Below are 144,179 nucleotides of genomic sequence, written 5' to 3'. Positions count from 1 at the left end.
AATAATGGCGTGCAAAGGAGCAAAATAAATAAATATCGTAGGGGGAGAGGTAGTTGTTTCGGCTAAATTATAGATGGGCTATGTACAGGTGCACTAATATGTGAGCTGCTCTGACAGCTGGTGCTTAAAGCTAGTGAGGGAGATAAGTGTTTCCAGTTTCAGAGATTTTTGTAGTTCGTTCCAGTCATTGGCAGCACAGAACTGGGATTCAGAACTGGGATTCAGCCAGGACTCGTTGTGCCAACTCTGCTCTCCAGACCTCCAGTGCGCCTCCACGGCCCAGCATATCCTGCGCCAGCTCTACGTACTATGCCTCCAGTGCGCCGTCATAGCCTAGTGTGTCCCGTGCTAGCTCTCCACACTCACCGAGCTAAAGTGAGTATCCGGCCAGGATGTGTTGTGGCAGCTCCACTCACAAGGCTGCCAGTACGTCTCCTCAGTCCGGTGAGACCTGTTCCGGCTCTATGTACGAAGCCTCCTGCAATGGTCCCCAGTCCGGAGCCCCCGGCGACGATCCGCAGTCCGGAGCCCCCGGCGACGATCCGCAGTCCGGAGCCCCCGGCGACGGTCCCCAGTCCGGAGCCTCCGGCGACGGTCCGCAGTCCGGAGCCTCTGGCGACGGTCCGCAGTCCGGAGCCCCCGGCGACGGTCCCCAGTCCGGAGCCTCCGGCCCGGGTCCCCAGGAACTAACGGGGATCCGTAATAAGCCCCAGGAAGACTAGCTGCTGCTTTGGCAGGAACTAACGGGGATCCATAATAAACCCCAGGAAGACTAGCTGCTGCCTTGGCAGGAACTAACGGGGATCCATAATAAACCCCAGGAAAAGTAGCTGCTGCCTTGGCAGGAACTAACGGGGATCCATTATAAACCCCAGGAAGACTAGCTGCTGCCTTGGCAGGAACTAACGGGGATCCATAATAAACCCCAGGAAAAGTAGCTGCTGCCTTGGCAGGAACTAACAGGGATCCATAATAAACCTCCAGGAAGAGTAGCTGCTGCCTTGGCAGGAACTAACGGGGATCCATAATAAACCCCATGAAGAGTAGCTGCTGCCTTGGCAGGGACTAACAGGGATCCATAATAAACCTCCAGGAAGAGTAGCTGCTGCCTTGGCAGGAACTAACAGGGATCCATAATAAACCCCAGGAAGAGTAGCTGCTGCCTTGGCAGGAACTAACGGGGATCCATAATAAACCTCCAGGAAGAGTAGCTGCTGCCTTGGCAGGAACTAACAGGGATCCATAATAAACCCCAGGAAGAATAGCTGCTGCCTTGGCAGGAACTAACGGGGATCCATAATAAACCTCCAGGAAGACTAGCTGCTGCCTTGGCAGGAACTAAAGGGGATCCATAATAAACCCCAGGAAGAGTAGCTGCTGCCTTGGCAGGAACTAACAGGGATCCATAATAAACCCCAGGAAGAGTAGCTGCTGCTTTGACAGGATCTAATGGGGGAACTAATGGCTGCTGCCTTGGCAGGAACTAACAGGGAATCCATAATAAACCCCAGAAAGAGTAGCTGCTGCCTTGGCAGGAACTAATGGGGGAACTAATGGCTGCTGCCTTGGCAGGAACTAACAGGGAATCCATAATAAACCCCAGAAAGAGTAGCTGCTGCCTTGGCAGGAACTAACAGGGATCCATAATAAACCCCAGGAAGAATAGCTGCTGCCTTGGCAGGAACTAACGGGGATCCATAATAAACCTCCAGGAAGACTAGCTGCTGCCTTGGCAGGAACTAACAGGGATCCATAATAAACCCCAGGAAGAGTAGCTGCTGCCTTGGCAGGAACTAACGGGGATCCATAATAAACCTCCAGGAAGAGTAGCTGCTGCCTTGGCAGGAACTAACAGGGATCCATAATAAACCCCAGGAAGAATAGCTGCTGCCTTGGCAGGAACCAACGGGGATCCATAATAAACCTCCAGGAAGACTAGCTGCTGCCTTGGCAGGAACTAAAGGGGATCCATAATAAACCCCAGGAAGAGTAGCTGCTGCCTTGGCAGGAACTAACAGGGATCCATAATAAACCCCAGGAAGAGTAGCTGCTGCTTTGGCAGGATCTAATGGGGAACTAATGGCTGCTGCCTTGGCAGGAACTAACAGGGAATCCATAATAAACCCCAGAAAGAGTAGCTGCTGCCTTGGCAGGAACTAATGGGGGAACTAATGGCTGCTGCCTTGGCAGGAACTAACAGGGAATCCATAATAAACCCCAGAAAGAGTAGCTGCTGCCTTGGCAGGAACTAATGGGGGAACTAATGGCTGCTGCCTTGGCAGGAACTAACAGGGAATCCATAATAAACCCCAGAAAGAGTAGCTGCTGCTTTGGCAGGAACTAATTGGGGAACGAATGGCTGCTGCCTTGGCAGGAACTAATGGGGATCCATAATAAATACAAATAGTGGGCCTTTTACACTACGAAGGACATAGGGGGACACGTTAAATCTCCAGAATGATCAAGCATTTTGTCCACATTATCCTGAGGTGTTAACAGCTGATACAGTGAGCTTAGTCTGAACATTATCCTGAGGTGTTAACAGCTGATACAGTGAGCCTAGTCTGAACATTATCCTGAGGTGTTAACAGCTGATACAGTGAGCCCAGTCTGAACATTATCCTGAGGTGTTAACAGCTGATACAGTGAGCTTAGTCTGAACATTATCCTGAGGTGTTAACAGCTGATACAGTGAGCCCAGTCTGAACATTATCCTGAGGTGTTAACAGCTGATACAGTGAGCCTAGTCTGAACATTATCCTGAGGTGTTAACAGATGATACAGTGAGCCCAGTCTGAACATTATCCTGAGGTGTTAACAGCTGATACAGTGAGCCCAGTCTGAACATTATCCTGAGGTGTTAACAGCTGATACAGTGAGCCTAGTCTGAACATTATCCTGAGGTGTTAACAGCTGATACAGTGAGCCCAGTCTGAACATTATCCTGAGGTGTTAACAGCTGATACAGTGAGCCCAGTCTGAACATTATCCTGAGGTGTTAACAGCTGATACAGTGAGCCCAGTCTGAACATTATCCTGAGGTGTTAACAGCTGATACAGTGAGCCCAGTCTGAACATTATCCTGAGGTGTTAACAGCTGATACAGTGAGCCCAGTCTGAACATTATCCTGAGGTGTTAACAGCTGATACAGTGAGCCCAGTCTGAACATTATCCTGAGGTGTTAACAGCTGATACAGTGAGCGTAGTCTGAACATTATCCTGAGGTGTTAACAGCTGATACAGTGAGCTTAGTCTGAACATTATCCTGAGGTGTTAACAGCTGATACAGTGAGCCCAGTCTGAACATTATCCTGAGGTGTTAACAGCTGATACAGTGAGCCCAGTCTGAACATTATCCTGAGGTGTTAACAGCTGATACAGTGAGCTTAGTCTGAACATTATCCTGCTTTAAATAAAATTTAAATAAACATTATTGAGGACAAACCTAACTGGACTGTTTGTCCCTCACAGTTTTACTCATTTTGTATGGAGCTAGGTGTTGGTGTTTTCACATCAAACTTGGACAGGGTCATACTATTTGTTTATTCATTGTCTTATGTAGAGTAGAACCACAGCGCTAACCGTAACTGTGGTATGGAAATTTCCTGAAACCACTGCATGTCGTATTATCCCAATCCCTACTGTGGAAAGTCTCCAATTAGCAATGTGTAGTCTCTATTTACCATGTTACAGCAACCTCTCACACAACGTGACTAAGTAAATCTGCCCTCATGCAGGTTTCTTTTCATGGCAACTCAATTTCAGGATGGAGAATCTTTTTTTTCTTCTTTTTTTTTTACATCAAGACACTCAGGGGCTGTTGAGTCCCACTGCATTCACTGCTCACTGTAGTAAATGATTGAAAACAGCAGGCTCCCACCAGCCTCATGAGATGGGGGGAACAAGCAGTACCTGAAACTCACAACCAAAAGGGTCACTAAGGAGCATCCTGGTGTCTTTAGACTGGTCACTAAGGAGCATCCTGGTGTCTTTAGACTGGTCACTAAGGAGCATCCTGGTGTCTTTAGACTGGTCACTAAGGAGCATCCTGGTGTATTTAGACTGGTCACTAAGGAGCATCCTGGTATCTTTAGACTGGTCACTAAGGAGCATCCTGGTGTCTTTAGACTGGTCACTAAAGAGCATCCTGGTGTCTTTAGACTGGTCACTAAGGAGCATCCTGGTGTCTTTAGACTGGTCACTAAGGAGCATCCTGGTGTCTTTAGACTGGTCACTAAGGAGCATCCTGGTATCTTTAGACTGGTCACTAAGGAGCATCCTGGTGTCTTTAGACTGGTCACTAAAGAGCATCCTGGTGTCTTTAGACTGGTCACTAAGGAGCATCCTGGTGTCTTTAGACTGGTCACTAAGGAGCATCCTGGTGTCTTTAGACTGATGAAATTGAGTTTGTGTGGCCTTCATTAGCTGAAGAACTGAATGAACCATGAAGGATAGCGATGCTACACAGAGCCACAACACAGAGCCACAAGCATTAGTTCCAGTATGAGCTACACTGGGCACAAATGACAGTTCAATGTCTAATTTGGATATACATTAGGTTGAGTTATCAACTCATGTGACTTCAACGTGAAATCAACTAAACAATTCACCATGTCATTGGATTTAGATTAAAAGTTGGGTGAAAAAAAAGGAAATGCCACACCTGGGGTGACAGTAAAGCCTAGTGGTTAGAGTGTAGGGGCGGGGGGTAGCCTAGTGGTTAGAGTGTAGAGGTGGCAGGGTAGCCTAGTGGTTAGAGCGTTGGACTTGTAACCGGGAGGTTGCAAGTTCAAATCCCTGAGCTGACAAGGTACAAATCTGTAGTTCTGCCCCTGAACAGGCAGTTAACCCACTGTTTGTTCCTAGGCTGTCATTGAAAATAAGAATTTATTCTTAACTGACTTGCCTAGTTAAATAAAGGTTAAAAAAATAATAGTCATGACTTTTTGCGAATCCAATCAGTTTTCCAGGTTAATTCAACATCACAGATGTTTTTCTGGTTGGCAACAACATTGATTCAACCAGTTTTTTTTGCCCAGTGGGTCCTCACACATCACTGCTTTCAATAAGACTGTGAAATGCATTGTGTCTCACATTTGGTTGTTCATGTTAGGGCAGTAAAATGGAAGACTACGAGGCACCCACGGATATATTTTATTTGGTTCTTGCATTTCATATCGAGTTGGTACGATCAGTACAGCCAAACTATGACTAACGATGCAGAACTAGTTCAGGATTATTCTCAAATGACACAATCAAAAAAATTCTACCCACCATAGTGGATTGAACACTGCTGTAACAATACCAGTACTAAATAAATGGATAGCCTATTTCATTGCATGATTTAAAAAAAAAATGTTTTTTAAAGAAGCTGTTTGTTGAACCCTTGAGTGGGTGGGTGTCCAATTCTGTAATTATTCAAAGCTCAGAGGGTGTTCAAGCATTTTCTTGGATGTCATTCATTTCACAATGAACCATAGAGACTATACTCTGACCCTGACAGCAGTTCCTAAGCTTTCACCCAGAATACATTAACAGAATCCTAATTGCTCCCTTTGTTAACCACCTAAGATACCCCTCACTAGAAACACAATGAAAATGCACATTTATTTCAACTTTTTGTTCAGTAACCCCATCTTCAGATATCCTCTGATTTCCAGAATGAAAACGTTTTAGTGTGAGATGTTTTAAAATAGACATATTTATTCTCTTCTCCTTGAAGTAAATATACAGTCTGTGTTGAAATGTGTGATTTGTTCTCTAAATACCGATCTGTCTCTCAACAGTCAAAGACCTACATGTGCAGCAGCCAGAGTAAAGTACTGTGTTTGACCATAGACTTTGGCTCTGGCTTCACTTGTTCTGAGAGCTCCTCGAAGGTGAGTCATCGTTCATTCACTATTCTAACTGAATGTTCAACAGGCTATAGTAGGGGGGGATATTGTTCATGCTAGACTGGTTAATACCTACTGTTTACCGATTGGTCAAAAAATAATGAACCCTTACTATATTCCTCAATGTTATCCCCTGTAGAGTATATTATGGAGATACAAATTCTCTCAACTGAAAGGCTCCTCTGATGATGGGAAAACAAGGGTGAAACTCCTCTTCAAGAATGCTGAAAACAAACAGATAGAGATGAAGGTGACATCAACTCAACTTCCATTGCAGTGGCCTCTCTGAAGAGAGTATTGATAGACAGCAGAATGTTAGAATACTGTGGTCACATATTAAAATGGAACTGACACCGTTTTTACTACTTTGCAGATATGAAACAAACAGAAAATCAAAATAATCAAAAAATATCAAATGTCCAGTTTATGATACAAAAACAACTTTATAAGAGGTTTTAAAGTATTATGGTTATATTTGACTCAATTCTATGACGTACAGTAACACATCAGGGCGGCAGGTAGCCTAGTGGTTAGAGCGTTGGGCCAGTAACCGAAAGGTTGCTAGATTGAATCCCTGAGCTGACAAGGTAAAACTCTGTTATTCTGCCCCTGAACAAAGCAGCTAACCCACTGTTTCAAGGCTGTAATTGTAAATAAGAATTTGTTCTTAATTGACTTGCCTAATGAACTAAAATAAAACAATTAGATGAGCAGAATATATGGATGCACTTCAATGCATGATTAATATAATTCACCAATACATTTCTTGGTAATCCAACAAATATTACTATCTGTTTGTATTTTTTTTAACCTTTATTTAACTAGGCAAGTCAGTTAAGAACAAATTCTTATTTTCAATGACGGCCTGGTGGGTTAAAATGGTCAGAGTCAGGTGTTCTCTCATTTGTGTCTGGAAGTAAGTAGCAAGCTAGCCAATTTCAGCCAGTTATCTTGGTTTGCTGGACTGCCGTTGTGAGGAACCCTCATATCAGTCTTACTCCTTGGCCAGAGCGTCCCCTGTCAATAGTGCAGTGTGCGCTTTGGAATTTACGAACAAACCATTCAGTTGTCAAAACGTGGGTTGGGACAAGCATGCATTTGCAGGAAAGCTGCAGAAGGACAAGCAGGCTACTATTCCCCATCGTTTATCAGTGCAATTGTAGCGGGCCAACTAGCTGAAAAGATTTGAGAGGGTTTATCTGATGTTCCCTCGTTAGATTTTAGCTCACCTCACTCAAGCTAGCATTAGTTGTTGATCTTGTTGTTGTTGATGAGTATAACTGAGGGAGAGAGAACCTACCTGTTCATGGTTGTTTAATTAATCAATAGGACTGTAAAGTTCCCAAAAGTAAGAGGACTGCTGTGAGATTTACATATTTGTAGAAATCTATTCAGGTGACTTTTGGCGAATGCGCTATAAAGATTTAAAGTTGCGCTGTTGCACCTACCTGTAAACACACAGTCCACTTATAGGTTAATGATGGCAGGCCTGTGTGGCAAATGGCTTGTTTGCATAAAGGCCCCTACTGTAGCTCTGATTGGCTATGGTGCCACTGTCTGCGTTGACTCCGGTCCTGGAGGAGAGGTGGTTTGATTAGGTTGTATGTGCTGCACTACTGTCTATTAAATTGTCCCAAAACCCCACTTTGCCATTCTATATGTATTTCTGGAGAACTTCCTCTACTCTACATCGTTCCCAAACATTTTATACATTTATGAAAACGGACAAATGTGATCATGTCTAAATACTTGTCAGAAGAAGAAGAAAAAAAATGTACAAAAAGCGGTCATATTCTTTCTGAGAGAGAGATTTGAATAGGATTTCACGTTGATAACATGCTGCCAGTTCCACTTTTAAAATGGTATTGATAGGGAGAAGAATGTTCTGAATACTGTGGTTATTACTCAAATTGGCTTTTGCTACCTCATCAATATATAGAACTAAAATATTTCTGGTAAATTCCATGTGGGGAACAAGTAGAGGTTGTTGTTGTTGTTATTATTATTATTAAGATGAGTGCCTATTTGTTACAAAATTAATTGTGACATTTTAATGTATGCAAACATTATGTAAATATTATGCAAACTGTTAAGAATATTCCTCACAATTTGTATTCTGTTTTTTTCTTTCCATTACAGGAGCTGGAGTTCTCCAATCTGACGGCAGTCCTCCATTGTATTTCTTCTTTTATGGCTGCCAAAGTGGCCTCTGTGGACCCTGTCTTTGTCAAGTGTCAAAGCATCTCTGGAAAGTACATGAGTTAGACACTTCCTGGTGTTGTCATGTACATTTTAGTCACATAAGCTAATCGACTATTTTATGCACATTCAAATGATATGTATTTCTTGTTCCTGTTATTTTTGTAAGGCTCTTATTAAATAAGAAAAAATATATATATATAAAAAAAAACATATCTGACTGGAAGGAAAGGATATTTATATTTGCATTAATTGGTTGGTATTGACATTTGAGTATGAATATGCTAAAGATTGTTTCATTTTATCCATGTAGAAAAACATCTGTCACATCTGGTTTCTATGTTTGTTCATGTGTATAGACACGGCACAGTTTTCAATTCATGCGTAGATGCAAGTTAACTTAAAAGCAGAACCGATAAAACAGAACTGTTGTACTGTACTAATCAACACACATGCAAACATTTGGGAATGTTTATTCTGCTGGGCTATACGATCTCTGGTTCTTCACTTATTCCATAACTGCAGCAAGACTACAGATGCCATGGCTGCAGCATGATTTTGGGGGAAAGAGTGTCTGATGAGTGTGTGTTGAGGCCCGCAAATGCAGGGCTTGGAGCAGGCTTTCATGACCCCAGAGGGTATTTTAGTTTGTATTTCAGTGTATACAGTCACTGCTAGTCACTGATATGCTCCTTTACCAAACGGTGGCAGGACAAACACTGTTGGAAGAAGATATAGATGTATTGTAGCAGTGGTATCTCAGTGTATCTGTCAGGTGGTTTAAAATGTTGCTTTCTGAAGTTAAATTAACATTTGTTTTTATGCTTTGTAGTCCTTTACTTTGTATGTAGCACTGACAGTCATTACAAAGCTTACAAATATATAAATGTTTATATTTATATTCCCTCAGCCTCTTGTTTTCTTTTATATTCCAAAATAAATCCAGAATCATTCCTCCTTATTGTCAAATGTTCTTTTATTGTATTCCTAGCACTACCGGGGATGTGTTGACAGCTATGGTGAAATAAACGCAGACTAACTAAGTCAATATTGTTGATTTGCTGGGGAACATAAAGACATGAAGAGTCTTGAAGAGGGTAACGAGGAAATTGAGACAATTGACATGAAAAACTCATCAAATTATACAGCAATAACTTTCATGTCCCATTCTTAGACCCAAAATGTGTTTATTGGGCTTACTTGCCATTTTGGTTTTCCTAATTGGAGGATTGGAGGTATTCTACCCCCTGCCTGTAGCTTGGCTTTGATGCCTGAAGTGACCATATCCCTCCACTTAACAGAAGTCTCTGCCTGCTTGGTAATGTTATGCAGTTTCATCAGCCGTTTGTCAAGTATGGAGCTTAAATACCTTCTAGGAATCTATCAGGAAGCATGCCACCCACTCTTGACGACAGGCAACAGTAAGCTCTGAATGCTAACTGAAGCATTCTGATTAGGGGCTTCTGAGGGCGGCTCCAGGAGCACTTATTCCATGAAATCCTGAAGCCTGTTGTAAAGAATTGGAAAACATGTTACTGTAGTGTTGAATTAAGCCAATTAGAAATGACAGTGTGAGAGGACAGAAGCACAGGGACGACAGCAGCCGTATGAAAACAATTTAACAGAATTACTGTCCGAAAGACATGCATAGAACTTAGATGCGTAGTTAGACGCGTAGTTAGACGCGTAGTTAGACCCGTAGTTAGACGCGTAGTTAGACCCGTAGTTAGACCCGTAGTTAGACCCGTAGTTAGACGCGTAGTTAGACCCGTAGTTAGACACGTAGTTAGACCCGTAGTTAGACACGTAGTTAGACCCGTAGTTAGCCGCGTAGTTAGACGCGTAGTTATACGCGTAGTTAGCCACGTAGTTAGACGCGTAGTTAGACGCGTAGTTAGACCCGTAGTTAGACCCGTAGTTAGACGCGTAGTTAGCTACGTAGTTAGACGCGTAGTTAGACCCGTAGTTAGACGCGTAGTTAGCTACGTAGTTAGACCCGTAGTTAGACGCGTAGTTAGACCCGTAGTTAGACCCGTAGTTAGACGCGTAGTTAGCTACGTAGTTAGACCCGTAGTTAGACGCGTAGTTAGACGCGTAGTTAGACGCGTAGTTAGACGCGTAGTTAGCCGCGTAGTTAGACCCGTAGTTAGACCCGTAGTTAGACCCGTAGTTAGACCCGTAGTTAGCCGCGTAGTTAGACGCGTAGTTAGACGCGTAGTTAGCCACTAAAGTGTAATGAAAACTACCTGACAAAGAGTCCAACCTTGCAACGAGATAAATTACTATCAAACCAGCATGACTACTGGGAATAAACAGTGTCATTCACTACAATGTAAACAATACCTATAAGCCTTCCATTAAATGACATTTCCATACGATTATACACCTTCAGTATTTACACCTCTTAACTTATTCCACATGCTGTGTCACAGCTTGAAATTTAAAAAAAAAAATGATGAAAAAGATTCTCACCAATTTACATGAAATATCCCATAATGACAAAGTGAACAAAATATTTGTAGAAATGTTTGCACATTTATTGAGAAGGAAATACCGAAATATCTAATTGACATAAGTATTCACACACCTGAGTTAATACATGTTAGAATCACCTTTGGCAGCTATTACAGCTGTGAGTCTTTCTGGGTCCAGGTTTAACCAAAGAGGAAGGGACCTACCTGAATCTGTCCAATAAAAACACTAGTTTGTGTTGCAAAACAAAACATTTTGGAACTGTTTGGAGTAATGATGACAGGCCTGTGTGCAAGGAAACTAGCAAGGTCATGTTAAATATGAAGTTGTCGCTCAACAAGTAACCATGTAGCTGTTCAAAAAGTTATAACTTCTAGTCCTAGCTACTAAATCACGTACAGTCGTGGCCAAAAATATTGGCACCATTGCACTTTTTTCAAATAACTCACAATTTTCCCTAAAAATAAGTTGAAATTTAACAAACGATTTGGTCTCCACAAATCTTTATTTCACTGATAATATCACCTCTCTACTGGCAGTTTATCCCTCTCCTCTTGTGCAAACTGCTCCAGTTCTCCCAGATTAGAAGGGTGCCTTCTCCTAACTGACGTTTTCAGAAGTTTTCAATGAGATTTAGATCTGGACTCATTGATGACCACTTCTTCAGAACAGTCCAGCGTTGTGTCTTGAACCATTCCTGGGTGCTTTTTTGAAGTGTTTATGGAGTCATTGTCCTGCTGGAAGACCCCATGACCTTCGACGGAGACCCAGCTTTCTGACACTGGGTCCGACATTGTGCTCTAAAATACCTCGGTATCCTCCTGGTTTCATGATGCCAGGCACACGTTCAAGGCACCCAGTGCATCACTGAACCTCCATGTTTGACTGCAGGGAAGGTCTTCTTTTCGTTGAAGGCTTCATTTTGTTTTCTGCAAACAGAGATGGTGTGTGCTTTACCAAAAAGCTCTAATTTGGTGTCATCTGTCCACAGGACATTCTCCCAGAAGGATTTTGGCATGTTCAGGTGTGTTTTGGCAAATTGCAGTCGGGCTTTCTTATGTCTCTCTCTCAGCAGTGGGGTCCTCCTGGGTCTCCTACCGTATAACCCCCTTTCATTGAGTCGGTGACGGACAGTGCGAGTTGAAGCTGTCGTACCTTGTGTCTGAAGGTCAGTTTGAATCTGTGTGGCAGTTGGTCGACGGATGGTACGAGTTAAAACTGTCGTCCCTTGTGTCTGAAGGTTTGAATCTGTGTGACAGTTGGTCGACGGATGGTACGAGTTGAAACTGCCGTACCTTGTGTCTGAAGGTTTGAATCTGTGTGGCAGTTGGTCGACGGATGGTACGAGTTAAAACTGTCGTATCTTGTGTCTGAAGGTCAGTTTGAATCTGTGTGCCAGTTGGTCGACGGATGGTACGAGTTGAAACTGCCGTACCTTGTGTCTGAAGGTTTGAATCTGTGTGGCAGTTGGTCGACGGATGGTACGAGTTAAAACTGTCGTATCTTGTGTCTGAAGGTCAGTTTGAATCTGTGTGGCAGTTGGTCGACAGATGGTACGAGTTAAAACTGTCGTACCTTGTGTCTGAAGGCTTGAATCTGTGTGGCAGTTGACCAAGGTGCTTTCTCCACCATTGGAACAATTTGTTGCTGCAAACTTCCATCAAGTTTTTTCTCTCCAGTGTGGTTGGCTACAGTGGCACGGGCCTTAAACATCTTGATAACATTACGTACGGTGGAGACAGGAACACCAAGGTCTCTGGAGATGGACTTTTGTAGCCTTGAGATTGTCCATGCTTGGCTACAATCTTGTGTCTGACCTCCTCAGATAATTACCTGTTTTTATTTATTTTGTCCATGCTCATTTGGTACACACAGTGACACAGAACAGGAGAATGGGTCCTATTTTTCTTTTCAAACTGGTTGAATACGTGATGTTTATACTGCAGACACCTTCAACTCAGCACAGGTGAGTTCAATTCCAAAGTATATGAGAATCACTTTAAACAATGCCACTTTAAATAATGTGACTTTAATGATGTCTACATATCTTACATGTATATATACAGTGGGGCAAAAAGTATTTAGTCAGCCACCAATTGTGCAAGTTCTCCCACTTAAAAAGATGAGAGAACGGTGAGCAAAAATCCCAGAACCACACAGGGGGGACCTAGTGAATGACCTGCAGAGAGCTGGGACCAAAGTAACAACGCCTACCATCAGTAACACACTAAGCCGCCAGGGACTCAAATCCTGCAGTGCCAGACGTGTCCCCCTGGACATACATGTCCAGGCCCGTCTGAATTTTGCTAGAGAGCATTTGGATGATCCAGAAGTGTCACGCCCTGGTCAAAGTATTTTGTGTTTATCTTTATGTATTTGGTCAGGCCAGGGTGTGGCATGGGGTTTTTGTAATTGTGGTGTGTTTGTCTTGGGGTTTTGGTGGTGGTATTGGGATTGTAGCTTAGTGGGTTGTCTAGCAAGGTCTATGGCTGTCTGGAGTGGTTCTCAATCAGAGGCAGGTGCTTATCGTTGTCTCTGATTGGGAACCATATTTAGGCAGCCATATTCTTTGAGTTTGTCGTGGGTGATTGTCCTTAGTGTCCTATGTGTACTCTCTGTTAGTTTGCACCAGATAGGCTGTTTCGGTTTCGTTTATTGTTTTGTGTAGTGTTCGTGTTTTCTTTGTTGTATTAAACATGGATCGCAATCGACACGCTGCAGTTTGGTCCGACTCTCCTTCATCACCACTAGAAAACCGTTACAGAATCACCCACCACCAACGGACCAAGCGGCGTGTCCACAGGCAGGAGCAGCCGAAAAAGGAGATGCTCAACAAGGATTTCTGGTCATGGGAGGAGATCTTCGACGGGAGAGGACCCTGGGCTAAACCAGGGGAGTGTAGCCGCCCAAAGGAGCAACAGGAGAAGAGGCAACAGAGGCAGCAGCAGCAGGAGCAGCAGCAGCTACAGTGGGAGAGGTTGCACCACCTGGAGATATGGACATGGGAGGAGGAATTGGACGGTAAAGGACCCTGGAATGAGCCTGGAGATTATTGTCGCCCCAAAGCCGAGCTGGAGGCAGCAAAAGCAGAGAGGCGGCATTATGAGGAGCTAGCACGGCAAAGCGGATGGAAGCCCGAGAGTCAGCCCCAAAAATTTCTTGGGGGGGGGCTCACAAGGAGTATGGCTATGCCAGGTAGGAGACCTGCGCAAACTCCCTGTGCTTACCGGGGGGCTGGAGAGACCGGGCAGGCACGTGTTATGCTGTGGAGCGCACGGTGTCTCCAGTGCGGGTGCACAGCCCGGTTCGGTATATTCCAGCTCCTCGTATCGGCCGGGCTAGAGTGGGCATCGAGCCAGGTAAGGTTGGGCAGGCTCGGTGCTCAAGAGCTCCAGTGCGCCTGCACGGTCCGGTCTATCCAGTACCACCAGTTCCAGCACCACGCACCAGGCCTTCAGTGTGCCTCGCCTGTTCAGCGCAGCCAGCGCTTTTCTCCTCTCCTGCGCTGCTGGAGTCTCCCGACCTGTTTAGCGCAGCCAGAGCCTTTCTCCTCTACAGCGCTGCCAGAGCCTCCCGCCTGTTCAGCGCAGCCAGAGCCTTCCTCCTCTACAGCGCTGCCGGAGCCTCCCGCCTGTTTAGCGCAGCCAGAGCCTTTCTCCTCTCCTGCGCTGCCGGAGCCTCCCGCCTGTTCAGCGCAGCCAGAGCTGCCAGTCTGCATGAAGCAGTCAGAGCTGTCAGTCTGCATGGAGCAGCCAGAGCTGTCAGTCTACATGAAGCAGCCCGAGCTGCCAGTCTGCATGAAGCAGTCAGTCTACATGGAGCAGCCAGAGCTGCCAGTCTGCATGAAGCAGTCAGAGCTGTCAGTCTGCATGGAGCAGCCAGAGCTGTCAGTCTACATGAAGCAGCCCGAGCTGCCAGTCTGCATGAAGCAGTCAGTCTACATGGAGCAGCCAGAGCTGTCAGTCCGCATGGAGCAGCCAGAGCTGCCAGTCTGCATGAAGCAGCCAGTCTACATGGAGCAGCCAGAGCTGTCAGTCTGCATGAAGCAGCCAGAGCTGTCAGTCTGCATAGAGCAGCCAGTCTGCATGGAGCTGCCAGTCTGCATGGAGCTGCCAGTCTGCATGGAGCTGCCAGTCTGCAAGGAGCTGCCAGTCTGCACGGAGCTGTCAGTCTGCACGGAGCTGTCAGTCTGTAAGGAGCTGCCAGTCTGCAAGGAGCTGCCAGTCAGCACGGAGCCGCCAGAGCTGTCAGCCTATATGGAGCAGCTAGTGCCGCCAGTCTGCCCAGCGCCGTCAGTCTGCCCAGCATCGCCAGTCTGCCCAGCATCGCCAGTCGGCCCAGCACCGCCAGTCTGCCCAGCACCGCCAGTCTGCCCAGCGTCGTCAGTCTGCCCAGCGTCGTCAGTCTGCCCAGCACCGCCAGTCTGCCCAGCGCCGCCAGTCTGCCCAGCGCCGCCAGTCTGCCCAGCGCCGCCAGTCTGCCCAGCGCCGCCAGTCTGCCCAGCGCCGCCAGATCTGCCAGTCAGCCAGACTCTTCCAGATCTGCCAGTCAGCCAGACTCTTCCAGATCTGCCAGTCAACCAGACTCTTCCAGATCTGCCAGTCAACCAGACTCTTCCAGATCTGCCAGTCAACCAGACTCTTCCAGATCTGCCAGTCAACCAGACTCTTCCAGATCTGCCAGTCAGCCAGGATCTGCCAGTCAGCCAGGATCTGCCAGTCAGCCAGGATCTGCTGAAACCACCAGCCAGCCAGGAGCTGGTAGATCTATCTACCTGCCTGAGCTTCCTCTCACTCCTGAGCTTCCTCTCACTCCTGAGCTTCCTCTCACTCCTGAGCTTTCTCTCACTCCCGAGCTTCCCCTCAGTCCCGAGCTGCCTCGGTCCCGAGCTGTCCTTCAGTCCCGATCTGCTCCTCAGTCCAGTGGGGTTCTGGGTGAGGACTACTAGGCCATGGTCGGCGGCGAGGGTGGACTATCCAGGGACGAAGGGAGAGGGGACTAAGACATTAAAGGAGTGGGGTCCACGCCCCGCGCCGGAGCCGCCACCATGGACAGACGCCCACCCGGACCCTCCCTATTGTTTTGAGGTGCGTTCGGGAGTCCGCACCTTAGGGGGGGGTTCTGTCACGCCCTGGTCAAAGTATTTTGTGTTTATCTTTATGTATTTGGTCAGGCCAGGGTGTGGCATGGGGTTTTTGTAATTGTGGTGTGTTTGTCTTGGGGTTTTGGTGGTGGTATTGGGATTGTAGCTTAGTGGGTTGTCTAGCAAGGTCTATGGCTGTCTGGAGTGGTTCTCAATCAGAGGCAGGTGCTTATCGTTGTCTCTGATTGGGAACCATATTTAGGCAGCCATATTCTTTGAGTTTGTCGTGGGTGATTGTCCTTAGTGTCCTATGTGTACTCTCTGTTAGTTTGCACCAGAAAGGCTGTTTCGGTTTCGTTTATTGTTTTGTGTAGTGTTCGTGTTTTCTTTGTTGTATTAAACATGGATCGCAATCGACACGCTGCAGTTTGGTCCGACTCTCCTTCATCACCACTAGAAAACCGTTACAAGAAGAAGATTGGGAGAATGTAATATGGTCAGATGAAACCAAAGTATAACTTTTTGGTAGTAACTCAACTCGTCGTGTTTGGAGGACAAAGAACACCATACCTACTGTGAAGCATGGGGGTGGAAACATCACGCTTTGGGGCTGTTTTTCTGCAAAGGGACCAGGACGACTGATCCGTGTAAAGGAAAGAATGAATGGGGCCACGTATCGTGAGATTTTGAGTGAAAACCTCCTTCCATCAGCAAGGTCATTGAAGATGAAACACGGCTGGGTCTTTCAGCCTGACAATGATCCCAAACACACCGCCCGGGCAACGAAGGAGTGGCTTCGTAAGAAGCATTTCAAGGTCCTGGAGTGGCCTAGCCAGTCTCCAGATTTCAACCCCATAGAAAATCTTTGGAGGGAGTTGAAAGTCCGTGTTGCCCAGCAACAGCCCCAAAACATCACTGCTCTAGAGGAGATCTGCATGGAGGAATGGACCAAAATACCAGCAACAGTGTATGAAAGACTTACAGAAAACGTTTGACCTCTGTCATTGCCAACAAAGGGTTTATAACAAAGTATTGAGATAAACTTTTGTTATTGACCAAATACTTATTTTCCACCATCATTTGCAAATAAATTCATTTAAAATCCTACAATGTGATTTTCTGGATTTTTTTCTCATTTTGTCTGTCATAGTTGAAGTGTACCTATGATGAAAATTACAGGCCTCTCATCTTTTTAAGTGGGAGAACTTGCACAATTGGTGGCTGACAAAATACTTTTTTGCCCCACTGTACTGTATTGAGACCCAATCACTGGACACTTTAATAAACAGATCACTAATCACTTTAAACAATGCCACTTTAAATAATGCCACATAATGTTTACATATCTTACATACAGTATTTTCGCAATCTTCCAAGTTGTTTTGTTGTTTACTTGAGATCTAGCTAGCTATCAAAACTTGCAGCCCCCTTCTTCCAATGGATTGTGGCTGTGATATAGCAGAAAACTGTGCAGCAAATTCTACTAGATGAAAAGCCAAAATGAGTCTAACATCCTGGCATTTACAGCATATTAGATTTTTGAAATTTCACAAAATTTCACAAAATGTTCTGTTTTCGCTGTGAATGCGTCACGCGAGATTGCGTTTCCCGCTATTGTTTCATTTGGGTAGAGCCTCCCCATATATAATTAACAACTGATTATCAGCTGTTGTCAAAGCCCGAAATGAGTATGAAATCCGAGCATTTAAAGTATACGACATTTTCAAAATATCCCATACTATAAAAAATGTATATTTTTTTTGCATGCTCATGTAACAGTATAACTTTCATCCGTCCCCTCGCCCCAAACCGGGCTCGAAACAGGGACCCTCTGCACACATAGACAACTGACAGAACCCTGACAGAACCCTCAGAAGCATCGTTACCCATCGCTCCACAAAAGTCGTGGCCCTGCACAACTACTTCAAGGTCTCAGAGCGAGTAACACGTCACCGGTTGAAACGCTATTAGCGCGCACCACCGCTAACTAGCTAGCCATTTCACATCGGTTATGTAGAACATGTTTAGGACGCAGGTATGGGCATTCAGACATGGTCAGGATCTAAATGTTATTGCTCTATAAATATAGGACGGGTACCTTTCTTTCTTTGTAGAAAGAAAGGCTCAAAAGACATAATGAGGACAAGGTGATCTTACTCTGGGGTGGCAGGGTAGCCTAGTGGTTAGAGTGTTGGACTAGTAACCAGAAGGTTGTGAGTTCAAACCCCTGAGTTGACAAGGTACAAATCTGTAGTTCTGCCCCTGAACAGGCAGTTAACCACTCTTCCCAGGCTGTCATTGAAAATAAGAATGTGTTCTTAACTGACTTGCCTGGTTAAATAAAGATAATTATTTTTTATTTTTTTTAAACTCTGAGTCAGAAAGGGACTTTCCCATTTCTTTTTCCAAGCTCACATAAGCAAGGCTTGACTTTGATGCATAATTCAATGGCAAGGCATGCATGGTGAGGTACACTGAATAATACATTATTTCTGTTTTTCAAATGTCTCTCTGTCTTCTAAATGCGTAGGCAAAGCAGGCAACGTGTGCAGCTCAAAGAAGACATGTCTTGAAGTGTTACTGCAACCTAGTCAACCAAGTATAAGTGAACCTCTTATAACGCCAGTCACTGTGATACCTGACCAACAGGTAGGGTTTATCCTTGCCAATAGGCGATAAGAGTATTCTCCGAGCAAAACTACACCTGTCAGCGATGGGAGTGGCTGAAATAGCCGAATCCACTCATTTGAAAGGGTGTCCACATACATATATATAACATATTTTTACCTTGTCAACTCGGGGATTTGATCTAGCAACCTTTTGTTTACTAGCCCAACTCTCTAACCACTAGGCTACCTGTTATGTATATTCTGTGTATATTTACCACCCAAGAACCTTAATAATGATATAATACAATGGATTACCTGAATGGGGGTAGTTTGACTTTATTCTGTAGATTAGACTGTTCTCTGTAGATTAGACTGCTCTCTGTAGATTAGACTGCTCTCTGTAGATTAAACTGTTCTCTGTAGATTAGACTGCTCTCTGTAGATTAGACTGCTCTCTGTAGATTAGACTGCTCTCTGTAGATTAGACTGCTCTCTGTAGATTAGACTGCTCTCTGTAGATTAGACTGCTCTCTGTAGATTAGACTGCTCTCTGTAGATTAGACTGCTCTCTGTAGATTAGACTGCTCTCTGTAGATTAGACTGCTCTCTGTAGATTAGACTGCTCTCTGTAGATTAGACTGCTCTCTGTAGATTAGACTGCTCTCTGTAGATTAGACTGCTCTCTGTAGATTAGACTGTTCTCTGTAGATTAGACTGTTCTCTGTAGATTAGACTGCTCTCTGTAGATTAGACTGCTCTCTGTAGATTAGACTGCTCTCTGTAGATTAGACTGCTCTCTGTAGATTAGACTGCTCTCTGTAGATTAGACTGCTCTCTGTAGATTAGACTGTTCTCTGTAGATTAGACTGCTCTCTGTAGATTAGACTGTTCTCTGTAGATTAGACTGCTCTCTGTAGATTAGACTGCTCTCTGTAGATTAGACTGCTCTCTGTAGATTAGACTGCTCTCTGTAGATTAGACTGCTCTCTGTAGATTAGACTGCTCTCTGTAGATTAGACTGTTCTCTGTAGATTAGACTGCTCTCTGTAGATTAGACTGCTCTCTGTAGATTAGACTGCTCTCTGTAGATTAGACTGCTCTCTGTAGATTAGACTGCTCTCTGTAGATTAGACTGCTCTCTGTAGATTAGACTGCTCTCTGTAGATTAGACTGCTCTCTGTAGATTAGACTGCTCTCTGTAGATTAGACTGCTCTCTGTAGATTAGACTGCTCTCTGTAGATTAGACTGCTCTCTGTAGATTAGACTGTTCTCTGTAGATTAGACTGCTCTCTGTAGATTAGACTGCTCTCTGTAGATTAGACTGTTCTCTGTAGATTAGACTGCTCTCTGTAGATTAGACTGCTCTCTGTAGATTAGACTGCTCTCTGTAGATTAGACTGCTCTCTGTAGATTAGACTGCTCTCTGTAGATTAGACTGCTGTCTGTAGATTAGACTGTTCTCTGTAGATTAGACTGCTCTCTGTAGATTAGACTGCTCTCTGTAGATTAGACTGCTCTCTGTAGATTAGACTGCTCTCTGAGATTAGACTGCTCTCTGTAGATTAGACTGCTCTCTGTAGATTAGACTGCTCTCTGTAGATTAGACTGTTCTCTGTAGATTAGACTGTTCTCTGTAGATTAGACTGCTCTCTGTAGATTAGACTGCTCTCTGTAGATTAGACTGCTCTCTGTAGATTAGACTGCTCTCTGTAGATTAGACTGCTCTCTGTAGATTAGACTGCTCTCTGTAGATTAGACTGCTCTCTGTAGATTAGACTGCTCTCTGTAGATTAGACTGCTCTCTGTAGATTAGACTGCTCTCTGTAGATTAGACTGCTCTCTGTAGATTCAAACCTAAACATCAACTTCTACATGGACGACGGCTCCCTCCTCATATTTATTTTTCTATTGCGATGTGTTTCAGAGAAATACTCTTATCAGGGGGAAAATTATACTTATTAGGGCATATAAAACTTTTTTTTTTCTTCACATCTGTACGTAGAAGATTAAAACCCCAAGTAAAAGCCTGGCGAGAGAGCCATGTGAGTGCTCTTTCTAAAGCCCATTACGACAGCTGTATTGGCTGAGGGAGATTACATCTACTGTATTTCTGGTTCCATATCAAATCACACTGGACTGGGTTCAATATCTACTTTCCCCTCCACGGAATGTCATGATTGCCTTTTGAGGATAAGATCAATGTCAATTCAAGTCATACACTCGGGGTAAACGAGAGGGAGAGTGACATGGTTACTAATTATCTTCTCCTGCTCACCCACCTTAGGTGCCATTCAAAAAGGTATATTGAACCTTCCTTGGGTTCTTTACAGGAGATAATGTAAACGGGCCCAGAACAGAACATCACTGCTAGTGTCCCTTTCTTATTTGCCAAATAACTACAGAGATTTTGCGTCACAATACTATAGCTTTCTCATTTTAATAATATTGTCTTCCTTTATGTGTACATTTTCTCACAATTTGTAAATAAGTAGAATGTTCTCTATGACTTGGTTTGTTTTCGTCCAAGTCCTCTGTTTGACTCTTCCCATCATTTGACTCTGTTTGACTCTTCCCATCATTTGACTCTGTTTGACTCTTCCCATCATTTGGCTCTGTTTGACTCTTCCCATCATTTGACTCTGTTTGACTCTTCCCATCATTTGACTCTGTTTGACTCTTCCCATCATTTGACTCTGTTTGACTCTTCCCATCATTTGACTCTGTTTGACTCTTCCCATCATTTGGCTCTGTTTGACTCTTCCCATCATTTGGCTCTGTTTGACTCTTCCCATCATTTGGCTCTGTTTGACTCTTCCCATCATTTGACTCTGTTTGACTCTTCCCATCATTTGACTCTGTTTGACTCTTCCCATCATTTGGCTCTGTTTGACTCTTCCCATCATTTGACTCTGTTTGACTCTTCCATCATTTGACTTATAAATCCTCTGTTTGACTCTTCCATCATTTGACTCTGTTTGACTCTTCCATCATTTGACTTATAAATCCTCTGTTTGACTCTTCCCATCATTTGACTCTGTTTGACTCTTCCCATCATTTGACTCTGTTTGACTCTTCCATCATTTGACTTATAAATCCTCTGTTTGACTCTTCCCATCATTTGACTCTGTTTGACTCTTCCCATCATTTGACTCTGTTTGACTCTTCCCATCATTTGGCTCTGTTTGACTCTTCCCATCATTTGACTCTGTTTGACTCTTCCATCATTTGACTTATAAATCCTCTGTTTGACTCTTCCATCATTTGACAATTGGGGATAGCTTATTTCCTCATTTAAAGAAAGCCTTGAGATGGTTGACACAGCATCATGTCACACCAGGACAGAGTAAAGAACCCATTCATAATTTGTGTATATCCACGGGAGAGTGCTCCTCGATAAAAATTATTATTATTATTTTTTTTAAAGAACGATGGGTACACTTTTTCACATTATCTGCCAATTGCTCTGAATCACAGGCGAGACACACTCCAGTCCCCAATGCAGCTGTTTACATTTCCCAGGCGAGCAGAGCCTGAGACCCAAGAGATTTTCAGAGCTGCAGAGGTCTTGACACAAGTCAATTTATTCTAAACCACAGAGCCATCTGGAGACAGACAAGCCCCCTTGTTGCATCAGGTGGGACTATGGTCATATTTCACTCCAACCGTTATCACACTATATAGGAACCATTTAGGCTATGCTATTTGCTTGCAAAAACAGCACAAAGGTCATGTCCAGTCTGTGGATATATTCAGATAGCCCACACACACAGTATCTTATTAACTTAGATTGAGACAATTATTGGCACGACAACGATATGCAGAATCCACACTTAACTAATAGTTAGATGTATATATATATATATATATAGATATGCAATATTATTGAATTGCAAATGGTTGCCCTGCACCAGCCTAATTAGAGATCTGTTTCAGACTATTTGCATTAGTGAACTCGATGCTGTCACTTCTCAGGAGCTCCATATATTGGAGAACTTGGCACTGATTGCAGACCTATCAGGCTCTTCCTTCACCCGTGCACCCAGTGGTCTGTCACATCAACTCCAACATGTACCGCTCCTATTCTTGTGTTTGCAATAATAGGTATCTCAAATCAAATCAAATCAAATTTTATTTGTCACATACACATGGTTAGCAGATGTTAATGTGAGTGTAGCGAAATGCTTGTGCTTCTAGTTCCGACAATGCAGTAATAACGAGCAAGTAATCTAACTAACAATTCCAAATAAACTATCTAGTATATTTTTAATGTATACACTGAACGAAAATATAAACTCAACATGTAAAGTGTTGGTCCCATGTTTCATGAGCTGAAACAAAAGATCCCAGAAATGTTCCATACGCACAAAAAGCTTATTTCTCTCAAATTGTGTGCACAAATTTGTTTACATCCCTGTTCGTGAGCATTTCTCCTTTGCCAAGATAATCCATCCACCTGACAGGTGTGGCATATCAAGAAGCTGATTAGGGAGACTGCAATTGGCATGCTGACTGCAGGAATGTCCACCAGAGCTGTTTCTAGAGAATTTAATGTTCATTTCCTACACCATAAGCCACCTCCAATGTCATTTTAGAAAATCTGGGTAGTAAGTCCAACTGGCCTCACAACCACAGACCACGTGTATGGCATCGTGTGGGTCGAGTGGTTTGCTGATGTCAACGTTGTGACCAGAGTTCCCCATGGTGGCAGTGTGGTTATGATATGAGCAGGCATAAGCTATGAACAATGAACACAATTGCATTTTATCGATGGCAATTTGAATCCACAGAGAGACCGTGATGAGATCCTGAGGACCTTTGTCGTACCATTCATCCGCCGCCATCACCTCATGTTTCAGCATGATAATGTTCGGTCCCATGTCGCAAGGATCTGTACACAATTCCTGGAAGCTGAAAATGTCCCTGTTCTTCCATGGCCTGCAGACTCACCAGTCATGTCCCCTATTGAGCATGTTTCAACTTCACACACAGCCATTGAAGAAGAGTGTTGACAACATTTAACAGCCTGATCAATTCTATGTGAAGGAGATGTGTCGTGCTGCATGAGGCAAATGGTGGTCACACCAGATACTGACTGGTGTTCTGATCCACACCCTAACTGTTTTTTTTAAGGTATCTGTGACCAACAGATGCATATCTGTATTCCCAGTTATGTGAAATCCATAGATTAGGGCTTCATATGAACTGTATCTCAGTAAAATCTTTGAAATTGTTACATGTTGCCTTAATATTTTTTGTTCAGCATAGTTTCATTCAGTCTGATTGCAATGAACAACCACATACAAATAAGGGTTGTTTATAAGTATATGCCCACACTGAACCACGGGGGACCCTTCTCAAGATAGGCTAGAAGAGTGGGTTGATTTTCCTTCATATATATATATATATAAAAAAAATAACTGTAGGATCGGATGTTATTTTAAGGAACTAGAAATTGGATTCTCGTCCCACACACAAACACAAACACACACACGCACAAACACATAAAGCTCTTTTCTGTTCCTTGCCACCCAATTCCTCTCAAAACTCCCACCATGCACTATAATTAATTTATTTGGAGATGGCATACACAGCTGTTTTAAAATTATGGGATGTTTTGTATACAACGGTTTCCCCGGTAATCTCTAAAGAGCGAGACTGCAGGAGCGTCACGTTTTCATTATTATAATTGTTTCGTTTTACTCTACAATAGGATTTGATTTGTTTGTTCAATGTCATCTGCTTTCTATGAAAAACAGTGTACATACAGTGCATAAATGATATCGACGGCACGCATTCTGCATTTGTATTCATTGGGCAAGTAGCAGAGATATTTCCAGTGTTGGGAAGTAGTGAACTACATGTATTTCAAATAGTAATTTAACTACATTTTACAGTACGTTGTCGGTAGTTGAACTAAATTCTAGGTCGTGTTTTCAGTAGTTAACTAGTGTTTTACTATGTTTTTTGCAACAAAAATAAAATAAATCATTTCCTTTATGGTTTAGCATCAGACTAATTTTCACTTCAGACGAAGCTGTTGTCTAAAGTATTCTTTTTTAATATGACCCAAAGTTATATGTTCTTGCAATTTGTAGTCCGACTATTTCTATTTTTAGAAGATAACGTTTATTTTTTATTTTTTAAAAGAACATGTTAATATGCTTTCTTTTTTGCCAAGAGGAAGATCATCTGATTTGCATTCCTATTTGCATTTCAGATATTTTCAGCTTATTTCATATTATCATCACACTGGATTTATTATTTTTTTTTTTATGGAGAAATGCATCATTAAATATGCAATACATTGTACACATAGCCTGCAGCTTGCACAGTGTTTGACCCACTAAATTGAAAATTGAACCCATCATGTATTTGTCTGTATTACAATGTTTACTGCGATTCTGAAGCCATTCATATCCCTTTTTCTTTCAGAGAGGTTGTGAAGTTGGCATAACAGCCTTTTAGTCTTTGGCCAAATCAATAACCTCAGTTTCAGTAAGGGATGGGGGGGTGGCATGGAAATTCTTGCAGTGTGATTCAAGCTATCGATTCATTCATTATCCTGTAGGAAGACAAGACTAGAATGATCAAACACAGTACATAGACAATGACATATCGTTCACTCCTCAAAGCAACAAGCAGATTGTGCTGAAATGCAGTAAGTTAGCTGAAATGCAGTAAGTTAGCTGATCCGCCCCCAGGGTGCTACAGCATCAACAAATTAACTCTATCATGTATTTCCTGGAGGCAACTACTGTACTGTACCACACCTCATATTTACAGAGTGCCCTTCGAGACCTAAGGAGCTCTGATGGTCGGTTGGCTGTCAACAGCAGATTTCCTGACCGCAGCAGTAGACCCTGACTGCGTTTTCTCTCCAACACCCCGTTGTCTTGCTTCGAAGATCCCCAAGAGGGGAGGGGATCCCCAAGAGGGAAAGGGTGGATAGTTTCCTGGCTGGGGACAGCAGGGTAAAGGAGTTTCTGCCCTGGGCGGCTTTACACGTGCTGTGAACGAGGAAACACAATAGAATTGCAGAGGCCTTGAAGAGCCTCAACCTACACTGGAACTCAGAAATCATAGTGGCAAGAAACAGTATGTGAACCCTTTGGAATTACCTGGATTTCTGCATAAATTGGTCATCAAATTTGATCTGATCTTCATCTAAGTCACAACAATAGACAAAAAATAGTGTGCTTAAACTAATAACACACAAATTATTGTATTTTTCTTGTTTATATTGAATACATAATTTAAACATTCACAGTGTAGTTTGGAAAAAGTATGTGAACCCCTAGTCTCCAGCCTGGAGTCCAATCAATGAGAGGAGATTGGAGATGTTGGTTAGAGCTGCCTTGCCCTATAAAAAACTCACACAATCTGAGTTTGCTATGCAAGAAGCATTGCCTGATGTGAACCATGCCTCGACCTAAAGAAATCTCAAAAGACCTAAGATTAAGAATTATTGACTTGATTAAAGCTGGAAAATGTTACAAAAGTATCTCTAAAAGCCTTGATGTTCATCAGTCCACGGTAAGACAAATTGTCTATAAATGGAGAAAGTTCAGCACTGTTGCTACTCTCCCTAGGAGTGATCATCCTGCAAAGATGACTGCAAGAGCACAGTGCAGAATGCTCAATGAGGTTAAGAAGAATCCTAGTGTGTCAGCTAAAGACTTACAGAAATCTCTGGAACATGCTAACATCTCTGTTGATGAGTCTATGATACGTAAAACCCTAAACAAGAATGGTGTTCATGGGAGGACATCTTGAAATAAGCCACTGCTGTCCCAAAAAAAAAAACATTGCTGCATGTCTCAAGTTTGCAAAAGTGCACCTGGATGTTCCCAAGAGCTACTGGCAAAATATTTTGTGGACAAATGAAACTAAAGCTGAGTTGTTTGGAAGGAAAACACAACATTATGTGTGGAGAAAAAAGGCACATCACACCAACATCAAAACCTCATCCCAACTGTAAAATATGGTGGAGGGAGCATCCTGGTTTGGGACTGCTTTGCTGCCTCAGGGCCTGGACAGCTTGCTATCATCGACGCAAAAATGAATTCCAAAGTTTATCAAGACATTTTGCAGGAGAATGTTAGGCTCTCTCTCCGCCAATTGAAGCTCAACAGAAGTTGGGTGATACAACAGGACAACTACCCAAAACACAGAAGTAAATCAACAACAGAATGGCTTCAACAGAAGAAAATGCACCTTCCGGGGTGGCCCAGTCAGAGTCCTGACCTCAACCTCATTGAGATGCTGTGGCATGACCTCAAGACAGCAGTTCACACCAGACATCCCAAGGATATTGCTGAACTGAAACAGTTTTGTAAACAGGAATGGTCTAAACTTCCTCCTGACTGTTGTGCAGGTCTGATCCATAACTACAGAAAACGTTTGGTTGAGGTTATTGCTGCCAAAGGAGGGTCAACCAGTTATTAAATCCAAGGGTTCACATACTTTTCCCACCCTGCACTGTGAATGTTTACACGCTGTGTTCAATGAAGAAATGAAAACGTATAATTACTATTGTGTTATTAGTTTAAGCAGATGCTGTGGGTCTATTGTTGGGACCTAGATGAAGATAAGATCACATTTCATGACCAATTTATGCAGAAATCCAGGTAATTCTGAAGGGTTCACATACTTTTTCTTGCCACTGTACATATCAACAGGCCCAGACCCAGGCAAGACCTACTGTACACCAGGCAAGACCTACTGTACACCAGGCAAGACCTACTGTACACCAGGCAAGACCTACTGTACGCCAGGCATGACCTACTGTACACCAGGCAAGACCTACTGTACACCAGGCAAGACCTACTGTACACCAGGCAAGACCTACTGTACGCCAGGCAAGACCTACTGTACGCCAGGCAAGACCTACTGTACACCAGGCAAGACCTACTGTACACCAGGCAAGACCTACTGTACACAATGGAAAGTCCTTCTCTACCCCAGGAAAGTTCTACTGTACACAATGGAAAGTTCTACTGTACCCCAGGAAAGTCCTACTGTACACAGTGGAAAGGCCTACTGTACACAGTGGAAAGTCCTACTGTACACAGTGGAAAGGCCTACTGTACACAATGGAAAGGCCTACTGTACACAATGGAAATGTCTACTGTACACAATGGAAAGGCATACTGTACACAATGTAAAGGTCTACTGTACACAATGGAAGGGCATACTGTACACAATGTAAAGGCCTACTGTACACAATGGAAAGTCAAATCAAATCAAATTTTATTTGTCACATACACATGGTTAGCAGATGTTAATGCGAGTGTAGCGAAATGCTTGTGCTTCTAGTTCCGACAATGCAGTAATAACCAACAAGTAATCTAACTAACAATTCCAAAACTACTGTCTTATACACAGTGTAAGGGGATAAAGAATATGTACATAAGGATATATGAATGAGTGACGGTACAGAGCAGCATAGGCAAGATACAGTAGCTGATATCGAGTACAGTATATACATATGAGATGAGTATGTAAACAAAGTGGCATGGTTAAAGTGGCTAGTGATACATGTATTACATAAGGATGCAGTCGATGATATAGAGTACAGTATATACGTATGCATATGAGATGAATAATGTAGGGTAAGTAACATTATATAAGGTAGCATTGTTTAAAGTGGCTAGTGATATATTTACATCATTTCCCATCAATTCCCATGATTAAAGTGGCTGGAGTTGAGTCAGTGTCAGTGTCAGTGTGTTGGCAGCAGCCACTCAATGTTAGTGGTGGCTGTTTAACAGTCTGATGGCCTTGAGATAGAAGCTGTTTTTCAGTCTCTCGGTCCCAGCTTTGAGGCACATGTACTGACCTCGCCTTCTGGATGATAGCGGGGTGAACAGGCAGTGGCTCTGGTGGTTGATGTCCTTGATGATCTTTATGGCCTTCCTGTAACATCGGGTGGTGTAGGTGTCCTGGAGGGCAGGTAGTTTGCCCCCGGTGATGCGTTGTGCAGACCTCACTACCCTCTGGAGAGCCTTACGGTTGAGGACGGAGCAGTTGCCGTACCAGGCGGTGATACAGCCCGCCAGGATGCTCTCGATTGTGCATCTGTAGAAGTTTGTGAGTGCTTTTGGAGACAAGCCGAATTTCTTCAGCCTCCTGAGGTTGAAGAGGCGCTGCTGCGCCTTCTTCACGATGCTGCCTGTGTGAGTGGACCAATTCAGATTGTCTGTGATGTGTATGCCGAGGAACTTAAAACTTGCTACCCTCTCCACTACTGTTCCATCGATGTGGATAGGGGGGTGTTCCCTCTGCTGTTTCCTGAAGTCCACAATCATCTCCTTAGTTTTGTTGACGTTGAGTGTGAGGTTATTTTCCTGACACCACACTCCGAGGGCCCTCACCTCCTCCCTGTAGGCCGTCTCGTCGTTATTGGTAATCAAGCCTACCACTGTTGTGTCAAACTTGATGATTGAGTTGGAGGCGTGCGTGGCCACGCAGTCGTGGGTGAACAGGGAGTACAGGAGAGGGCTCAGAACGCACCCTTGTGGGGCCCCAGTGTTGAGGATCAGCGGGGAGGAGATGTTGTTGCCTACCCTCACCACCTGGGGGCGGCCCGTCAGGAAGTCCAGTACCCAGTTGCACAGGTCGGGGTCGAGACCCAGGGTCTCGAGCTTGATGACGATCTTGGAGGGTACTATGGTGTTGAATGCCGAGCTGTAGTCGATGAACAGCATTCTCACATAGGTATTCCTCTTGTCCAGATGGGTTAGGGCAGTGTGCAGTGTGGTTGAGATTGCATCGTCTGTGGACCTATTTGGGCGGTAAGCAAATTGGAGTGGGTCTAGGGTGTCAGGTAGGGTGGAGGTGATATGGTCCTTGACTAGTCTCTCAAAGCACTTCATGATGACGGAAGTGAGTGCTACGGGGCGGTAGTCGTTTAGCTCAGTTACCTTAGCTTTCTTGGGAACAGGAACAATGGTGGCCCTCTTGAAGCATGTGGGAACAGCAGACTGGTATAGGGATTGATTGAATATGTCCGTAAACACACCGGCCAGCTGGTCTGCGCATGCTCTGAGGGCGCGGCTGGGGATGCCGTCTGGGCCTGCAGCCTTGCGAGGGTTAACACGTTTAAATGTCTTACTCACCTCGGCTGCAGTGAAGTGGCACTGTATTGTCCTCAAAGCGGGCAAAAAAGTTATTTAGTCTGCCTGGGAGCAAGACATCCTGGTCCGTGACTGGGCTGGATTTCTTCCTGTAGTCCGTGATTGACTGTAGACCCTGCCACATGCCTCTTGTGTCTGAGCCGTTGAATTGAGATTCTACTTTGTCTCTGTACTGACGCTTAGCTTGTTTGATAGCCTTGCGGAGGGAATAGCTGCACTGTTTGTATTCGGTCATGTTACCAGACACCTTGCCCTGATTAAAAGCAGTGGTTCGCGCTTTCAGTTTCACGCGAATGCTGCCAGCAATCCACGGTTTCTGGTTAGGGAATGTTTTAATCGCTGCTATGGGAACGACATCTTCAACGCACGTTCTAATGAACTCGCACACCGAATCAGCGTATTCGTCAATATTGTTATCTGACTCAATACGAAACATCTCCCAGTCCACGTGATGGAAGCAGTCTTGGAGTGTGGAGTCAGCTTGGTCGGACCACTGTTGGACAGACCTCAGCGTGGGAGCTTCTTGTTTTAGTTTCTGTCTGTAGGCAGGGATCAACAAAATGGAGTCGTGGTCAGCTTTTCCGAAAGGGGGGCGGGGCAGGGCCTTATATGCGTCTCGGAAGTTAGAGTAACAATGATCGAAGGTCTTTCCACCCCTGGTTGCGCAATCGATATGCTGATAAAATTTAGGGAGTCTTGTTTTCAGATTAGCCTTGTTAAAATCCCCAGCTACAATGAATGCAGCCTCCGGATAAATGGTTTCCAGTTTGCAGAGAGTTAAATAAAGTTCGTTCAGAGCCATCGATGTGTCTGCTTGGGGGATATATACGGCTGTGATTATAATCGAAGAGAATTCTCTTGGTAGATAATGCGGTCTACATTTGATTGTGAGGAATTCTAAAATCAGGTGAACAGAAGGATTTGAGTTCCTGTATGTTTCTTTCATCACACCATGTCACGTTAGCCATAAGGCATACGCCCCCGCCCCTCTTCTTACCAGAAAGATGTTTGTCTCTGTCGGCGCGATGCGTGGAGAAACCCGTTGGCTGCACCGCCTCGGATAGCGTCTCTCCAGTGAGCCATGTTTCCGTGAAGCAAAGAACGTTACAGTCTCTGATGTCCCTCTGGAATGCTACCCTTGCTCGGATTTCATCAACCTTGTTGTCAAGAGACTGGACATTGGCAAGAAGAATGCTAGGGAGTGGTGCACGGTGTGCCCGTCTCCGGAGTCTGACCAGAAGACCGCCTCGTTTCCCTCTTTTTCGTAGTCGTTTTTTTGGGTCGCTGCATGGAATCCACTCCGTTGTCCTGTTTGTAAGGCAGAACACAGGATCCGCGTCGCGAAAAACATATTCTTGGTCGTACTGATGGTGAGTTGACGCTGATCTTATATTCAGTAGTTCTTCTCGACTGTATGTAATGAAACCTAAGATGACCTGGGGTACTAATGTAAGAAATAACACGTAAAAAAAAAAAAAAACTGCATAGTTTCCTAGGAACGCGAAGCGAGGCGGCCATCTCTGTCAGCGCCGGAAGTTCAAGATATGGGACATATGTACCCCAGGAAAGTCCTACTGTACACAATGGAAAGTCCTACTGTACCCCAGGAAAGTCCTACTGTACACAATGGAAAGTCCTACTGTACCCCAGGAAAGTCCTACTGTACACAATGGAAAGTCCTACTGTACCCCAGGAAAGTCCTACTGTACCCCAGGAAAGTCCTACTGTACGCAATGGAAAGTCCTACTGTACACAATGGAAAGTCCTACTGTACACAGTGGAAAGTCCTACTGTACACAATGGAAAGTCCTACTGTACACAATGGAAAGTCCTACTGTACACAATGGAAAGTCCTACTGTACCCCAGGAAAGTCCTACTGTACACAATGGAAAGTCCTACTGTACACAATGAAAAGTCCTACTGTACACAATGGAAAGTCCTACTGTACACAATGGAAAGTCCTACTGTACACAATGGAAAGTCCTACTGTACACAATGGAAAGTCCTACTGTACACAATGGAATTGAAGAAACAATCCATATCATTACAAAACAGTATGCGTGTTAACATCAGGGGTGGAAGTAACAAATTAACAAATACTCCCCTTACTGTAATTGGATAGCTTTTCAGAGTGCATTTCAGAGTGCATTTCAGAGTACTGTTCAGAGTACTTTTCAGAGTACTTTTCAGAGTGCATTTCAGAGTACTGTTCAGAGTACTGTTCAGAGTACTTTTCAGAGTGCATTTCAGAGTACTGTTCAGAGTACTTTTCAGAGTACTTTTCAGAGTGCATTTCAGAGTACTGTTCAGAGTACTGTTCAGAGTACTTTTCAGAGTGCATTTCAGAGTACTGTTCAGAGTACTTTTCAGATGCATTTCAGAGTACTGTTCAGAGTACTGTTCAGAGTACTTTTCAGAGTGCATTTCAGAGTACTGTTCAGAGTACTGTTCAGAGTACTGTTCAGAGTACTGTTCAGAGTACTGTTCAGAGTACTGTTCAGAGTACTGTTCAGAGTACTGTTCAGAGTACTGTTCAGAGTACTGTTCAGAGTACTGTTCAGAGTACTTTTCAGAGTGCATTTCAGAGTACTGTTCAGAGTACTTTTCAGAGTGCATTTCAGAGTACTGTTCAGAGTACTGTTCAGAGTACTTTTCAGAGTGCATTTCAGAGTACTGTTCAGAGTACTGTTCAGAGTACTGTTCAGAGTACTGTTCAGAGTACTGTTCAGAGTACTGTTCAGAGTACTGTTCAGAGTACTGTTCAGAGTACTGTTCAGAGTACTTTTCAGAGTACTGTTCAGAGTACTGTTCAGAGTACTGTTCAGAGTACTGTTCAGAGTACTGTTCAGAGTACTGTTCAGAGTACTGTTCAGAGTACTGTTCAGAGTACTGTTCAGAGTACTTTTCAGAGTACTTTTCAAATACAAAAACATAGAAAAAAAGAACAGAATGCCCACCCTAGTCACACCCTGGCCTAACCAAAATAGAGAATAAAAGCCTCTCTATGGGCAGGGCGTGACAGTATTAAGAGAGAAGATGATTGGAGAGAGGCTAAATGAGTACACCAATCAGATTAGAGTTGTTTCAACAAAGTCTTTTGAAAAGTTGATTTGTCTATAGATGATTAAAGTGTCTGTCTTGTCAAATGTGAAGAGAGCAAAGGCTGCACACACGTACAGTACTGCAATGTGCCCTCCACGGTCTCTGTGTGTGATACGTGTTGGGATTCTGGTGGTGTGCCAAGCTCTTTATAAATAGTGATGAGGCCAGATACAATTTTCTGAGGTGAACCACAGGGGAACAAATTAACAATCATATCCAATCTCCAAATTCAGGATATCGCAAAATACAATCTCAGTGGAATATTTTCTGTTGAATATATATACACCCTATCCTAGATAAACTTGCTAAGGATATCTGGCAGGGCCATTATCATCTGATCATATGAACCCTGAGGTTAACCTGTTCCACCAGACTACTGGAAATACACATTTTTTATGGCATGGACATAGAAACTTGTAGAATGCAACAACAACAAAATAAATGTTTTAAAATATATATATATATATAACTAAAGGTCTCCTTTTTTGCATCTACCCCCTAGATTATAACCAGCTGGGATTTTGTTCCCAGAATCATTGAAAGGCTTTTGATCATTACATGGGTCCTCTATGATCCAACTACAGAGCCCTCAGCCTTCAACGTTGGCCACTATTCCCTCCTTTCTCAAGAGACTCAACAACAAGAGCCTCCAGGGACGTGAACGTTTCTCCTCTTTGGATCTGCATAAGCCTTTCCTCAGTCCTTGGAGACTCGTCAAAGAGGGTCTGTATTATCTTATGATGCATACTCTTCCAACTAATAGGGTGCACTGTTGCATACTAAACACTTACATATATACATAAATAATAATAAGAAGAATCTGCTTTGGTCAGCTCCAGCAATACTTTGTAGAAAGTATCTGGTCAACTAATTATTTTTTGGATAGAAATCAAATCATTTCCAAGGAGAGTATGAAAACCCCACTTTAAGTTGTACGTTTACATGCATCTTAATTAATTTCATGGGAATACCGTGGCATTGGATATAATGTATAATATACAGTATATACAGATATAAAACATATAGATAGATATAGTCATCACATACAGTACATGCTTAATAACAGTGGCCACATTACCAGATGTACATCATGATGTTTTCTACAGCGCATATTCCCCACCAATAGTTAATTACCTAAATAGGTAACACTCTACATTTAATAAGGGAAATTTCACAATATTTCATACTTTTATATTCATCATCTCCAGCACCACCCCAACATCAACATATGTGAAAATGGCACGTTTCTATGTTTTATAATATAAACGTTAAATCATCAACAGATTAGTAGATCATTATCATATCAAATTTGTGTTTAGCAGATGTTATTGCGGGTGGAAGGACACAGAGCCACAGTGTCCAACAATCCCCCTTGTCTCAGCCTCCAGTATCTATGCTGCGGGGGGACAGGGTCAGTCTGCCTGGTTGGCCCCGTCTGGGGGTATCGTCGGACAGAGCCACAGTGTCCAACGATCCCCCTTGTCTCAGCCTCCAGTATCTATGCTGCAATAGTCTATGTGCTGTGGGGGGACAGAATCAGTCTGTCCTATCTGGTGTTATTCTCCTATCTAATCTGGTGTCCTATGTAAGTGTGTGTGTTTTTTTTTTTCTCTCTCTCTCTGATTATTATTTCACCCTGTTGGTCATCTATGACCGTTTGAACATCTTGAAGAACAATCTGGCCTTAATGGCCATGTACTCTTATAATCTCCACCCAGCACAGCCAGAAGAGGACTGGCCACCCCTCAGAGCCTGGTTCCTCTCTACCCAGCACAGCCAGAAGAGGACTGGCCACCCCTCAGAGCCTGGTTCCTCTCTACCCAGCACAGCCAGAAGAGGACTGGCCACCCCTCAGAGCCTGGTTCCTCTCTAGGTTTCCTCCTAGGTTCCTGCCTTTCGAGGGAGTTTTTCCTAGCCTGTGTGCTTCTACATCTGCATTGCTTGTGTTTTAGGCTGGGTTTCTGTACAAGCACATTGTGACATCTGCTGATGTAAAAAGGGCTTTATACTGTAAATACATTAGATTTGATGAATGTAGCCTCTGAAATCTATAAATATATGTACCTTACTACAGTCGAAACAAGGTCTTCTTCGAAGTACTGTTTTGTACTGTTACTATTGTTCATAGGATATTGTTAAAATGGCAGACAAGTGGCACTGTTACTTGGTATTCAAATATAAGTACATCATTATGTGAGCTGCTCCAGAATACATTACTGAACATTCAAAGTGATGTCTAACTATAATAGTCATAGCAATTTCTCAGTGATTATCAGTAGACTGAATGCTTTAGCCTCTCTGATACGTATTTTACTGCAATGAAATGGGACTTGTCATATTCACACATGAAGCTCTGCTGGAAACTTACATGACTAAACTAGAAATCATTTGATCGGACGTTTTTTTCGTGGAGAATATTGTGTTTATAGTGGAAAGTGTATTGTTGTCATCTTTCTACCTCGATTAAAGATGAAATAGAGCCAGTCCTCTGAGGTCTGTTGGGGACGGCCGGCGGCTGTCGTGACCCCAGACAACCTACTGACAGAGGAGCTGACAGAGCGAGACGGGTGGTGGTTACTGTCCCACGGAGCTGGGACTTGGCTGCACTCAACCTGCAGAGGGGACGTGATCATGGACTACCAGGTCAGTGTTACCCATAATCACAAGTTATTAATTAGGACTTTCATTTAAAACAGTGTTACTCAGTGTTTTGCCCCCGTGTGATAATATGCCATCAACGAGAGAGGCGTGGAGAGAGGAGCCCATTCATTCTCATTCATTAATGTGTTTGTATTTAAATGTCAGTGGCGCTAAACATTGGCCGTTAAGTGGCCACACCCCCACACGTTCTTAAATCCAATTAAAAACAACAACAACAAAAAATTGTACACGGTCAAATTAGAACTAGGACTGAATGAGAGAAACCAGACAGGCTGCAAGCGTCAACGGAGTCACAGCTCGTCAAATTAGAAAGCACAGGACTGAATGAGAGAAACCAGACAGGCTGCAAGCGTCAACGGAGTCACAGCTCGTCACATTAGAAAGCACAGGACTGAATGAGAGAAACCAGACAGGCTGCAAGCGTCAACGGAGTCACAGCTCGTCACATTAGAATGCACAGAACTGAATGAGAGAAACCAGACAGGCTGCAAGCGTCAACGGAGTCACAGCTCGTCAAATTAGAAAGCACAGGACTGAATGAGAGGAAACAGACAGGCTGCAAGCGTCAACGGAGTCACAGCTCGTCAAATTAGAATGCACAGGACTGAATGAGAGAAACCAGACAGGCTGCAAGCGTCAACGGAGTCACAGCTCGTCAAATTAGAATGCACAGGACTGAATGAGAGAAACCAGACAGGCTGCAAGCGTCAACGGAGTCACAGCTCGTCAAATTAGAATGCACAGGACTGAATGAGAGAAACCAGACAGGCTGCAAGCGTCAACGGAGTCACAGCTCGTCAAATTAGAATGCACAGGACTGAATGAGAGGAAACAGACAGGCTGCAAGCGTCAACGGAGTCACAGCTCGTCAAATTAGAATGCACAGGACTGAATGAGAGGAAACAGACAGGCTGCAAGCGTCAACGGAGTCACAGCTCGTCAAATTAGAAAGCAAGTCTATTTTTGACTTGTCCTCCCAGAGCAACGCTGGTATAATAAGCAAGTCATTGCTTGGGTCATTTGTAGAAAAGGGATGAGAGGAATTGTTATGATTTTCTCTATGCTAAGTAGACTAAAGACGTAGTTTAAAATGTATTGGGCTGTAAGCTAAGGTTTTTCAGGGCTTCATCTTATAGCTAGAGGGCTCCTGATATCTCCAGGAATTATTAGCATAATTTTAGACTTTTGTTGTCTAGTACTGTCTTTTTGCTAGCTAGGGCTTGTCTTTCTGTTAGCCTACTTGGTGTGTGAACTACTGAATGCTATTAAGGGGCATTCAGTGGCTGGGGGGTAATCAGTGGCTGTATTGGAGGGGGAGTGGTTTCTCCTCTCCTAGGCAATCAGCAATTAAGGGGAGTGGTTTCTCCTCTCCTAGGCAATCAGCAATTAAGGGGAGTGGTTTCTCCTCTCCTAGGCAAACAGCAATTAGTGCAGGGAGGTGTGCTCTTCACTTTTGGAAGGCAATTAGCAATTAGTATTAGTACTTCAGTCTCCCCTGTTGTAAGTGGTGGTCTCGTCACTGAAACGAAGACTGTTCTGTAGAGTTGTTGGAGGATGAAGAGAGAGGAAGGCTCCACTCGGTCACTTGAGTGTCCTACCTAGTTATTTTAATATCTCATGTTGCTCTTTTGTAGCCTTGTCAACTATGTGTTTTCTATACCAGTGAGCTCCTCTCCCTGTAGGCTTTAGAAGACCTTCCTCTGGCTGCAACCCTTTTAAATTTAGTGTCCCCTGAGCACCAAACCCATGTGGAATTCCTGGACAGTGTTTGAAACTGCCGATCTGCGGTCAAGAATGCTGAGTTCATCTCAGCCTATGCTGCCCTTCAGTCCCTTGACCTCTTTGGCCCTGACGTATACCTGGATCACCCCAGAAAACAATGCTACTCTAGCTGCTCGCTCTTCATCTGACTAGGTTTTTTGTTAAATCTCATAGTCCGAGAGCATCTGGTCATCACGGCAGTGACACAGGTCTACTCATTTCTCTTAAGTGATTTTCTATTTTCTCCCCCTCTCACTTGTCCATCTGCTCATTTGAATTCCATGCTGTCACTGTCACTTGTCCACTCAAGTTTAACATTGTCATCTATCGCCCACCAGGTGTCCTTAGAGTTCCTCAATGAGCTTGACACCTTGACAAGCAAATTTCCTGACAATGGCTCACTTCCTGACAATGGCTCACTTGGGGACTTCGACATCCGCCTTCAATGAATTTCTTTCCAACTTTCTCTGTCCTCTCCTTGCCTCATCTGACCTCATCCTTTCCCAGGCAGGCAATACGCTACTAATCTCACTGCAACCCCCCTCCAGGGCTCTGATCACTATATACTATGTGTGTACACACTACTGTTCAAAAGTTTGGGTTCACTTAGAAATGTCCTTGTTTTTTTTTGGTCCATTAAAATAACTTTGATCAGAAATACAGTGTAGACATTGTTATGTTGTAAATGACTATTGTAGCTGGACACGGCAGAATTTAAAAAAATGGAAAATCTACATAGGCGTACAGAGGCTCATTACCAGCAACCATCACTCGTGTGTTCCAATGGCACGTTGTGTTAGCTAATCCAAGTTCAGTTGAGTATCTGGAGCATCAGCATTTGTGGGTTCGATTACAGGCTCAAAATGGCTAGAAACAAAGTACTTTCTTCTTCAGTCTATTCTTGTTCTGAGAAATGAAGGCTAGTCCATGTGAAGGCCAGCATCCCGGAGTCGCCTCTTCACTGCTGACGTTGAGACTGGTGTTTTTCGGGTACTGTTTAATGAAGCTGCCAGTTGAGGACTTGCGAGGTGTCTGTTTCTCAAACTAGACACTCTAATGTACTTGTCCTCTTGCCCAGTTGTACACCGGGGCCTCCCACTCCTCTTTCTAGTTTGCACTGTTCTGTGAAGGGGGTAGTACTGTACACAGCATTGTACGAAAGTTTCTTGGCAATTTCTCGCATGGAATAGCCTTCATTTCTTAGACATTTCTAAGTGACCCCAAACTTTTGAACGGCAGTGTGTGTGTGTGTGTCATGAAAAAGTACTTGCCCCCTTTCTAATTTGATCTACTTTTCCATATTTTTGATACTGAATATCAGATCTTCAACCAAAACCTAATATTAGATAAAGGGAACCTGAGTTTACCAATGTTGGAATTGGCTTAACTTTGAACATTGAGATATAAAAAAAATGATAGAGACGAAGCCTTGACTATAAATAATCTGTAGAAACCCAGAAGGCTTTGGAATGTGTTTGATGGAGGAGAGGAGAGCGATGTGTTGATATAGGAAAGACTGAAGGATATCTGAGGATTAGGTGAAGTAGGGCTTGAGGTCAGGAGGTGAGGTCATATATGAATGAGTGATGGTACAGAGCAGCATAGGCAAGATACAGTAGCTGATATCGAGTACAGTATATACATATGAGATGAGTATGTAAACAAAGTGGCATAGTTAAAGTGGCTAGTGATACATGTATTACATAAGGATGCAGTCGATGATATAGAGTACAGTATATACGTATGCATATGAGATGAATAATGTAGGGTATGTAAACATTATATAAGGTAGCATTGTTTAAAGTGGCTAGTGATATATTTACATTTCCCATCAATTCCCATTATTAAAGTGGCTGGAGTTGAGTCAGTGTCAGTGTCAGTGTGTTGGCAGCAGCCACTCAATGTTAGTGGTGGCTGTTTAACAGTCTGATGGCCTTGAGATAGAAGCTGTTTTTCAGTCTCTCGGTCCCAGCTTTGATGCACCTGTACTGACCTCGCCTTCTGGATGATAGCGGGGTGAACAGGCAGTGGCTCGGGTGGTTGATGTCCTTGATGATCTTTATGGCCTTCCTGTAACATCGGGTGGTGTAGGTGTCCTGGAGGGCAGGTAGTTTGCCCCGGTGATGCGTTGTGCAGACCTCACTACCCTCTGGAGAGCCTTACGGTTGAGGGCGGAGCAGTTGCCGTACCAGGCGGTGATACAGCCCGCCAGGATGCTCTCGATTGTGCATCTGTAGAAGTTTGTGAGTGCTTTTGGTGACAAGCCGAATTTCTTCAGCCTCCTGAGGTTGAAGAGGCGCTGCTGCGCCTTCTTCACAATGCTGTCTGTGTGAGTGGACCAATTCAGTTTGTCTGTGATGTGTATGCCGAGGAACTTAAAACTTGCTACCCTCTCCACTACTGTTCCATCGATGTGGATAGGGGGGTGTTCCCTCTGCTGTTTCCTGAAGTCCACAATCATCACCATTAAGGGAGTAATCAGGGTTAGTGTCTGGTTACCATCTTTCTCTTGGGCATAAACTAAGGATTAGAGAGAGGGAGTGTCTTAAGTAGGATGTATATGAACTGTGATGTGAGAAATGTTTTGCTGTCTGATTACAGCTGTACAGAACCTTTGGGAACAATTAAACTTGGTTAAAGCTTCTCTAGTGTCCATGAGTCATTTACTCTGAAAAATAAGAACCTAACACCAATAACAAAAAATATATACTTATTTTATTAGCAAAGTTATGCAATACCCAATTGCTGTGTGAAAAAGTAATTGCCCCCTTACATTCAATAACTGATTTAGCTGAAATGACTGCAAACAAATGCTTCCTGGAGTTGTTGATCAGTCTCTCATGTTGCTGTGGAGGAATTTTGGCCCACTCTTGCAGGCAGGACTGCTTCAACTCAGTGGTATTTGTGGGTTTTCAAGCATGAACTGCTCATTTCAAGTCCTGCTCCAACATCTCAATTAGGATTAGTCCTGGACTTTGACTAGGCCATTCCAAAACTTTAAATGTGTTGCTTTTTAACCATTTTCTTGTATACTTGATTGTGTGTTTTGGATCATTGTCTTGCTGCATAACCCAGCTGTGCTTCAGCTCACAGACGGATGGCCTGACATTCTCAAGTAGAATTCTCTGATACAGAGCAGAATTCATGGTTCCTTCTATTAAGGCAAGTCGTCCAGGTCCTGAGGCAGCAAAGCATCCCCAAACCATCACACTACCACCATGCTTGACCGTTGGTATGAGGTTCTTACTGTGGAATGCAGTGTTTGGTTTTCGCCAGGCATAATGTGACCCATCTCATCCAAAAAGTGGACTCAAGTTTGCCAAAAAGCGCCTGTAAGAATATTCTATAGACAGATGAGTCAAAGTTATAACTTTCTGGACGAGTATAAATCATCCCTGACTGTGTCCCCTCTGACTTCAAAATGTCCAGAGTCGCTCCCCTCCTCAAGAAGCCAACAATCAACTCCTCTGATGTCAAAAACTACAGACCGGTATCTCTTTCTTTTCTTTACAAAACACTTGAGTGGGAGCTGCCCTCCCGTAGGGGTGGGACCAACTCTCTCACTATCTTTCAGAACCATCTTCTTGACTCTAACCAGTGATGCTTCAAGATGTCCCAGGCTCTATCAGATGGAGGCTCTATCAGATCCTCCATCCTCCCTCTCAGTGCTGGGCGTCCCAGGCTCTATCAGATCCTCCACCCTCCCTCTCAGTGCTGGGCGTCCCAGGCTCTATCAGATCCGCCACCCTCCCTCTCAGTGCTGTGCGTTCCAGGCTCTGCACACTCTTGGGTTGTGTCCATCCTGACAGGCCGCTCGTACCAGGTGACTTGGAGACAATCTGTTTCTGCAGCAAGGACTCTCACTATTGGTGCCCCCCAGGGCTCAGTTCTAGGCCCTCTCCTTTTCTCCCTATACACCGTCACTCGGCTCCATCATATCCTCACATGGTCTCTCCTATCATTGCTATGCAGATGACACTCAACTACTTTTCTCCTTCCATCCCCCTCTGACACCCAGGTGGCGACACGCATCTCTGCGTGCCTGGCAGATATCTCAGCTTGGATGTTGGTCCACCACCTCAAGCTCAATCTCGACAAGACGGAGATACTCTTCCTTCTGGGGAAGGTCTGCCAGCTCCAAGACCTCTCCATCAAGGTTGAGAACTCCAGTGTCCCCCTCCCAGAGTGCAAAAAGCCCTGGACAACACCATGTCGTTCTCTGCAAACATCAATGCAGTGACTCGCTCCTGCAAGTTCATGCTCTACAACATCCGTAGAGTACGACCCTTCGCACAGGAAGTGGAGCAGGTCCTAATCCAGGTCATCTCTTATCTGAACTACTGCAACTCTCTGTTGGCTGGACTCCTCGCTTGTGCATCAAACCCCTGCAACTTATCCAGAACGCTGCAGCCCTCCTGGTGTTAAACCTGCCAAAGTTCTCCCATGTCACCCCACTCCTCTGCACACTCCACTGTCTTCCAGTTGAAGCTCGTATCCACTACAAGACCATGGTACTTACCTATGGAGCAACAAGAGGAACTGCCCCTCCCTACCTTTAGGCTATGCACAAAACCTACACCCCAACTCGAGCACTCCATTCTGCCACCTCTGGTCTCCTGACCCTCCCACCCCTACGGGAGGGCAGCTCCCACTCAGCCCAGTCCAAACTCTTCTCTGTTCTGGCACCCCAATGGTAGAACCAGCTTGTCTGAGTCCCAGCCCATCTTCCGAAAACTTCTAAAACCCTACCACTTCAGAGTTAAAATAAAAATAAAAATCCCCACCCCCTCTTGCACTTCCTACTTTGTCCTCCCCATTACTAGCTCTGACCTTGCTGACAGTACGCACATTTTCCTCAATAAAGTGACTGTGATTATGTGGTTGTCCCACATTTAGCTATCTTAAAACCTGTTATGGCTGCAATCACGATACCGGGATTGATATGACAACTACCAGTGAAAATAGAGGGCGCCAAATTCAAACCACAGAAATCTCATAATTCCTAAAACATACATATGTTTTATGTCATTTTAAAGCTATTCTCGTTGTTAATCAAAGTGTCCGATTTCAAATAGGCTTTTCAGCGAAAGCACTACAAACGATTATGTTACGTCTCCACCAAACCACAATAAGCACAGCCATTTTCCAGCAAAACACAGCATTCACAAAAACCAGAAATAAAGAAAATTAATTAAATTAAGCTGTTTAAGCCAAGGACGACTCACAACCCTGTAAAACCAGCTTGGTGTCAGATTACCACGTAACCAGGGCAGTTTGTCGAGTTATATTGAGCTTGCTTTGGAGACATTCAGTGCCTGGGTAGACATTCCAATCCCCAACAAGCAAGATAACACTGGCATACATATTATCTTTGAATCGAAATTCTTCCTCTGACACTTTGTTTCCCTCATTTTACGTGCATTATTTTGGCAGTTACTGGTGTATATTTTCAAACAAATACAAAGTCTTTATTGGTGGAGAGGATCAAGTGTACCGTGACATCATAGATATGTAGAGATGGGTGACACAACTGGTGTCTTCCAGCAAAGTTAAGTTGGACACACCACAAGTTACACATAACGTGGGTACAATTTTAATTTAGCTTGAACGTTGAACAAACTTTTAGTGTTTAATTAAAAACAAACAATAATCAAGTAAGTTTTCAGTGTGAGTCAAATGATTGGCTACAAGCGATGATATTAATGTATTTGTTTATTAAATATATTTCTGTAAGGTGGTGGTACAGCTGAAGTCTGAAGTTTACACAAGTCATAAACAATTGTTTACAGACAGATTATTTCACTTATAATTCACTGTATCACAAGTCCAGTGAGTCTGAAGTTTACATACACTACGTTGACTGTGCCTTTTAAACAGCTTGGAAAATTCTAGAAAATTATGTCATGGTTTTAGAAACTTCTGATAGGCTAATTGACATCATTTGAGTCAATTGGAGGTGTAAAGAAAATTAATCACTAAGATTGAATTATCTTCATCAGATGACACTCATAGGACATCATGTTAGACAATACATGCATGTTTTGTTTGATAAAGTTAATATTTATACATTGGTGCGTTAGATTCACTAGTTCCAAAAACATCAAGTGATTTTGCATAGCCACATCATTCAACAGAAATACTCATCATAAATGAAGATGATAATATAGTTATACACATGGAATTATAGATATACCTCTCCTTAATGCAACCGCTGTGTCAGATCTCAAAAAAACTTTACAGAAAAAGAAACGCATGCAATAATCTGAGACGGCGCTCAAAAGTAAAAACACCACAGCCGCAAAGATGGCGTCAACATAAACAAGAAATTACATGATAAATATTCCCTTACCTTTGATGATCTACATCAGAAAGCACTCCAGGACTCCCAGGTCCACAATAAATGTTTGTTTTGTTCGAAAATGTTTGTTATTTATGCCCAAATACCTTCTTTTGTTAGTGCGTTTGGTATACATATCCAAACGCTAATTCTGGTCAGCATTATATTGGACAAAAACTTCAAAAAGTGATATTACCAGTCAAAGAAACATTTCAAACTAAGTACAGAATCAAACATTAGGATGTTTTTAACATATAGCTTCAATAAAGCTCCAACCGGAGTATTCCTTCTTGTCTACGTGAGCAATGGAACGCAAGTGACTACCATGAGGAAAAAGCGCGATCACAAAATGGTGGACAGCTGATATATTCTGCTCTCATTCACTCCCACAACAACATAGAAGCCTCATTATAATTTCTATTGATGGTTGACATCTAGTGGAACCCCTAGGCAGTGCAACATCATTCATATCTCAAGGGGATTTCATTGGGGACTCTAGTGAATAGATACAAGCTCAGATTTCTGACTTCCTGTTTTGATTTCAACTCAGGATTTTGCCTGCCAATATGAGTTCTGTTATACTCACAGACATCATCCAAACAGTTTTAGAAACTTCAGAGTGTTTTTTTTTTATCCAATACTAATATTAATATGCAAATATTAGCAACTATGACTGAGGAGCAGGCCGTTTACTCTGGGCACCTTTCATCCAAGCTACTCAATACTGCCCCTGCAGCCATAAAAAGTTAAGATGAATTCACATAACTGTAAGTCATTCTGGGTAAGAGCGTCTGCTAAATGACGTAAGATGACAATGGGTTACATATTTCAAAACAATCGCAGCATCTACATGTGTAGATTTTGATCGTAGGCATATAGCCTAGGTAGGCTATGGCTGGACCCCTCAGAACTCCCATTTCACAGGAGAATACTGTTTATGTAGATGACCGAGGTAAATTCTTTCTAAACTACTCTGGTGTACTACCTACAACTCTCCTTGTGTTTGTGAGCTAACGTAGAGTAGAGTAGACCGGTACTGTGGCTCCCTTTAGGACATACGAGGTGAGTCCAAAAAGGAACGCACAACAGTCATTCACAAGGGTTACATAGCGAACGTAACAAATACAACTGTTTTATTAGGGATTCTCATTACACTGCGTAGCGTATACCAACTTAATTTTATGTGAATTGATGCCGTCTCTCTGTGTGATTTTTTTTTTTTGGGGGGGGCTTTACGGTGAAAATAGCACCTGTAATTTTCCAAGTAGAGTTCTGGTATGGTAGTATGTACCTTGTATGCTGGTTCTATTATATATTGTACATGGCTACAGTATGACATTTCAGTAGGGTTTTATGTTTATATTATAAATAATAGTAGGGTTTGTTCTCGTTCCCATCATTGCATGGAAACATTTTATGACACTTTTTTTTGCGTGAAATAATCTCTCACTTAAAATTCAGCACAGAAAATATTGCAATTTTGTTCCACATCTGAAGAATAAGTTGTTTTGTATTCATGCAACCATGGTTATAGCTTAAAGGGTTCAGCTGAAATAACCTGCACTGGGAACGGCTGGAGCACACAGCCCCCTCAGTGTAGAGCTAGGTGACCCCCCCCATCATCATATGATTCTCCCTGGCACATATGCATTTAAGGTGGGCTTCACACTCTACACATTATATTATTAACCATACCAAAAGCCCCAGCATATGGTTTAAGATTGAAAATATGAAGAATTCCATGCAAACTAATGCATGATGGGTAATCTCTGAACAACTAGACCATGCCTCTGCACCAGAATCACTTAATTTCAATCAGAAGTCGAGTTGAAGATAGACAGAATACCAGTAGTGAGAGGAAATCAGTCTTCCATACAATCTCAAATATTCCGTGATGGAATCATGGATGATACCAACTGAAAATCTAACCCACACAGTTCCATCTGTCTCACCCTGCATGAACATCAGTATAATATAGCACTGTGGAATCTTGCCTTGGTTCTTAACTGCCCCCCAGTGGTATACTCTTAGAGCAACACCATTGTGGGAGAAAAGTGTTCGAGCACAGCACAGTGTCTCCTGCCGTCACTTTGTGGGACCCCGCATGATTAATTGGTTAAGGAAATACACATTGTCTTTCCTGTTTACTTTCAGTCAACACCAGATGAGATGAGAAGCAAGAGATCATTAACAACAACTCTTTTTTTGTTTGTTCTGTGTTTGTTGTACAATTGTAACTATATAATTATCCCACTCCTGTATTCGTGTACTTAATTTCAACGTATTGACATAAAGTAAAACCAAGATATGTAAAAAAAAGTTGGTGTATCGTTATTCAAAATGACCTAGCTGTAATTGCTGTTAAAACGTGCGTCACTAGACAGTAAAATATGGTTCCGCTTCTATGCAATTCTATGCTTCTGTTCTTGGTACTGCCCAAAGAAGATATGCAGTAGGGCTTGTGTGAGAGAGAGAGAGAGAGAGAGAGACAGAAAGAGAGAGAGAGAGAGACAGAGACAGAGTGTTAATGTACAGTAGTAATGAGTCTTCTACCATTGGATCAAGTTCGCCCGAATGTTTATGACTTGGACTGATAAGCTGTTTAAGCCAAGGACGACTCACAACCCTGTAAAACCAGCTTGGTGTCAGATTACCACGTAACCAGGGCAGTTTGTCGAGTTATATTGAGCTTGCTTTGGAGACATTCAGTACCTGGGTAGACATTCCAATCCCCAACAAGCAAGATAACACTGGCATACATATTATCTTTGAATCGAAATTATTCCTCTGACACTTTGTTTCCCTCATTTTACGTGCATTATTTTGGCAGTTACTGGTGTATATTTTCGAACAAATACAAAGTCTTTATTGGTGGAGAGGATCAAGTGTACCATGACATCATAGATATGTAGAGATGGGTGACACAGCTGGTGTCTTCCAGCAAAGTTCAGTTGGACACACCACAAGTTACATCCCATAACGTGGGTACAATTTTAATTTAGCTTGAACGTTGAACAAACTTTTAGTGTTTAATTAAAAACAAACAATAATCAAGTAAGTTTTCAGTGTGAGTCAAATGATTGACAAGCGAATGACAAGCGATGATGACAAGTGACAAATGACAAGCGATGATATTAATGTATTTGTTTATTAAATATATTTCTGTAAGGTGGTGGTACAGCTGAAGTCTGAACATACACTAAGGTTGGAGTCATTAAAACTTGTTTTTCAACCACTCCACAAATTTCTTGTTAACAAACTATAGTTTTGGAAAGTTGGTTAGAACATCTACGTTGTGCATGACACAAGTCATAAACAATTGTTTACAGACAGATTATGTCACGTATAATTCACTGTATCACAAGTCCAGTGAGTCTGAAGTTTACATACACTAAGTTGACTGTGCCTTTTAAACAGCTTGGAAAATTCTAGAAAATTATGTCATGGCTTTAGAAGCTTCTGATAGGCTAATTGACATCATTTGAGTCAATTGGAGGTGTACCTGTAGATGTATTTCAAGGCCTACCTTCAAACTCATGGGAAAATCAAAAGAAATCAGCCAAGACCTCAGCCAAGACCAGGTAGAACTCCACAAGTCTGGTTCATCCTTGGGAGCAATTTCCAAATGCCTGAAGGTACCACGTTCATCTGTACAAACAATTGTATGCAAGTATAAACACCATTTGGACCACGCAGCCAACATACCACTCAGGAAGGAGATGCGTTCTGTCTCCTAGAGATGAACGCACTTTGGTGCGAAAAGTGCAAATCAATCCCAGAACAACAGTAAAGGACCTTGTGAAGATGCTGGAGGAAACAGGTACAAAAGTATCTATATCCACGCTAAAACGAGTCCTATCTATCGACATAACCTGAAGGCCACTCAGCAAAGAAGAAGCGTCTGCTCCAAAATCGCCATAAAAAAGCCAGACTACAGTTTGCAACTGCACATGGAGACAAAGATAGTACTTTTTGGAGAAATGTCCTCTGGTCTGATGAAACATAAATAGAACCCTTTGGAAAAAGGGGGAGGCTTGCAAGCCGAAGAACACCATCCCAACCGTGAAGCACGTCGGTGTCAGCCTCATGATGTGGGGGTGCTTTGCTGCAGGAGGGACTGGTGCACTTCACAAAATAGATGGCTTCATGAGGGTGGAAAATTATGTGGATATATTGAAGCAACATCTCAAGACATCAGTCAGGAAGTTGAAGCTTGGTCGCAAATGTGTCTTCCAACTGGACAATGACCCCAAGCATACTACATACTACCAAAGTTGTGGCAAAATGGCTTAAGGACAACAAAGTCAAGGTATAGGAGTGGCCATCACAAAGCCCTGACCTCAATCCTATGGAAAATTTGTGGGCAGAACTGAAAAAGTGTGTGCGAGCAACGTGGCCTACAAACCTGACTCAGTTATACCAGCTCTGTTAGGAGGAATCGGCCAAAATTCACCCAACTTATTGTGGGAAGCTTGTGGAAGGCTACCCAAAACGTTTGATCCAAGTTAAACAATTTAAATGCAAAGCTAGCAAATACTAATTGAGTGTATGTAAACATCTGAGCCACTGGGAATGTAATGAAATAAATAAAAGCTGAAATAAATCATCCTCTCTACTATTATTCTGAGATTTAACATTATTAAAATAAAGTAGTGATGCTAACTGACCTAAGACAGGGAATGTTTACTATGATTAAATGTCAGGAATTGTGAAAAACTGAGTTTAAATGTATTTGGCTAAGAGGTATGTAAACTTCCGACTTCAACTGTATGTATTCAATATTGTCAAGGCCTTGGAGTTTTGGTGGGTGTTATGGCTTTGGTTAAACAGATCCATCAAAACACTTTCTAAAAAATAATAATAATAATAATATTTGTAATGTAACAGTTTGAATGACAATACAATAACCTGCTGCAACACAACAATAACTAGCACCACACTAGAAACTAGCACCACACTATAAACTGGTACCACACTAGAAACTAGCCCCACGCTTGGAACAAGCACCACACTAGAAACTAGCTAGAAACTAGCACCACACTGGAAACTAGCTAGAAACTAGCACCACACTAGAAACTAGCACCACTCTAGAAATTAGCACCACAAAGGAAACTAGCTAGAAACTAGCAACATACACCAGAAACTAGATAGAATCTAGCACCTCAATAGAAATGAGCACCACACACTAGAAACTAGCTAGAAACTAGCACCACATTAGAAACTAGCACAACACACTATAAACTAGCTAGAAACTAGCACCATGCCTGAAACCAGCACCTCACTGGAAAAAAGTTAGAAACTAGCACCACACCTGAAACAGGCACCACACTGGAATCACTAGAAACACTAGAAACACTAGAAATTAGGACCACACAGGAAACTAGCTAGAAACTAGCACCACACTAGAAACTAGCACCACACTAGAAACTAGCACCACACTCGAAAATAGCTGGAAACCACAACCAAACTGGATACTAGTTAGAAACTAGCACCACACTAGAAACTAGCACCGCACACGACAAACTAGCTAGAAACAAGCACCACACTAGAAACTAGCACCACACTAGAAACTAACACCACACTAGAACCTAGTATTAAACTAGAAACTAGCTAGAAACTAGCACCAGACTAGAAAATAGCACCAGACCGGAAACTAGCACCACACTAGAAATTAGTACCAAACTAGAAAATAGCTAAAAACTATCACGACACTGTAAACTAGCACCTCACTAGAAACTAGCACAACACTAGAAACTAGCACCACACTGGAAGATAGTTAGAAAGTAGCACCACTCTAGAAACTAGCACCACACTAGAAACTAGCACCACACTGGAAACTAGCTATAAAAAAGCACCACACTGGAAACTAGCACCACGCTAGACATTTGTACTAAACTAGAAAATATATAAAAACTAGCACCCCACTAGAAATTAGCAGCACACGGGACACTAGCACCACACTAGAAACTAGCACCACACTAGAAACTAGCACAACACTAGAAACTAATACTAAACTAGAAAATAACTAGAAACTAGCACCACACTAGAAACTAGCACCACACTAGAAACTAGCACAACACTAGAAACTAATACTAAACTAGAAAATAACTAGAAACTAGCACCACACTAGAAACTAGCACCAGACCGGAAACTAGCACCACACTAGAAAATAGCACCACACTATAAACTAGCACCACACTAGATCTAGTAATAAACTAGAAACTAGTAGCACACTAGAAACCAGCTTTAAACTAGCACCACACTAGAAACTAGCACCACACTAGAAACTAGCTAGAAACTAGCACCACACTGGAAACTAGCTAGAAACTAGCATCACACTAGAAACTAGCACCACACTAGAAACTAGCACCTCACTAGAAAATAGCACCACACTAGAAACTAGCACCACACTAGATCTAGTAATAAACTAGAAACTAGTAGCACACTAGAAACCAGCTTTAAACTAGCACCACACTAGAAACTAGCACCACACTACAAACTAGTACCACACTAGAAACCAGCTAGAAACTAGCACCACACTGGAAACAAGCACCTCACTAGAAAATAGCACCACACTAGAAACTAGCACCACACTAGAAACTAGTACCACACTAGAAACCAGCTTTAAACTAGCACCACACTAAAGACTAGCACCACACTGGAAACTAGCACCTCACTAGAAAATAGCACCACACTAAAAACTAGCACCACACTGGAAACAAGCACCACACTAGAAACTAGCACCTCACTAGAAACTAGCACCACACTAGAAACTAGCACCTCACTAGAAAATAGCACCACACTAGAAACTAGCACCACACACTAGAAACTAGCAACACACACTAGAAACTAGCAACACACACTAGAAACTAGCAACACACACTAGAAACTAGCACCACACACCAGAAACTAGCAACACACACTAGAAACAAGCACCACACTAGAAACTAGCACCACACACTAGAAACTAAAACCACACTAGAAACTAGCACCACACTGGAAACAAGCACCACACTAGAAACTAGCACCACACACTAGAAACTAGCAACACACACTAGAAACTAGCACCACACACTAGAAACTAGCAACACACACTAGAAACTAGCACCACACACTAGAAACTAGCAACACACACTAGAAACTAGCAACACACACTAGAAACTAGCAACACACGCTAGAAACTAGCACCACACACTAGAAACTAGCACCACACACTAGAAACTAGCAACACACACTAGAAACTAGCACCACACACTAGAAACTAGCAACACACACTAGAAACTAGCACCACACACTAGAAACTAGCACCACACACAGAGGATTGAAAACCATTCTCCAGATATTGTTAATGTTGATGTTAAAACCTTGTAACGTAACACTTGAATGTTCATGAATTTTAATGAATGTTGTCATCAAGTACAATGTGTTGTACCTGTTAATCATGTCATGCTACTTATTCATATCTTCCCATGCTCTACAGTAAGTACCTATCATGTTAAAACCTTTCTATAGGTTTTTGGACACTTGTTTGTAAATGAGTGTTAGTAATAAGCTCTATTTCTGTTTTAAATAGCATCTATTTTCATGAGCCTCACCAAGCACCTTATGTTATGCATATGGCCTTGTCACATAATCACATCCTAGTCTGGGTTTAGAGGTCACTATGGCAACCACTCTGTTATGAAAGCTATTACAAGATACATTATGAAATATCTGGCAGGTGACTCTGAGTGACACTTGGGCTGTCACACCACACAATAGTTTGTTTTAGTCACTTCGCTCTACTGAACAATAGAAATGTATATCTTTTCTTATCCTGTCTTTTTTTTCCTATTAATGTATATTAAAAACAATCTGCATTGTCAGACAAACAGGCTTACCTCTTCGGGACACGCCAAAAACTCATGTATCCCTTTCTAAATGCTGTGATGCTTTTGTATGGTTTTAAAGATTCAAAGATTGTGATTTTAACCTGAGACCAGCCCCAGCATACAGAGAAAATGTTCATTTCTAAAACACAGAGCACTTTATGACATGACATAAAATTAATTGCAACAGAGGTCTGTTTGGGAGACGTGAGCTCTGGGTCTTAAAATCCTCTTTCCTCACAGCCTAAGAGTTTTTTAAATTGTTTTTATTTCACCTTTATCTAACCAGATAGGCCAATTGAGAACAAGTTCTCATTTACAACTGGGACCTGGCCAAGATAAAGCAAAGCAGTGAGACAAAAACAAGAACACAGTCAATAACACATAGAAAGATATCTATGTACAGTGTGTGCAAATGTAGAAGATTAGGGAGGTAAAGGCAATAAATAGACCATAAAGGCTAAATAATTACAATTTAGCATTAACACTGGAGTGACAGATGTGCAGATGATGATGTGCAAGTAGAGATACTGTGCTGCAAAAGAGCAAATGTAATGCATTAATAGGAAAGAAAAGTGCAGGATAAGAAAATAAATACAGCCTAAGACTTAAGCACTGATTTATTCACCTGTGCCTTATCTCCCTTATTTAAAAAAATATGTATATATTTAACCTTTATTTAACTAGGCAAGTCAGTTATAAAAAAAAATCTTATTTACAATGACACATACAGTATACAGACAATACCCAATATACCCACACTACCCCAGCGCACCCAATTGGAGAGAAACCATAACAATGCACAATTTCTTTTGGTTTATGTACTTTATCAACTCATTTTTCCTCCCCGAATTGGTAGTTACAGTCTTGTCCCATCGCTGCGACTCCCATACGGACTCGTAAAAAAAAAAATGACATAAGTCCTTGAGTGTGTTACCTCTAATAGCACAAATGAATGCTGCATTAATCCGTTTAATTTAACGACATGTAACAAATCTGCAAGTTCATTAGTGCGAGTTCATTAGAACGTGCGTTGAAGATGTCGTTCCCATAGCAACGATTAAAACATTCCCTAACCAGAAACCGTGGATTGATGGCAGCATTCGTGTGAAACTGAAGGCACGAACCACTGCTTTTAATCAGGGCAAGGTGTCTGGTAACATGGCTGAATACAAACAGTGCAGCTATTCCCTCCGCAAGGCTATCAAACAAGCTAAGCGCCAGTACAGAGACAAAGTAGAATCTCAATTCAATGGCTCAGACACAAGAGGTATGTGGCAGGGTCTACAGTCAATCACGGACTACAGGAAGAAACCCAGCCCAGTCACGGACCAGGATGTCTTGCTCCCAGGCAGACTAAATAACTTTTTGCCCGCTTTGAGGACAATACAGTGCCACTGACACGGCCTGCAACGGAAACATGCGGTCTCTCCTTCACTGCAGCCGAAGTGAGTAAGACATTTAAACGTGTTAACCCTCGCAAGGCTGCAGGCCCAGACGGCATCCCCAGCCGCGCCCTCAGAGCATGCGCAGACCAGCTGGCCGGTGTGTTTACGGACATATTCAATCAATCCCTATACCAGTCTGCTTTGTTCCCACATGCTTCAAGAGGGCCACCATTGTTCCTGTTCCCAAGAAAGCTAAGGTAACTGAGCTAAACGACTACCGCCCGTAGCACTCACATCCGTCATCATGAAGTGCTTTGAGAGACTAGTCAAGGACCATATCACCTCCACCCTACCTGACACCCTTGACCCACTCCAATTTGCTTACCGCCCAAATAGGTCCACAGACGATGCAATCTCAACCACACTGCACACTGCCCTAACCCATCTGGACAAGAGGAATACCTATGTGAGAATGCTGTTCATCGACTACAGCTCGGCATTCAACACCATAGTACCCTCCAAGCTCGTCATCAAGCTCGAGACCCTGGGTCTCGACCCCGCCCTGTGCAACTGGGTACTGGACTTCCTGACGGGCCGCCCCCAGGTGGTGAGGGTAGGCAACAACATCTCCTCCCCGCTGATCCTCAACACTGGGGCCCCACAAGGGTGCGTTCTGAGCCCTCTCCTGTACTCCCTGTTCACCCACGACTGCGTGGCCATGCACGCCTCCAACTCAATCATCAAGTTTGCGGACGACACAACAGTGGTAGGCTTGATTACCAACAACGACGAGACGGCCTACAGGGAGGAGGTGAGGGCCCTCGGAGTGTGGTGTCAGGAAAATAACCTCACACTCAACGTCAACAAAACTAAGGAGATGATTGTGGACTTCAGGAAACAGCAGAGGGAACACCCCCATCCACATCGATGGAACAGTAGTGGAGAGGGTAGCAAGTTTTAAGTTCCTCGGCATACACATCACAGACAAACTGAATTGGTCCACTCACACAGACAGCATCGTGAGGAAGGCGCAGCAGCGCCTCTTCAACCTCAGGAGGCTGAAGAAATTCGGCTTGTCACCAAAAGCACTCACAAACTTCTACAGATGCACAATCGAGAGCATCCTGGCGGGCTGTATCACCGCCTGGTATGGCAACTGCACCGCCCTCAACCGTAAGGCTCTCCAGAGGGTAGTGAGGTCTGCACAACGCATCACCGGGGGCAAACTACCTGCCCTCCAGGACACCTACACCACCCGATGCTACAGGAAGGCCATAAAGATCATCAAGGACATCAACCACCCGAGCCACTGCCTGTTCACCCCGCTGCCATCCAGAAGGCGAGGTCAGTACAGGTGCATCAAAGCTGGGACCGAGAGACTGAAAAACAGCTTCTATCTCAAGGCCATCAGACTGTTAAACAGCCACCACTAACATTGAGTGGCTACTGCCAACACACTGTCAATGACACTGACTCTACTCCAGCCACTTTAATCATGGGAATCGATGGGAAATGATGTAAATATATCACTAGCCACTTTAAACAATGCTACCTTATATAATGTTACTTACCCTACATTGTTCATCTCATATGCATACGTTGATACTGTACTCTATATCATCGACTGCATCCTTATGTAATACATGTATCACTAGCCACTTTAACTATGCCACTTGGTTTACATACTTATCTCATATGTATATACTGTACTCGATATCATATCGATATCGATATACTCGATATCATCTACCGTATCTTGCCTATGCTGCTCTGTACCATCACTCATTCATATATCCTTATGTACATATTCTTTATCCCCTTACACTGTGTATGACAGTAGTTTTTTTTTGGAATTGTTAGTTAGATTACTTGCTCGTTATTACTGCATTGTCGGAACTAGAAGCACAAGCATTTCGCTACACTCGCATTAACATCTGCTAACCATGTGTATGTGACAAATAAAATTTGATTTGATTTGATTTGATTTGATTTGATCTGATAGAAACGGAATTGTTGGTACTTGGTGTCCATGGGGAAAGGAGAACACAGTAGGGAGCTCACATCATCACATAGGTACTGTTCAATTGGTCCCTACATATTGACCGCTACATATTTCTACTTGGAAATCAAATGTCGCGGACCAGACTTGAAGCACATCTACAAAAAAAGCAGAGTGCACTCTCCACTTTCCTCCGATTATTTATTCAGCAAACTAGTAAAGAAGTCATCCCGACAGACAGAAGCAAAAAGTATTGACAGAAATGTTGTACCAGCCCACACCTAAACATTAGGGAAAAGGGAATGTGTCTTCCGCATTTAACCCTCTGAATCAAAGAGGTGCAGGGGGCTGCCATAATCGACATCCACGTCTTCCATTAGCAATCTGATATGCTGTATATGGGATGCAAATGAGATGATTTTTCAGTCTGATCAACTGTAGCCTACCGATGCGCCCTGTCTCATTTGGCCAGGGGAAAGGAAGTGGTAACATTATGTATTTATAACTTAAGCCAATGTATTTGTGTTAAAAGAAATTACATTTGGTTTATATTCAAACTTCGGTTGGCAAAGCTACTTAGGCCTTTTCAATCCACAATTATTGACTGGAATTAATCAGTCAACAAATAGTGTTTTTAATTACAGATGCAATAGGCCTACACAATGCAATCCTGCATAAAGCAAGCTCAACCATGTTAGTTAAATTGTCTAATCACAGTTGTCTCTGTGTCTGTGTAATGGAAAACCACCCTGTTAGTCTAGTTTTAAAATAAAATTCATATGAACAAGTACAAGATTCGAGCATTTTGACAGGGCCAGATGTTTTTCCAGGAGTTTGTTTTTGTAGTATTTGACCTTGAAAGAAAATCTCTGGTCCGATCATCATAGCCCATATAAAACCATTTTAGAACTGAATAATCACTGTCATACAGGGATTACGTCATAGAAGCTGGAAGTAGGGGTGCAGAGGGTGCTCCAGAACCCTCTTAAAAAATATGTCAAATATGTTTAAAAAAATACAGAGTTATAAACAGTTATAAACAGATTCACCCTACTAGAATCTGAAGTGAAATGTATACTGTTTGCTGATGATCTGGTGCTTCTGTCACCAACCAAGGAGGGCCTACAGCATCACCTAGATCTTCTGCACAGACTCTGTCAGACCTGGGCCCTGACAATAAATCTCAGTCAGACAACAATAATGGTGTTCCAAAAAAGGTACAGTTCCCAGGACCACAAATACAAATTCCATCTAGACACCGTTGCCCTAGAACACACAAAAACGATACATACTTCAGCCTAAATCTCTCTTTCGTATCGCCTGAGATCGCCAAAGATTGGAAAGCTGCCCCCTCTTCAAAAGGGAGACACCTTCGACCCAAACTGTTATAGACCTATATCCATCCTGCCCTGCCTTTCTAAAATCTTTGAAAGCCAAGTTAATAAACAGATCACTGACCATTTCGAATCCCAACGTACCTTCTCCACTATGCAATCTGGTTTGCGAGCTGGTCATGGGTGCACCTCAGCCACGGTCATGGTCCTAAATGATATCATAACCGCCATCGATAAAAGACAGTACTGTGCAGCCATCTTCATTGACCTGGCCAAGGCTTTCGAGTCTGTCAATCACCGCATTCTTATCGGCAGACGCAGCCTTGGCTTCTCAAATGACTGCCACGCCTGGTTCACAACTACTTCTCAGATAGAGTTCAGTGTGTCAAATCGGAGGGCCTGTTGTCCGGACCTCTGGCAGTCTCTATGGGGGTCCCACAGGGCTCAATTCTCGGGCCGACTTTTCTCTGTACATATCAATGATGTCGCTCTTGTTGCTGGTCCACCTCTACGCAGACGACACCATTCTGTATATATCTGGCCCTTCTTTGGACACTGTGTTAGCAAACCTCCAAACGAGCTTCAATGCCATACAACACACCTTCCGTGGCCTCCAACTGCTTTTAAATGCTAGTAAAACTAAGTGCATGCTCTTCAACCGTTGCTTCCCGCACCCTCCCGCCCGACTAGCATCACTACTCTGGACGGTTCTGACCTAGAATATGTGGACAACTACAAATACCTAGGTGTCTGGCTAGACTGTAAACTCTCCTTCCAGACTCACATTAAGCATCTCCAATCCAAAATTAAATCTAGAATTGGCTTCCTATTTTGCAACAAAGCCTCCTTCACTCATGCTGCCAAACATACCCTCGTAAAACGGACTATCCTACTGATCCTTGATTTCGGCGATGTCATTTAGAAAATAGCCCCCAACACTCAGCAAACTGGATGTAGTCTATCACAGTGCCATCCGTTTTATCACCAAAGCCCCATATACTACCCACCACTGCGACCTCTATGCTCTCGTTGGTTGGCCCTCACAACGTATCCGTCGCCAAACCCACTGGCTCCAGGTCATCGATAAGTCTTTGCTAGGTAAAGCCCTGCCTTATCTCAGCTCACTGGTCACTATAGCAACACCCACCCGTAGCACGCGCTCCAGCAGGTATATCTCACTGGTCACCTCCAAAGCCAATTCTTACTTTGGCCGCCATTCCTTCCAGTTCTCTGCTGCTAATGACTGGAACGAATTGCAAAAATCTCTGAAGCTGGTGTCTTATATCTCCCTCTCTAACTTTAAGCATCAGCTGTCAGAGCAGCTTACCGATCACTGTACCTGTACACAGCCCATCTGTAAATAGCACACTGCAGTTGTACCTCATCCCCATATTATATAGCCTCTTGCTCTTTTGCACGCCAGTATCTCTACTTGCACATCATCATCTGCACATATATCACTCCAGTATTAATGCTAAGTTGTAATTATTTTCGCCTCTATGGCCTATTTATTGCCTACCTACCTACTCTTCTACATTTGCACACACTGTACATAGATTTTCTTTTGTATTATTGACTGTACGTTTGTTTATGTGTAACTTTGTGTTGTTTTTGTCGCACTGCTTTGCTTTATCTTGGCCAGGGCGCAGTTGTAAATGAGAACTTGTTCTCAACTGGCCTACCTGGTTAAATAAAGGTGAAATCACATTTAAAAAAACATCAGCGCCACAGGTAATATCCACAAAGCTGTGAATGATCTGAGAGACAAGGAACATAAAATTCGACATACCAATTAGGATCTGGCTAAAAAATACTTGAATCAGTTATAGAACCCATTGCCCTTTATGGTTGTGAGGTCTGGGGTCCGCTCACCAACCAAGAATTCATAAAATGGGACAAACACCAAATTGAGACTCTGCATGCAGAATTTTGCAAAACTCTTCTCCGTGTACAATGTAAAACACCAAATAATGCATGCAGAGCAGAATTAGGATGATGCCCTATAATTATCAAAATCCAGAAAAGAGCCGTTAAATTCTACAATCAAGGAAACAATTCCCAAATCTTCCATAACAAAGTCACCACCTACAGATAAATAAACCTGGAGAAGAGTCCCCTAAGCAAGCTGGTCCTGGGGCTCTGTGCCAAACACAAACAGACCGCACAGAGCCCCAGGACAGCAGCACAATTAGACCCAACCAAATCATGAGAAAACAAAAAGATAATTACTTCACACGTTGAAAAGAATTTACCAAAAAACAGAGCAAACTAGAATGCTATTTGGCCCTACACAGAGAGTACACAGTGACAGAATACCTGACCACTGTGACTGACCCAAACTTAAGGAAAGCTTTGACTATGTACAGACTCAGTGAGCATAGCCTTGCTATTGAGAAAGGCCGCCGTAGGCAGACATGGCTCTCAAGAGAAGACAGGCTATGTGCTCACTGCCCACAAAATGAGGTGGAAACTGAGCTGCACTTCCTAACCTCCTGCCCAATGTATGACCATATTAGAGACACATATTTCCCTCAGATTACACAGACCCACAAATTATTTGAAAACAAATCCAATTTTGATAAACTACCATATCTATTGGGTGAAATTCCACAGTGTGCCATCACAGCAGCAAGATGTGTGACCTGTTGCCACAAGAAAAGGGCAACCAGTGAAGAACAAACACTATTGTAAATACAACCTATATTTATGTTTATTTATTTTCCTTTTCGTACTTTAACTATTTACACATCATTACAACACTGTATATATACATGATATGACATTTGAAATGTCTTTATTCTTTTGAAAGTTTTGTATGTGTAATGTTAACTTTTCTTTTTTTTATTGTTTATTTCACTTTTGTATATTATATATTTCACTTGCTTTGGCCATGTAAAAATACATTTCCCATGCCAATAAATGAACCAGAAAGATAACGTTTTAAGCTAGGCGTACTCAAATTCTTACATTTGTTATTGTTTTCAGTAAAACACTCTTGGGCAACCCTTAAGGTCCCTGCTACAAATGTGCTCATATTACCAAAAGTGTAACAGATTGGTCAACAGTACTGAAGATATATTATGAATACAATTGTTTTACCCCCTAATTATTTTAGGGTACTTCTGAGAAGTGGTGTAAAGTACTTAAGTAGAATACTTTAAAGTACTACTTAAGTAGAAATACTTTAAAGTACTACTTAAGTAGAAATACTTTAACGTACTACTTAAGTCGTTTCTGGGGTATTTGTACATTACTTTACTATTTATATTTTTGACAACTTTTACTTTTACTTCACTACAAACTACCTTAAGAAAATCATGTACTTTTTACCCCCTACTTTTTCCTTGAAACCCAAAAGTTACATTTTAAATGCTTAGCAGGACAGGAAAATGGTCCAGTTCACACACTTATCAAGAGAATACATGGTCATCCCTAATGCCTCTGGTCTGACGGACTCACGAAACACAAATGCATTGTTTGTAAATTATGTCTGTGTAGGAGTATGACCCTGGCTATCCGTAAATTTAAAACAATTAAATGGTGCCTTCGCTTAATATAAGTCATTTGAAAAGATTTATACTTTTCAATCAATCAAATTTATTTATAAAGCCATTCTTACATCAGCTGATGTCACAAAGTGCTGTACAGAAACCCAGCCTAAAACCCCAAACAGCAAGCAATGCAGGTATAGAAGCACGGTGGCTAGGAAAAACTCCCCCGAAAGGCCAGAACCTAGGAAGAAACCTAGAGAGGAAGATGTCTATGAGTGGTGGCCAGTCCTCTTCTGGTGTTGCCGGGTGGAGATTATAACAGAACATGGCCAAGATGTTCAAATTTTAATAGATGACCAGCATGGTCAAATAATAATAATCGCAGTAGTTGTCGAGGGTGCAACAGGTCAGCACTTCAGGAGTAAATGTCAGTTGGCTTTTCATAGCTGATCATTCAGAGTATCTCTACCGCTCTTGCTGTCTCTAGAGAGTACTTTTGATACTTGAGTATATTTAGAACCAAATACATTTAGACTCCTGCTGTCTCTAGAGAGTACATTTGATGCTTAAGTATATTTACAACTAAATACATTTAGACTCCTGCTGTATCTACAGAGTACTTAAGTATATTTAGAACCAAATACTTTTAGACTTTTACTCAAGTAGTATTTTACTCAGGAACTTTCCCTTTTTACTTGAGTAACTTACTACTAAGGCATCTATACTTTTACTCAATTAGTATTTTACTCAGTAACTTTCCCTTTTTACTTGAGTAACTTTCTACTAAGGCATCTATATTTTTACTCAAGTAGTATTTTACTCAGTAACTTTCTACTAAGGCATCTATATTTTTACTAAAGTAGTATTTTACTCAGTAACTTTCTACTAAGGCATCTATATTTTTACTCAAGTAGTATTTTACTCAGTAACTTTCTACTAAGGCATCTATATTTTTACTCAAGTAGTATTTTACTCAGTAACTTTCTACTAAGGCATCTATATTTTTACTCAAGTAGTATTTTACTCAGTAACTTTCTACTAAGGCATCTATACTTTTACTCAAGTAGTATTTTACTCAGTAACAAGTAGTATTTTTTCTACTAAGGCATCTATATTTTTACTCAAGTAGTATTTTACTCAGTAACTTTCTACTAAGGCATCTATATTTTTACTCAAGTAGTATTTTACTCAGTAACTTTCTACTAAGGCATCTATATTTTTACTCAAGTAGTATTTTACTCAGTAACTTTCTACTAAGGCATCTATATTTTTTACTCAAGTAGTATTTTACTCAGTAACTTTCTACTAAGGCATCTATATTTTTACTCAAGTAGTATTTTACTCAGTAACTTTCTACTAAGGCATCTATATTTTTACTCAAGTAGTATTTTACTCAGTAACTTTCTACTAAGGCATCTATATTTTTACTCAAGTAGTATTTTACTCAGTAACTTTCTACTAAGGCATCTATATTTTTACTCAAGTAGTATTTTACTCAGTAACTTTCTACTAAGGCATCTATATTTTTACTCAAGGCATCTATATTTTTACTCAAGTATTTTACTCAGTAACTTTCTACTAAGGCATCTATATTTTTACTCAAGTAGTATTTTACTCAGTAACTTTCTACTAAGGCATCTATATTTTTACTCAAGTAGTATTTTACTCAGTAACTTTCTACTAAGGCATCTATATTTTTACTCAAGTAGTATTTTACTCAGTAACTTTCTACTAAGGCATCTATATTTTTACTCAAGTAGTATTTTACTCAGTAACTTTCTACTAAGGCATCTATATTTTTACTCAAGTAGTAACTTTCTACTAAGGCATCTATATTTTTACTCAAGTAGTATTTTACTCAGTAACTTTCTACTAAGGCATCTATATTTTTACTCAAGTAGTATTTTACTCAGTAACTTTCTACTAAGGCATCTATATTTTTACTCAAGTAGTATTTTACTCAGTAACTTTCTACTAAGGCATCTATATTTTTACTCAAGTAGTATTTTACTCAGTAACTTTCTACTAAGGCATCTATATTTTTACTCAAGTAGTATTTTACTCAGTAACTTTCTACTAAGGCATCTATACTTTTACTCAAGTAGTATTTTACTCAGTAACTTTCTACTAAGGCATCTATATTTTTACTCAAGTAGTATTTTACTCAGTAACTTTCTACTAAGGCATCTATATTTTTACTCAAGTATGACAATAGGGTATTTTTCCCACCACTGCTTCTGAGTATAATGCATACCATGGTGTTGAGTTGCTCCACTGTTTTCAAGGGCTCTATTGCTTCAATCCACTGTCAGAACATTGTGTACACTGCCTGCATTTGTGACCTTACACCTTATTCAACTTTTTTTTTTACTTCAGCCACATTTTTTGATGCTGACTCAAACTATTTTTGAACCACCCTCATACTGACATTCAGTGGGAATCAACCACTCTGTTATGAAAGGTATTACAATATACATTATGAAATGTCTGACAGGTGTGTCATCAGGGTGACTCTGAGTGACACTTGGGCTGTCACACCACACAATAGTTTGTTCTAGTCACTTCGCTCTACTGAACAATAGGAATTGTATTTACTTTCCTGTCCTGTGTTTGTTTCCTATTAGTTTATTCAGTTTGCTCAGCATCCTCAGAGAAACAGGCTTTCCTCTTCGGGACATGCCAAAACTCATGCATCACCTGCTAAATGCTGTGAGGACTATGAATGAAGTTAGCTTTTTGTATTGTTTTAAAGATTCTAAGATTGTGATTTTAACCTGTGACCAGCCCCAGCATACAGAGAAAATGTTCATTTCTAAAACACAGAGCACTTTATGACATGACATAAAATAACTTGCAACAGAGGTCTGTTTGGGAGACGTGAGCTCTGGGTCTTAAAATCCTCTTTCCTCACAGCCTAAGAGTTTTTAAATTGTTTTTATTTCACCTTTATCTAACCAGATAGGCCAGTTGAGAACAAGTTCTCATTTACAACAAATCCTCTTTCCTCACAGCCTAAGAGTTAAGCACTGATTTATTCACCTGCGCCTTATTCCCCTTATATCTCAGACACATACAGTATTTCAATCAATCAATCAGTTATATGGTTAGACTTAATTAAGTCAATTCACTTTTTTTTTTGCATACCTGTATACAGTATATTGTTTTGATCCTGTCTGTAAATAAAGCATCTGCACGTCAATTAAAAGGGTTGTCTGATTCGGCCAGGAAAAAGACCTTGAGACTACATGCTCCTTTTTTTCATAACACATTGGAATTGATCCTACAATGCTAAACATTTTACATATTTACAATGCTACAAACTGAACATACAGTTTTTATGTTTAGGGTTGTGATTGGTTAATGTTCAGCCCTGGTTTGTTTTAGGTTTAGGGTTGTCATTGCTTAATGTTCAGGCCCTGTGTGTTTTAGGTTTAAGGCTGTGATTGGTTAATGTTCAGGCACTGTGTGTTTTAGGTTTAAGGCTGTGATTGGTTAATGTTCAGCCCTTGTTTATTTTAGGTTTAAGGCTGTAATTGGTTAATGTTCAGCCCCTTTGTGTTTTTCATCCAGATTCACATTTATTTTCCAAGCAATAGCCGACAATATTGTACATAGTCATTTTTTTTCACATACAGCCTGCTTTGTGTTTTCCTTTTTTTGCCAAGGAAAATCAGGTATTGTAATCGTCACCATACTGGTATCGTGAAAACCCTAGTTTGAAATGTAAAAGGGGTAACCATGGGACCAGAACTGTTACACTAGACATCACAGGAGGTTGGTGGCGAGGGAGGGCTCGTGTTATTGGCTGGAGCGTAATTAGTGGAACAGTATCAAATACATGGTTTCCATGTGTTTGATGCTGTTCCATTTGCTCCGTTCCAGCCACTATTATGAGCCCTCCTCCCTCAGCAGCCTCCACTGCTTGACATAATAGAATCTCATGTAGACAGATGTAGACTCCTCTAAAGGTGCAACAGGGAGGTTGCATTTAGCTCGTAAAATTCCGTTGCGTCGACACTTTCTCTATTATTAGTTCTAGTTTAAAGTTGTAAATTGGTTGCCTGGTGGTCCAATCTGTTTGTCCTGTACAACAGATTGGCCTCAATCTCACACTCCCCTCTTCATTTATTTGGATAGTGAAGCTAAAACTTTTCATTTGGCTCTATACTCCAGCATTGTTTTATTTCAGATCAAATGTTTCATATCAGGCGACAGAACAGAATGTCACCTTTTATTTGAGGGTATTTTCATACATATTTGTTTTACAGTTTAGAAATGAAAGCATTTTATGTATCCAGGCACCCCATTTGAAGGTGTAATAAGTATTTCGACAAATTGTCCCATATTCCATGCAATGACTACATGAAGCTGTAGTAGTGGTTTCTTTGCAGCAATTCGACCATGAAGGCCTGATTAACGCAGTCTCCTCTGACAAGTTGATGTTGAAATGTGTCCATATTAAGGCAAGAACAGCTCAAATAAGCAAAGAGAAACAACCGTCCATTATTACTTTAATTAAGACATGAAGGTTAGTCAAATACAGTAAATTTCAAGAACTTTGAATGTTTCTTCAAATGCAATCGCACAAAACATAAAGCACAATGATGAAACTGGCTCTTCTGAGGACCGCCACAGGAAAGAAAGACCCAGAGTTACCCCTGCTGCAGAGGATAAATTCATTAGTTACCATACTCAGGAAATTGCAGTCCAAATAAAAGTAATAATAAAAGTAACAGACACATCTCAACATCAACTGTTCAGAGGAGACTGCGTGAATCAGGCCTTCATGGTCAAGTTGCTGCAAAGAAATCACTACTAAAGGACACCAATAATAAGAAGAGACTTGCTTGGGCCAATAAACACGAGGAATGGACATTAGTCCGGTGAAAATCTGTCCTTTGGTCTGAAGTCCCAATTGGAGATTTTTGGTTCCAACCGCTGTGTCTTTGTGAAACGCAGAGTAGGACGCTGTCTGTGATTTATTTAGAAGTCAAGGCACATGGTGCGCATCCACTCGACTTTTTGGCCGCATTTCAACCGGAATATGTCGTGTTTGATCACCGAAAGACACAGACTTCCAAACTAAAGCTGTTTTTGGTAAGTATAAACCCTTCCACGTCTTCTGATGGAAGAACAGCAAAGGTAAGGGAATATTTATGTGTTTATTATGGGTTTCTGTGGACTCCGAGATAGAGGAGCCAAAATGCTAATTCCTGAGCGCCGACTCATATTATAGCCTAGTGAACGAAATCTGTAACGTAAAAAATAAATGTAACACAGCGATTGCATTTAGAAGAAGTGTATCTTTCTATATATATGTAGAACATGCATATTTAGTCTAAGTTTATGTTGTGTATTCCATGTTAGCTGACGGCATATGCCGGAGCTATCGCATTTCTCCGGACATTCGAGTAGCATTTTTTTGAACATGGCGTCATTGTAAACAGAGATTTATGGATATATATAGCATATTATTGAAAAAAAACATAAATGTACTGTGTAACATGTTATATTACTGTCATCTGATGAAGATTTCAAAAGGTTAGTGAAATTATTTTTCTTTTAATCCTGCGTTTGGTGATTGCATATTTTGTTCAATTTGGCTATGGAAATTAGCTTGGTCTTCGGTGTGTCTTCGGTGGTGGTTTGACATAAATATGTGCTATGTTTTCGCCGTAAAACATTTTAGAAATCTGACTTGCTGGGTAGATAAACAAGTTGTTTATCTTTCATTTGAGCTATTGGACTTGTTAATGTGTGGAGGTTAAATATTTTTAAGAATATTTTTTGCGTTCCATGCGCCACATTCCAGCTGACGGTGGGAGGGCTGGTTCCCAATTGGGACTCAAGATCCTTAACACGTTTAACCAGCATGGCTACCACAGCAATCTGCAGCGATACGCCATCCCATCTGGTTTGCGCTTAGTGGGACTATAATTTATTTTTCAACAGGACAATGAGCCATCACACTTCCAGGCTGTGTAAGGGCTATTTGACCAATATAGAGAGTGATGGAGTGCTGCATCAGATGACCTGGCCTCCACAAATATCCAACCTCAACCCAATTGAGATGGTTTGGGATGAGTTTGACCGCAGAGTGAAGGAAAAGCAGCCAACAAGTGCTCAGCATATGTGGGAACTCTTTCAAGACTGTTGGAAAAGCATTCCTCATGAAGCTGGTTGAGAGAATACCAAGAGTGCGCAAAGCTGTCATCACAGCAATTTGTTTACCGCTTATTTGGTTACTACATGATCCCATATGTGTTATTTCATAGTTATGAAATCTTCACTATTATTCTACAATGTAGAAAATAGTTGTTTTTTTTAAATAAAGAAAAACCCTTGAATGAGTAGGTGTGTCCAAACCTTTGACTGGTACTCTAGGTTTTTTTCCACCATGAAAACATTTTGCACACCGCTTGAATATTTCACATCATACCTGTTAAACCTCATTTGTGACGCTGACACTCCCAAGATGCTTTTCCACCATTGTTTGCCACACCCAAAATATACATGATTTCCCCTCATACTGACACTGTCACTTCTCTTTGACAACGCAGTGGGAATAGACAGGTAAGCATATCTCAATATACAATAACAACTAATAATAATATATTATTATTATATTTAAGTAACTATAAAATTTGTAATTTAAAATGTTTTATTGTATTTTACTGACGTTTAGGATTTCATATGTTTGCTTTAACATGAGATGACATGGGAATGTGTGTGCTGATTTCTGATGTATTTAAAATGCCATTCTTAGTATGTTTCTCATTTCAGGAAAGGCAAGGTTCTATTACTGCACAATGTTGGGAACCCTGACTTAAAATACAATTATTTATTTGGACAGTGAAGCTAAAACTTTTCATTTGGCAATATATTGCAGCATTATGAATTTCCAATCAAATGTTTCATTTAAAAAGAGATGTTGTATTGTCACATACACCAGATAGGTGCAGTGAAATGTTGTTGTTCTCCAGTGCCCCTGGAGATTAGGGTAAAATACCTTGCTTTAGGGCACATCAACAGATTTTTCACCATGTCGGCTCGGATATTTAAACCAGCAACCTTTCAGTTACTGACCCAACTCTCTAACCGCTAGACTACCTGCTGCCTGTATGAGGTACGAGGTGACAGAACAGAATGTCACCTTTTATTTGAGGGTATTTTCATAACGTTTAGAAATTAACAGACTTTATGTATTTAGGCCCCTCATTTGAAGGTGTCATAAGTATTTGGACAAATTAACTTATAGTGTATTAAAAACCTATAAAAGGCTTTCAGAAGTTGAATTGTTTTAAGATGGTTGTACCATGTATACTTTATTTGATTGTCAGACATTGAATTTGGTCTTGCTGCTTGTAACAAAGGCATTGAATATTATACAGTATTCATACAAATTCAAAGGCAAAGCAGATTGTAAAAAAATCTATAAAAAGGAAGTTTGTTCTGAAGTATCTGTCCTATATCTGAGAGATAAAAGAAAGGTCAGGAAATATATATATATTTATATTTACCCATATTTAACCAATGAAACTTGAAACTACTTCCATATATACTTCCATATATACTTCCATATATACTTCCATATATACTTCCATTCATGTTTTTAACTGGTACCAGGCTACGTTCAGACAAGAATTGCGAGGCTTGTGGGCGTCTTAGAACAAAACAACTGACGTGAGAGTCTCACCTTTCGATGGTGGGGTCATATTAGTGAGCTGGTCGGATGCTACAGACAGAAGTTGGCAGATAAGAGGTACCGACTTCAAGCAAGTCCTGTGACTCTTGTGGAGGTCGAAGAGAAAATCGGAGAACATAAACATCATAACAAGTTTTTTTTATTTTTTAAATCCCACATTTATAATTAGATGTTTCAAAATATATTGTTTTTGTATGTTTCGAACAGATATTTTGATCAATTTCATCCACAGCAACTTGTTATGAAATCTTGTTTGTTATGAATATCAAAGTGTTGTGTTACTGTGGTACTCAGAGGCTGAAAGATTGGTGATTGAGCTAACCTTAAATATGGGGTCTCCCTATCTATATATTTTCAGGGTACATATACATCTACCTCTGTGTAAAATTTGGTGTTTTTATCATAAAGTTGACTATTGACTCCAGATTTTTAGTTTAGCCACGCGCCACTAGTATACAAAAGATAAGACAATTTTTTATTCCTACATATTATTGGGAATTGGGAAAGGGTAGCTAGTCAGTTGTACACCTGAATGCATTCAATTGAAATGTGTCTTCCACATTTAACCCAACCCCTCTGTATCAGAGAGGTGCAGGGGGCTGCCATAATGGACATTCACGGCACCCGGGGAACAGTGGGTTAACTACCTTGCACAGGGACAGAATGACAGATTTTTACATTGCCAGTAACTAGTTGCTTGACAGAATCCTAAAATTTCAGAAGGATCAGATAAAGACCTTTGAAATGATTAAATGTTTTACCCCCTTGGGGTCATAATGTACCCCCCTTTGGGGTCAAAAAGTACCCCCCCTTGCTGCCGTTAGGGTTAATACACTATAAGTGTATTTGTCCAAATACTTGACACCTTCAAATGGGGGGGGGGGGACAAGATGCATAAAGTGCTTTCATTTCTAAACGGTTAAACAGATATGTATGAAAATACCCTCAAATAACAGGTGACATTCTGTACTGTCACCTCATATAAAACATTTGGTCTCTAATCTAAAATGCTGGAGTTTAGAGACAAATTAAACGTTTTATCTTGACTGTCCAAATAAATATGGTGTGTTTGAACTGGAATTCATCTTTAAATATTTCACTTGATTTTCATTTGACATCAAAACATAATTTCTTGCGAAGGTCTGTGAATTATAACCACGATCTGTATGGGTGTGTATCTCAAGTCAGTATTTGGACTTTACACATAACATTTGGTTTCTTACCTAATTAACAGATTATGCATATCTACAATATATGATTCATTTAATTGATAGAATTTCAGTTATTTTCCTTTAATTATATGCCCAAATATTTAATCATTTTTTATCATTTCCAAATCGATTTGACAACCAACAGTGTGTGCCTGTGCTATTGTACCTTCTTATGAGGATGTTCTGCATTATCTGTAATATGCTTTTCAACACCAAAGGTTTCCATTCATGGGAAGGTGAGCCATACCCAATCTGATGATGGGATGCCTCACTACTTCAATATGGGCCCTACTACTCTCAGCTATCGGAATTGGTAAGTTAATTTGACAGACAAAGAAATCCCAACTTTGGCCCTCCTGTGTATACGGTATATAAGTGCAGTGTTAGAAATATTATGAATAAATGAATAAACAATATCCTAATTTTAAATAGAACTGTAACTAAGTAAACTTATACTCTGTTTTATTATATCTGATTAACAATATGAGTTCATAAGTGAGGGATTGTGGAGCCTGAAACAGGGGGTAATTACATTTAAATAAATACCATTCCAGACAAGTTGGAGGTGATTAGGAGTGAGGGTTTTTAAGTAAGCAGAAAAGGTCTTTAAACTATGGTTGAACCGACAAAACTTAGCTCTGGGGTGTTTTAGATAAGGCAGTGAGTGCATTCCTAGGTTTTCCATTAATTAGAACTGTCAGCTAAGTGGTGATCGATAATGGTGAGGGGTCAAAAGTTAATTTAGTTGTATTGTGTGTCCTGTGTATGTGCTAGTGGGTCAGAATGAACTTTGAATGAACTTTGAAAGTTCCTTTGTCTCGGTCGAGAGGAGGAGATTCATTCCAGAAGCAATGAAATGACATCATGTTATTGTATATAAACTGTTGCTCGTGGTAACGTGGCAGCGCGCTCCGAGAATAAATACTTTTATCTATTATTGATAAGACTGGTCTCCGTCTATTTTATGCAAACAAGAATCTTACAAATTCTCATAAAATAGATTAAGGGAATTCAATTAATGAAAACATACTGAAATAATTAAAATACAGTAACAGCAGTCCCCAGGTTTTTTTAATATGCAAAATAATAAATTAAACAGAGGATGTTGACGCCAGTCTGTGTTTTCAGTACCCGGTTTTAATTTAAACCATCCATAGTTAAACCCAACAAGTTGTTTGATATTTAATAACCCATAAATCAATTGACACCTCAGCTTATTACATCTAACAAATGCTGATAATAGATTAAATAAGAAACCCAAGATTGAACTTTTATAGATTCTTGGTTCTGTCAATAAAGATATTCAACTGATAATTCAATGTTGAATGTTTCTTTCCTTCTTATCTATTTCAGGCTGCATAGCTACACTGATCTCTGCAGAGGTAGGTTGTCTCCCAATGCCAGATCATTTCACGCTCTTATACTGGTAGATTAACATAGTGTCAAGAAATCGCTCTATTCTCAGTGTATTGACATGCGATGTTGTAGTCTGTATTAAGAAATAAGGTATCATTATTATTATTATAAAAAGATAATTTGTCTTAATTATTGCTTGTACTATTTATATCCCAACAATATTATGGGCTATATGGTTGTGTTTTTCAGAGTAATGTAACACAAATGAACGGTAGGTCATTCATTAAATATAATTTCAACAAAAATCTGTATTAAGTAGCTTCTACAATGTGAATAAACTGATATTTTGTAATTAAATAACAACCAATAAACTGGTTAAAAGCTACAATTGAATAACATTAAAATTGAGTCACACTCTTATCCAGAGTAACTTACAGGAGCAATTAGGGTTAGGTGCCTTCCTTGCTCAAGGGCACATTCAGTTTTTTCACCTAGTCGGCTCAGAGATTCAAACCAGCAACCTTTTTGTTTACTTGCCCAATGCTCTTAACCACTAGACTACCTTCCGCCCAACAACAAAGCATTCATTAATCCAAATGACAATGACTCATGACTCAGTGATATTCCACAACTACCATTTGTCATTGATTACTTATGTCACTTTTCCTCTGCTACTTGTCAAAATCTTAGAGCCACATCAGTGGAGCCCGGAAAACAGGTTAGTGTTCACAAGCATGTAGCCACACTCACATCTGCTAACCATCAAATTTGATTTGAGTTATTGAGCGTTATTGTCACTGTTTTTTTGTTGTGGTAAATTCTATGCCATAGTGGCTTTGACCTCTATATGGACAAAATTAAGCCTGTTATTTCAATTTTTTTTCTGGAACAGAATGACGAACAATGCCTCACAAGGGGCCTGCAATTCAACAACACTGAATCAAGCCATTTCCAGGGTAAGTCTGTCCGGGTAGAGATGAGGTAGACATAAAAATAAATAAAAATGAAGGATGAGTATTATTGGAATCTAGCTTTTACACCATTGCTACAAGTGTCATTTTTTTTTAATGACAGAAGCTTCATAAAATGTAGGCCTATGTAATAGGCAATAATATCAGCACAACCAATCAGAACCGTTAAAACATCAGCAACATGGTCCTATTTGTTGTTCGATAGTGCCCTCTGGTGGCAAACCAATTAATAGCACCTACACCTGTTATTTGTAAACATTCATGCACAACAAAAAAAATGGTTATCTGTTACATTTGTTCTCTGTACAAATGTATTAACGTATCTGTCTTCCTGTTTAGATTTCTAAAGCTGTAGACACCCTGACTAACCAACTGTCCTGTGAGGGAGGGAACAACCAAAGCTTTCCTGAAGAGAAGTTCAGCGTGCTGCAACAAGACCTCAGACAGATTATGAAATTGGCCTTAAAAGTCTTCCTTCATTTGGTACTTAATCTTTTCATACTAAGACCTCACTCGCACATTTGACTAAACTAAGAATCATATTAGTATTAACTAAGAATCATATTAGTATTAACTAAGAATCCCTATGGCAACTGCTTGGCCTCCGACCACATGTCACTACAGGGGGTAGTGTGTACGGCCCAGTACATCACTGGGATTAAGTTTCCTGCCATCCAGGACCTATATGATAGGTGGTGTCAAAGGAAGGTCAAAAAAATTGTCAAAGACTCCAGCCACCCCAGTCATAGACTATTCTCTCTGCTTCCGCACTGCAAGTGGTACCGGAGCGCCAAGTCCAGGTCCAAAAGGCTTCTTAACAGCTTCTACCCCCATGCCATAAGACTCCTGAACAGCTAATCAAATGGCTACCCGGACTATTTGCGTTGTCCCGCTGCCCCCACCCCTTCTTTTACACTGCTGCTTCTCTCTGTTGATTATCTCTGCAGTCACTTTAACTCTACATACATGTACATATTACCTCAATTACCTCGACTAACCGGTGCCCCGCACATTGACTCTGTACCAGTACCCCCTGTATATAACCTCCACATTGACTCTGTACCAGTACCCCCTGTATATAGCCTCCACATTGACTCTGTACCAGTACCCCCTGTATATAACCTCCACATTGACTCTGCACCAGTACCCCCTGTATATAGTCTCCACATTGACTCTGTACCGGTACCCCCTGTATATAGCCTCCACATTGACTCTGTACCAGTACCCCTGTATATAACCTCCACATTGACTCTGTACCAGTACCCCCTGTATATAACCTCCACGTTGACTCTGTACCAGTACCCCTGTATATAGCCTCCACATTGACTCTGTACCGGTACCTCCTGTATATAGCCTCCACATTGACTCTGTACCGGTACCTCCTGTATATAGCCTCCACATTGCCTCTGTACCAGTACCCCCTGTATATAACCTCCACATTGACTCTGTACCGGTACCCCCTGTATATAGCCTCCACATTGACTCTATACCAGTACCCCTGTATATAGCCTCCACATTGACTCTATACCAGGACCCCTGTATATAGCCTCCACATTGACTCTGTACCGGTACCCCCTGTATATAACCTCCACATTGACTCTGTACCAGTACCCCCTGTATATAACCTCCACATTGACTCTGTACCAGTACCCCCTGTATATAGCCTCCACATTGACTCTATACCAGTACCCCTGTAAAATAGCCTCCACATTGACTCTATACCAGTACCCCTGTATATAGCCTCCACATTGACTCTATACCAGTACCCCCTGTATATAGCCTCCACATTGACTCTGTACCAGTACCCCCTGTATATAGCCTCCACATTGACTCTATAACAGTACCCCCTGTATATAGCCTCCACATTGACTCTGTACCATTACCCCCTGTATATAACCTCCACATTGACTCTGTACCAGTACCCCCTGTATTTAACCTCCACATTGACTCTGTACCAGTACCCCCTGTATATAGCCTCCACATTGACTCTATACCAGTAGCCCCCCTGTAAATATAGCCTCCACATTGACTCTATACCAGTACCCCCTGTATATAGCCTCCACATTGAATCTATACCAGTACCCCCTGTATATAGCCTCCACATTGACTCTGTACCAGTACATTGACCCCTGTATATAGCCTCCACATTGATTGACTCTGTACCAGTACCCCCTGTATATAGCCTCCACATTGACTCCAATACCCCCTGTATATAGCCTCCACATTGACTCTGTACCAATCCATTGGTACCCCTGTATATAGCCTCCACATTGACTCTATACCAGTACCCCTGTATATAGCCTCCACATTGACTCTGTACTGGTACCCCCTGTATATAGCCTCCACATTGACTCTGTACCAATACCCCCTGTATATAGCCTCCACATTGACTCTGTACCAATACCCCCTGTATATAGCCTCCACATTGACTCTGTACCAATACCCCTGTATATAGCTTCCACATTGACTCTGTACCAATACCCCCTGTATATAGCCTCCACATTGACTCTGTACCAGTACCCCCTGTATATACCCTCCACATTGACTCTGTACCAATACCCCCTGTATATAGCTTCCACATTGACTCTGTACCAATACCCCCTGTATATAGCCTCCACATTGACTCTGTACCAATACCCCCTGTATATAGCCTCGCTACTGTTATTTTACTGCTGCTATTTAATTATTTGTTATTTGTTATTTTTTACTTAACACTTTTTTCCTAAAACTGCATTGTTGGTTAAGGGCTTTAAGGGCTTGTAAGTAAGAATTTCACTGTAAGGTCTACACCTGTTGCATTCGTCCCATGTGACTAATACAATTTGATTTGATTTGATTTCATGCTCACACCTGGTCATGAATTAAAATCAACATGGACGATGTTTGATTTTCAGAAAGTGTAAACAATGTAAACTGTCCAATTAATTTCAGGGCACCAATGAATCAAAGTCTGAGGTCCTGGATGTCTTTGGAGCTTTGAACAGTCTCAACAGTGATAACGATCAAAATGTGCAATTCATCCGCCTGTGGTTCAACGTCCAGCTGGTACCTCTTTTACCCCACATTACCGGAGACTTCCTGTCCCTGTTGAGCACAAGAGACTTCAGCTGCAGCTCCTATCAGGCACTGTGCGTTGACAATCATTCTGATTCCCATATTACTAAGGAAATGGTCCTCTTCAGTGTCGTTTCATCTAAAATCTTTTCTATTTAAGGGTCCTGGGATTGAGTGGTGAACTGGTATCCATTAATGAAGAGCAGAAACAATTGATCTACACTCACTTTATCCGTCTTTTCCTGTTCAGAAAGGGATCATCAGGTATTTAACATGTTAAGAATAGCAGAATTTGCCAATAGCTCTAACATGTAAGATTTAATTGTGTTGTTAATTTTTTTGTCAAATAATGAATTCAGAAAGTAAAGTGATGTTTTAATTGGCAGATCCAGATCCTGGATGCTTGGGAAATGTAAATGAAAGTGCAGACTGGTTGTTGAAAAACTTTGGAAACTTTTCAAGCATTGCTGATTTAAAGGATCTGTATGAACTAAACCAGCATTTCTCTGCGGTGAGTATTTCATCATCTCATGAGGCGATGAAAATCATGGCAAAAGAGAAATCCACGATTAACACGTTGTTGTTTTTTTAGCTGGAGGTTTTGAAAATCCTTTCACCAAACCAGAAAGCTGAATTGATACTGGACCCAAGCACTGGCGCTCTGGAGAATGAGACTCTTGTGAAGAACGTTTTCATCAGCTTGCTGGAATCTCCAAGGGAAGAGCAGCTCAATGAGTTCTTTGTGACTTTTGTTGAAGTCACCAAGCAGGTCAGTACATCACTCTCTGGCTGGAATGGACCTTGTACAGTGAGACCTGGCTCTCGACAAAGTCATCTGACAAAACAATCAGGATGAATGGATGTCCTCCTAAACCATGAACCATTTATTTTCCAGGAAAACATCACTATCATCACAAACACAGCTGTAAGAGACACAATGCTAGACCTGACCTTGATGGCTCTTGCTCCCAAATTCGACGTTTTTGAGCCAAAAGACTTCCAGCTGTGGTTCCAAGTCAATCTGGTTGTTCTGCTGGCCAGCTTCCATCCTGGCAGATTGGTTGATATCCCTCTAAACATCACCTGTGAATCCTACAATGCCATGTAAGCGACTACTTTACCCCAAACAAACGTACAAGGGACTACCTCGTAAAGTACAGATTGACAAAAGACTACACTAATGTCTCTTTCCTTTTTCTCTCAGATTTACGGGTCTCAACCAAAGTTTGGAATCTCTTCCGCCTCACCTCTCACAGGGTGTAAAGTCAAGCTTGGATGCACTGATGAAGACATTCCAACGTATGTGATAAACTGCTATTTTTCAACAACAGACACTGTATCATCTGAGCCCAGCATTTATAGAACATTTAAAAAATCTCCAAAAAGGCATTATGTTATTTTGCTAACTCATATGCTCCCAAATCTTCCCGTTGATTGACTGACCTTATTTAAATGATCCCCCTCAAAGGTTGCTCAAGGCCTCCAGCTTTAATTGTGGTAAGTACTCTCTGAGTGGGATCTTATTTCAAATAGACCTTTTGTTTACGATATGGGAAAGGTCATGCATCTGGTATCTGCATTGTGGCATTGTTCAGAAAGCCAAAGCATCTCTTTTGATTTCTCATTTAATTTCACACTGGTAACAATATTATTTCCCCCCCATATAGTGCAAAGAAACACTGGTCAATGGTAAGTTGATGCTAGCTGTGCAATTGACATTTTCTTGAATCAGATTGGCAATTTATGATTTGTGTCTGAAGAACTATTGTTTTTATGTTCTCTTTTGCAGAGAAACAACTTTGTGCTGGATTTAACAGGTAGGTTCAGTGCTGTCTTGCACAGTGCAGGTTGTAAGACATTGAGACACACAAGGTATCATTTGGAAACTAATAATGTATTTTTCATTACCGTTTCCTACAGAACACAACTGAAGCAACAAATGTCGATTGGGAATTCCAATGAATCCCTTTGCAATTTCAACATCTCTGAATATGCCTGTTCCTCAGTAAGCTTTTTCAATTGACCACTAAATGTTGTCAGTAGCAACAGATACATTTCTCTTGTCCTCATCTTCTTTATTGATGTTACTCATGTTGATGTCACAGTTGTCTAATTTGGTTCACGTCCCTGCATTCTTTTCTTTAAGACAACCCTTCTGTCAGCGGACAACTTGGTGACGATCCTGAAATGCCAATTGTCCAGCAAAAAGACTTACTCAACAGAAATGTGGAAGCTGTTCTTCCAAAACAATGCTGCTATTCTGGAACAGGCTCTTCTGGATTACTCCAGCATGGTATGTTGAATCCCAGAATTACAACAAAATGTTGGCAATATGTGTGGATTTTGTCAATACACATCTGTTTATACCTTTCCAGAACCCCAACACCAGCAGTCCAGCTATGCCAAATGTCCTTGATGCCATTGGAGATGTCAAACTCAACAACTTCATGAATGCACAGCTGAACAACGCCAGTTTCGTTGACAAGTTGTTCCAGAAGATGCTCCGTCCATTCTTGGCATCTCCATCTAGGAATTTCCTCTCCTGTCTCAGCTCAAAGAACTTCAGTTGTCAGACCTACCAAATTGTGTATGTAAATCCATGATACCCAATGCCATCGTCAATACAACTGGTTATATGCCTACAATTGAATAAGAAGTCAAGATAACATAGGTAACATGGGCTCTGTTCTCTTTCAGCATTGAGGCTCTAAGCAACCAATCAGCCTCCATGGACAGAGAGCAACAACGAGTGATCTTCACTCATTACATCTATCCATTCCTTTCAAGAAATGACTCATCAGGTAATAAATGGTTCTGGAAAGCACAAAAACATACACACTTCTCTGGGCCAATCCATTGAAGTCATCTGCTTAGGGAACTTAAAGTCCATTTGTTTAACTCTGCTTTTGTTTCAGATCCCGGCTGTGTCTCAAACACCAGTGGAAGCATGGACTGGCTCCAGAGGAACTTTGGCATCTTTTCTGTTTTTGCAGAACTGCAGGAGTTACAAGTCCTTAATCCCGACTTCTCCAGCGTAAGTTTCCTAGGTGTTTGTCTGGATGGTTATCCCCTCAATAACATTACCGTGCCACTCACTGACATGTGCCACCTTTCTTTTTCTTTTTCTATTTGTAGAAGGAATCACTGTCGCTGCTTACCCCAACCCAAGTGGCACAATTGACCTTGACCTCTGGGGCATTGAATGACACAGATGACATTAAACTTGTGTTTACGCGGCTGGAGGAAGGAGACGCTTTCAAAAATGTTGACGAGTTTCTGACGCAACTGACCGCAAAGGAAGAGGTAATGCACTTTTGAGATAAACAAACTGCATGATTTCATCTTGACAAATAGCAATCCCCATGTCTTCCTGTGTCTCCCTTTGTGGATAGTGAAGGACAACAAATGAGCAACGAGCAACCTATCAATCTTCTACTTTCATTTATTACCGGCAAAGCTTGATGGAATGCCGTGATGAGTTGTTCAGTGTTGAGGAACTCTGGTCATGTGTTTCAACAGATTCCTGACATCCATCCAGCCGTGAGAGATGTGATGATGAATCAGACGTTCAACATCATCAGCCTTCAATTCCCAGAGTTCGAAACGCTGGACTGGATTGCATGGTTCGAAGTAAAGCTGATTCCCATCCTCCCCAGTTTTAATGAAGTCATGCTCACCATTGCTACCTCAAACGTCAACTGCACCAACTACCAAGTCATGTGAGTAGGGGCCAACTTCCTGCTAAAATTAGCCATGGATTCGATGACTAAAATCTATTGCAAATGTGGGGTGGAAGCGTCATGAGTGTATCTTTTCCCATTTACAGTGTAAATGGAATGGACAGAGCTTTCCCTGAAATGACTCAGGATAGAAGAGAAGGAATCGCAAGAGTCCTGCTGAAATACCTGAGGAAATCTGTGCACCTCATCAATGGACCAGGTAGGACTCACCAAGCAGGTTGTTGTGCTCATTGGCTTTCTGTTTGATTCTTCATCGCCTATGCTGGATGAAGTGTGCTTTGTTTGAAAGGAGTGAACAGTTGGCATGTTGCTTCCTTGTCTATTGAATATAACATCAATGTACTCCACTTTTCAATAACCAAAACGGCCATACATGTCTTTTAGCTTGCAGGCAGGACATCCACGATGACAATGACTGGCTTGCAATCAACCTGGGTTCATACTCCGAGTACACAACCTATTCGGATCTCAAAGACTTCAACATCTCAGGGGTAAAACAATTGTTTGCCAGTGTTCTTTGCATGACCAGAATTGACTTGTTTGACACTGCTCATGTGTGGAATTATGGCTATTTAGAGGGATAATGCATTGTATTCTGTTGTCTTCTTCTCCCCAGGTGGCAGTTCTAGACTCCCTCTCACCAAACCAGAAAGCTGAATTGATACTGGACCCAAGCACTGGCGCTCTGGAGAATGAGACTCTTGCGAAGAACATTTTCATCAGCTTGCTGGAATCTCCAAGGGAAGAGCAGCTCAATGAGTTCTTTGTGACTTTTGTTGAAGTCACCAAGCAGGTCAGTACATCACTCTCTGGCTGGAATGGACCTTGTACAGTGAGACCTGGCTCTCGACAAAGTCATCTGACAAAACAATCAGGATGAATGGATGTCCTCCTAAACCATGAACCATTTATTTTCCAGGAAAACATCACTATCATCACAAACACAGCCGTAAGAGACACAATGCTAGACCTGACCTTGATGGCTCTTGCTCCCAAATTCGACGTTTTTGAGCCAAAAGACTTCCAGCTGTGGTTCCAAGTCAATCTGGTTGTTCTGCTGGCCAGCTTCCATCCTGGCAGATTGGTTGATATCCCCCTAAACATCACCTGTGAATCCTACAATGCCATGTAAGAGACTACTTTACCCCAAACAAACGTACAAGGGACTACCTCGTAAAGTACAGATTGACAAAAGACTGCACTAATGTCTCTTTCCTTTTTCTCTCAGATTTACGGGTCTCGACCAAAGTTTGGAATCTCTTCCGCCTCACCTCTCACAGGGTGTAAAGTCAAGCTTGGATGCACTGATGAAGACATTCCAACGTATGTGATAAACTGCTATTTTTCAACAACAGACACTGTATCATCTGAGCCCAGCATTTATAGAACATTTAAAAAATCTCCAAAAAGGCATTATGTTATTTTGCTAACTCATATGCTCCCAAATCTTCCCGTTGATTGACTGACCTTATTTAAATTATCCCCCTCAAAGGTTGCTCAAGGCCTCCAGCTTTAATTGTGGTAAGTACTCTCTGAGTGGGATCTTATTTCAAATAGACCTTTTGTTTACGATATGGGAAAGGTCATGCATCTGGTATCTGCATTGTGGCATTGTTCAGAAAGCCAAAGCATCTCTTTTGATTTCTCATTTAATTTCACACTGGTAACAATATTATTTCCCCCCCATATAGTGCAAAGAAACACTGGTCAATGGTAAGTTGATGCTAGCTGTGCAATTGACATTTTCTTGAATCAGATTGGCAATTTATGATTTGTGTCTGAAGAACTATTGTTTTTATGTTCTCTTTTGCAGAGAAACAACTTTGTGCTGGATTTAACAGGTAGGTTCAGTGCTGTCATGCACAGTGCAGGTTGTAAGACATTGAGACACACAAGGTATCATTTGGAAACTAATAATGTATTTTTCATTACCGTTTCCTACAGAACACAACTGAAGCAACAAATGTCGATTGGGAATTCCAATGAATCCCTTTGCAATTTCAACATCTCTGAATATGCCTGTTCCTCAGTAAGCTTTTTCAATTCACCACTAAATGTTGTCAGTAGCAACAGATACATTTCTCTTGTCCTCATCTTCTTTATTCATGTTACTCATGTTGATGTCACAGTTGTCTAATTTGGTTCACGTCCCTGCATTCTTTTCTTTAAGACAACCCTTCTGTCAGCGGACAACTTGGTGACGATCCTGAAATGCCAATTGTCCAGCAAAAAGACTTACTCAACAGAAATGTGGAAGCTGTTCTTCCAAAACAATGCTGCTATTCTAGACCAGGCTCTTCTGGATTACTCCAGCATGGTATGTTGAATCCCAGAATTACAACAAAATGTTGGCAATATGTGTGGATTTTGTCAATACACATCTGTTTATACCTTTCCAGAACCCCAACACCAGCAGTCCAGCTATGCCAAATGTCCTTGATGCCATTGGAGATGTCAAACTCAACAACTTCATGAATGCACAGCTGAACAACGCCAGTTTCGTTGACAAGTTGTTCCAGAAGATGCTCCGTCCATTCTTGGCATCTCCATCTAGGAATTTCCTCTCCTGTCTCAGCTCAAAGAACTTCAGTTGTCAGACCTACCAAATTGTGTATGTAAATCCATGATACCCAATGCCATCGTCAATACAACTGGTTATATGCCTACAATTGAATAAGAAGTCAAGATAACATAGGTAACATGGGCTCTGTTCTCTTTCAGCATTGAGGCTCTAAGCAACCAATCAGCCTCCATGGACAGAGAGCAACAACGAGTGATCTTCACTCATTACATCTATCCATTCCTTTCAAGAAATGACTCATCAGGTAATAAATGGTTCTGGAAAGCACAAAAACATACACACTTCTCTGGGCCAATCCATTGAAGTCATCTGCTTAGGGAACTTAAAGTCCATTTGTTTAACTCTGCTTTTGTTTCAGATCCCGGCTGTGTCTCAAACACCAGTGGAAGCATGGACTGGCTCCAGAGGAACTTTGGCATCTTTTCTGTTTTTGCAGAACTGCAGGAGTTACAAGTCCTTAATCCCGACTTCTCCAGCGTAAGTTTCCTAGGTGTTTGTCTGGATGGTTATCCCCTCAATAACATTACCGTGCCACTCACTGACATGTGCCACCTTTCTTTTTCTTTTTCTATTTGTAGAAGGAATCACTGTCGCTGCTTACCCCAACCCAAGTGGCACAATTGACCTTGACCTCTGGGGCATTGAATGACACAGATGACATTAAACTTGTGTTTACGCGGCTGGAGGAAGGAGACGCTTTCAAAAATGTTGACGAGTTTCTGACGCAACTGACCGCAAAGGAAGAGGTAATGCACTTTTGAGATAAACAAACTGCATGATTTCATCTTGACAAATAGCAATCCCCATGTCTTCCTGTGTCTCCCTTTGTGGATAGTGAAGGACAACAAATGAGCAACGAGCAACCTATCAATCTTCTACTTTCATTTATTACCGGCAAAGATCGATGGAATGCCGTGATGAGTTGTTCAGTGTTGAGGAACTCTGGTCATGTGTTTCAACAGATTCCTGACATCCATCCAGCCGTGAGAGATGTGATGATGAATCAGACGTTCAACATCATCAGCCTTCAATTCCCAGAGTTCGAAACGCTGGACTGGATTGCATGGTTCGAAGTAAAGCTGATTCCCATCCTCCCCAGTTTTAATGAAGTCATGCTCACCATTGCTACCTCAAACGTCAACTGCACCAACTACCAAGTCATGTGAGTAGGGGCCAACTTCCTGCTAAAATTAGCCATGGATTCGATGACTAAAATCTATTGCAAATGTGGGGTGGAAGCGTCATGAGTGTATCTTTTCCCATTTACAGTGTAAATGGAATGGACAGAGCTTTCCCTGAAATGACTCAGGATAGAAGAGAAGGAATCGCAAGAGTCCTGCTGAAATACCTGAGGAAATCTGTGCACCTCATCAATGGACCAGGTAGGACTCACCAAGCAGGTTGTTGTGCTCATTGGCTTTCTGTTTGATTCTTCATCGCCTATGCTGGATGAAGTGTGCTTTGTTTGAAAGGAGTGAACAGTTGGCATGTTGCTTCCTTGTCTATTGAATATAACATCAATGTACTCCACTTTTCAATAACCAAAACGGCCATACATGTCTTTTAGCTTGCAGGCAGGACATCCACGATGACAATGACTGGCTTGCAATCAACCTGGGTTCATACTCCGAGTACACAACCTATTCGGATCTCAAAGACTTCAACATCTCAGGGGTAAAACAATTGTTTGCCAGTGTTCTTTGCATGACCAGAATTGACTTGTTTGACACTGCTCATGTGTGGAATTATGGCTATTTAGAGGGCTAATGCATTGTATTCTGTTGTCTTCTTCTCCCCAGGTGGCAGTTCTAGACTCCCTCTCACCAAACCAGAAAGCTGAATTGATACTGGACCCAAGCACTGGCGCTCTGGAGAATGAGACTCTTGTGAAGAACGTTTTCATCAGCTTGCTGGAATCTCCAAGGGAAGAGCAGCTCAATGAGTTCTTTGTGACTTTTGTTGAAGTCACCAAGCAGGTCAGTACATCACTCTCTGGCTGGAATGGACCTTGTACAGTGAGACCTGGCTCTCGACAAAGTCATCTGACAAAACAATCAGGATGAATGGATGTCCTCCTAAACCATGAACCATTTATTTTCCAGGAAAACATCACTATCATCACAAACACAGCCGTAAGAGACACAATGCTAGACCTGACCTTGGTGGCTCTTGCTCCCAAATTCGACGTTTTTGAGCCAAAAGACTTCCAGCTGTGGTTCCAAGTCAATCTGGTTGTTCTGCTGGCCAGCTTCCATCCTGGCAGATTGGTTGATATCCCCCTAAACATCACCTGTGAATCCTACAATGCCATGTAAGAGACTACTTTACCCCAAACAAACGTACAAGGGACTACCTCGTAAAGTACAGATTGACAAAAGACTGCACTAATGTCTCTTTCCTTTTTCTCTCAGATTTACGGGTCTCGACCAAAGTTTGGAATCTCTTCCGCCTCACCTCTCACAGGGTGTAAAGTCAAGCTTGGATGCACTGATGAAGACATTCCAACGTATGTGATAAACTGCTATTTTTCAACAACAGACACTGTATCATCTGAGCCCAGCATTTATAGAACATTTAAAAAATCTCCAAAAAGGCATTATGTTATTTTGCTAACTCATATGCTCCCAAATCTTCCCGTTGATTGACTGACCTTATTTAAATTATCCCCCTCAAAGGTTGCTCAAGGCCTCCAGCTTTAATTGTGGTAAGTACTCTCTGAGTGGGATCTTATTTCAAATAGACCTTTTGTTTACGATATGGGAAAGGTCATGCATCTGGTATCTGCATTGTGGCATTGTTCAGAAAGCCAAAGCATCTCTTTTGATTTCTCATTTAATTTCACACTGGTAACAATATTATTTCCCCCATATAGTGCAAAGAAACACTGGTCAATGGTAAGTTGATGCTAGCTGTGCAATTGACATTTTCTTGAATCAGATTGGCAATTTATGATTTGTGTCTGAAGAACTATTGTTTTTATGTTCTCTTTTGCAGAGAAACAACTTTGTGCTGGATTTAACAGGTAGGTTCAGTGCTGTCATGCACAGTGCAGGTTGTAAGACATTGAGACACACAAGGTATCATTTGGAAACTAATAATGTATTTTTCATTACCGTTTCCTACAGAACACAACTGAAGCAACAAATGTCGATTGGGAATTCCAATGAATCCCTTTGCAATTTCAACATCTCTGAATATGCCTGTTCCTCAGTAAGCTTTTTCAATTCACCACTAAATGTTGTCAGTAGCAACAGATACATTTCTCTTGTCCTCATCTTCTTTATTCATGTTACTCATGTTGATGTCACAGTTGTCTAATTTGGTTCACGTCCCTGCATTCTTTTCTTTAAGACAACCCTTCTGTCAGCGGACAACTTGGTGACGATCCTGAAATGCCAATTGTCCAGCAAAAAGACTTACTCAACAGAAATGTGGAAGCTGTTCTTCCAAAACAATGCTGCTATTCTAGACCAGGCTCTTCTGGATTACTCCAGCATGGTATGTTGAATCCCAGAATTACAACAAAATGTTGGCAATATGTGTGGATTTTGTCAATACACATCTGTTTATACCTTTCCAGAACCCCAACACCAGCAGTCCAGCTATGCCAAATGTCCTTGATGCCATTGGAGATGTCAAACTCAACAACTTCATGAATGCACAGCTGAACAACGCCAGTTTCGTTGACAAGTTGTTCCAGAAGATGCTCCGTCCATTCTTGGCATCTCCATCTAGGAATTTCCTCTCCTGTCTCAGCTCAAAGAACTTCAGTTGTCAGACCTACCAAATTGTGTATGTAAATCCATGATACCCAATGCCATCGTCAATACAACTGGTTATATGCCTACAATTGAATAAGAAGTCAAGATAACATAGGTAACATGGGCTCTGTTCTCTTTCAGCATTGAGGCTCTAAGCAACCAATCAGCCTCCATGGACAGAGAGCAACAACGAGTGATCTTCACTCATTACATCTATCCATTCCTTTCAAGAAATGACTCATCAGGTAATAAATGGTTCTGGAAAGCACAAAAACATACACACTTCTCTGGGCCAATCCATTGAAGTCATCTGCTTAGGGGAACTTAAAGTCCATTTGTTTAACTCTGCTTTTGTTTCAGATCCCGGCTGTGTCTCAAACACCAGTGGAAGCATGGACTGGCTCCAGAGGAACTTTGGCATCTTTTCTGTTTTTGCAGAACTGCAGGAGTTACAAGTCCTTAATCCCGACTTCTCCAGCGTAAGTTTCCTAGGTGTTTGTCTGGATGGTTATCCCCTCAATAACATTACCGTGCCACTCACTGACATGTGCCACCTTTCTTTTTCTTTTTCTATTTGTAGAAGGAATCACTGTCGCTGCTTACCCCAACCCAAGTGGCACAATTGACATTGACCTCTGGGGCATTGAATGACACAGATGACATTAAACTTGTGTTTACGCGGCTGGAGGAAGGAGACGCTTTCAAAAATGTTGACGAGTTTCTGACGCAACTGACCGCAAAGGAAGAGGTAATGCACTTTTGAGATAAACAAACTGCATGATTTCATCTTGACAAATAGCAATCCCCATGTCTTCCTGTGTCTCCCTTTGTGGATAGTGAAGGACAACAAATGAGCAACGAGCAACCTATCAATCTTCTACTTTCATTTATTACCGGCAAAGATCTATGGAATGCCGTGATGAGTTGTTCAGTGTTGAGGAACTCTGGTCATGTGTTTCAACAGATTCCTGACATCCATCCAGCCGTGAGAGATGTGATGATGAATCAGACGTTCAACATCATCAGCCTTCAATTCCCAGAGTTCGAAACGCTGGACTGGATTGCATGGTTCAAAGTAAAGCTGATTCCCATCCTCCCCAGTTTTAATGAAGTCATGCTCACCATTGCTACCTCAAACGTCAACTGCACCAACTACCAAGTCATGTGAGTAGGGGCCAACTTCCTGCTAAAATTAGCCATGGATTCGATGACTAAAATCTATTGCAAATGTGGGGTGGAAGCGTCATGAGTGTATCTTTTCCCATTTACAGTGTAAATGGAATGGACAGAGCTTTCCATGAAATGACTCAGGATAGAAGAGAAGGAATCGCAAGAGTCCTGCTGAAATACCTGAGGAAATCTGTGCACCTCATCAATGGACCAGGTAGGACTCACCAAGCAGGTTGTTGTGCTCATTGGCTTTCTGTTTGATTCTTCATCGCCTATGCTGGATGAAGCGTGCTTTGTTTGAAAGGAGTGAACAGTTGGCATGTGGCTTCCTTGTCTATTGAATATAACATCAATGTACTCCACTTTTCAATAACCAAAACGGCCATACATGTCTTTTAGCTTGCAGGCAGGACATCCACGATGACAATGACTGGCTTGCAATCAACCTGGGTTCATACTCCGAGTACACAACCTATTCGGATCTCAAAGACTTCAACATCTCAGGGGTAAAACAATTGTTTGCCAGTGTTCTTTGCATGACCAGAATTGACTAGTTTGACACTGCTCATGTGTGGAATTATGGGTATTTAGAGGGCTAATGCATTGTATTCTGTTGTCTTCTTCTCCCCAGGTGGCAGTTCTAGACTCCCTCTCACCAAACCAGAAAGCTGAATTGATACTGGACCCAAGCACTGGCGCTCTGGAGAATGAGACTCTTGTGAAGAACGTTTTCATCAGCTTGCTGGAATCTCCAAGGGAAGAGCAGCTCAATGAGTTCTTTGTGACTTTTGTTGAAGTCACCAAGCAGGTCAGTACATCACTCTCTGGCTGGAATGGACCTTGTACAGTGAGACCTGGCTCTCGACAAAGTCATCTGACAAAACAATCAGCATGAATGGATGTCCTCCTAAACCATGAACCATTTATTTTCCAGGAAAACATCACTATCATCACAAACACAGCCGTAAGAGACACAATGCTAGACCTGACCTTGGTGGCTCTTGCTCCCAAATTCGACGTTTTTGAGCCAAAAGACTTCCAGCTGTGGTTCCAAGTCAATCTGGTTGTTCTGCTGGCCAGCTTCCATCCTGGCAGATTGGTTGATATCCCCCTAAACATCACCTGTGAATCCTACAATGCCATGTAAGAGACTACTTTACCCCAAACAAACGTACAAGGGACTACCTCGTAAAGTACAGATTGACAAAAGACTGCACTAATGTCTCTTTCCTTTTTCTCTCAGATTTACGGGTCTCGACCAAAGTTTGGAATCTCTTCCGCCTCACCTCTCACAGGGTGTAAAGTCAAGCTTGGATGCACTGATGAAGACATTCCAACGTATGTGATAAACTGCTATTTTTCAACAACAGACACTGTATCATCTGAGCCCAGCATTTATAGAACATTTAAAAAATCTCCAAAAAGGCATTATGTTATTTTGCTAACTCATATGCTCCCAAATCTTCCCGTTGATTGACTGACCTTATTTAAATTATCCCCCTCAAAGGTTGCTCAAGGCCTCCAGCTTTAATTGTGGTAAGTACTCTCTGAGTGGGATCTTATTTCAAATAGACCTTTTGTTTACGATATGGGAAAGGTCATGCATCTGGTATCTGCATTGTGGCATTGTTCAGAAAGCCAAAGCATCTCTTTTGATTTCTCATTTAATTTCACACTGGTAACAATATTATTTCCCCCCCATATAGTGCAAAGAAACACTGGTCAATGGTAAGTTGATGCTAGCTGTGCAATTGACATTTTCTTGAATCAGATTGGCAATTTATGATGATTTGTGTCTGAAGAACTATTGTTTTTATGTTCTCTTTTGCAGAGAAACAACTTTGTGCTGGATTTAACAGGTAGGATCAGTGCTGTCTTGCACAGTGCAGGTTGTAAGACATTGAGACACACAAGGTATCATTTGGAAACTAATAATGTATTTTTCATTACCGTTTCCTACAGAACACAACTGAAGCAACAAATGTCGATTGGGAATTCCAATGAATCCCTTTGCAATTTCAACATCTCTGAATATGCCTGTTCCTCAGTAAGCTTTTTCAATTCACCACTAAATGTTGTCAGTAGCAACAGATACATTTCTCTTGTCCTCATCTTCTTTATTGATGTTACTCATGTTGATGTCACAGTTGTCTAATTTGGTTCACGTCCCTGCATTCTTTTCTTTAAGACAACCCTTCTGTCAGCGGACAACTTGGTGACGATCCTGAAATGCCAATTGTCCAGCAAAAAGACTTACTCAACAGAAATGTGGAAGCTGTTCTTCCAAAACAATGCTGCTATTCTAGACCAGGCTCTTCTGGATTACTCCAGCATGGTATGTTGAATCCCAGAATTACAACAAAATGTTGGCAATATGTGTGGATTTTGTCAATACACATCTGTTTATACCTTTCCAGAACCCCAACACCAGCAGTCCAGCTATGCCAAATGTCCTTGATGCCATTGGAGATGTCAAACTCAACAACTTCATGAATGCACAGCTGAACAACGCCAGTTTCGTTGACAAGTTGTTCCAGAAGATGCTCCGTCCATTCTTGGCATCTCCATCTAGGAATTTCCTCTCCTGTCTCAGCTCAAAGAACTTCAGTTGTCAGACCTACCAAATTGTGTATGTAAATCCATGATACCCAATGCCATCGTCAATACAACTGGTTATATGCCTACAATTGAATAAGAAGTCAAGATAACATAGGTAACATGGGCTCTGTTCTCTTTCAGCATTGAGGCTCTAAGCAACCAATCAGCCTCCATGGACAGAGAGCAACAACGAGTGATCTTCACTCATTACATCTATCCATTCCTTTCAAGAAATGACTCATCAGGTAATAAATGGTTCTGGAAAGCACAAAAACATACACACTTCTCTGGGCCAATCCATTGAAGTCATCTGCTTAGGGGAACTTAAAGTCCATTTGTTTAACTCTGCTTTTGTTTCAGATCCCGGCTGTGTCTCAAACACCAGTGGAAGCATGGACTGGCTCCAGAGGAACTTTGGCATCTTTTCTGTTTTTGCAGAACTGCAGGAGTTACAAGTCCTTAATCCCGACTTCTCCAGCGTAAGTTTCCTAGGTGTTTGTCTGGATGGTTATCCCCTCAATAACATTACCGTGCCACTCACTGACATGTGCCACCTTTCTTTTTTTTTTCTATTTGTAGAAGGAATCACTGTCGCTGCTTACCCCAACCCAAGTGGCACAATTGACCTTGACCTCTGGGGCATTGAATGACACAGATGACATTAAACTTGTGTTTACGCGGCTGGAGGAAGGAGACGCTTTCAAAAATGTTGACGAGTTTCTGACGCAACTGACCGCAAAGGAAGAGGTAATGCACTTTTGAGATAAACAAACTGCATGATTTCATCTTGACAAATAGCAATCCCCATGTCTTCCTGTGTCTCCCTTTGTGGATAGTGAAGGACAACAAATGAGCAACGAGCAACCTATCAATCTTCTACTTTCATTTATTACCGGCAAAGCTCTATGGAATGCCGTGATGAGTTGTTCAGTGTTGAGGAACTCTGGTCATGTGTTTCAACAGATTCCTGACATCCATCCAGCCGTGAGAGATGTGATGATGAATCAGACGTTCAACATCATCAGCCTTCAATTCCCAGAGTTCGAAACGCTGGACTGGATTGCATGGTTCGAAGTAAAGCTGATTCCCATCCTCCCCAGTTTTAATGAAGTCATGCTCACCATTGCTACCTCAAACGTCAACTGCACCAACTACCAAGTCATGTGAGTAGGGGCCAACTTCCTGCTAAAATTAGCCATGGATTCGATGACTAAAATCTATTGCAAATGTGGGGTGGAAGCGTCATGAGTGTATCTTTTCCCATTTACAGTGTAAATGGAATGGACAGAGCTTTCCCTGAAATGACTCAGGATAGAAGAGAAGGAATCGCAAGAGTCCTGCTGAAATACCTGAGGAAATCTGTGCACCTCATCAATGGACCAGGTAGGACTCACCAAGCAGGTTGTTGTGCTCATTGGCTTTCTGTTTGATTCTTCATCGCCTATGCTGGATGAAGTGTGCTTTGTTTGAAAGGAGTGAACAGTTGGCATGTTGCTTCCTTGTCTATTGAATATAACATCAATGTACTCCACTTTTCAATAACCAAAACGGCCATACATGTCTTTTAGCTTGCAGGCAGGACATCCACGATGACAATGACTGGCTTGCAATCAACCTGGGTTCATACTCCGAGTACACAACCTATTCGGATCTCAAAGACTTCAACATCTCAGGGGTAAAACAATTGTTTGCCAGTGTTCTTTGCATGACCAGAATTGACATGACACTGCTCATGTGTGGAATTATGGCTATTTAGAGGGCTAATGCATTGTATTCTGTTGTCTTCTTCTCCCCAGGTGGCAGTTCTAGACTCCCTCTCACCAAACCAGAAAGCTGAATTGATACTGGACCCAAGCACTGGCGCTCTGGAGAATGAGACTCTTGTGAAGAACGTTTTCATCAGCTTGCTGGAATCTCCAAGGGAAGAGCAGCTCAATGAGTTCTTTGTGACTTTTGTTGAAGTCACCAAGCAGGTCAGTACATCACTCTCTGGCTGGAATGGACCTTGTACAGTGAGACCTGGCTCTCGACAAAGTCATCTGACAAAACAATCAGCATGAATGGATGTCCTCCTAAACCATGAACCATTTATTTTCCAGGAAAACATCACTATCATCACAAACACAGCCGTAAGAGACACAATGCTAGACCTGACCTTGGTGGCTCTTGCTCCCAAATTCGACGTTTTTGAGCCAAAAGACTTCCAGCTGTGGTTCCAAGTCAATCTGGTTGTTCTGCTGGCCAGCTTCCATCCTGGCAGATTGGTTGATATCCCCCTAAACATCACCTGTGAATCCTACAATGCCATGTAAGAGACTACTTTACCCCAAACAAACGTACAAGGGACTACCTCGTAAAGTACAGATTGACAAAAGACTGCACTAATGTCTCTTTCCTTTTTCTCTCAGATTTACGGGTCTCGACCAAAGTTTGGAATCTCTTCCGCCTCACCTCTCACAGGGTGTAAAGTCAAGCTTGGATGCACTGATGAAGACATTCCAACGTATGTGATAAACTGCTATTTTTCAACAACAGACACTGTATCATCTGAGCCCAGCATTTATAGAACATTTAAAAAATCTCCAAAAAGGCATTATGTTATTTTGCTAACTCATATGCTCCCAAATCTTCCCGTTGATTGACTGACCTTATTTAAATTATCCCCCTCAAAGGTTGCTCAAGGCCTCCAGCTTTAATTGTGGTAAGTACTCTCTGAGTGGGATCTTATTTCAAATAGACCTTTTGTTTACGATATGGGAAAGGTCATGCATCTGGTATCTGCATTGTGGCATTGTTCAGAAAGCCAAAGCATCTCTTTTGATTTCTCATTTAATTTCACACTGGTAACAATATTATTTCCCCCATATAGTGCAAAGAAACACTGGTCAATGGTAAGTTGATGCTAGCTGTGCAATTGACATTTTCTTGAATCAGATTGGCAATTTATGATTTGTGTCTGAAGAACTATTGTTTTTATGTTCTCTTTTGCAGAGAAACAACTTTGTGCTGGATTTAACAGGTAGGTTCAGTGCTGTCATGCACAGTGCAGGTTGTAAGACATTGAGACACACAAGGTATCATTTGGAAACTAATAATGTATTTTTCATTACCGTTTCCTACAGAACACAACTGAAGCAACAAATGTCGATTGGGAATTCCAATGAATCCCTTTGCAATTTCAACATCTCTGAATATGCCTGTTCCTCAGTAAGCTTTTTCAATTCACCACTAAATGTTGTCAGTAGCAACAGATACATTTCTCTTGTCCTCATCTTCTTTATTCATGTTACTCATGTTGATGTCACAGTTGTCTAATTTGGTTCACGTCCCTGCATTCTTTTCTTTAAGACAACCCTTCTGTCAGCGGACAACTTGGTGACGATCCTGAAATGCCAATTGTCCAGCAAAAAGACTTACTCAACAGAAATGTGGAAGCTGTTCTTCCAAAACAATGCTGCTATTCTAGACCAGGCTCTTCTGGATTACTCCAGCATGGTATGTTGAATCCCAGAATTACAACAAAATGTTGGCAATATGTGTGGATTTTGTCAATACACATCTGTTTATACCTTTCCAGAACCCCAACACCAGCAGTCCAGCTATGCCAAATGTCCTTGATGCCATTGGAGATGTCAAACTCAACAACTTCATGAATGCACAGCTGAACAACGCCAGTTTCGTTGACAAGTTGTTCCAGAAGATGCTCCGTCCATTCTTGGCATCTCCATCTAGGAATTTCCTCTCCTGTCTCAGCTCAAAGAACTTCAGTTGTCAGACCTACCAAATTGTGTATGTAAATCCATGATACCCAATGCCATCGTCAATACAACTGGTTATATGCCTACAATTGAATAAGAAGTCAAGATAACATAGGTAACATGGGCTCTGTTCTCTTTCAGCATTGAGGCTCTAAGCAACCAATCAGCCTCCATGGACAGAGAGCAACAACGAGTGATCTTCACTCATTACATCTATCCATTCCTTTCAAGAAATGACTCATCAGGTAATAAATGGTTCTGGAAAGCACAAAAACATACACACTTCTCTGGGCCAATCCATTGAAGTCATCTGCTTAGGGAACTTAAAGTCCATTTGTTTAACTCTGCTTTTGTTTCAGATCCCGGCTGTGTCTCAAACACCAGTGGAAGCATGGACTGGCTCCAGAGGAACTTTGGCATCTTTTCTGTTTTTGCAGAACTGCAGGAGTTACAAGTCCTTAATCCCGACTTCTCCAGCGTAAGTTTCCTAGGTGTTTGTCTGGATGGTTATCCCCTCAATAACATTACCGTGCCACTCACTGACATGTGCCACCTTTCTTTTTCTTTTTCTATTTGTAGAAGGAATCACTGTCGCTGCTTACCCCAACCCAAGTGGCACAATTGACATTGACCTCTGGGGCATTGAATGACACAGATGACATTAAACTTGTGTTTACGCGGCTGGAGGAAGGAGACGCTTTCAAAAATGTTGACGAGTTTCTGACGCAACTGACCGCAAAGGAAGAGGTAATGCACTTTTGAGATAAACAAACTGCATGATTTCATCTTGACAAATAGCAATCCCCATGTCTTCCTGTGTCTCCCTTTGTGGATAGTGAAGGACAACAAATGAGCAACGAGCAACCTATCAATCTTCTACTTTCATTTATTACCGGCAAAGCTCTATGGAATGCCGTGATGAGTTGTTCAGTGTTGAGGAACTCTGGTCATGTGTTTCAACAGATTCCTGACATCCATCCAGCCGTGAGAGATGTGATGATGAATCAGACGTTCAACATCATCAGCCTTCAATTCCCAGAGTTCGAAACGCTGGACTGGATTGCATGGTTCGAAGTAAAGCTGATTCCCATCCTCCCCAGTTTTAATGAAGTCATGCTCACCATTGCTACCTCAAACGTCAACTGCACCAACTACCAAGTCATGTGAGTAGGGGCCAACTTCCTGCTAAAATTAGCCATGGATTCGATGACTAAAATCTATTGCAAATGTGGGGTGGAAGCGTCATGAGTGTATCTTTTCCCATTTACAGTGTAAATGGAATGGACAGAGCTTTCCCTGAAATGACTCAGGATAGAAGAGAAGGAATCGCAAGAGTCCTGCTGAAATACCTGAGGAAATCTGTGCACCTCATCAATGGACCAGGTAGGACTCACCAAGCAGGTTGTTGTGCTCATTGGCTTTCTGTTTGATTCTTCATCGCCTATGCTGGATGAAGTGTGCTTTGTTTGAAAGGAGTGAACAGTTGGCATGTTGCTTCCTTGTCTATTGAATATAACATCAATGTACTCCACTTTTCAATAACCAAAACGGCCATACATGTCTTTTAGCTTGCAGGCAGGACATCCACGATGACAATGACTGGCTTGCAATCAACCTGGGTTCATACTCCGAGTACACAACCTATTCGGATCTCAAAGACTTCAACATCTCAGGGGTAAAACAATTGTTTGCCAGTGTTCTTTGCATGACCAGAATTGACTTGTTTGACACTGCTCATGTGTGGAATTATGGCTATTTAGAGGGCTAATGCATTGTATTCTGTTGTCTTCTTCTCCCCAGGTGGCAGTTCTAGACTCCCTCTCACCAAACCAGAAAGCTGAATTGATACTGGACCCAAGCACTGGCGCTCTGGAGAATGAGACTCTTGTGAAGAACGTTTTCATCAGCTTGCTGGAATCTCCAAGGGAAGAGCAGCTCAATGAGTTCTTTGTGACTTTTGTTGAAGTCACCAAGCAGGTCAGTACATCACTCTCTGGCTGGAATGGACCTTGTACAGTGAGACCTGGCTCTCGACAAAGTCATCTGACAAAACAATCAGCATGAATGGATGTCCTCCTAAACCATGAACCATTTATTTTCCAGGAAAACATCACTATCATCACAAACACAGCCGTAAGAGACACAATGCTAGACCTGACCTTGGTGGCTCTTGCTCCCAAATTCGACGTTTTTGAGCCAAAAGACTTCCAGCTGTGGTTCCAAGTCAATCTGGTTGTTCTGCTGGCCAGCTTCCATCCTGGCAGATTGGTTGATATCCCCCTAAACATCACCTGTGAATCCTACAATGCCATGTAAGAGACTACTTTACCCCAAACAAACGTACAAGGGACTACCTCGTAAAGTACAGATTGACAAAAGACTGCACTAATGTCTCTTTCCTTTTTCTCTCAGATTTACGGGTCTCGACCAAAGTTTGGAATCTCTTCCGCCTCACCTCTCACAGGGTGTAAAGTCAAGCTTGGATGCACTGATGAAGACATTCCAACGTATGTGATAAACTGCTATTTTTCAACAACAGACACTGTATCATCTGAGCCCAGCATTTATAGAACATTTAAAAAATCTCCAAAAAGGCATTATGTTATTTTGCTAACTCATATGCTCCCAAATCTTCCCGTTGATTGACTGACCTTATTTAAATTATCCCCCTCAAAGGTTGCTCAAGGCCTCCAGCTTTAATTGTGGTAAGTACTCTCTGAGTGGGATCTTATTTCAAATAGACATTTTGTTTATGATATGGGAAAGGTCATGCATCTGGTATCTGCATTGTGGCATTGTTCAGAAAGCCAAAGCATCTCTTTTGATTTCTCATTTAATTTCACACTGGTAACAATATTATTCCCCCCCCCATATAGTGCAAAGAAACACTGGTCAATGGTAAGTTGATGCTAGCTGTGCAATTGACATTTTCTTGAATCAGATTGGCAATTTATGATTTGTGTCTGAAGAACTATTGTTTTTATGTTCTCTTTTGCAGAGAAACAACTTTGTGCTGGATTTAACAGGTAGGATCAGTGCTGTCTTGCACAGTGCAGGTTGTAAGACATTGAGACACACAAGGTATCATTTGGAAACTAATAATGTATTTTTCATTACCGTTTCCTACAGAACACAACTGAAGCAACAAATGTCGATTGGGAATTCCAATGAATCCCTTTGCAATTTCAACATCTCTGAATATGCCTGTTCCTCAGTAAGCTTTTTCAATTCACCACTAAATGTTGTCAGTAGCAACAGATACATTTCTCTTGTCCTCATCTTCTTTATTCATGTTACTCATGTTGATGTCACAGTTGTCTAATTTGGTTCACGTCCCTGCATTCTTTTCTTTAAGACAACCCTTCTGTCAGCGGACAACTTGGTGACGATCCTGAAATGCCAATTGTCCAGCAAAAAGACTTACTCAACAGAAATGTGGAAGCTGTTCTTCCAAAACAATGCTGCTATTCTGGACCAGGCTCTTCTGGATTACTCCAGCATGGTATGTTGAATCCCAGAATTACAACAAAATGTTGGCAATATGTGTGGATTTTGTCAATACACATCTGTTTATACCTTTCCAGAACCCCAACACCAGCAGTCCAGCTATGCCAAATGTCCTTGATGCCATTGGAGATGTCAAACTCAACAACTTCATGAATGCACAGCTGAACAACGCCAGTTTCGTTGACAAGTTGTTCCAGAAGATGCTCCGTCCATTCTTGGCATCTCCATCTAGGAATTTCCTCTCCTGTCTCAGCTCAAAGAACTTCAGTTGTCAGACCTACCAAATTGTGTATGTAAATCCATGATACCCAATGCCATCGTCAATACAACTGGTTATATGCCTACAATTGAATAAGAAGTCAAGATAACATAGGTAACATGGGCTCTGTTCTCTTTCAGCATTGAGGCTCTAAGCAACCAATCAGCCTCCATGGACAGAGAGCAACAACGAGTGATCTTCACTCATTACATCTATCCATTCCTTTCAAGAAATGACTCATCAGGTAATAAATGGTTCTGGAAAGCACAAAAACATACACACTTCTCTGGGCCAATCCATTGAAGTCATCTGCTTAGGGAACTTAAAGTCCATTTGTTTAACTCTGCTTTTGTTTCAGATCCCGGCTGTGTCTCAAACACCAGTGGAAGCATGGACTGGCTCCAGAGGAACTTTGGCATCTTTTCTGTTTTTGCAGAACTGCAGGAGTTACAAGTCCTTAATCCCGACTTCTCCAGCGTAAGTTTCCTAGGTGTTTGTCTGGATGGTTATCCCCTCAATAACATTACCGTGCCACTCACTGACATGTGCCACCTTTCTTTTTCTTTTTCTATTTGTAGAAGGAATCACTGTCGCTGCTTACCCCAACCCAAGTGGCACAATTGACATTGACCTCTGGGGCATTGAATGACACAGATGACATTAAACTTGTGTTTACGCGGCTGGAGGAAGGAGACGCTTTCAAAAATGTTGACGAGTTTCTGACGCAACTGACCGCAAAGGAAGAGGTAATGCACTTTTGAGATAAACAAACTGCATGATTTCATCTTGACAAATAGCAATCCCCATGTCTTCCTGTGTCTCCCTTTGTGGATAGTGAAGGACAACAAATGAGCAACGAGCAACCTATCAATCTTCTACTTTCATTTATTACCGGCAAAGATCTATGGAATGCCGTGATGAGTTGTTCAGTGTTGAGGAACTCTGGTCATGTGTTTCAACAGATTCCTGACATCCATCCAGCCGTGAGAGATGTGATGATGAATCAGACGTTCAACATCATCAGCCTTCAATTCCCAGAGTTCGAAACGCTGGACTGGATTGCATGGTTCGAAGTAAAGCTGATTCCCATCCTCCCCAGTTTTAATGAAGTCATGCTCACCATTGCTACCTCAAACGTCAACTGCACCAACTACCAAGTCATGTGAGTAGGGGCCAACTTCCTGCTAAAATTAGCCATGGATTCGATGACTAAAATCTATTGCAAATGTGGGGTGGAAGCGTCATGAGTGTATCTTTTCCCATTTACAGTGTAAATGGAATGGACAGAGCTTTCCCTGAAATGACTCAGGATAGAAGAGAAGGAATCGCAAGAGTCCTGCTGAAATACCTGAGGAAATCTGTGCACCTCATCAATGGACCAGGTAGGACTCACCAAGCAGGTTGTTGTGCTCATTGGCTTTCTGTTTGATTCTTCATCGCCTATGCTGGATGAAGTGTGCTTTGTTTGAAAGGAGTGAACAGTTGGCATGTTGCTTCCTTGTCTATTGAATATAACATCAATGTACTCCACTTTTCAATAACCAAAACGGCCATACATGTCTTTTAGCTTGCAGGCAGGACATCCACGATGACAATGACTGGCTTGCAATCAACCTGGGTTCATACTCCGAGTACACAACCTATTCGGATCTCAAAGACTTCAACATCTCAGGGGTAAAACAATTGTTTGCCAGTGTTCTTTGCATGACCAGAATTGACTTGTTTGACACTGCTCATGTGTGGAATTATGGCTATTTAGAGGGCTAATGCATTGTATTCTGTTGTCTTCTTCTCCCCAGGTGGCAGTTCTAGACTCCCTCTCACCAAACCAGAAAGCTGAATTGATACTGGACCCAAGCACTGGCGCTCTGGAGAATGAGACTCTTGTGAAGAACGTTTTCATCAGCTTGCTGGAATCTCCAAGGGAAGAGCAGCTCAATGAGTTCTTTGTGACTTTTGTTGAAGTCACCAAGCAGGTCAGTACATCACTCTCTGGCTGGAATGGACCTTGTACAGTGAGACCTGGCTCTCGACAAAGTCATCTGACAAAACAATCAGCATGAATGGATGTCCTCCTAAACCATGAACCATTTATTTTCCAGGAAAACATCACTATCATCACAAACACAGCCGTAAGAGACACAATGCTAGACCTGACCTTGGTGGCTCTTGCTCCCAAATTCGACGTTTTTGAGCCAAAAGACTTCCAGCTGTGGTTCCAAGTCAATCTGGTTGTTCTGCTGGCCAGCTTCCATCCTGGCAGATTGGTTGATATCCCCCTAAACATCACCTGTGAATCCTACAATGCCATGTAAGAGACTACTTTACCCCAAACAAACGTACAAGGGACTACCTCGTAAAGTACAGATTGACAAAAGACTGCACTAATGTCTCTTTCCTTTTTCTCTCAGATTTACGGGTCTCGACCAAAGTTTGGAATCTCTTCCGCCTCACCTCTCACAGGGTGTAAAGTCAAGCTTGGATGCACTGATGAAGACATTCCAACGTATGTGATAAACTGCTATTTTTCAACAACAGACACTGTATCATCTGAGCCCAGCATTTATAGAACATTTAAAAAATCTCCAAAAAGGCATTATGTTATTTTGCTAACTCATATGCTCCCAAATCTTCCCGTTGATTGACTGACCTTATTTAAATTATCCCCCTCAAAGGTTGCTCAAGGCCTCCAGCTTTAATTGTGGTAAGTACTCTCTGAGTGGGATCTTATTTCAAATAGACATTTGTTTATGATATGGGAAAGGTCATGCATCTGGTATCTGCATTGTGGCATTGTTCAGAAAGCCAAAGCATCTCTTTTGATTTCTCATTTAATTTCACACTGGTAACAATATTATTTCCCCCATATAGTGCAAAGAAACACTGGTCAATGGTAAGTTGATGCTAGCTGTGCAATTGACATTTTCTTGAATCAGATTGGCAATTTATGATTTGTGTCTGAAGAACTATTGTTTTTATGTTCTCTTTTGCAGAGAAACAACTTTGTGCTGGATTTAACAGGTAGGTTCAGTGCTGTCATGCACAGTGCAGGTTGTAAGACATTGAGACACACAAGGTATCATTTGGAAACTAATAATGTATTTTTCATTACCGTTTCCTACAGAACACAACTGAAGCAACAAATGTCGATTGGGAATTCCAATGAATCCCTTTGCAATTTCAACATCTCTGAATATGCCTGTTCCTCAGTAAGCTTTTTCAATTCACCACTAAATGTTGTCAGTAGCAACAGATACATTTCTCTTGTCCTCATCTTCTTTATTCATGTTACTCATGTTGATGTCACAGTTGTCTAATTTGGTTCACGTCCCTGCATTCTTTTCTTTAAGACAACCCTTCTGTCAGCGGACAACTTGGTGACGATCCTGAAATGCCAATTGTCCAGCAAAAAGACTTACTCAACAGAAATGTGGAAGCTGTTCTTCCAAAACAATGCTGCTATTCTAGACCAGGCTCTTCTGGATTACTCCAGCATGGTATGTTGAATCCCAGAATTACAACAAAATGTTGGCAATATGTGTGGATTTTGTCAATACACATCTGTTTATACCTTTCCAGAACCCCAACACCAGCAGTCCAGCTATGCCAAATGTCCTTGATGCCATTGGAGATGTCAAACTCAACAACTTCATGAATGCACAGCTGAACAACGCCAGTTTCGTTGACAAGTTGTTCCAGAAGATGCTCCGTCCATTCTTGGCATCTCCATCTAGGAATTTCCTCTCCTGTCTCAGCTCAAAGAACTTCAGTTGTCAGACCTACCAAATTGTGTATGTAAATCCATGATACCCAATGCCATCGTCAATACAACTGGTTATATGCCTACAATTGAATAAGAAGTCAAGATAACATAGGTAACATGGGCTCTGTTCTCTTTCAGCATTGAGGCTCTAAGCAACCAATCAGCCTCCATGGACAGAGAGCAACAACGAGTGATCTTCACTCATTACATCTATCCATTCCTTTCAAGAAATGACTCATCAGGTAATAAATGGTTCTGGAAAGCACAAAAACATACACACTTCTCTGGGCCAATCCATTGAAGTCATCTGCTTAGGGAACTTAAAGTCCATTTGTTTAACTCTGCTTTTGTTTCAGATCCCGGCTGTGTCTCAAACACCAGTGGAAGCATGGACTGGCTCCAGAGGAACTTTGGCATCTTTTCTGTTTTTGCAGAACTGCAGGAGTTACAAGTCCTTAATCCCGACTTCTCCAGCGTAAGTTTCCTAGGTGTTTGTCTGGATGGTTATCCCCTCAATAACATTTCCGTGCCACTCACTGACATGTGCCACCTTTCTTTTTCTTTTTCTATTTGTAGAAGGAATCACTGTCGCTGCTTACCCCAACCCAAGTGGCACAATTGACATTGACCTCTGGGGCGTTGAATGACACAGATGACATTAAACTTGTGTTTACGCGGCTGGAGGAAGGAGACGCTTTCAAAAATGTTGATGAGTTTCTGACGCAACTGACCGCAAAGGAAGAGGTAATGCACTTTTGAGATAAACAAACTGCATGATTTCATCTTGACAAATAGCAATCCCCATGTCTTCCTGTGTCTCCCTTTGTGGATAGTGAAGGACAACAAATGAGCAACGAGCAACCTATCAATCTTCTACTTTCATTTATTACCGGCAAAGCTCGATGGAATGCCGTGATGAGTTGTTCAGTGTTGAGGAACTCTGGTCATGTGTTTCAACAGATTCCTGACATCCATCCAGCCGTGAGAGATGTGATGATGAATCAGACGTTCAACATCATCAGCCTTCAATTCCCAGAGTTCGAAACGCTGGACTGGATTGCATGGTTCGAAGTAAAGCTGATTCCCATCCTCCCCAGTTTTAATGAAGTCATGCTCACCATTGCTACCTCAAACGTCAACTGCACCAACTACCAAGTCATGTGAGTAGGGGCCAACTTCCTGCTAAAATTAGCCATGGATTCGATGACTAAAATCTATTGCAAATGTGGGGTGGAAGCGTCATGAGTGTATCTTTTCCCATTTACAGTGTAAATGGAATGGACAGAGCTTTCCCTGAAATGACTCAGGATAGAAGAGAAGGAATCGCAAGAGTCCTGCTGAAATACCTGAGGAAATCTGTGCACCTCATCAATGGACCAGGTAGGACTCACCAAGCAGGTTGTTGTGCTCATTGGCTTTCTGTTTGATTCTTCATCGCCTATGCTGGATGAAGTGTGCTTTGTTTGAAAGGAGTGAACAGTTGGCATGTTGCTTCCTTGTCTATTGAATATAACATCAATGTACTCCACTTTTCAATAACCAAAACGGCCATACATGTCTTTTAGCTTGCAGGCAGGACATCCACGATGACAATGACTGGCTTGCAATCAACCTGGGTTCATACTCCGAGTACACAACCTATTCGGATCTCAAAGACTTCAACATCTCAGGGGTAAAACAATTGTTTGCCAGTGTTCTTTGCATGACCAGAATTGACTTGTTTGACACTGCTCATGTGTGGAATTATGGCTATTTAGAGGGCTAATGCATTGTATTCTGTTGTCTTCTTCTCCCCAGGTGGCAGTTCTAGACTCCCTCTCACCAAACCAGAAAGCTGAATTGATACTGGACCCAAGCACTGGCGCTCTGGAGAATGAGACTCTTGTGAAGAACGTTTTCATCAGCTTGCTGGAATCTCCAAGGGAAGAGCAGCTCAATGAGTTCTTTGTGACTTTTGTTGAAGTCACCAAGCAGGTCAGTACATCACTCTCTGGCTGGAATGGACCTTGTACAGTGAGACCTGGCTCTCGACAAAGTCATCTGACAAAACAATCAGCATGAATGGATGTCCTCCTAAACCATGAACCATTTATTTTCCAGGAAAACATCACTATCATCACAAACACAGCCGTAAGAGACACAATGCTAGACCTGACCTTGGTGGCTCTTGCTCCCAAATTCGACGTTTTTGAGCCAAAAGACTTCCAGCTGTGGTTCCAAGTCAATCTGGTTGTTCTGCTGGCCAGCTTCCATCCTGGCAGATTGGTTGATATCCCCCTAAACATCACCTGTGAATCCTACAATGCCATGTAAGAGACTACTTTACCCCAAACAAACGTACAAGGGACTACCTCGTAAAGTACAGATTGACAAAAGACTGCACTAATGTCTCTTTCCTTTTTCTCTCAGATTTACGGGTCTCGACCAAAGTTTGGAATCTCTTCCGCCTCACCTCTCACAGGGTGTAAAGTCAAGCTTGGATGCACTGATGAAGACATTCCAACGTATGTGATAAACTGCTATTTTTCAACAACAGACACTGTATCATCTGAGCCCAGCATTTATAGAACATTTAAAAAATCTCCAAAAAGGCATTATGTTATTTTGCTAACTCATATGCTCCCAAATCTTCCCGTTGATTGACTGACCTTATTTAAATTATCCCCCTCAAAGGTTGCTCAAGGCCTCCAGCTTTAATTGTGGTAAGTACTCTCTGAGTGGGATCTTATTTCAAATAGACCTTTTGTTTACGATATGGGAAAGGTCATGCATCTGGTATCTGCATTGTGGCATTGTTCAGAAAGCCAAAGCATCTCTTTTGATTTCTCATTTAATTTCACACTGGTAACAATATTATTTCCCCCATATAGTGCAAAGAAACACTGGTCAATGGTAAGTTGATGCTAGCTGTGCAATTGACATTTTCTTGAATCAGATTGGCAATTTATGATTTGTGTCTGAAGAACTATTGTTTTTATGTTCTCTTTTGCAGAGAAACAACTTTGTGCTGGATTTAACAGGTAGGTTCAGTGCTGTCATGCACAGTGCAGGTTGTAAGACATTGAGACACACAAGGTATCATTTGGAAACTAATAATGTATTTTTCATTACCGTTTCCTACAGAACACAACTGAAGCAACAAATGTCGATTGGGAATTCCAATGAATCCCTTTGCAATTTCAACATCTCTGAATATGCCTGTTCCTCAGTAAGCTTTTTCAATTCACCACTAAATGTTGTCAGTAGCAACAGATACATTTCTCTTGTCCTCATCTTCTTTATTCATGTTACTCATGTTGATGTCACAGTTGTCTAATTTGGTTCACGTCCCTGCATTCTTTTCTTTAAGACAACCCTTCTGTCAGCGGACAACTTGGTGACGATCCTGAAATGCCAATTGTCCAGCAAAAAGACTTACTCAACAGAAATGTGGAAGCTGTTCTTCCAAAACAATGCTGCTATTCTAGACCAGGCTCTTCTGGATTACTCCAGCATGGTATGTTGAATCCCAGAATTACAACAAAATGTTGGCAATATGTGTGGATTTTGTCAATACACATCTGTTTATACCTTTCCAGAACCCCAACACCAGCAGTCCAGCTATGCCAAATGTCCTTGATGCCATTGGAGATGTCAAACTCAACAACTTCATGAATGCACAGCTGAACAACGCCAGTTTCGTTGACAAGTTGTTCCAGAAGATGCTCCGTCCATTCTTGGCATCTCCATCTAGGAATTTCCTCTCCTGTCTCAGCTCAAAGAACTTCAGTTGTCAGACCTACCAAATTGTGTATGTAAATCCATGATACCCAATGCCATCGTCAATACAACTGGTTATATGCCTACAATTGAATAAGAAGTCAAGATAACATAGGTAACATGGGCTCTGTTCTCTTTCAGCATTGAGGCTCTAAGCAACCAATCAGCCTCCATGGACAGAGAGCAACAACGAGTGATCTTCACTCATTACATCTATCCATTCCTTTCAAGAAATGACTCATCAGGTAATAAATGGTTCTGGAAAGCACAAAAACATACACACTTCTCTGGGCCAATCCATTGAAGTCATCTGCTTAGGGAACTTAAAGTCCATTTGTTTAACTCTGCTTTTGTTTCAGATCCCGGCTGTGTCTCAAACACCAGTGGAAGCATGGACTGGCTCCAGAGGAACTTTGGCATCTTTTCTGTTTTTGCAGAACTGCAGGAGTTACAAGTCCTTAATCCCGACTTCTCCAGCGTAAGTTTCCTAGGTGTTTGTCTGGATGGTTATCCCCTCAATAACATTACCGTGCCACTCACTGACATGTGCCACCTTTCTTTTTCTTTTTCTATTTGTAGAAGGAATCACTGTCGCTGCTTACCCCAACCCAAGTGGCACAATTGACATTGACCTCTGGGGCATTGAATGACACAGATGACATTAAACTTGTGTTTACGCGGCTGGAGGAAGGAGACGCTTTCAAAAATGTTGACGAGTTTCTGACGCAACTGACCGCAAAGGAAGAGGTAATGCACTTTTGAGATAAACAAACTGCATGATTTCATCTTGACAAATAGCAATCCCCATGTCTTCCTGTGTCTCCCTTTGTGGATAGTGAAGGACAACAAATGAGCAACGAGCAACCTATCAATCTTCTACTTTCATTTATTACCGGCAAAGCTCGGTGGAATGCCGTGATGAGTTGTTCAGTGTTGAGGAACTCTGGTCATGTGTTTCAACAGATTCCTGACATCCATCCAGCCGTGAGAGATGTGATGATGAATCAGACGTTCAACATCATCAGCCTTCAATTCCCAGAGTTCGAAACGCTGGACTGGATTGCATGGTTCGAAGTAAAGCTGATTCCCATCCTCCCCAGTTTTAATGAAGTCATGCTCACCATTGCTACCTCAAACGTCAACTGCACCAACTACCAAGTCATGTGAGTAGGGGCCAACTTCCTGCTAAAATTAGCCATGGATTCGATGACTAAAATCTATTGCAAACGTGGGGTGGGTATCTATAGCAAGCGTCATGAGTATATATTTTCCCATTTACAGTGTAAGAGGAATGGACAGAGCTTTCCCTGATATGACTTTGGGTAGAAAAGAAGGAATCGCAAGAGTCTTGCTGGAATACCTGAGGAGATCTGTTCAGCTCATCAATGGACCAGGTAGGGCTCATCAAGCAGGTTGTGATGCTCGTGGTTCTTCTGTTCTATCTGCTGATATGTTGCTTCCATGAAAAAAGATATCCATGAAGGCTTTTCTACATTTTAATAATCAGAATGGCCATGCATTTCTTTTAGCTTGCAGGCAGAAAATCCACAATGATGCTGACTGGCTTGCAATCAACCTGGGGCCATTCTCCGAATACACAAGCTATTCTGATCTCAAAGTCTTCAACATCTCAGGGGTAAAACAATTGTTTTCTTCAAAAACATTTGAGTGCAACATTGGAATCTTGTAATTTGACGCTGCTCATGTGGAGATATGGCTTATGCGTTTGTATTCTGTTGTTTTCTTCTCCCCAGGTGGCAATACTAGACTCCCTCTCACCAAACCAGAAAGCCGAGCTGATACTGGACCCCACAAACCTGGCAAATCAATCTCTTGTGCAAGAGGTTTTCCTAGGGGTTCTGGGATCTTCAGGTGTGGCGGAGATTGGTCAATTTTTCCAATCATTTGTGGAGGTTGCTTCAAAGGTTTGCATTTTGCTTCTTGTTATTGAGATGATTGGTTTATTTGAACACTTCAAAACAACATTGTCATCATGGTAAACCAGGAGTGGTCCTAAGCTATTGCCATATATACAATAGATTGTGAACTTCTCAAAATAGCTAAGGCAAGACTCCAGCCACTCGATTTACCTACTGTTGTTGTTTTTCTAGCAATTAATTTTCTCTGATGCTGCTAATCTACGAAGCACGTCCTTACAGAATGTTTTTTTGTATTTATTTTTACAGAGAAACCTGACAGCTATTGAGCCAGGACTGCGAGATACCCTCTTAAATCTGACACTGACGGCACTCGCCCCCAAATTGCAGACACTAGATACTCTGGGATTCAAGCTTTGGTTCCAGGTCTATCTCCCGTTATTCCTCCCAAGCATTCATCCTGGGACCTTTTCCGTCATCCCAAGGAATATCAGCTGTGACTCCTATAGTGCAATGTGAGTTTCAGCTCTCAGTGTTTGCAATAATTATTGAGGCTGTGATTTGGCATGTGATTGCCAGATGCTGTGTATTCTAAATATCTATTCTACATACTGCACATTAGTACATTTAATAGGTTGTCTTTTAATAAAACTTTTTATTTATTTACACAGCATCAAGGGCTGTGATAATGTGATCACTAGGTTGTCGCTGATCCAGTCCCAGCAAGTCTTCGTGTTCACCAAGGATTATTTGACAGGCCAATCCATTGAAGGTAACATAATGAGTCCTCTAACTCAAAATATCATGTTACTATGTTGGCTGCACAAAAGTCTATTTGAATCAAACATGGCGGCAGTATCAAGTTTACCTAGCCCCCATTCAAATAGGCCGTAAATGTTAATAAACATTACATCGTCTTTTCACAAAGCTGTCTGCCGCCTGAGGCGATTTCACTGACACTCCTACGCTGCCCAAACTCTCTAAATGCAATATAAGCAAGACATTATTTTTCAGTTACTAAAGATACACTTACTGAATGAAGTTCAGGAAAGTTGCACCCAGCTGTATTTTGAGAAACACAAGAAATGTGGAACAGAATGGTGAGATGGAAGGGCAAGCGCAAGGTGAAAGAATGTGTCGTAGCTGAGTTGGCTTGTGAAAACAGCTGGGTGCAACTTTGCTAAACTGCATACAGTAAGTGTATCTTTTTGTATTTGAAAGATTCTCTCTCACTTATATGAAAGTTAAGCTCCAAAGGCTTCCAAAACCATATCGAGGCATATTTGCATTTAGACAGTGTCGCATTTTAACAGAGCGCTGGGATTGTAGTTCATGACTTAGTAATCTGTGATCAGTACCATCAGCTGAAAACCCAAGGCCTGCTGTAAACTGGATTATACCCCACTTAGGTTCTTGAGAGCTAAGATTTAACTGACTTACAAATACAAAATAACTCCATACTTTACATAAAACATTATCGAATAAATACAAATGTAGTCTAAAAGTTATAATTTTTACCGAAGCTAGGTAGAATGGCTAGCTTATATTTTTGAACACATTTCCTAATTTTACATCGGACAAAAAAACTAAACAAAAACCTACACAGTATTAAAGCCTAGCTGATTGCTACTGTACAAGTGATGACATTTCATATTATTTTGAAAAGTTGACATACTTGTGTTAGAGTTAACATACCTATATATCGTGTACAATAGATCAGAAAAAAATCTGGGTTTATCAGCTAGCTACACAATTATGGTAGCTACATTCTTGACCTTGGTCAGAACAGAGCTAAAACAATAAAGGCTGATGTCATAGAGCTGATGCCATTAAAAGAGGCCCAACGTCAGTATGGAAAGATTTGTGGAATGGAACAACATCTGGGACCAGATCTAAACAAGCAACTTAGAAAGTTGAGACGTCAACAACCTTCAACAATGTACCTACGGTGCCTTCAGAAAGACTTGATACATATCAAACAAATAGAAGAACATGTTTCAGTTTAATACGCAAGAACATCTAGACAGATTAATAATGGCTGTTGATGCTCGAAAAAGGCTTTTCTATTCAAAACTTTTGGAAGCTTTCAACTTTCCAGCTAAAAGAATAAATAATAATACATTATCTGATGAAATTGCTTTAGAAAAAGAGGCACAAGACAGGGAAGTCCACTCTCCCCCTCCTGTTTGCATTGGCAATTGAACTGCTTGCAAAAAATAATTACACAGGACCCAAACGTAACAGGTGTCAGTATTGGTAAACATGAATAGAAACTAAACGTATTACAGATGATCTGCTGATATCCCTGACCAATATTGAAAACTCAATGCCCCCTATGGTAAAAATATTTTCAGAATACAAAAAAATCTCAGGATATAACATTTATGTGAAGAAAAATAACAACTAAATAATGGCAATAGGAAAAATAAAAATAATTGATTAAATATTTAGGATGCTCTATTCATATCATTATACAGTGCCTTGCGAAAGTATTCGGCCCCCTTGAACTTTGCGGCCTTTTGCCACATTTCAGGCTTCAAACATAAAGATATAAAACTGTATTTTTTTGTGAAGAATCAACAACAAGTGGGACACAATCATGAAGTGGAACGACATTTATTGGATATTTCAAACTTTTTTAACAAATCAAAAATTTAAAAATTGGGCGTGCAAAATTATTTAGCCCCTTTACTTTCAGTGCAGCAAACTCTCTCCAGAAGTTCAGTGAGGATCTCTGAATGATCCAATGTTGACCTAAATGACTAATGATGATAAATACAATCCACCTGTGTGTAATCAAGTCTCCGTATAAATGCACCTGCACTGTGATAGTCTCAGAGGTCCGTTAAAAGCGCAGAGAGCATCATGAAGAACAAGGAACACACCAGGCAGGTCCGAGATACTGTTGTGAAGAAGTTTAAAGCCGGATTTGGATACAAAAAGATTTCCCAAGCTTTAATCATCACAAGGAGCACTGTGCAAGCGATAATATTGAAATGGAAGGAGATTCAGACCACTGCAAATCTACCAAGACCTGGCCGTCCCTCTAAACTTTCAGCTCATACAAGGAGAAGACTGATCAGAGATGCAGCCAAGAGGCCCATGATCACTCTGGATGAACTGCAGAGATCTACAGCTGAGGTGGGAGACTCTGTCCATAGGACAACAATCAGTCGTATATTGCACAAATCTGGCCTTTATGGAAGAGTGGCAAGAAGAAAGCCATTTCTTAAAGATATCCATAAAAAGTGTTGTTTAAAGTTTGCCACAAGCCACCTGGGAGACACACCAAACATGTGGAAGAAGGTGCTCTGGTCAGATGAAACCAAAATTGAACTTTTTGGCAACAATGCAAAACGTTATGTTTGGTGTAAAAGCAACACAGCTCATCACCCTGAACACACCATCCCCACTGTCAAACATGGTGGTGGCAGCATCATGGTTTGGGCCTGCTTTTCTTCAGCAGGGACAGGGAAGATGGTTAAAATTGATGGGAAGATGGATGGAGCCAAATACAGGACCATTCTGGAAGAAAACCTGATGGAGTCTGCAAAAGACCTGAGACTGGGACGGAGATTTGTCTTCCAACAAGACAATGATCCAAAACATAAAGCAAAATCTACAATGGAATGGTTCAAAAATAAACATATCCAGGTGTTAGAATGGCCAAGTCAAAGTCCAGACCTGAATCCAATCGAGAATCTGTGGAAAGAACTGAAAACTGCTGTTCACAAATGCTCTCCATCCAGCCTCACTGAGCTCGAGCTGTTTTGCAAGGAGGAATGGGAAAAAATTTCAGTCTCTCGATGTGCAAAACTGATAGAGACATACCCCAAGCGACTTTCAGCTGTAATCGCAGCAAAAGGTGGCGCTACAAAGTATTAACTTAAGGGGGCTGAATAATTTTGCACGCCCAAATTTTCAGTTTTTGATTTGTTAAAAAAGTTTGAAATATCCAATAAATGTCGTTCCACTTCATGATTGTGTCCCACTTGTTGTTGATTCTTCACAAAAAAATACAGTTTTATATCTTTATGTTTGAAGCCTGAAATGTGGCAAAAGGTCGCAAAGTTCAAGGGGGCCGAATACTTTCGCAAGGCACTGTATCTGCAATGTTAAACAACGTTGGACTACAGAACGTGGTCTAGATTTTGCACGTCTCTATGGGACATGATTTGTTGCTTCACCACATAACAAAGTAACGTCACATCTATTGGATTAAAAGAATAACTAAAGCTATAAATGACGAATAGATCGATTGTCAGCAGATTAAAATAATAAAGTTTGGAAACTGAACTAGTGTTCAATTATTTTGGTCCCTCCCCCAAGGATTTTCCTGTGTGAAGACTGTGAGAGATGACAGGGATTGGCTCGGAAGCAACTTTGGACAATTCCGGGTCTATGCTTCCTATGTGGACTTTGTGACCCTGAAGAGTGATTTCAATGGAGTAAGTCACAAGGCATTATGTCAGTGAAACATCTTTACAGTCTTACAGAGTCTGAAGCTATTTTCCTCTCGCAGTCATTTCTCTGGGGTCAGATCATTTCAATTTAGGAACTGAAATAGGATGTTCAATTCTGCATTAATTGAGCTAAGTACTAGCTGTTCCTTAATTGAAGTGGTAATAACCTAAAAAGTGTCTTTGAGGTCCTGACGTGCAATGTCAGACACTTGTTTAAATTATTTTTGATCTCCAGGTGAAAGCAGCAGATCTCCTCACTCCCATCCAGCTGGCTCAGCTCGCGACGATTCCCTCCCAACTTGAAGGGGCACAGGGTGTCAACAAGATCATGGCAGCAATCAGTCCGGCTAACTTTGGATTGTTCTTTGACATACTCTCACCTGCCATTCAGGTACGTACAGCATCTGTCTACTAACCTTTCAGGTACACAGCATTGATGTTTCTGATTAGAATTGAGGTTGTTCTACAATACTAAAATAGTTTTGAGAGACATTACTAACATAAGTAATGTCTGTTTTTTATTGAGTTTTAGTTATATGTAATATCCACAATTCAGCATGTTGCTGTCAATTGTACAATGCTATGTTTGAAAACTGTCTAAAGCAAGCCTTTGCCTTTGAAATTGGTGACACTTAGCTCATTATTTTTTTGCATATGTATTTTCAGTTGTGTTATAACATTGAAAATATTGAATATCTTATTGACATGTTTGAAACTTCTTCCAGAAACACATGAAGAACTACACAGAAGAGGTGAAATCAGCTTTCCTCCAGGTGGTGCTGGACAGCGGGAACCTGTCCTCCACCACCATCAACGACACACAATTCCTTGTTTGGCTCAGGGTTCGGCTGAACCCCCTCTTGCTGAACCTCTCATCCAATCAAGTGACACCACTCTTCCGCATCATGAAGGATAGGGGCTGCAACAGCAGCCAAGAAGCGTAAGGAGAGATAACTAAGTCAAATAGCTGTTTATATGAGTTCTGATGTGCTATAGCTGTCTATATGTGTTCTGATGTGCTATAGCTGTTTATATGTGTTCTGATGTGCTATAGCTGTCTATGTGTTCTGATGTGCTATAGCTTTTCATATGTGTTCTGATGTGCTATAGCTGTCTATATGTGTTCTGATGTGCTATAGCTGTCTATGTGTTCTGATATAGCTGTCTATAGCTGTTTATATGTGTTCTGATGTGCTATAGCTGTCTATGTGTTCTGATGTGCTATAGCTGTCTATATGTGTTCTGATGTGCTATAGCTGTCTATATGTGTTCTGATGTGCTATAGCTGTCTATGTGTTCTGATGTGCTATAGCTGTTTATATGTGTTCTGATGTGCTATAGCTGTCTATATGTGTTCTGATGTGCTATAGCTGTCTATATGTGTTCTGATGTGCTATAGCTGTCTATATGTGTTCTGATGTGCTATAGCTGTCTATATGTGTTCTGATGTGCTATAGCTGTCTATATGTGTTCTGATGTGCTATAGCTGTCTATATGTGTTCTAATGTGCTATAGCTGTCTATATGTGTTCTGATGTGCTATAGCTGTCTATATGTGTTCTAATGTGCTATAGCTGTCTATATGTGTTCTGATGTGCTATAGCTGTTTATATGCGTTCTGATGTGCTACATCAGTTCAAGATAATCTAAATTAACAAATGTAATAGAACATTTAAAATAGCGTTTTACTGTGATATTTACACATATCTCTCGTTGTTTTTCTGCTGGAAACTCAGAATCTCATTATTAGACACTCTGCGGTCTACACTGACTAAAGACACACAGAGGGAAATCTACAGCAATACCTTACTCCTCCTGAAAGGTACGCATTTGGGTCTAAAACTGTGTTCTTCGATCCTGGTTCTAGGGACCTAGAGTACAGTAATTCAGGTGTTTGTTTAAAATGCTGGGCTATGTTAATTAAATACATTTATCTAAACTGCCGTTTTTCTTGTCTGACAGAGCCAACGCCACTGCGATGCTATGTAAACGGAAGCTTCTACTCGTTTTTGAGAAGCACGTTCCTTGGCTTTGGATTCCCTGACCTGTCAATGCTTTTCACGCTCATGCCAGACACACGCCAACCTGAGGTAATGGCAGAGGACCTCTTCTTCATCTTCATCTTCTTCTTCAATAATACAAAAATTGCAATTAGAACAACTTGGCCCTAGTTCAAGTGGATGTCCCCTTTCTTTTAATGATCGATTGATCAGTAATCCGTCATTCTCCTGGTGTTGCAGCTCCTGAATTCCATAAGCTCCTCTGAGCTGAGTCAGTTCCTCAGTCAACCTGATGTGGTTGGCAACGGTTCCAACATATGTGCTGTCTTCAACAACTACGCCAAGACGCCTGTCTTCCTGGAAACAGTATGCAGCACTTCTACTTCCTGAATTGTATTCTTATTTTTGAACGTACTTGGTTTTGTTGACGATTTGACACATTTTGTCTTTTTGTGTTGTGGTCAGCCCAATTTGAATTGAAAAGAAACGTGTATATTGGGCATTTTCACCCCAACCCATCTTGTTTCTCACTTCAGGAGGATGTCCCTGATGCTGTGAAGCAGCTGACCCTTCCCTGTGTCTGGTCGTTAGCTCTGAACAGCGGCAATAGGTCAGAGGTGAATGCCTGGTTTGACCTCAGACTGAAGAACTACTTGAGGTTCCTTACCAGGAGCCTCGTCAGCTCATCTAAAGTGCAAAACGCCAGCTGTCTCGCATTCCAGAAAATGTAAGGGCTTCTTTTTTTTATATGTCATTTTTAATTGACTGAATCCTTTCTTTGCACCGTTGGATGATATAATATGTCAAACACTAACAGCATGCATAGCCTTTGTTCTGATCACATCATTGTTTTGCTTCAGAGTCTCAGTCCTTGGAAGCGATTTCAGCTACAACAGCTCTGACTTTGCACAGAGTGATGTGTACATCACCATTAAGTCCTACCTGGGCACAGGTAAGACTTTGTGTCACTGGAAAGTTTGACACTGGATAAAAACTCTACTAAACATTCCTGTGTAGATATGATTATCTCCTGTAAAATCCTCCTCATCTGAGATGATTATTCAGTCATAGAATGTGTTTTATCCATTTCAGGTTAATGACTAACATTTATTGGGGATGATGACCATATGTGATGGTATCATGTAGCATGTGCATTGACATAGGCTTGTTCTTCTTTTGTCTCTGTAACCTTAGGTGGACCTAGGTGCTACAGCGCAAACGACCCAGAGCTGAACTCTACCGCCTGGTTTGTGAACTACATCGGTGTTTTTGTGACCTACCTCTCTCTGGAGGACCTCAACACCTTTGTTACCGCGAGTCAGGTATGTCCCTGATTTAGGCTGGCTGTCATGAGGATTTGATTTGATGTGATTTAGGGGCTAAATTAGGACTGGGCGATTTGGCCAAAATCTCATATCCCTATGTAGGTCATTTCATATCCCGATAACAATAATTATCACGATATAGCACATTCATTGAATAAATAGTTTTTATAAAATGACCACATGTAAAGGCCTATTTCTTATTACATTTTGAATTAAAAACTCATCAAATAAAAGGTACTTACTCATATTTGATTATTTCTCCTTTTATTTAGAGCCATTTGTGCAAATTTTCAATTACGCATGTAACAAAATATAAAATATTAATGTATAAAATTACATTTAAAAAAATTAAAACACTTCAGCTATAGTTGCAAACAAAATAAATATAGGCCTAAAATATATATTTTGGGGGGGGGCTTGCCTGTTTTGCATGTTGTTTTGGCATTAATATGTGACAACATATCAATTTGCATTTGGTGCCTTGGGTCGAGTGTTAGCACCAACTCACGAAACCCCTGTTTCTGGACTGTGTAAATTGGGGCAGTGTCTTTGCAGATGTAAGTTGTAACTGTTGCAGCTGTTGCAGCTGTTATCTCCTTCCATCTTCGTGATTCTTTGCCATATGCTGTGTCGCGGGCAAAAGCCTCTTCCAACGTCTGAGTCGGAGGGTTTGTTTTGAGCACTCAACTGTACTCTTTTTTTTTTCACATGATTCTTGCGTAGGTGTAAAAGAGGTTAGTGGTGTTTGAGCCTGTTGGTCAGGACCGGCCTGTTTCACATGATTCTTGCGTAGGTGTAAAAGAGGTTAGTGGTGTTTGAGCCTGTTGGTCAGGACCGGCCTGTTTCACATGATTCTTGCGTAGGTGTAAAAGAGGTTAGTGGTGTTTGAGCCTGTTGGTCAGGACCGGCCTGTTTCACATGATTCTTGCGTAGGTGATAAAAGAGGTTAGTGGTGTTTGAGCCTGTTGTCAGGACCGGCCTGTTTCATGACATGATTCTTGCTGTAGGTGATAAAAGAGGTTAGTGGTGTTTGAGCCTGTTGTCAGGACCGGCCTGTTTCACATGATTCTTGCGTAGGTGATAAAAGAGGTTAGTGGTGTTTGAGCCTGTTGTCAGGACCGGCCTGCAGCATATTTTGCAGAGGACGGTTTTATGGTCCGTGTCAGACTTTTCATACCCAAACCACGTCCATGCGACCAAAGTAGCCCCTCTTTTAAGTACGAGCTCTGTGTCTCCGTGCTCTGTGTCACGTTCACTCTCCTCCGTGTTAGTTTGTGTTGCAAATTTCCTTCCACACGTGCGTAAAGCGTCGTCCAATTGACTAAAAATATTGCTGTAAAGAGTGTGATTTGCGACACAACGATATAAACGATAGAGCATAATATGAAACGTTAGACATTTTTCTATCGTCACACGATATAAATCATCATATCGCCCAGCCCTAGGCTAGATGTAATCTAAGGGGAAATACAACAATACACATTTTAACGAAACAGGATAACCATCCTGTGGTAAGACATTTCCTGAATAACAATGTTATTTTGTGTTTGAAGATCAATGTATTCTTGGAGAACCAGGCCAATATCAAGCTCTTCAACAACACGGCTATACCTGCTAACGTCACTTCCTACTACATCACACAGCTATACACACTGAACCCCACGTTCAACCCTCTGCAGTGAGTATCCATTTATAGTGGCTGTTGTAGTAGTAGTGGTAGTAATGGTGGTGGTGGTAGTGGTGGTAGTGGTAGTAATGGTGGTAGTAATGGTGGTAGTGATAGTGGTGGTAGTAGTGGTAGTGGTAGTAATGGTGGTAGTGGTAGTAGTGGTAGTGGTAGTAATGGTGGTGGTGGTAGTGGTAGTAGTAGTAGTGGTAGTAATGGTGGTAGTGATAGTGGTGGTAGTAGTGGTAATGGCGGTAGTGGTAGTAGTAGTAGTGGTAGTAATGGTGGTAGTGGTAGTAGTGGTAGTGGTGGTAGTAGTAGTGGAGTAGTAGTAGTGGTAGTAGTAGTAGTGGTGGTAATAGTAGGTAGTAGTAGTAGTGTAGTGGTAGTGGTGGTAGTGGTAGTAGTATGGTGGTAGGTAGTGTGGTAGTAGTAATGGTGGTGGTGGTAGTGGTAGTAGTAGTAGTGGTAGTAATGGTGGTAGTGATAGTGGTGGTAGTAGTGGTAATGGCGGTAGTGGTAGTAGTAGTAGTAGTAGTAGTGGTAGTGGTGGTAGTAGTAGCGGTAGTAGTAGTAGTGGTAGTAGTAGTAGTGGTGGTAGTAGTAGTAGTATTAGTAGTAGTGGTGGTAGTGGTGGTAGTAGTAGTGGTGGTAGTAGTAGTGGTGGTAGTAGTAGTAGTAGTGGTGGTAGTGGTAGTAGTAGTGGTAGTAGTAGTACTACGATGGTCATAGTAAGGATGTTAGTAGAACTGTATAAGTAAGTAGGGATTGTAGTAATATATGTACTGTAGTGGCAGCAATAACAGAAGCTATTGTAGCAGCATTTCTCTAGTAATAGCATTATGACGATAATGGTTAGAACCCAACTGAAATGACACTGTAACAATGGTTTGTCTGGATATCTTGTTTTCCTTCAGACTGCCTGGCTTCTTCCTGTGTGAGGTCCCAAGTACGGCCTACAACTCCCTGGGCCAGACAGCCAGTATGGAAATCCTGGACCGTCTGCAGCTGTTCTGCAATGGAACTAAAGACCCTCAGGTACATGATGAGAAATAAAATGGAGGACCCTCAGGTTCATGATGAGAAATAAAATGGAGGACCCTCAGGTTCATGATTAGAAATAAAATGGAGGACCCTCAGGTTCATGATGATAAATAAAATGGAGGACCCTCAGGTTCATGATTAGAAATAAAATGGAGGACCCTCAGGTACACGATTAGAAATAAAATGGAGGACCCTCAGGTTCATGATGAGAAATAAAATGGAGGACCCTCAGGTTCATGATGAGAAATAAAATGGAGGACCCTCAGGTTCATGATGAGAAATAAAATGGAGGACCCTCAGGTTCATGATGAGAAATAAAATGGAGGACCCTCAGGTTCATGATTAGAAATAAAATGGAGGACCCTCAGGTTCATGATGAGAAATAAAATGGAGGACCCTCAGGTACACGATTAGAAATAAAATGGAGGGCCCTCAGGTACACGATTAGAAATAAAATGGAGGACCCTCAGGTTCACGATTAGAAATAAAATGGAGGGCCCTCAGGTTCACGATTAGAAATAAAATGGAGGACCCTCAGGTTCATGATTAGAAATAAAATGGAGGACCCTCAGGTTCATGATGAGAAATAAAATGGAGGACCCTCAGGTTCATGATGAGAAATAAAATGGAGGACCCTCAGGTTCATGATTAGAAATAAAATGGAGGACCCTCAGGTACACGATTAGAAATAAAATGGAGGGCCCTCAGGTTCACGATTAGAAATAAAATGGAGGACCCTCAGGTTCATGATTAGAAATAAAATGGAGGGCCCTCAGGTTCACGATTAGAAATAAAATGGAGGACCCTCAGGTACACGATTAGAAATAAAATGGAGGACCCTCAGGTTCACGATTAGAAATAAAATGGAGGACCCTCAGGTTCATGATTAGAAATAAAATGGAGGACCCTCAGGTACACGATTAGAAATAAAATGGAGGGCCCTCAGGTTCATGATGAGAAATAAAATGGAGGACCCTCAGGTACATGATGAGAAATAAAATGGAGGACCCTCAGGTTCATGATGAGAAATAAAATGGAGGACCCTCAGGTACACGATTAGAAATAAAATGGAGGACCCTCAGGTTCATGATGAGAAATAAAATGGAGGACCCTCAGGTACACGATTAGAAATAAAATGGAGGACCCTCAGGTTCATGATTAGAAATAAAATGGAGGACCCTCAGGTTCATGATTAGAAATAAAATGGAGGACCCTCAGGTTCACGATTAGAAATAAAATGGAGGACCCTCAGGTTCACGATTAGAAATAAAATGGAGGACCCTCAGGTTCATGATTAGAAATAAAATGGAGGACCCTCAGGTTCATGATTAGAAATAAAATGGAGGGCCCTCAGGTTCACGATTAGAAATAAAATGGAGGACCCTCAGGTTCATGATTAGAAATAAAATGGAGGGCCCTCAGGTTCATGATTAGAAATAAAATGGAGGACCCTCAGGTTCATGATTAGAAATAAAATGGAGGACCCTCAGGTACATGATTAGAAATAAAAGGACCCTCAGGTTCATGATGAGAAATAAAGATGGAGGACCCTCAGGTTCATGATTAGAAATAAAATGGAGGACCCTCAGGTTCATGATTAGAAATAAAATGGAGGACCCTCAGGTTCATGATGAGAAATAAAATGGAGGACCCTCAGGTTCACGATTAGAAATAAAATGGAGGACCCTCAGGTTCATGATTAGAAATAAAATGGAGGACCCTCAGGTTCATGATTAGAAATAAAATGGAGGACCCTCAGGTTCACGATTAGAAATAAAATGGAGGACCCTCAGGTACATGATTAGAAATAAAATGGAGGACCCTCAGGTACAGGTTCATGATTAGAAATAAAATGGAGGACCCTCAGGTACACGATTAGAAATAAAATGGAGGACCCTCAGGTTCATGATTAGAAATAAAATGGAGGACCCTCAGGTTCATGATTAGAAATAAAATGGAGGACCCTCAGGTTCATGATTAGAAATAAAATGGAGGACCCTCAGGTTCACGATTAGAAATAAAATGGAGGACCCTCAGGTTCATGATTAGAAATAAAATGGAGGGCCCTCAGGTTCACGATTAGAAATAAAATGGAGGACCCTCAGGTTCATGATTAGAAATAAAATGGAGGACCCTCAGGTTCATGATTAGAAATAAAATGGAGGACCCTCAGGTTCATGATTAGAAATAAAATGGAGGACCCTCAGGTTCATGATTAGAAATAAAATGGAGGACCCTCAGGTTCATGATTAGAAATAAAATGGAGGGCCCTCAGGTTCACGATTAGAAATAAAATGGAGGACCCTCAGGTTCATGATTAGAAATAAAATGGAGGACCCTCAGGTTCATGATTAGAAATAGAACAAGGAGAACATACATACATAGTTATGATATGCTTATGTCAAGTGACAATTTTAGCATGTAAATCTTGGTGGGGCAAACAAAACAAATGTGGGATGCAGCAAGAAAAGCCACTACACAACACTAAACAATACATTAATTGCACTATAATGGTGACAAACGGTGCCCAAAAACTGTTAGGGCCTACATAAAGCTGTCCCAACAGCAGAGTCCCAATAGCAGTCCCAACACCTTACCACAGCTACAGTTCATTCAGCCTCATTTGCTGCCATAAAAAAGAATATGGCTGATATGCTTAAACAAATGTGGTTTCTACTGACAATTGTGATGTACAAACTATGGCAAAGGGGACAACAAGCGCATAAGAGGAAATCCATCATTTCAATTAAGACCTTAATGAGCGAGAGATGACGGATGTAAACGAAAGGAGGATATCTAGTCAGTTGTACAACTGAATGCATTCAACTGAACTCAGAATAAGAGGTGCGGAGTGCTGCCTTAATCGACATCCACGTCTTTGGCGCCCGGGGTAAAATGGGTTAAGTGCCTTGCTCAGGGGCAAAATGTTGTCTGCTCAGGGATTCGAACCAGCAACCTTTCGATTACTGGCCCGACACGCTAACCACTAAGCTACCTGCCGCCACGGTGTCTTTAAAACTATTTGTTCAACCATTTTGACATGTACAGCGACAGGATTCAGAACATGGGTCGTTCTTACAAATAAACAGACAATGAAAGCTTTTACAATATTCAATGATTACATTTCTCTAAAACAGGTTATAGGCAAACAAGCCCGCACAGGCCACGAACGAAGTGCTTACAATACCGCGTTGGTGTAAATAGACCTAATTATTAGGCTGAGGCACATGGGCTACTAACAGCTTACTACACAACATACACTTAGTAAAACTTTCTCAGCTACAGTATACATATCTCCCTGGCAAATTACATCATTTATGTAGCAGCATACAATGCATTTTTGGACTCACCTTGACTTGTGATGTGCTCACTTGAACATGAAGGTGGCGCGGTAGTTTTGTAAACAAACTTTGTCATCAAAGTCTGGCATTCTCTGGATTTATGGTGGGAACTCGGCAAAAAACACACAACCACTCGGTTGAATAGCAGGTGACTTACTGATTTCTTTACACGGCTTGCAGTTAGCCACTAATTCCTTCCAAACGACTCATTGTTGAATTAGCAATTTCCAACTTGTTGTGTAATCTTTATGTGCAATGGCCCGATGAGCACCGATATCTATAATTTATCTTCATTATTTATCTTAATATGATAAGGATTGAAAAGGATTTGCTAGTAGATTGTTTTGATCTAGCAACCTTTCAGTTCCTGGCCTAACCACTAGGCTACCTACCACTGAACTAGGCTACCTACCACTGAACTAGGCTACCTACCACTGAACTAGGCTACCTACCACTGAACTAGGCTACCTACCACTGAACTAGGCTACCTACCACTGAACTAGGCTACCTACCACTGAACTAGGCTACCTACCACTGAACTAGGCTACCTACCACTGAACTAGGCTACCTACCACTGAACTAGGCTGATACACCAGTATTTTGGAGCTGCCTTACTCCAGAATGCAAAAAAGAGACCGTTTGTATGCGGATTTAATAACTCAATGATTTATTTGTTGTTTTACATTGTTTGCGAACTGATGTGTGACACATATTAATGCTAAAATAACAAGCAAAACAGGATAGCCTGTCGTAATCATAAATTCATCAACCCTATTTAGTGATTGACTCAGTGTGACAACCAGGTCACAGTGGATGTTGATTCAAATGAGGATGACATGGGTAATTATGGCTTAACCAAATCGTTATCTTTGTATTTGCATTCTGTTTTGTTTAAAGACTAATCTCCTTTTTTTCCCCGGCAGGTATCTGCTGCACTGGTGGCTAATTTCCACACTATCACGGAGAGCACCCTAGCAGCCATTGGGAACAGCAGCAGTGGCCTCACGACCACCCAGATATCCTCCATCTCTTCCTCGGCACTCGTGTCGTCCCTGGCCACACTCGGCACCGTGAGCGGCTGGAACCTGGGCCAGGCTAGTACAGTCATCCAGAGTATCATTACCGGAGGCTTCCCGGTGAGGGCGCCATCTTCTCTAGAATCAGAGAATCATAGTTGCTTCTATAATCCTTTTGAGTACTTTCATTTATTTTCGTAACAGCCTGCTATTTTATAATTCCTTGTTCTGCTGTATAGTTGGGATCAACGTCTGTTTGATAAGATAACATATATATATATTTTTTAATGAACTTGGATAATCATACTTGAATGAGCCTGATCAGAGTAATAATACAATTTGATTGACAGATCAACACTGCCTCCTCGTTGATGTCGTTGGGCACACTCGTTGCGGGCGTTCCGTCAGCGGCGATAGCGAGCATCCCAGCCACTGAGCTGTTGACAGCATCCCAGAGCTCTGTGTTTATCAGCAACATGCTGGCTGCCCCACAGATTGTACAGGAAACCTACGTCAACAAGGTATCAGGTGTATCTGACAATGTTGTATTGGCTATATTAGATATTTTTCTATTTTTTTAAAATTTGTTGTACAGTTTGTAGGTCACACTGAAATATGAAGAAGTATGCACATTGTCAAAATACTATATTTACCCTCAATTCTACAACATGTTGTTTGTTCTAACAAAATGGTTGTCTTTCCATTGTCATTCCTTATTAGATAATCACCATCAACCAAAGCCCCAACGCGTTGGTTGTGAACGTACCTGATGCCATGGCCACACTGATCCCCAGGGCTCTCCTGACCTTCTCTCAGGAACCTGTGGACGTACAGGCCATTAACAGAAAGACATGGAAGCAAGAACAGGTTAGTAGTGTCTTGTCATCATTTATGAACAGGCCTTCCCGATGAGCACAAGACAAGAGCAGGTCAGTGTCTTGTCATCATTTATGAACAGGCCTTCCCGATGAGCACATGACAAGAGCAGGTCAGTGTCTTGTCATCATTTATGAACAGGCCTTCCCGATGAGCACAAGACAAGAGCAGGTCAGTGTCTTGTCATCATTTATGAACAGGCCTTCTAACCGATGAGCACAAGACAAGAGCAGGTCAGTGTCTTGTCATCATTTATGAACAGGCCTTCCCGATGAGCACAAGACAAGAGCAGGTCAGTGTCTTGTCATCAGGAACCTGTTATGAACAGGCCTTCCCGAATGAGCACAAGACAAGAACAGGTCAGTGTCTTGTCATCATTTATGAACAGGCCTTCCCGATGAGCACATGACAAGAGCAGGTCAGTGTCTTGTCATCATTTATGAACAGGCCTTCCCGATGAGCACATGACAAGAGCAGGTCAGTGTCTTGTCATCATTTATGAACAGGCCTTCCCGATGAGCACATGACAAGAGCAGGTCAGTGTCTTGTCATCATTTATGAACAGGCCTTCCCGATGAGCACAAGACAAGAGCAGGTCAGTGTCTTGTCATCATTTATGAACAGGCCTTCCCGATGAGCACAAGACAAGAGCAGGTCAGTGTCTTGTCATCATTTATGAACAGGCCTTCCCGATGAGCACATGACAAGAGCAGGTCAGTGTCTTGTCATCATTTATGAACAGGCCTTCCCGATGAGCACAAGACAAGAGCAGGTCAGTGTCTTGTCATCATTTATGAACAGGCCTTCCCGATGAGCACAAGACAAGAGCAGGTCAGTGTCTTGTCATCATTTATGAACAGGCCTTCCCGATGAGCACATGACAAGAGCAGTCTTGTCATCATTTATGAACAGGCCTTCCCGATGAGCACAAGACAAGAGCAGGTCAGTGTCTTGTCATCATTTATGAACAGGCCTTCCCGATGAGCACATGACAAGAGCAGTCTTGTCATCATTTATGAACAGGCCTTCCCGATGAGCACAAGACAAGAGCAGGTCAGTGTCTTGTCATCATTTATGAACAGGCCTTCCCGATGAGCACATGACAAGAGCAGTCTTGTCATCATTTATGAACAGGCCTTCCCGATGAGCACAAGACAAGAGCAGGTCAGTGTCTTGTCATCATTTATGAACAGGCCTTCCCGATGAGCACATGACAAGAGCAGGTCAGTGTCTTGTCATCATTTATGAACAGGCCTTCCCGATGAGCACATGACAAGACGGTGAAAAAAAGACATAGGAAACAACATATTTTCATCGTCTTCTGCACACTGGGTTTATTCATTCCTAGCAGGTTTCACGTGAACAATTTATGCGTTTGGCGTGTATAGATATAACTGTCATTATCAAGACTCTTTCCTTGTCTTTGTGTTGTAGGCTGTTATATTCTTCGGGGATGTAGCGAGCAACGCAAGCATCGACTCGGAGGAGTAAGTTAAGAATGCGTTAACATGACATATAAACAAACCCAGATCAACTGTCCTATTGTGTCTTTCTGTCCTTCTACTTCCTGTCATGTTATCTCTCTCTCTCTTCTTAGTCTCTCTCCCCTTAGTATCTGTCCTCTTAGTCTCTTCTCCTCTTAGTCTCTTCTCCTCTTAGTCTCTTCTCCTCTTAGTCTCTTCTCCTCTTACAGTCTCTTCTCCTCTTAGTCTCTCTCCTCTTAGTCTCTTCTCCTCTTAGTCTCTTCTCCTCTTAGTCTCTTCTCCTCTTACAGTCTCTTCTCCTCTTAGTCTCTCTCCTCTTAGTCTCTTCTCCTCTTAGTCTCTGTCATCTTAGTCTCTCTCCTCTTACAGTCTCTCTCCTCTTAGTCTCTTCTCCTCTTACAGTCTCTTCTCCTCTTACAGTCTCTTCTCCTCTTAGTCTCTCTCCTCTTAGTCTCTGTCATCTTAGTCTCTCTCCTCTTACAGTCTCTTTTCCTCTTAGTCTCTTCTCCTCTGTCTCTCTCCTCTTACAGTATCTTCTCCTCTTAGTCTCTCTCCTCTACAGTCTCTTCTCCTCTTAGTCTCTTCTCCTCTGTCTCTCTCCTCTTACAGTATCTTCTCCTCTTAGTCTCTCTCCTCTACAGTCTCTTCTCCTCTACAGTCTCTTCTCCTCTCAGTCTCTCTCCTCTTAGTCTCTATCCTCTTACAGTCTCTTTTCCTCTTAGTCTCTTCTCCTCTCAGTCTCTATCCTCTTACAGTCTATTTTCCTCTTAGTCTCTGTCATCTTAGTCTCTCTCCTCTTACTCTCTTCTCCTCTTAGTCTCTCTCCTCTTAGTCTCTGTCATCTTAGTCTCTCTCCTCTTACAGTCTCTTTTCCTCTTAGTCTCTTCTCCTCTGTCTCTCTCCTCTTACAGTATCTTCTCCTCTTAGTCTCTCTCCTCTACAGTCTCTTCTCCTCTACAGTCTCTTCTCCTCTCAGTCTCTCTCCTCTTAGTCTCTATCCTCTTACAGTCTCTTTTCCTCTTAGTCTCTTCTCCTCTTAGTCTCTATCCTCTTACAGTCTCTTTTCCTCTTAGTCTCTTCTCCTCTCAGTCTCTATCCTCTTACAGTCTATTTTCCTCTTAGTCTCTGTCATCTTAGTCTCTCTCCTCTTACTCTCTTCTCCTCTTAGTCTCTCTCCTCTTAGTCTCTGTCATCTTAGTCTCTCTCCTCTTACAGTCTCTTCTCCTCTTAGTCTCTCTCCTCTTACAGTCTCTTTTCCTCTTAGTCTCTTCTCCTCTCAGTCTCTCTCCTCTTACAGTCTCTTCACAGTCTCTACAGTCTTCTCCTCTTAGTCTCTGGCCTCTTAGTCTCTCTCCTCTTAACAGTCTCTCTCCTCTTACAAACAGGCTCTCTCCATCCGTGTTGCAAGGGTTCACATGTACATCAGCACAGTCCATGACAATCAAAACGGTGCACAGACTGGTTCATGCCTGCAGACCGAGGATCCTTAGAGAGAAAGTGGTGCTGAAAGAAACACAGGTCTGTGAGACATGAAGATGTCAGAGTTATGACGATGATGATAGCTAATACATCTCACACAGGATTACCTCTTATATCTTTTTTTCCACAGTTGACCTGCATGTACAATTTACTGAAAGACAACCTTGACCAGAGTTTTACAGACTATCCATCAGACATGCTACTATATTACAAGTAAGTCTAATCGTGATCATTATGTTATCGTGTTAATTATCTAATCATGTTTGTTATTTAAACCTGTTAATTATCTATCCTGTTAAAGCTGCAATATGTAACCTTTTGGGAAACCCAAACAAATTCACATAGGATTGTCTGTTATATATCTGTCATTCTCGTTGTACGCAAGTCTAAGATGCTGTCGATATATTCTGAGCAGTGCATCTTTAATTATCTAATGCTGTTCATGCTCTTATCATGTTCATGATCTAATGCTGTTCATGATCTAATCCTGTTCATGATCTATTCCTGTTCATGATCTAATGCTGTTCATGATCTAATCCTGTTCATGATCTAATCCTGTTCATGATCTAATCCTGTTCATGGTTTAATCCTGTTCATGATCTAATCCTGTTCATGATCTAATCCTGTTCATGATCTAATCATGTTCATGATCTAATCCTGTTCATGATCTAATCCTGTTCATGATCTAATGCTGTTCATGATCTAATCCTGTTCATGATCTAAATCCTGTTCATGATCTAATCATGTTCATGATCTAATCCTGTTCATGATCTAATCATGTTCATGATCTAATCCTGTTCATGATCTAATCCTGTTCATGATCTAAATCCTGTTCATGATCTAATCCTGTTCATGATTTAATCCTGTTCATGATCTAATCCTGTTCATGATCTAATCCTGTTCATGATCTAATATGGTTAATGATTTTAACATTCAATACTATACAATAATCCAGACAATACTATACAATAATCCAGACAATACTATACAATAATCCAGACAATACTATAAAGAAAGTATTTCCTGGTAGTTCAGAAAGCATTTTAGTTCAGAAGAAAACTACCAGGACATATAATCGGATTTTATAATCCTGTTGATGCTTCATATGAGTGATGTGTGGGTCAATGGGTTGAGTGAATATTTCCTTAGCTAATTTGTATTAATCTGTAATAATTGTTCATTTCCTTCCAGCTATGCAAAGGTTGAAAAAAGCAATTGCAGGTCCTACTTCAACGCGGCAGGTTCTGCAGACTTCTCTGTCCTCTCCAGCGTGCTGAACAAGGATGAAATGCTACTGGACAATGCAAAAAGCTGCTTGGTGAGTGGCTGCAGAGTTGTGTCCTTCGTCTATAGATACACTATATATACAAAAGTATGTGGACACCCCTTCAAAATTTGTGGATTCAGCTATTTCAGCCACAACCGTTGCTAACTGGTGTATACAATCGAGCACACGGACATGCAATCTCCATAGACAAACATTGGCAGTAGAATGGCCCGTACTGAAGAGCTCAGTGCCTTTCAACGAGGCACTGTAATAGTATACCACCTTTTCAACAAGTCAGTTTGTCAAATTTCTGCCATGCTAGAGCTGCCCTGGTGCACTGTAAGTGCTGTTATTATGAAGTGGAAACATCTAGGAGCAACAATGGCTCAGCTGCAAAGTGGTAGGCCACACAAGCTCACAGAACAGGACCACAGAGTGCTGTTCATAGTTGCAACACTCACTGCCGAGTTCCAAACTGCCTCTGGAACCAACGTCAGCACAAGAACTGTTCGTCAGGAGCTTCATGAAATGGTTTTCCATGGCCGAGCAGCCACACACAAGCCTAAGATCACCATGCTCAATGCCAAGCGTTGGCTGCAGTGGTGTAAAGCTTGCCGTCATTGGACTGGAGCAGTGGAAACATGTTCTCTGAAGTGACGAATCATGCTTCACCATCTGGCAGTCCGACAGACAAATCTGGGTTTGGTGTAGGCCAGGAGAACGCTACATTGCCCCCAATGCATAGTGCCAACTGTAAAGTTTGGTGGAGGTAAAATGGTCTGGGGCTGTTTTTCATGGCCTCTTAGTTCCAGTGAAGGGAAATCTTAACGTCACAACATACAATGACATTGTAGATTATTCTGTGCTTCCAACTTTGTGGCAACAGTTTGGGAAAGGCCCTTTCCTGTTTCAGCATGACAATGTCCCCGTGCACAAAGCGAGGTCCATACAGAAATGGTTTGTCAAGATCGGTGTGGAAGAACTTGACTGGCCTTCACAGAGCCCTGACCTCAACCACGCCGACTGCGAGCCAGGCCCAATTGCCCAACATCAGAGCCCGACCTCACTAATGCTCTTGTGCCCGCAGCAATGTTCCAACATCTAGTGGAAAGCCTTCCCAGAAGAGTGGAGGCTGTTTTAGCAGGAAAGAGGGGACCAACTCCACATTAATGCCCATGATTTTGGAATGAGATGTTTGACGAGCAGGTGTCCACATACTTTTATAGTGTATCTCCTGTGACCTTTTTAAGAAGTGCAGTGGCGCAGGATGTGACTCCTAACAGTACATACCCAGACCCCTCAGCTAAGTTCGATAACAGTCCACAGATTTAATAAAACAATGATGGAATGTTGGAATGCAGTAACCGGTAAACATCTTTCCTCATTAGCATCTTAGTGTTTCTATGTTACCATAGTAGCATGAGTCAGAAAAGTCTGGTTCTCTTAAAACCAACAACAACACTATCATCCCAAGACCAGAACTATCACCCCTTTAGTTCACTTTTTGTGCTATGGAATTGTGGAAAGGTTGTGGTTTCCTTAGCCAAAGTTATAGCCGATTACAATGACAGAATGTTGGAAAAGTTGGAGGTCAACAACGTTTTATAGAAACATATGATTCAAATGAATCACCTCTAATTAATTTCATTAACACATCACTTTGTTGTGTAATTTGTAGGGAATTAGTGAAGTGAGTCTTAGCAAAAACCACGTGGAGGTGCTGGGAAACATGGTGTGCACTATGAACAGCTCCTACATCCTAAACTCTGACCCCTTCATTCTGGAGAAACTGAAGAACTGCAAGGACTTCACCGAAGCTCAAGTCGCTGCCATGGAAACGCTCCTCATTTCAGGGACAACACAGTATGGGTATGTGAATGTGAACTTTTGTGAACAAAGTTTGTTTTGATTTTGATTAAATCACAAAAGTTGTACATGCAATAACAATACAATTTACAATATGAACTTGGTTTTCAGAAAAACAACTACATGGAATCAACAAACGTTGGAAGACCTTGAAACCCTGCCACTGTATCTGACCCAAAACTTCTGGAGCCTGTTCACAACAGTACGTTTATGCTTTACATTTTTTTGTGTGTTTACGCCTTTAAATTATCTTTGTAAAAAGGTGCAAATTATTGATCTAAAAATGTTTGGTTTGGTATTCACAGGAGGTGAAAGGGAAGTTCCTCAAGTCCTTTATGCCCCAGCTGAGGAAGCAGGAAACAGTGAAGAGGAAGCTGAAGACACTGTTCAAGCAGATCAACTCATTCAGCAGATCCAAGCGGGGAGCAGGTAAACTCACTATGCGCTAAAACATCTTGGAGAAACAACTTAGAGAATGATACATTTGCTATGAGATTTTCATGGGTATCATATTTACATACTGGTCTGGTGTTTCTCACCATTGGTTGCTTTTCAAAAGGATGCATCACTGGGAACATCACCCAGTCGGTCATCGCAGACACCTCGTTCCCCTTTGGCTATGACATGACCCAGTTTGACCTCTGTCTGGACATCAGCGTTCTGAAAGACAATCTGGCCACTTTCACTAAACAAGTCGATGACAACAACTTCCAGAAGATCATTTTAGTCAAACTAAACCAGGTAATGATGACATCAAAATGGCCGTCTGACTTTTGTTTCTTTGACTCCCAGAACGGAATGAAAAATGATTGTATTCATAACAGGGTAGTGGCCATGCATAGATAGGAGAAGGGATAGGTACGAGAATGTCATTAATCTCAGAAGACCAGTCCGGTTTATTGAATCGTTAGATCAAATGAGTGGAGGACCACAATCATAATAAATGCAAAAATTGTGTTCCACAGGCTTATCCATCTGGAATTGTTGACGAGCAGCTTAAGGTGCTGGGCTCTGTGTCGCGTGTGGCCACTCTTGATGACATCACAAAGTGGAGCATCACCAAAATCGACACACTGTCAGCACTGATGGCCTTTGGTGATGGTCCATGGGAAACAGAGAAGGTATATTAAAGGAAAGAGATGTTTGTACCTTTTTTTTTGTGTGTCGCTTTTCTCTAAAACAGGTCTCTTTCTGTTGATGCATTCAGAGTAAGGCAATCATCACAACATACTTGAACACGTCAGGTAACTCCTTGGGGAGCTCTGAGTTAAATGCCGTTGGTGCTAATCTGTGTTCTCTGGATGTGAGCGTACTGAAGACCATCACATCAAGCAGTCTGAAGTGAGTATATCTGACCTGTTCAGCAAACAAACTGCTAATGAATTATTTCACAGTTCTGTTTACCAACTCATGGGTAACAATGAGACAATATGTCAGTTAAACTGTAGTCCTGGGTAACAATGAGACAATATGTCAGTTAAACTGTAGTCCTGGGTAACAATGAGACAATATGTCAGTTAAACTGTAGTCCTGGGTAACAATAAGACAATATGTCAGCTAAACTGTAGTCCTAAATAACAATGAGACAATATGTCAGCTAAACTGTAGTCCTAAATAACAATGAGACAATATGTCAGCTAAACTGTAGTCCTGGGTAACAATGAGACAATATGTCAGCTAAACTGTAGTCCTGGGTAACAATGAGACAATATGTCAGCTAAACTGTAGTCCTGGGTAACAATGAGACAATATGTCAGCTAAACTGTAGTCCTGGGTAACAATGAGACAATATGTCAGCTAAACTGTAGTCCTGGGTAACAATGAGACAATATGGCAGCTAAACTGTAGTCCTGGGTAACAATGAGACAATATGTCAGCTAAACTGTAGTCCTGGGTAACAATGAGACAATATGTCAGCTAAACTGTAGTCCTGGGTAACAATGAGACAATATGTCAGCTAAACTGTAGTCCTGGGTAACAATGAGACAATATGTCAGCTAAACTGTAGTCCTGGGTAACAATGAGACAATATGTCAGCTAAACTGTAGTCATGGGTAACAATGAGACAATATGGCAGCTAAACTGTAGTCCTAAATAACAATGAGACAATATGGCAGCTAAACTGTAGTCCTAAATAACAATGAGACAATATGCCAGCTAAACTGTAGTCCTGGGTAACAATGAGACAATATGGCAGCTAAACTGTAGTCCTAAATAACAATGAGACAATATGCCAGCTAAACTGTAGTCCTGGGTAACAATAACAGTTTTTTTGCATTTCTCATTTATCTTCTAAGAAATGCCAATTCCCTGGACGTGACCTCTTGCTCCACTGAACAGAAGAGGGCTGTATACGACATCAGCAAGAGTTCTTTTAGCTCCCAGCGTATCTCTAATCCAACATATTACCAACTCATCAGCCCCCCTACCTACACACACACACACAACACACACACACACACACACACACACACACACACACACACACACACCAGATATGAGTCTTTGCTTTTTTCCCACTTCCTTTTGGTGCGCTTGATTTAGCTTGCCCAGGGGGGACAGGTGGGCAGGGTTTGTTCTGTTGGGACTATTCCAATGGTTTCATTGCACCGGAAAACTAAATGGGTAAAGCTAATGGAGTATAACAATCTGAGGTACTCTATTCAGTACTTGCTGAAAGTGTGCATTCCTTTTTTTTGCCAGGCGGTGCTCCCATTGAAGACATAAGGAGTCTTGCAGCTCAGAATGTGAACATGGACATAACTACATTCAAAGGTCTTGAGAGCACTGTAATTCCTGTAAGTATCAGATAGCTCTGGACCTGCTCTACCTGCTGCTACAATGTAAATACAGGAAACCTGTTTCATCTGTTTATTTATTTAACTCAGAGTCTGACCGTGAGCGAGGTGAAAGGACTTCTGGGTGCCAACGTGGATGATCTGAAGACATTTGAGAACGACACGGTTGTTCATGCGTGGTTAATCGCGCAGCCTCAATCTGATCTGGACTTGCTGCGGCTGGGTCTGACCGGAGGCAAAGAAACTTCCACTGCGGTGGTGCCGACAGCGGTGGTCCCCCTCAACACCACCAACACCTTGCTGGCACACAACACTGTCACAGCCAAGCCACTACCAATCACCACAACTCAGAGTAAGGAAACATGGACCACCCGCGCACCAACTCTTTACATTACATATAGGCATTATTCCTGATGATCCCTTAAGGGGCAATCTGCAGTTGCTATATCTATTTTTATACTCCTAAATTAATGATATATATGCATTGATTCTTGAAGAATATCCATTAGAAATGCCACATGAGCTCAGTTCAACTGTCACACTCTATGAGAACCTCAAATATAAGCTTGTTTTGCTCTAATATTTGTAAATATTGTAAATGTAAACAATCCCTGTAAAGCCTCGTAACATGGTTATAACAATAAGTTTGATATCATGGATATATCAGTCCTTGTGTCCATAGCTCTGTCTATGAATTTGAGAGTTATTACATTTCTTCATGGGCCCATCCCAGAACAGAGGGATGAGGGCTGTCAGAACAGAGGGATGAGGGCTGTCAGAACAGAGGGATGAGGGCTGTCAGAACAGAGGGATGAGGGATGTCAGAACAGAGGGATGAGGGATGTCAGAACAGAGGGATGAGGGATGTCAGAACAGAGGGATGAGGGCTGTCAGAACAGAGGGATGAGGGATGTCAGAACAGAGGGATGAGGGCTGTCAGAACAGAGGGATGAGGGCTGTCAGAACAGAGGGATGAGGGCTGTCAGAACAGAGGGATGAGGGATGTCAGAACAGAGGGATGAGGGATGTCAGAACAGAGGGATGAGGGATGTCAGAACAGAGGGATGAGGGATGTCAGAACAGAGGGATGAGGGATGTCAGAACAGAGGGATGAGGATGTCAGAACAGAGGGATGAGGGATGTCAGAACAGAGGGATGAGGGATGTCAGAACAGAGGGATGAGGGATGTCAGAACAGAGGGATGAGGGATGTCAGAACAGAGGGATGAGGGCTGTCAGAACAGAGGGATGAGGGATGTCAGAACAGAGGGATGAGGATGTCAGAACAGAGGGATGAGGGATGTCAGAACAGAGGGATGAGGGCTGTCAGAACAGAGGGATGAGGGCTGTCAGAACAGAGGGATGAGGGATGTCAGAACAGAGGGATGAGGGCTGTCAGAACAGAGGGATGAGGGATGTCAGAACAGAGGGATGAGGGATGTCAGAACAGAGGGATGAGGGATGTCAGAACAGAGGGATGAGGGATGTCAGAACAGAGGGATGAGGGCTGTCAGAACAGAGGGATGAGGGATGTCAGAACAGAGGGATGAGGGATGTCAGAACAGAGGGATGAGGGATGTCAGAACAGAGGGATGAGGGCTGTCAGAACAGAGGGATGAGGGCTGTCAGAACAGAGGATAATTCAGAACAGAGGGATGATAATGTCAGAACAGAGGGATGAGGGATTCAGAACAGAGGGATGAGGGATGTCAGAACAGAGGGATGAATTCAGAACAGAGGGATGAGGGCTGTCAGAACAGAGGGATGATTACTGTCAGAACAGAGGGATAAATTCAGAACAGAGGGATGAGGGATGTCAGAACAGAGGGATGAATGTCAGAACAGAGGGATGAGGATGTCAGAACAGAGGATAAGGGATGTCAGAACAGAGGGATAATTGTTGGGATAATCAGAACAGAGGGATGTCTTGTTGTTATTGATAAATTCAACTAAAGATAGGATAATTTAGGATAATTACAAGGATAAATTACATAGGATAATCTTCATAACAAGTCCAGGATAAATTACAGGATAATTACATAGGATGTCCCTGATAATTACATAGGATTTCAGGAGAACATAGGATAATTACATAGGATAAATTACAGGGGACATTAACTGAATAAGGATAATTAATAGGATAAATTACAGGATAATTACATAGATAATTACACAGGATAAATTACATAGGATAATTACACAGGATAAATTACATAGGATACACAGGATAATTACATAGGATAATTACATAGGATAATTACACAGGATAAATTACATAGGATAATTACATAGGATAATTACATAGGATAATTACACAGGATAATTACATAGGATAATTACACAGGATAAATTACACAGGATAATTACACAGGATAAATTACACAGGATAATTACATAGGATAATTACATAGGATAATTACACAGGATAATTACACAGGATAATTACACAGGATAATTACACAGGATAAATTACACAGGATAAATTACATAGGATAATTACATAGGATAAATTACATAGGATAAATTACATAGGATAAATTACACAGGATAAATTACACAGGATAAATTACACAGGATAATTACACAGGATAATTACACAGGATAATTACACAGGATAATTACATAGGATAAATTACATAGGATAAATTACATAGGATAAATTACATAGGATAAATTACATAGGATAAATTACATAGGATAAATTACATAGGATAAATTACATAGGATAAATTACATAGGATAAATTACATAGGATAAATTACATAGGATAATTACATAGGATAAATTACATAGGATAATTACATAGGATAAATTACATAGGATAAATTACATAGGATAAATTACATAGGATAAATTACATAGGATAAATTACATAGGATAATTACATAGGATAATTACACAGGATAAATTACATAGGATAAATTACATAGGATAAATTACACAGGATAATTACACAGGATAATTACATAGGATAATTACATAGGATAAATTACATAGGATAAATTACATAGGATAAATTACATAGGATAAATTACATAGGATAAATTACATAGGATAATTACATAGGATAAATTACACAGGATAAATTACATAGGATAAATTACATAGGATAAATTACACAGGATAAATTACACAGGATAAATTACACAGGATAAATTACATAGGATAAATTACATAGGATAATTACACAGGATAAATTACACAGGATAAATTACATAGGATAAATTACATAGGATAATTACATAGGATAAATTACATAGGATAAATTACATAGGATAATTACATAGGATAAATTACATAGGATAATTACATAGGATAAATTACATAGGATAATTACACAGTCATAGCCACTTTAAACAATGCTACCTTATATAATGATAATTACACAGGATAAATTACATAGGATATAATTACTCTATAAGGATATAATTACACTAGCCACTTTAACTATGATAAATTACATAGGATAATTACGATATCAGGATGCTGCTCTGTACCAACACTCATTCATATATCCTTATGTATCCCCTTACACTGTGTCATACATAGGATAAATTACATAGGATAAACTGTGTATAAGACAGTTTTTTTTTTACATTGTTAGATAATTACTTGCTCGTTATTACTGATAATTACAAGCAGGATAAATCTTACATGTGTATGTGACAAATAAAATTATTTGATTTGAGGATAAATTACATAGGATAATTACATAGGATAATTACATAGGATAATTACACAGGATAATTACACAGGATAAATTACATAGGATAATTACATAGGATAATTACATAGGATAATTACACAGGATAATTACATAGGATAAATTACATAGGATAATTACATAGGATAAATACATAGGATAATTACATAGGATAAATTACATAGGATAATTACATAGGATAATTACACAGGATAAATTACATAGGATAATTACACAGGATAAATTACATAGGATAATTCCATTGCTGGGAACTGTATGTTAAAGTGTCTCAAAATGATTTGACCTCTCAGATGGTGTCGGTAATGGAGGAGCACATCCCGAGAAAGACCTGGGAGCCCTCTCTCTCTGTCTGGCACTGGTCACCGTCATCCTGCAGATGATGTGAGACGAGATGATGAGACCATAGTGTGACCAGATGATGTGAGACGAGATGATGAGACCATAGTGTGGGCCAAGCATCTTCTAAAATGAACAGCAACAACCTGTTTTACTTTTAGAATTGTTGAATCGTCTTGTACTACTTATAACCAAGTTTACAAATATTTTATTTAGCCAATCATGTTTTAATAATTTATTGTTTTATGTCATTCTTGTTAAGCATCACTTTTGTATGTAATCATCACAAGTATATGTCTATATATATGTGTGTGTTCTTATTTGAACATTCCATAAGATTGCACATTTTCATGTTTATATATTTAAATGATCTGTTGTCAAGGAATGTAAAATTCATGAAGTATGTACACCTGTCCTTGTACTTAACCCACAAATATGACCTATGTAAAGTTAGGGCTCTATTCAATCAGTATCGCTGGCCAACAGAAATATGAAGGTAGATTCTGATTGAGCTAAACAATATGCAGTGTTTACCGCGAATGCAGTCTCTGCTGACATGGGAACGTTGCCTTTCAATTTGAATCACGCTGTAATGCCGAACTTCCGTGATACGGATTAAATAGAGCCCATTATTCATATTTTTTCTTCAAATTAATAAAAATGCAAATATACCATCGGTGCTCAGCTCACATTACTGGATAGTAAAGTGTTGAAAACAAAATACAATACATTTCCTGTACAGCACACGTCACTTTTACGCAGTATGTTCTGCTTGCAGTACTTCAGGTAAGCCACATGGTGGCAGTGTAGTATATTCTGAATAGTTCTGAAAAGTGAACAGAGGTAGTATTGAAGAAAAAGAAGAATGAAGGAATAGCACCTGTGGTGTAAAGTACTTTAAGTAAAAAATACTTTAAACTACTACTTAAGTAGTACTTCACTATTTATATTTTTGACAACTTTTGCTTTTACTTTAATACATTCCTAATGGAAATATTGTACTTTTTACTCCATATATATTTTCCCTGACAACCAAAAGTACTGGATACATTTTGAATGCTTAGCAGGACAGGAAAATAGCCATATTCACACACTTATCAAGAGATTACGTGGTCATCACCACTGCCTCTGTTCTGGCAGACTCACTAAACACAAATGCATCTTTTGTAAATAATGTCTGAGTGTTGGAGTGTGACCCTGGCTATCTGTAAATAATGTCTGAGTGTTGGAGTGTGACCCTGGCTATCTGTAAATAATGTCTGAGTGTTGGAGTGTGACCCTGGCTATCTGTAAATAATGTCTGAGTGTTGGAGTGTGACCCTGGCTATCTGTAAATAATGTCTGAGTGTTGGAGTGTGACCCTGGCTATCTGTAAATAATGTCTGAGTGTTGGAGTGTGACCCTGGCTATCTGTAAATAATGTCTGAGTGTTGGAGTGTGACCCTGGCTATCTGTAAATAATGTCTGAGTGTTGGAGTGTGACCCTGGCTATCTGTAAGAAGAAAAAATAACAAAAAACTGGTGCCTTCTGCTTTGCTTAATATAACGAATTTTAAATGATTTAAACTTTTACTTTTTATACTTAAGTAAATTTTAGCAATTACATTTTTTATTTTTTATTTTTTTTATTTTACCTTTATTTAACCAGGTAGGCAAGTTGAGAACAAGTTCTCATTTACAATTGCGACCTGGCCAAGATAAAGCAAAGCAGTTCGACAGATACAACGACACAGAGTTACACATGGAGTAAAACAAACATACAGTCAATAATACAGTATAATTAAGTATATTTAAAATCAAATACTTTTACTCAAGTAGTATTTTACTGGCTGACTTTCACTTCTACTTCAGTAACTTTCCCTTTACGTATCTATATTTTTACTCAAGTAGTATTTTACTGGCTGACTTTCACTTCTACTTCAGTAACTTTCCCTTTACGTATCTATATTTTTACTCAAGTAGTATTTTACTGGCTGACTTTCACTTCTACTTCAGTAACTTTCCCTTTACGTATCTATATTTTTACTCAAGTAGTAACTTTCCCTTTACGTATCTATATTTTTACTCAAGTAGTATTTTACTGGCTGACTTTCACTTCTACTTCAGTAACTTCACTTCTACTTCAGTAACTTTCCCTTTACGTATCTATATTTTTACTCAAGTAGTATTTTACTGGCTGACTTTCACTTCTACTTCAGTAACTTTCCCTTTACGTATCTATACTTTTACTCAAGTAGTATTTTACTGGCTGACTTTCACTTCTACTTCAGTAACTTTCCCTTTACGTATCTATATTTTTACTCAAGTAGTATTTTACTGGCTGACTTTCACTTCTACTTCAGTAACTTTCCCTTTACGTATCTATATTTTTACTCAAGTAGTATTTTACTGGCTGACTTTCACTTCTACTTCAGTAACTTTCCCTTTACGTATCTATATTTTTACTCAAGTATGACATTTAGGTACTTTTCCCCACCACTGGAACATGTACTATGTATGCTGGATGGAAGACTGATGTCACCGTCTGACCCTCATAGAAAAACACTAGATTCAATCTGATTCTTGATGGATAGAAGTTTTCTGTCAGTCGGGCTCACCTACGTGAGCTGTATCATATTTTATTCCGTTATGTGAACAAATGACAGCACCTGATTTGTTCTGCACTTTTAAACCAGGAAGCAAGAAAGTAAACAAAAACATTAATACATCCCCACATGGATACGGTGCATAGAAAAGTTAATGTAAAGTACCAGGATGTAACCTGGAATGTTTTAAAGCCTATGAACCAGTCCATTTACAGAGTAATGTCATTTTACTCACAACCCATCTTGATCATTGTCTTTAAACTGCAGCAGATTTAACACATTTACATTTTAATCCTTCAGCAGACACTCTCATGCAGATCGACTTTATAGTTGGTGCATCCATGTTAATTAAGATGGCTCGGTAACACAACACACATCACAGTCATGGGAAGTCCATTTTTCCTCAATAAAGTAACTATCAGCAAACTCGGAGCTAGTAAGACAGGTGTTCATGCAAAGAAGAGGCCGTGGGATTCATCAACATACTCTTTATCAAGTTGAAGTGCAATGAAATACCCTGAAAATGTAGGATTTGTTCAGCAAAGCCCCACTTCTTCTAATCTTCCGATTCTAATTGAAGTCTTCTGACAATCCCCTTTGGCCTGTAGTTTATACATAGTGATGTACATCCACTGAAAAAGGAACAAAAAACTGTTGAGATTTGAGTAATAACACAATTCATTGGTCATCTAAAATTGAAACAGTGAATTGACATCTTAACATATTGAAGTTGCTCTGGATAACTGCATATCAGACAGTTCAATCCAGCAGGCGGTGTAATCATGTACTTGTTGGGTGCCCATTTAGATACGAAAATACCGCCTAAACACAAGTGACCTTCGGTTAACACAGAGTTTTATGATGTTTGACATCAAAAGAAGGCTTTTAGGCTTTTATTCCAGCCGAGCGCAGCCCAGCACTAACACACCTGATTCAGATGTTCAACCATAGTCTTTAGTCTGGACCATGACTAACAGAATCAAGTGGGTTACTGCAGGGTTGGAGAGAAAGCCTGCACAACTAGTACTGCAGGGTTGGAGATTAAACCTGCACAACTAGTACTGCAGGGTTGGAGATTAAGCCTGCACAACTAGTACTGCAGGGTTGGAGATAAAGCCTGCACAACTAGTACTGCAGAGTTGGAGATTAAGCCTGCACAACTAGTACTGCAGGGTTGGAGATTAAGCCTGCACAACTAGTACTGCAGGGTTGGAGATTAAGCCTGAACAACTAGTACTGCAGGGTTGGAGAAAAAGCCTGAACAACTAGTACTGCAGGGTTGGAGAGAAAGCCTGCACAACTAGTACTGCAGGGTTGGAGATAAAGCCTGAACAACTAGTACTGCAGGGTTGGAGATTAAGCCTGAACAACTAGTACTGCAGGGTTGGAGATTAAGCCTGAACAACTAGTACTGCAGGGTTGGAGATTAAGCCTGAACAACTAGTACTGCAGGGTTGGAGATAAAGCCTGAACAACTAGTACTGCAGGGTTGGAGATAAAGCCTGAACAACTAGTACTGCAGGGTTGGAGATTAAGCCTGCCCAACTGCCCACAGATTTGAAATGTGTTTTGCCTCATCCCTCTCTTCCTGCGCCGACAGAGATGGCCGCCTCGCTTCGCGTTCCTAGGAAACTATGCAGTTTTTTGTTTTTTACGTGTTATTTCTTACACTAGTACCCCAGGTCATCTTAGGTTTCTTTACATACAGCCGAGAAGAACTACTGAATATAAGATCAGCGTCAACTCACCATCAGTACGACCAAGAATATGTTTTTCGCGATGCGGATCCTGTGTTCTGCCTTACAACCAGTGTAACCGAAAGTGGATCACATGCAGCGACCAAAAAAAAAACGACTCAGAAAAAGAGGGAAACGAAGCGGTCTTCTGGTCAGACTCCGGAGACGGGCACATCGTGCACCACTCCCTAGCATTCTTCTTGCCAATGTCCAGTCTCTTGAAAACAAGGTTGATGAAATCCGAGCAAGGGTAGCATTCCAGAGGGACATCAGAGATTGTAACGTTCTTTGCTTCACGGAAACATGGCTAACTGGAGAGACGCAATCCGAAGCGGTGCAGCCAGCGGGTTTCTCCACGCATCGCGCCGACAGAAACAAACATCTTTCTGGTAAGAAGACGGGCGGGGGCGTATGTCTTATGGCCAACGTGACATGGTGTGATGAAAGAAACATACAGGAACTCAAATCCTTCTGTTCACCTGATTTAGAATTCCTCACAATCAAATGTAGACCGCATTATCTACCAAGAGAATTCTCTTCGATTATAATCACAGCCGTATATATCCCCCCAAGCAGACACATCGATGGCTCTGAACAAACTTTATTTAACTCTCTGCAAACTGGAAACGATTTATCCGGAGGCTGCATTCATTGTAGCTGGGGATTTTAACAAGGCTAATCTGAAAACAAGACTCCCTAAATTTTATCAGCATATCGATTGCGCAACCAGGGGTGGAAAGACCCTGGATCATTGTTACTCTAACTTCCGCAACGCATATAAGGCCCTGCCCCGCCCCCTTTCGGAAAAGCTGACCACGACTCCATTTTGTTGATCCCTGCCTACAGACAGAAACTAAAACAAGAGGCTCCCACGCTGAGGTCTGTCCAACGCTGGTCCGACCAAGCTGACTCCACACTCCAAGACTGCTTCCATCACGTGGACTGGGAGATGTTTCGTATTGCGTCAGACAACAACATTGACGAATACGCTGATTCGGTGTGCGAGTTCATTAGAACGTGCGTTGAAGATGTCGTTCCCATAGCAACGATTAAAACATTCCCTAACCAGAAACCGTGGATTGATGGCAGCATTCGTGTGAAACTGAAGGCACGAACCACTGCTTTTAATCAGAGCAAGGTGTCTGGTAACATGACTGAATACAAACAGTGCAGCTATTCCCTCCGCAAGGCTATCAAACAAGCTAAGCGCCAGTACAGAGACAAAGTAGAATCTCAATTCAACGGCTCAGACACAAGAGGTATGTGGCAGGGTCTACAGTCAATCACGGACTACAGGAAGAAACCCAGCCCAGTCACGGACCAGGATGTCTTGCTCCCAGGCAGACTAAATAACTTTTTGCCCGCTTTGAGGACAATACAGTGCCACTGACACGGCCTGCAACGGAAACATGCGGTCTCTCCTTCACTGCAGCCGAAGTGAGTAAGACATTTAAACGTGTTAACCCTCGCAAGGCTGCAGGCCCAGACGGCATCCCCAGCCGCGCCCTCAGAGCATGCGCAGACCAGCTGGCCGGTGTGTTTACGGACATATTCAATCAATCCCTATACCAGTCTGCTGTTCCCACATGCTTCAAGAGGGCCACCATTGTTCCTGTTCCCAAGAAAGCTAAGGTAACTGAGCTAAACGACTACCGCCCGTAGCACTCACATCCGTCATCATGAAGTGCTTTGAGAGACTAGTCAAGGACCATATCACCTCCACCCTACCTGACACCCTTGACCCACTCCAATTTGCTTACCCCCAAATAGGTCCACAGACGATGCAATCTCAACCACACTGCACACTGCCCTAACCCATCTGGACAAGAGGAATACCTACGTGAGAATGCTGTTCATCGACTACAGCTCGGCATTCAACACCATAGTACCCTCCAAGCTCGTCATCAAGCTCGAGACCCTGGGTCTCAACCCCGCCCTGTGCAACTGGGTACTGGACTTCCTGACGGGCCGCCCCCAGGTGGTGAGGGTAGGCAACAACATCTCCTCCCCGCTGATCCTCAACACTGGGGCCCCACAAGGGTGCGTTCTGAGCCCTCTCCTGTACTCCCTGTTCACCCACGACTGCGTGGCCATGCACGCCTCCAACTCAATCATCAAGTTTGCGGACGACACAACAGTGGTAGGCTTGATTACCAACAACGACGAGACGGCCTACAGGGAGGAGGTGAGGGCCCTCGGAGTGTGGTGTCAGGAAAATAACCTCACACTCAACGTCAACAAAACTAAGGAGATGATTGTGGACTTCAGGAAACAGCAGAGGGAACACCCCCATCCACATCGATGGAACAGTAGTGGAGAGGGTAGCAAGTTTTAAGTTCCTCGGCATACACATCACAGACAAACTGAATTGGTCCACTCACACAGACAGCATCGTGAGGAAGGCGCAGCAGCGCCTCTTCAATCTCAGGAGGCTGAAGAAATTCGGCTTGTCACCAAAAGCACTCACAAACTTCTACAGATGCACAATCGAGAGCATCCTGGCGGGCTGTATCACCGCCTGGTATGGCAACTGCACCGCCCTCAACCGTAAGGCTCTCCAGAGGGTAGTGAGGTCTGCACAACGCATCACCGGGGCAAACTACCTGCCCTCCAGGACACCTACACCACCCGATGCTACAGGAAGGCCATAAAGATCATCAAGGACATCAACCACCCGAGCCACTGCCTGTTCACCCCGCTGCCATCCAGAAGGCGAGGTCAGTACAGGTGCATCAAAGCTGGGACCGAGAGACTGAAAAACAGCTTCTATCTCAAGGCCATCAGACTGTTAAACAGCCACCACTAACATTGAGTGGCTACTGCCAACACACTGTCAATGACACTGACTCTACTCCAGCCACTTTAATCATGGGAATTGATGGGAAATTATGTAAATGTATCGCTAGCCACTTTAAACAATGCTACCTTATATAATGTTACTTACCCTACATTGTTCATCTCATATGCATACGTTGATACTGTACTCTATATCATCGACTGCATCCTTATGTAATACATGTATCACTAGCCACTTTAACTATGCCACTTGGTTTACATACTTATCTCATATGTATATACTGTACTCGATATCATCTACTGTATCTTGCCTATGCTGCTCTGTACCATCACTCATTCATATATCCTTATGTACATATTCTTTATCCCCTTACACTGTGTATGACAGTAGTTTTTTTGGAATTGTTAGTTAGATTACTTGCTCGTTATTACTGCATTGTCGGAACTAGAAGCACAAGCATTTCGCTACACTCGCATTAACATCTGCTAACCATGTGTATGTGACAAATAAAATTTGATTTGATTTTGATTTGATTTAGGTTCTTATTGTTCAGAGTAAATAACTCACGGACACTAGAGAAGCTTAGTAACCAAGTTTAATTCTTCCCAAAAGGGTCGACATAGTTGTATTCAGAAGGAAAAAAAGCACTGATATTTAACGATGTTTAACCCTTTCTCCTAGGCTGAGTCTCCTCTTCCACAACCGAACAGCTAATGCATCCCTGTTGCTAGACAGAACCTTAGTGATATCTGTTCTTCCTCACTTCATTTTAACTGACCTCTACCCCAAAGTGCTCACTCCTCCCCAACTCAAAGCTGTTATGGTTATTGATACTAGACGGTGTCTCTTCTCCACCCAGAGGATCCCTGATGTCTGACAATAATATACCCTGACATAATGTAAACGTTAGTGACATTGTTAGTTTCTAAGATCTCCACCCGTCTCTCCTTATTAATGTCTGCCACATGTAATCGCTTCCCTGCACTCAACACATTCCAAGTTTAGTTGCACACACTATATACCTTCCTCCTATAACCCTTAACCTCTGGTCTAGACCCTCCACTATATACCTTCCTCCTTTAACCCTTAACCTCTGGTCTAGACCCTCTACCTCTACACTCCATCAGTGACATGAAGTAACATTTCATATTCTCGGAAACTAACACCTCTCAAACATAACATTTTTTAAATTCTTCATCAATTGAACATTTAACAGGATTTAACAGTTTTTACTTATGGTTATTAGTAACTTCATAAATGCGTCAAGTCACCCAAGTCATAGACTGTTTGCTCTGCTACCACACAGCAAGTGGTACCGGAGCGCCAAGTCTAGGACCAAAAGGCTCCTTAACAGCTTCCATAAGACTGCTGAACAATTAATCAAATGGCCACCAGACTATTTACATTGACCCCCCCCCCCATTTGTTTTTACACTGTTGCTACAGTGTTTATTATCTATGCATAGTCACTTCACCCCTACCTACATGTACAAATTACCTCAATTAACCGGTAGCCCCAGTATATAGCCTCCACATTGACTCTGTACCGGTACCCCCTGTATATAGTCTCCACATTGCCTCTGTACCGGTACCCCCTGTACAGTGCCTTGTGAAAGTATTCGGCCCCCTTGAACTTTGCGACCTTTTGCCACATTTCAGGCTTCAAACATAAAGATATAAAACTGTATTTTTTTGTGAAGAATCAACAACAAGTGGGACACAATCATGAAGTGGAACGACATTTATTGGATATTTCAAACTTTTTTAACAAATCAAAAACTGAAAAATTGGGCGTGCAAAATTATTCAGCCCCTTTACTTTCAGTGCAGCAAACTCTCTCCAGAAGTTCAGTGAGGATCTCTGAATGATCCAATGTTGACCTAAATGACTAATGATGATAAATACAATCCACCTGTGTGTAATCAAGTCTCCGTATAAATGCATCTGCACTGTGCTAGTCTCAGAGGTCCGTTAAAAGCGCAGCGAGCATCATGAAGAACAAGGAACACACCAGGCAGGTCCGAGATACTGTTGTGAAGAAGTTTAAAGCCGGATTTGGATACAAAAAGATTTCCCAAGCTTTAAACATCCCAAGGAGCACTGTGCAAGCGATAATATTGAAATGGAAGGAGTATCAGACCACTGCAAATCTACCAAGACCTGGCCGTCCCTCTAAACTTTCAGCTCATACAAGGAGAAGACTGATCAGAGATGCAGCCAAGAGGCCCATGATCACTCTGGATGAACTGCAGAGATCTACAGCTGAGGTGGGAGACTCTGTCCATAGGACAACAATCTTTTGCACAGTATATTGCACAAATCTGGCCTTTATGGAAGAGTGGCAAGAAGAAAGCCATTTCTTAAAGATATCCATAAAAAGTGTCGTTTAAAGTTTGCCACAAGCCACCTGGGAGACACACCAAACATGTGGAAGAAGATGCTCTGGTCAGATGAAACCAAAATTGAACTTTTTGGCAACAATGCAAAACGTTATGTTTGGCGTAAAAGCAACACAGCTCATCACCCTGAACACACCATCCCCACTGTCAAACATGGTGGTGGCAGCATCATGGTTTGGGCCTGCTTTTCTTCAGCAGGGACAGGGAAGATGGTTAAAATTGATGGGAAGATGGATGGAGCCAAATATAGGACCATTCTGGAAGAAAACCTGATGGAGTCTGCAAAAGACCTGAGACTGGGACGGATATTTGTCTTCCAACAAGACAATGATCCAAAACATAAAGCAAAATCTACAATGGAATGGTTCAAAAATAGACATATCCAGGTGTTAGAATGGCCAAGTCAAAGTCCAGACCTGAATCCAATCGAGAATCTGTGGAAAGAACTGAAAACTGCTGTTCACTAATGCTCTCCATCCAACCTCACTGAGCTCGAGCTGTTTTGCAAGGAGGAATGGGAAAAATTTCAGTCTCTCAATGTGCAAAACTGATAGAGACATACCCCAAGCAACTTACAGCTGTAATCGCAGCAAAAGGTGGCGCTACAAAGTATTAACTTAAGGGGGCTGAATAATTTTGCACGCCCAATTTTTCAGTTTTTGATTTGTTAAAAAAGTTTGAAATATCCAATAAATGTTGTTCCACTTCATGATTGTGTCCCACTTGTTGTTGATTCTTCACAAAAAAATACAGTTTTATATCTTTATGTTTGAAGCCTGAAATGTGGCAAAATGTTGCAAAGTTCAAGGGGGCCGAATACTTTCGCAAGGCACTGTATATAGCCTCCACATTGACTCTGTACCGGTACCCCCTGTATATAGCCTCCACATTGACTCTGTACCGGTACCCCCTGTATATAGCCTCCACATTGACTCTGTACCGGTACCCCTGTATATAACCTCCACATTGACTCTGTACCGGTACCACCTGTATATAGCCTCCACATTGACTCTGTACCGGTACCCCTGTATATAGCCTCCACATTGACTCTGTACCGGTACCCCCTGTATATAGCCTCCACATTGACTCTGCACCGGTACCCCCTGTATATAACCCCCACATTGCCTATGTACCAGTACCCCCTGTATATAGCCTCCACATTGACTCTGTACCGGTACCCCCTGTATATAGCCTCCACTCGAGTCAGTGTGCGGGGGTACAGGTTAATTGAGGTCATTTGTACATGTAGGTGGGGGTGAAGTGACTATGCATAGATAATTAACAGTGAGTAGCAGCAGTGGGGGGGAAATCAATGTAAATAGTCCGGTGGCCATTTGATTAATAGTCCGGTGGCCAGCGATCCAACCGGTCAAGACCTCTCGATGGTGCAGCTGTAGAACCTTTTAAGGATCTTTTATTTATTTTTTATTTTACCTTTATTTAACTAGGCAAGTCAGTTAAGAACAAATTCTTCTTTTCAATGATGGCCTAGGAACAGTGGGTTAACTGCCTGTTCAGGGGCAGAACGACAGATTTGTACCTTGTCAGCTTGGGGGTTTGAACTTGCAACCTTC

At 41.7% G+C, this 144,179-nt stretch overlaps 2 protein-coding genes across 4 annotated transcripts in view; both read left to right on the top strand.

The window, feature by feature from the left end:
• The window catches only part of LOC112236817 (gamma-2-syntrophin), a 137,728-nt gene extending 128,675 nt beyond the window's left edge, over positions 1–9,053 (top strand). For 2 of the 3 annotated variants that reach the window (XM_042330228.1, XM_042330230.1), the window contains 3 exons: positions 5,788–5,880; positions 6,035–6,145; positions 8,035–9,053. In XM_042330228.1, coding sequence (XP_042186162.1) covers positions 5,788–5,880; positions 6,035–6,145; positions 8,035–8,160 — 330 coding nt within the window. In that variant the 3' untranslated portion in view covers positions 8,161–9,053. The remainder of the gene's footprint in view (positions 1–5,787; positions 5,881–6,034; positions 6,146–8,034) is intronic. The other variant, XM_042330229.1, reaches the window with a different exon arrangement.
• Positions 9,054–74,252: 65,199 nt separating this feature from the next.
• On the top strand, positions 74,253–133,761 carry LOC112262235. Its single transcript, XM_042330227.1, has 151 exons — positions 74,253–74,402; positions 74,529–74,737; positions 74,838–74,932; positions 75,102–75,130; positions 75,301–75,322; positions 75,423–75,450; positions 75,554–75,638; positions 75,780–75,926; positions 76,009–76,220; positions 76,331–76,434; positions 76,549–76,667; positions 76,769–76,936; positions 77,153–77,352; positions 77,460–77,572; positions 77,758–77,864; positions 77,990–78,166; positions 78,293–78,501; positions 78,602–78,696; positions 78,866–78,894; positions 79,065–79,086; positions 79,187–79,214; positions 79,318–79,402; positions 79,544–79,690; positions 79,773–79,984; positions 80,095–80,198; positions 80,313–80,431; positions 80,533–80,700; positions 80,917–81,116; positions 81,224–81,336; positions 81,522–81,628; positions 81,754–81,930; positions 82,057–82,265; positions 82,366–82,460; positions 82,630–82,658; positions 82,827–82,848; positions 82,949–82,976; positions 83,080–83,164; positions 83,306–83,452; positions 83,535–83,746; positions 83,857–83,960; positions 84,076–84,194; positions 84,296–84,463; positions 84,680–84,879; positions 84,987–85,099; positions 85,285–85,391; positions 85,517–85,693; positions 85,820–86,028; positions 86,129–86,223; positions 86,393–86,421; positions 86,592–86,613; positions 86,717–86,744; positions 86,848–86,932; positions 87,074–87,220; positions 87,303–87,514; positions 87,625–87,728; positions 87,844–87,962; positions 88,063–88,230; positions 88,447–88,646; positions 88,754–88,866; positions 89,052–89,158; positions 89,280–89,456; positions 89,583–89,791; positions 89,892–89,986; positions 90,156–90,184; positions 90,353–90,374; positions 90,475–90,502; positions 90,606–90,690; positions 90,832–90,978; positions 91,061–91,272; positions 91,383–91,486; positions 91,601–91,719; positions 91,821–91,988; positions 92,205–92,404; positions 92,512–92,624; positions 92,810–92,916; positions 93,042–93,218; positions 93,345–93,553; positions 93,654–93,748; positions 93,918–93,946; positions 94,118–94,139; positions 94,240–94,267; positions 94,371–94,455; positions 94,597–94,743; positions 94,826–95,037; positions 95,148–95,251; positions 95,366–95,484; positions 95,586–95,753; positions 95,970–96,169; positions 96,277–96,389; positions 96,575–96,681; positions 96,807–96,983; positions 97,110–97,318; positions 97,419–97,513; positions 97,683–97,711; positions 97,879–97,900; positions 98,001–98,028; positions 98,132–98,216; positions 98,358–98,504; positions 98,587–98,798; positions 98,909–99,012; positions 99,127–99,245; positions 99,347–99,514; positions 99,731–99,930; positions 100,038–100,150; positions 100,336–100,442; positions 100,568–100,744; positions 100,871–101,079; positions 101,180–101,274; positions 101,444–101,472; positions 101,641–101,662; positions 101,763–101,790; positions 101,894–101,978; positions 102,120–102,266; positions 102,349–102,560; positions 102,671–102,774; positions 102,889–103,007; positions 103,109–103,276; positions 103,493–103,692; positions 103,811–103,923; positions 104,059–104,165; positions 104,284–104,454; positions 104,716–104,921; positions 105,078–105,178; positions 108,736–108,854; positions 109,105–109,260; positions 109,595–109,809; positions 110,605–110,690; positions 110,831–110,958; positions 111,109–111,234; positions 111,405–111,595; positions 111,729–111,820; positions 112,063–112,190; positions 113,747–113,871; positions 114,777–114,897; positions 119,168–119,380; positions 119,611–119,781; positions 119,981–120,127; positions 121,571–121,623; positions 123,006–123,138; positions 123,230–123,312; positions 124,291–124,417; positions 126,045–126,235; positions 126,344–126,434; positions 126,538–126,661; positions 126,792–126,973; positions 127,198–127,353; positions 127,440–127,573; positions 128,530–128,663; positions 128,934–129,030; positions 129,121–129,382; positions 133,044–133,761. Coding segments are annotated over exons 2-149 (18,207 nt in total). The 5' UTR covers positions 74,253–74,402; positions 74,529–74,570; the 3' UTR covers positions 128,936–129,030; positions 129,121–129,382; positions 133,044–133,761.
• Positions 133,762–144,179: the final 10,418 nt, after the last annotated feature.

The sequence above is a fragment of the Oncorhynchus tshawytscha genome, linkage group LG11 (assembly GCF_018296145.1).
Source record: "Oncorhynchus tshawytscha isolate Ot180627B linkage group LG11, Otsh_v2.0, whole genome shotgun sequence".
In the NCBI taxonomy this organism is placed as follows: domain Eukaryota; kingdom Metazoa; phylum Chordata; class Actinopteri; order Salmoniformes; family Salmonidae; genus Oncorhynchus; species Oncorhynchus tshawytscha.
Note: the sequence above shows the minus strand (reverse complement) of the source record. Positions and strands in the feature narration are given on the sequence as shown.

What these genes read in the sequence shown, in the direction of transcription:
- LOC112262235 (XM_042330227.1), top strand. Translation starts at nt 74,571, where the DNA reads ATGCTAGACCTGACCTTGATGGCTCTTGCTCCCAAATTCGACGTTTTT. An exon ending in TGCACCAACTACCAAGTCAT is followed by an intron (nt 92,405 to 92,511) that starts GTGAGTAGGGGC and finishes TCCCATTTACAG; the next exon opens with TGTAAATGGAATGGACAGAG. An exon ending in TTCTGGATTACTCCAGCATG is followed by an intron (nt 102,267 to 102,348) that starts GTATGTTGAATC and finishes ATACCTTTCCAG; the next exon opens with AACCCCAACACCAGCAGTCC.